The 144,179-nt window shown below is 39.1% G+C and overlaps 3 protein-coding genes across 10 annotated transcripts in view; all 3 read right to left on the bottom strand.

Moving 5' to 3' along the window:
- Positions 1-61,468: 61,468 nt before the first annotated feature.
- On the bottom strand, positions 61,469-90,994 carry LOC130931079 (microtubule-associated protein RP/EB family member 3-like). 3 transcript variants are annotated; one of them, XM_057859564.1, is made up of 7 exons: positions 90,828-90,961; positions 83,590-83,717; positions 81,776-81,921; positions 81,493-81,685; positions 72,907-73,049; positions 72,597-72,749; positions 61,469-63,516 (listed from the first exon to the last, which is right to left on the bottom strand). In XM_057859564.1, exons 2-7 carry the CDS (start codon positions 83,708-83,710, stop codon positions 63,448-63,450), a joined length of 825 nt encoding a protein of 274 aa, XP_057715547.1. In that variant the 5' UTR covers positions 83,711-83,717; positions 90,828-90,961; the 3' UTR covers positions 61,469-63,447. The 3 variants fall into 3 exon arrangements, with proteins under 3 accessions (XP_057715547.1, XP_057715549.1, XP_057715548.1); XM_057859566.1 differs by having other exon boundaries at positions 61,471-63,516; positions 90,832-90,994; XM_057859565.1 differs by having other exon boundaries at positions 61,478-63,516; positions 81,529-81,685; positions 90,828-90,954.
- Positions 90,995-94,972: 3,978 nt separating this feature from the next.
- LOC130931441 (dihydropyrimidinase-related protein 5-like) lies at positions 94,973-131,843 on the bottom strand. Of its 2 annotated transcripts, XM_057860246.1 has the most exons (13): positions 131,653-131,843; positions 125,400-125,670; positions 109,283-109,441; positions 108,985-109,164; positions 108,830-108,898; positions 106,930-106,974; positions 106,761-106,836; positions 106,531-106,687; positions 104,866-105,007; positions 104,649-104,791; positions 104,344-104,551; positions 101,610-101,778; positions 94,973-99,380 (listed from the first exon to the last, which is right to left on the bottom strand). In XM_057860246.1, exons 2-13 carry the CDS (start codon positions 125,658-125,660, stop codon positions 99,295-99,297), a joined length of 1,695 nt encoding a protein of 564 aa, XP_057716229.1. In that variant the 5' UTR covers positions 125,661-125,670; positions 131,653-131,843; the 3' UTR covers positions 94,973-99,294. The 2 variants fall into 2 exon arrangements, with proteins under 2 accessions (XP_057716229.1, XP_057716228.1); XM_057860245.1 differs by lacking the exon at positions 131,653-131,843 and having other exon boundaries at positions 125,400-125,803.
- Positions 131,844-142,445: 10,602 nt separating this feature from the next.
- LOC130930788 (DNA (cytosine-5)-methyltransferase 3A-like) overlaps positions 142,446-144,179 on the bottom strand; it is a 91,201-nt gene continuing 89,467 nt past the window's right edge. For all 5 annotated transcript variants that reach the window (XM_057858923.1, XM_057858921.1, XM_057858919.1 and 2 more), the window contains one exon: positions 142,446-144,153. In XM_057858923.1, the coding sequence (XP_057714906.1) occupies positions 144,012-144,153 (142 nt within the window). In that variant the 3' untranslated portion in view covers positions 142,446-144,011. The remainder of the gene's footprint in view (positions 144,154-144,179) is intronic.

Genomic DNA, 144,179 nt, shown 5'->3' with positions numbered 1-144,179 from the left:
TGCCGAGAGTCCTGACATGTTTTTAGAACGTTTCCCGGCGCTCCTTGGCCCAAAAGTTTTTTTTGACCGTTTTTGAAATTTTGAAAAATGCGTAAGTACCCCCCCTTACAAAAAAGTCAAAAATGGACTTTTCTCAAAAGTCAACTGTTTTGGCCTATTTGGGCTGTGCCGAGAGTCCTGACATGTTTTTAGAACGTTTCCTGGCGCTCCTTGGCCCAAAAGTGTTTTTTGACCGTTTTTGAAATTTTGAAAAAAAGCGTAAGTACCCCCCCTTACAAAAAAATCAAAAATTGACTTTTCTCAAAAGTCAACTTTTTGGGCATATTTGGGCTGTGCCGAGAGTCCTGACATGTTTTTAGAACGTTTCCTGGAGCTCCTTGGCCCAAAAGTGTTTTTTGACCGTTTTTGAAATTTTGAAAAAAAGCGTAAGTACCCCCCCTTACAAAAAAGTCAAAAATTGACTTTTCTCAAAAGTCAACTTTTTGGGCATATTTGGGCTCTGCCGAGAGTCCTGACATGTTTTTAGAACGTTTCCCGGCGCTCCTTGGCACAAACATTTTTTTTGACCGTTTTTGAAATTTTGAAAAATGCGTAAGTACCCCCCCTTACAAAAAAGTCAAAAATGGACTTTTCTCAAAAGTCAAATTTTTGGGCATATTTGGGCTCTGCCGAGAGTCCTGACATGTTTTTAGAACGTTTCCTGGCGCTCCTTGGCCCAAAAGTGTTTTTTGACCGTTTTTGAAATTTTGAAAAAAAGCGTAAGTACCCCCCCTTACAAAAAAATCAAAAATTGACTTTTCTCAAAAGTCAACTTTTTGGGCATATTTGGGCTCTGCCGAGAGTCCTGACATGTTTTTAGAACGTTTCCTGGCGCTCCTTGGCACAAACATTTTTTTTGACCGTTTTTGAAATTTTGAAAAATGCGTAAGCACCCCCCCCCCTTAAAAAAAAGTCAAAAACTGACTTTTCTCAAAAGTCATTTTTTTTGGCATATTTGGGCTTTGCCAAGAGTCCTGACATGTTTTTGGAACGTTTCCCGGCGCTCCTAGGCTCAAAAGTGATTTTTGACCGTTTTTGAAATTTTGAAAAATGCGAAAGCACCCCCCCTTACAAAAAAGTCAAAAATGGACTTTTCTCAAAAGTCAACTGTTTTGGCCTATTTGGGCTGTGCCGAGAGTCCTGACATGTTTTTAGAACGTTTCCTGGCGCTCCTTGGCGAAAAAATGATTTTTGACCGTTTTTGAAATTTTGAAAAATGCGTAAGTACCCCCCCTTACAAAAAAGTCAAAAATGGACTTTTCTCAAAAGTCAACTGTTTTGGCCTATTTGGGCTGTGCCGAGAGTCCTGACATGTTTTTAGAACGTTTCCTGGCGCTCCTTGGCGAAAAAATGATTTTTGACCGTTTTTGAAATTTTGAAAAATGCGTAAGTACCCCCCCTTACAAAAAAGTCAACTTTTTTGGCATATTTGGGCTGTGCCGAGAGTCTTGACATGTTTTTAGAACGTTTCCCGGCGCTCCTTGGCCCAAAAGTGTTTTTTGACCGTTTTTGAAATTTTGAAAAATGCGTAAGTACGCCCCCTTACAAAAAAGTCAAAAATGGTCTTTTCTCAAAAGTCAACTGTTTTGGCCTATTTGGGCTGTGCAGAGAGTCCTGACATGTTTTTAGAACGTTTCCTGGCGCTCCTTGGCGAAAAAATGATTTTTGACCGTTTTTGAAATTTTGAAAAATGCGTAAGTACCCCCCCTTACAAAAAAGTCAAAAATATACTTTTCTCAAAAGTCAACTTTTTTGGCATATTTGGGCTGTGCTGAGAGTCCTGACATGTTTTTAGAACGTTTCCCGGCGCTCCTTGGCCCAAAAGTGTTTTTTGACCGTTTTTGAAATTTTGAAAAATGCGTAAGTACCCCCCCTTACAAAAAAGTCAAAAATTGACTTTTCTCAAAAGTCAACTTTTTGGGCATATTTGGGCTCTGCCGAGAGTCCTGACACATTTTTAGAACGTTTCCCAGCGCTCCTTGGCTCAAAAGTGATTTTTGACCGTTTTTGAAATTTTGAAAAATGCGTAAGTACCCCCCCTTACAAAAAAGTCCATAATGGACTTTTCTCAAAAGTCTTTTTTTTCTGGCATATTTGGGCTTTGCCAAGAGTCCTGACATGTTTTTGGAACGTTTCCCGGCGCTCCTAGGCTCAAAAGTGATTTTTGACCGTTTTTGAAATTTTGAAAAATGCGAAAGCACCCCCCCTTACAAAAAAGTCAAAAATGGACTTTTCTCAAAAGTCAACTGTTTTGGCCTATTTGGGCTGTGCCGAGAGTCCTGACATGTTTTTAGAACGTTTCCTGGCGCTCCTTGGCGAAAAAATGATTTTTGACCGTTTTTGAAATTTTGAAAAAAAGCGTAAGTGCCCCCCCTTACAAAAAAGTCAAAAATGGACTTTTCTCAAAAGTCAACTTTTTGGGCATATTTGGGCTCTGCCGAGAGTCCTGACATGTTTTTAGAACGTTTCCCAGCGCTCCTTGGCCCAAAAGTGATTTTTGACCGTTTTTGAAAAATGCGTAAGTACCCCCCCTTACAAAAAAGTCAAAAATTGACTTTTCTCAAAAGTCAACTGTTTTGGCCTATTTGGGCTGTGCCGAGAGTCCTGACATGTTTTTAGAACGTTTCCTGGCGCTCCTTGGCGAAAAAATGATTTTTGACCGTTTTTGAAATTTTGAAAAATGCGTAAGTACCCCCCCTTACAAAAAAGTCAACTTTTTTGGCATATTTGGGCTGTGCCGAGAGTCTTGACATGTTTTTAGAACGTTTCCCGGCGCTCCTTGGCCCAAAAGTGTTTTTTGACCGTTTTTGAAATTTTGAAAAATGAGTAAGTACCCCCCCTTACAAAAAAGTCCAAAATGGACTTTTCTCAAAAGTCAACTTTTTGGGCATATTTGGGCTCTGCCGAGAGTCCTGACATGTTTTTAGAACGTTTCCTGGCGCTCCTTGGCACAAACATTTTTTTTTTGACCGTTTTTGAAATTTTGAAAAAAAGCGTAAGTACCCCCCCTTACAAAAAAGTCAAAAATTGACTTTTCTCAAAAGTCAACTTTTTGGGGATATTTGGGCTCTGCCGAGAGTCCTGACATGTTTTTAGAACGTTTCCTGGCGCTCCTTGGCCCAAAAGTGTTTTTTGACCGTTTTTGAAATTTTGAAAAAAAGCGTAAGTACCCCCCCTTACAAAAAAATCAAAAATTGACTTTTCTCAAAAGTCAACTTTTTGGGCATATTTGGGCTCTGCCGAGAGTCCTGACATGTTTTTAGAACGTTTCCTGGCGCTACTTGGCACAAACATTTTTTTTGACCGTTTTTGAAATTTTGAAAAATGCGTAAGCACCCCCCCCCTTAAAAAAAAGTCAAAAACTGACTTTTCTCAAAAGTCATTTTTTTTGGCATATTTGGGCTTTGCCAAGAGTCCTGACATGTTTTTGGAACGTTTCCCGGCGCTCCTAGGCTCAAAAGTGATTTTTGACCGTTTTTGAAATTTTGAAAAATGCGAAAGCACCCCCCCTTACAAAAAAGTCAAAAATGGACTTTTCTCAAAAGTCAACTGTTTTGGCCTATTTGGGCTGTGCCGAGAGTCCTGACATGTTTTTAGAACGTTTCCTGGCGCTCCTTGGCGAAAAAATGATTTTTGACCGTTTTTGAAATTTTGAAAAATGCGTAAGTACCCCCCCTTACAAAAAAGTCAAAAATGGACTTTTCTCAAAAGTCAACTGTTTTGGCCTATTTGGGCTGTGCCGAGAGTCCTGACATGTTTTTAGAACGTTTCCTGGCGCTCCTTGGCGAAAAAATGATTTTTGACCGTTTTTGAAATTTTGAAAAATGCGTAAGTACCCCCCCTTACAAAAAAGTCAACTTTTTTGGCATATTTGGGCTGTGCCGAGAGTCTTGACATGTTTTTAGAACGTTTCCCGGCGCTCCTTGGCCCAAAAGTGTTTTTTGACCGTTTTTGAAATTTTGAAAAATGCGTAAGTACCCCCCCTTACAAAAAAGTCAAAAATGGTCTTTTCTCAAAAGTCAACTGTTTTGGCCTATTTGGGCTGTGCAGAGAGTCCTGACATGTTTTTAGAACGTTTCCTGGCGCTCCTTGGCGAAAAAATGATTTTTGACCGTTTTTGAAATTTTGAAAAATGCGTAAGTACCCCCCCTTACAAAAAAGTCAAAAATATACTTTTCTCAAAAGTCAACTTTTTTGGCATATTTGGGCTGTGCTGAGAGTCCTGACATGTTTTTAGAACGTTTCCCGGCGCTCCTTGGCCCAAAAGTGTTTTTTGACCGTTTTTGAAATTTTGAAAAATGCGTAAGTACCCCCCCTTACAAAAAAGTCAAAAATTGACTTTTCTCAAAAGTCAACTTTTTGGGCATATTTGGGCTCTGCCGAGAGTCCTGACATATTTTTAGAACGTTTCCCAGCGCTCCTTGGCTCAAAAGTGATTTTTGACCGTTTTTGAAATTTTGAAAAATGCGTAAGTACCCCCCCTTACAAAAAAGTCCATAATGGACTTTTCTCAAAAGTCTTTTTTTTCTGGCATATTTGGGCTTTGCCAAGAGTCCTGACATGTTTTTGGAACGTTTCCCGGCGCTCCTAGGCTCAAAAGTGATTTTTGACCGTTTTTGAAATTTTGAAAAATGCGAAAGCACCCCCCCTTACAAAAAAGTCAAAAATGGACTTTTCTCAAAAGTCAACTGTTTTGGCCTATTTGGGCTGTGCCGAGAGTCCTGACATGTTTTTAGAACGTTTCCTGGCGCTCCTTGGCGAAAAAATGATTTTTGACCGTTTTTGAAATTTTGAAAAAAAGCGTAAGTGCCCCCCCTTACAAAAAAGTCAAAAATGGACTTTTCTCAAAAGTCAAATTTTTGGGCATATTTGGGCTCTGCCGAGAGTCCTGACATGTTTTTAGAACGTTTCCCGGCGCTCCTTGGCACAAACATTTTTTTGACCGTTTTTGAAATTTTGAAAAATGCGTAAGCACCCCCCCTTTAAAAAAAGTCAAAAATGGACTTTTCTCAAAAGTCAACTTTTTGGGCATATTTGGGCTCTGCCGAGAGTCCTGACATATTTTTAGAACGTTTCCTGGCGCTCCTTGGTGAAAAAATGATTTTTGACCGTTTTTTAAATTTTGAAAAATGCGTAAGTACCCCCCCTTACAAAAAAGTCAAAAATTGACTTTTCTCAAAAGTCAACTTTTTGGGCATATTTGGGCTCTGCCGAGAGTCCTGACATGTTTTTAGAACGTTTCCCGGCGCTCCTTGGCACAAACATTTTTTTTTTGACCATTTTTGAAATTTTGAAAAAAGCGTAAGTGCCCCCCCTTACAAAAAAGTCAAAAATTGACTTTTCTCAAAAGTCAAATTTTTGGGCATATTTGGGCTCTGCCGAGAGTCCTGACATGTTTTTAGAACGTTTCCTGGCGCTCCCTGGCCCAAAAGTGTTTTTTGACCGTTTTTGAAATTTTGAAAAATGCGTAAGTACCCCCCCTTACAAAAAAGTCAAAAATGGACTTTTCTCAAAAGTCAACTTTTTGGGCATATTTGGGCTCTGCCGAGAGTCCTGACATGTTTTTAGAACGTTTCCCGGCGCTCCTTGGCCCAAAAGTGTTTTTTGACCGTTTTTGAAATTTTGAAAAATGCGTAAGTACCCCCCCTTACAAAAAAGTCAAAAATGGACTTTTCTCAAAAGTCAACTGTTTTGGCCTATTTGGGCTGTGCCGAGAGTCCTGACATGTTTTTAGAACGTTTCCTGGCGCTCCTTGGCCCAAAAGTGTTTTTTGACCGTTTTTGAAATTTTGAAAAAAAGCGTAAGTACCCCCCCTTACAAAAAAATCAAAAATTGACTTTTCTCAAAAGTCAACTTTTTGGGCATATTTGGGCTGTGCCGAGAGTCCTGACATGTTTTTAGAACGTTTCCTGGAGCTCCTTGGCCCAAAAGTGTTTTTTGACCGTTTTTGAAATTTTGAAAAAAAGCGTAAGTACCCCCCCTTACAAAAAAGTCAAAAATTGACTTTTCTCAAAAGTCAACTTTTTGGGCATATTTGGGCTCTGCCGAGAGTCCTGACATGTTTTTAGAACGTTTCCCGGCGCTCCTTGGCACAAACATTTTTTTTGACCGTTTTTGAAATTTTGAAAAATGCGTAAGTACCCCCCCTTACAAAAAAGTCAAAAATTGACTTTTCTCAAAAGTCAACTTTTTTGGCATGTTTGGGCTCTGCCGAGAGTCCTGACATGTTTTTAGAACGTTTCCTGGCGCTCCTTGGCGAAAAAATGATTTTTGACCGTTTTTGAAATTTTGAAAAAAAGCGTAAGTACCCCCCCTTACAAAAAAGTCAAAAATGGACTTTTCTCAAAAGTCAAATTTTTGGGCATATTTGGGCTGTGCCGAGAGTCCTGACATGTTTTTAGAACGTTTCCTGGCGCTCCTTGGCGAAAAAATGATTTTTGACCGTTTTTGAAATTTTGAAAAATGCGTAAGTACCCCCCCTTACAAAAAAGTCAAAAATGGACTTTTCTCAAAAGTCAAATTTTTGGGCATATTTGGGCTCTGCCGAGAGTCCTGACATGTTTTTAGAACGTTTCCTGGCGCTCCTTGGCCCAAAAGTGTTTTTTGACCGTTTTTGAAATTTTGAAAAAAAGCGTAAGTACCCCCCCTTACAAAAAAATCAAAAATTGACTTTTCTCAAAAGTCAACTTTTGGGCATATTTGGGCTCTGCCGAGAGTCCTGACATGTTTTTAGAACGTTTCCTGGCGCTCCTTGGCACAAACATTTTTTTTGACCGTTTTTGAAATTTTGAAAAATGCGTAAGCACCCCCCCCTTAAAAAAAAGTCAAAAACTGACTTTTCTCAAAAGTCATTTTTTTTGGCATATTTGGGCTTTGCCAAGAGTCCTGACATGTTTTTGGAACGTTTCCCGGCGCTCCTAGGCTCAAAAGTGATTTTTGACCGTTTTTGAAATTTTGAAAAATGCGAAAGCACCCCCCCTTACAAAAAAGTCAAAAATGGACTTTTCTCAAAAGTCAACTGTTTTGGCCTATTTGGGCTGTGCCGAGAGTCCTGACATGTTTTTAGAACGTTTCCTGGCGCTCCTTGGCGAAAAAATGATTTTTGACCGTTTTTGAAATTTTGAAAAATGCGTAAGTACCCCCCCTTACAAAAAAGTCAAAAATGGACTTTTCTCAAAAGTCAACTGTTTTGGCCTATTTGGGCTGTGCCGAGAGTCCTGACATGTTTTTAGAACGTTTCCTGGCGCTCCTTGGCGAAAAAATGATTTTTGACCGTTTTTGAAATTTTGAAAAATGCGTAAGTACCCCCCCTTACAAAAAAGTCAACTTTTTTGGCATATTTGGGCTGTGCCGAGAGTCTTGACATGTTTTTAGAACGTTTCCTGGCGCTCCTTGGCGAAAAAATGATTTTTGACCGTTTTTGAAATTTTGAAAAATGCGTAAGTACCCCCCCTTACAAAAAAGTCAAAAATGGTCTTTTCTCAAAAGTCAACTGTTTTGGCCTATTTGGGCTGTGCAGAGAGTCCTGACATGTTTTTAGAACGTTTCCTGGAGCTCCTTGGCGAAAAAATGATTTTTGACCGTTTTTGAAATTTTGAAAAATGCGTAAGTACCCCCCCTTACAAAAAAGTCAAAAATATACTTTTCTCAAAAGTCAACTTTTTTGGCATATTTGGGCTGTGCTGAGAGTCCTGACATGTTTTTAGAACGTTTCCCGGCGCTCCTTGGCCCAAAAGTGTTTTTTGACCGTTTTTGAAATTTTGAAAAAAAGCGTAAGTACCCCCCCTTACAAAAAAATCAAAAATTGACTTTTCTCAAAAGTCAACTTTTTGGGCATATTTGGGCTGTGCCGAGAGTCCTGACATGTTTTTAGAACGTTTCCTGGAGCTCCTTGGCCCAAAAGTGTTTTTTGACCGTTTTTGAAATTTTGAAAAAAAGCGTAAGTACCCCCCCTTACAAAAAAGTCAAAAATTGACTTTTCTCAAAAGTCAACTTTTTGGGCATATTTGGGCTCTGCCGAGAGTCCTGACATGTTTTTAGAACGTTTCCCGGCGCTCCTTGGCACAAACATTTTTTTTGACCGTTTTTGAAATTTTGAAAAATGCGTAAGTACCCCCCCTTACAAAAAAGTCAAAAATGGACTTTTCTCAAAAGTCAAATTTTTGGGCATATTTGGGCTCTGCCGAGAGTCCTGACATGTTTTTAGAACGTTTCCTGGCGCTCCTTGGCGAAAAAATGATTTTTGACCGTTTTTGAAATTTTGAAAAAAAGTGTAAGTACCCCCCCTTACAAAAAAGTCAAAAATGGACTTTTCTCAAAAGTCAAATTTTTGGGCATATTTGGGCTCTGCCGAGAGTCCTGACATGTTTTTAGAACGTTTCCTGGCGCTCCCTGGCCCAAAAGTGTTTTTTGACCGTTTTTGAAATTTTGAAAAATGCGTAAGTACCCCCCCTTACAAAAAAGTCAAAAATGGACTTTTCTCAAAAGTCAACTTTTTGGGCATATTTGGGCTCTGCCGAGAGTCCTGACATGTTTTTAGAACGTTTCCCGGCGCTCCTTGGCCCAAAAGTGTTTTTTGACCGTTTTTGAAATTTTGAAAAATGCGTAAGTACCCCCCCTTACAAAAAAGTCAAAAATGGACTTTTCTCAAAAGTCAACTGTTTTGGCCTATTTGGGCTGTGCCGAGAGTCCTGACATGTTTTTAGAACGTTTCCTGGCGCTCCTTGGCCCAAAAGTGTTTTTTGACCGTTTTTGAAATTTTGAAAAAAAGCGTAAGTACCCCCCCTTACAAAAAAATCAAAAATTGACTTTTCTCAAAAGTCAACTTTTTGGGCATATTTGGGCTGTGCCGAGAGTCCTGACATGTTTTTAGAACGTTTCCCGGCGCTCCTTGGCCCAAAAGTGTTTTTTGACCGTTTTTGAAATTTTGAAAAATGCGTAAGTACCCCCCCTTACAAAAAAGTCAAAAATGGACTTTTCTCAAAAGTCAACTGTTTTGGCCTATTTGGGCTGTGCCGAGAGTCCTGACATGTTTTTAGAACGTTTCCTGGCGCTCCTTGGCCCAAAAGTGTTTTTTGACCGTTTTTGAAATTTTGAAAAAAAGCGTAAGTACCCCCCCTTACAAAAAAATCAAAAATTGACTTTTCTCAAAAGTCAACTTTTTGGGCATATTTGGGCTGTGCCGAGAGTCCTGACATGTTTTTAGAACGTTTCCTGGAGCTCCTTGGCCCAAAAGTGTTTTTTGACCGTTTTTGAAATTTTGAAAAAAAGCGTAAGTACCCCCCCTTACAAAAAAGTAAAAAATTGACTTTTCTCAAAAGTCAACTTTTTGGGCATATTTGGGCTCTGCCGAGAGTCCTGACATGTTTTTAGAACGTTTCCCGGCGCTCCTTGGCACAAACATTTTTTTTGACCGTTTTTGAAATTTTGAAAAATGCGTAAGTACCCCCCCTTACAAAAAAGTCAAAAATTGACTTTTCTCAAAAGTCAACTTTTTTGGCATGTTTGGGCTCTGCCGAGAGTCCTGACATGTTTTTAGAACGTTTCCTGGCGCTCCTTGGCGAAAAAATGATTTTTGACCGTTTTTGAAATTTTGAAAAAAAGCGTAAGTACCCCCCCTTACAAAAAAGTCAAAAATGGACTTTTCTCAAAAGTCAAATTTTTGGGCATATTTGGGCTGTGCCGAGAGTCCTGACATGTTTTTAGAACGTTTCCTGGCGCTCCTTGGCGAAAAAATGATTTTTGACCGTTTTTGAAATTTTGAAAAATGCGTAAGTACCCCCCCTTACAAAAAAGTCAAAAATGGACTTTTCTCAAAAGTCAAATTTTTGGGCATATTTGGGCTCTGCCGAGAGTCCTGACATGTTTTTAGAACGTTTCCTGGCGCTCCTTGGCCCAAAAGTGTTTTTTGACCGTTTTTGAAATTTTGAAAAAAAGCGTAAGTACCCCCCCTTACAAAAAAATCAAAAATTGACTTTTCTCAAAAGTCAACTTTTTGGGCATATTTGGGCTCTGCCGAGAGTCCTGACATGTTTTTAGAACGTTTCCTGGCGCTCCTTGGCACAAACATTTTTTTTGACCGTTTTTGAAATTTTGAAAAATGCGTAAGCACCCCCCCCTTAAAAAAAAGTCAAAAACTGACTTTTCTCAAAAGTCATTTTTTTTGGCATATTTGGGCTTTGCCAAGAGTCCTGACATGTTTTTGGAACGTTTCCCGGCGCTCCTAGGCTCAAAAGTGATTTTTGACCGTTTTTGAAATTTTGAAAAATGCGAAAGCACCCCCCCTTACAAAAAAGTCAAAAATGGACTTTTCTCAAAAGTCAACTGTTTTGGCCTATTTGGGCTGTGCCGAGAGTCCTGACATGTTTTTAGAACGTTTCCTGGCGCTCCTTGGCGAAAAAATGATTTTTGACCGTTTTTGAAATTTTGAAAAATGCGTAAGTACCCCCCCTTACAAAAAAGTCAAAAATGGACTTTTCTCAAAAGTCAACTGTTTTGGCCTATTTGGGCTGTGCCGAGAGTCCTGACATGTTTTTAGAACGTTTCCTGGCGCTCCTTGGCGAAAAAATGATTTTTGACCGTTTTTGAAATTTTGAAAAATGCGTAAGTACCCCCCCTTACAAAAAAGTCAACTTTTTTGGCATATTTGGGCTGTGCCGAGAGTCTTGACATGTTTTTAGAACGTTTCCTGGCGCTCCTTGGCGAAAAAATGATTTTTGACCGTTTTTGAAATTTTGAAAAATGCGTAAGTACCCCCCCTTACAAAAAAGTCAAAAATGGTCTTTTCTCAAAAGTCAACTGTTTTGGCCTATTTGGGCTGTGCAGAGAGTCCTGACATGTTTTTAGAACGTTTCCTGGCGCTCCTTGGCGAAAAAATGATTTTTGACCGTTTTTGAAATTTTGAAAAATGCGTAAGTACCCCCCCTTACAAAAAAGTCAAAAATATACTTTTCTCAAAAGTCAACTTTTTTGGCATATTTGGGCTGTGCTGAGAGTCCTGACATGTTTTTAGAACGTTTCCCGGCGCTCCTTGGCCCAAAAGTGTTTTTTGACCGTTTTTGAAATTTTGAAAAAAAGCGTAAGTACCCCCCCTTACAAAAAAATCAAAAATTGACTTTTCTCAAAAGTCAACTTTTTGGGCATATTTGGGCTGTGCCGAGAGTCCTGACATGTTTTTAGAACGTTTCCTGGAGCTCCTTGGCCCAAAAGTGTTTTTTGACCGTTTTTGAAATTTTGAAAAAAAGCGTAAGTACCCCCCCTTACAAAAAAGTCAAAAATTGACTTTTCTCAAAAGTCAACTTTTTGGGCATATTTGGGCTCTGCCGAGAGTCCTGACATGTTTTTAGAACGTTTCCCGGCGCTCCTTGGCACAAACATTTTTTTTGACCGTTTTTGAAATTTTGAAAAATGCGTAAGTACCCCCCCTTACAAAAAAGTCAAAAATGGACTTTTCTCAAAAGTCAAATTTTTGGGCATATTTGGGCTCTGCCGAGAGTCCTGACATGTTTTTACAACGTTTCCTGGCGCTCCTTGGCGAAAAAATGATTTTTGACCGTTTTTGAAATTTTGAAAAAAAGTGTAAGTACCCCCCCTTACAAAAAAGTCAAAAATGGACTTTTCTCAAAAGTCAAATTTTTGGGCATATTTGGGCTCTGCCGAGAGTCCTGACATGTTTTTAGAACGTTTCCTGGCGCTCCTTGGCCCAAAAGTGTTTTTTGACCGTTTTTGAAATTTTGAAAAATGCGTAAGTACCCCCCCTTACAAAAAAGTCAAAAATGGACTTTTCTCAAAAGTCAACTTTTTGGGCATATTTGGGCTCTGCCGAGAGTCCTGACATGTTTTTAGAACGTTTCCCGGCGCTCCTTGGCCCAAAAGTGTTTTTTGACCGTTTTTGAAATTTTGAAAAATGCGTAAGTACCCCCCCTTACAAAAAAGTCAAAAATGGACTTTTCTCAAAAGTCAACTGTTTTGGCCTATTTGGGCTGTGCCGAGAGTCCTGACATGTTTTTAGAACGTTTCCTGGCGCTCCTTGGCCCAAAAGTGTTTTTTGACCGTTTTTGAAATTTTGAAAAAAAGCGTAAGTACCCCCCCTTACAAAAAAATCAAAAATTGACTTTTCTCAAAAGTCAACTTTTTGGGCATATTTGGGCTGTGCCGAGAGTCCTGACATGTTTTTAGAACGTTTCCTGGAGCTCCTTGGCCCAAAAGTGTTTTTTGACCGTTTTTGAAATTTTGAAAAAAAGCGTAAGTACCCCCCCTTACAAAAAAGTCAAAAATTGACTTTTCTCAAAAGTCAACTTTTTGGGCATATTTGGGCTCTGCCGAGAGTCCTGACATGTTTTTAGAACGTTTCCCGGCGCTCCTTGGCACAAACATTTTTTTTGACCGTTTTTGAAATTTTGAAAAATGCGTAAGTACCCCCCCTTACAAAAAAGTCAAAAATTGACTTTTCTCAAAAGTCAACTTTTTTGGCATGTTTGGGCTCTGCCGAGAGTCCTGACATGTTTTTAGAACGTTTCCTGGCGCTCCTTGGCGAAAAAATGATTTTTGACCGTTTTTGAAATTTTGAAAAAAAGCGTAAGTACCCCCCCTTACAAAAAAGTCAAAAATGGACTTTTCTCAAAAGTCAAATTTTTGGGCATATTTGGGCTGTGCCGAGAGTCCTGACATGTTTTTAGAACGTTTCCTGGCGCTCCTTGGCGAAAAAATGATTTTTGACCGTTTTTGAAATTTTGAAAAATGCGTAAGTACCCCCCCTTACAAAAAAGTCAAAAATGGACTTTTCTCAAAAGTCAAATTTTTGGGCATATTTGGGCTCTGCCGAGAGTCCTGACATGTTTTTAGAACGTTTCCTGGCGCTCCTTGGCCCAAAAGTGTTTTTTGACCGTTTTTGAAATTTTGAAAAAAAGCGTAAGTACCCCCCCTTACAAAAAAATCAAAAATTGACTTTTCTCAAAAGTCAACTTTTTGGGCATATTTGGGCTCTGCCGAGAGTCCTGACATGTTTTTAGAACGTTTCCTGGCGCTCCTTGGCACAAACATTTTTTTTGACCGTTTTTGAAATTTTGAAAAATGCGTAAGCACCCCCCCCTTAAAAAAAAGTCAAAAACTGACTTTTCTCAAAAGTCATTTTTTTTGGCATATTTGGGCTTTGCCAAGAGTCCTGACATGTTTTTGGAACGTTTCCCGGCGCTCCTAGGCTCAAAAGTGATTTTTGACCGTTTTTGAAATTTTGAAAAATGCGAAAGCACCCCCCCTTACAAAAAAGTCAAAAATGGACTTTTCTCAAAAGTCAACTGTTTTGGCCTATTTGGGCTGTGCCGAGAGTCCTGACATGTTTTTAGAACGTTTCCTGGCGCTCCTTGGCGAAAAAATGATTTTTGACCGTTTTTGAAATTTTGAAAAATGCGTAAGTACCCCCCCTTACAAAAAAGTCAAAAATGGACTTTTCTCAAAAGTCAACTGTTTTGGCCTATTTGGGCTGTGCCGAGAGTCCTGACATGTTTTTAGAACGTTTCCTGGCGCTCCTTGGCGAAAAAATGATTTTTGACCGTTTTTGAAATTTTGAAAAATGCGTAAGTACCCCCCCTTACAAAAAAGTCAACTTTTTTGGCATATTTGGGCTGTGCCGAGAGTCTTGACATGTTTTTAGAACGTTTCCTGGCGCTCCTTGGCGAAAAAATGATTTTTGACCGTTTTTGAAATTTTGAAAAATGCGTAAGTACCCCCCCTTACAAAAAAGTCAAAAATGGTCTTTTCTCAAAAGTCAACTGTTTTGGCCTATTTGGGCTGTGCAGAGAGTCCTGACATGTTTTTAGAACGTTTCCTGGCGCTCCTTGGCGAAAAAATGATTTTTGACCGTTTTTGAAATTTTGAAAAATGCGTAAGTACCCCCCCTTACAAAAAAGTCAAAAATATACTTTTCTCAAAAGTCAACTTTTTTGGCATATTTGGGCTGTGCTGAGAGTCCTGACATGTTTTTAGAACGTTTCCCGGCGCTCCTTGGCCCAAAAGTGTTTTTTGACCGTTTTTGAAATTTTGAAAAAAAGCGTAAGTACCCCCCCTTACAAAAAAATCAAAAATTGACTTTTCTCAAAAGTCAACTTTTTGGGCATATTTGGGCTGTGCCGAGAGTCCTGACATGTTTTTAGAACGTTTCCTGGAGCTCCTTGGCCCAAAAGTGTTTTTTGACCGTTTTTGAAATTTTGAAAAAAAGCGTAAGTACCCCCCCTTACAAAAAAGTCAAAAATTGACTTTTCTCAAAAGTCAACTTTTTGGGCATATTTGGGCTCTGCCGAGAGTCCTGACATGTTTTTAGAACGTTTCCCGGCGCTCCTTGGCACAAACATTTTTTTTGACCGTTTTTGAAATTTTGAAAAATGCGTAAGTACCCCCCCTTACAAAAAAGTCAAAAATTGACTTTTCTCAAAAGTCAACTTTTTTGGCATGTTTGGGCTCTGCCGAGAGTCCTGACATGTTTTTAGAACGTTTCCTGGCGCTCCTTGGCGAAAAAATGATTTTTGACCGTTTTTGAAATTTTGAAAAAAAGCGTAAGTACCCCCCCTTACAAAAAAGTCAAAAATGGACTTTTCTCAAAAGTCAAATTTTTGGGCATATTTGGGCTCTGCCGAGAGTCCTGACATGTTTTTAGAACGTTTCCTGGCGCTCCTTGGCCCAAAAGTGTTTTTTGACCGTTTTTGAAATTTTGAAAAAAAGCGTAAGTACCCCCCCTTACAAAAAAATCAAAAATTGACTTTTCTCAAAAGTCAACTTTTTGGGCATATTTGGGCTCTGCCGAGAGTCCTGACATGTTTTTAGAACGTTTCCTGGCGCTCCTTGGCACAAACATTTTTTTTGACCGTTTTTGAAATTTTGAAAAATGCGTAAGCACCCCCCCCTTAAAAAAAAGTCAAAAACTGACTTTTCTCAAAAGTCATTTTTTTTGGCATATTTGGGCTTTGCCAAGAGTCCTGACATGTTTTTGGAACGTTTCCCGGCGCTCCTAGGCTCAAAAGTGATTTTTGACCGTTTTTGAAATTTTGAAAAATGCGAAAGCACCCCCCCTTACAAAAAAGTCAAAAATGGACTTTTCTCAAAAGTCAACTGTTTTGGCCTATTTGGGCTGTGCCGAGAGTCCTGACATGTTTTTAGAACGTTTCCTGGCGCTCCTTGGCGAAAAAATGATTTTTGACCGTTTTTGAAATTTTGAAAAATGCGTAAGTACCCCCCCTTACAAAAAAGTCAAAAATGGACTTTTCTCAAAAGTCAACTGTTTTGGCCTATTTGGGCTGTGCCGAGAGTCCTGACATGTTTTTAGAACGTTTCCTGGCGCTCCTTGGCGAAAAAATGATTTTTGACCGTTTTTGAAATTTTGAAAAATGCGTAAGTACCCCCCCTTACAAAAAAGTCAACTTTTTTGGCATATTTGGGCTGTGCCGAGAGTCTTGACATGTTTTTAGAACGTTTCCCGGCGCTCCTTGGCCCAAAAGTGTTTTTTGACCGTTTTTGAAATTTTGAAAAATGCGTAAGTACCCCCCCTTACAAAAAAGTCAAAAATGGTCTTTTCTCAAAAGTCAACTGTTTTGGCCTATTTGGGCTGTGCAGAGAGTCCTGACATGTTTTTAGAACGTTTCCTGGCGCTCCTTGGCGAAAAAATGATTTTTGACCGTTTTTGAAATTTTGAAAAATGCGTAAGTACCCCCCCTTACAAAAAAGTCAAAAATATACTTTTCTCAAAAGTCAACTTTTTTGGCATATTTGGGCTGTGCTGAGAGTCCTGACATGTTTTTAGAACGTTTCCCGGCGCTCCTTGGCCCAAAAGTGTTTTTTGACCGTTTTTGAAATTTTGAAAAATGCGTAAGTACCCCCCCTTACAAAAAAGTCAAAAATTGACTTTTCTCAAAAGTCAACTTTTTGGGCATATTTGGGCTCTGCCGAGAGTCCTGACATATTTTTAGAACGTTTCCCAGCGCTCCTTGGCTCAAAAGTGATTTTTGACCGTTTTTGAAATTTTGAAAAATGCGTAAGTACCCCCCCTTACAAAAAAGTCCATAATGGACTTTTCTCAAAAGTCTTTTTTTTCTGGCATATTTGGGCTTTGCCAAGAGTCCTGACATGTTTTTGGAACGTTTCCCGGCGCTCCTAGGCTCAAAAGTGATTTTTGACCGTTTTTGAAATTTTGAAAAATGCGAAAGCACCCCCCCTTACAAAAAAGTCAAAAATGGACTTTTCTCAAAAGTCAACTGTTTTGGCCTATTTGGGCTGTGCCGAGAGTCCTGACATGTTTTTAGAACGTTTCCTGGCGCTCCTTGGCGAAAAAATGATTTTTGACCGTTTTTGAAATTTTGAAAAAAAGCGTAAGTGCCCCCCCTTACAAAAAAGTCAAAAATGGACTTTTCTCAAAAGTCAAATTTTTGGGCATATTTGGGCTCTGCCGAGAGTCCTGACATGTTTTTAGAACGTTTCCTGGCGCTCCTTGGCCCAAAAGTGTTTTTTGACCGTTTTTGAAATTTTGAAAAAAAGCGTAAGTACCCCCCCTTACAAAAAAGTCAAAAATGGACTTTTCTCAAAAGTCAACTGTTTTGGCCTATTTGGGCTGTGCCGAGAGTCCTGACATGTTTTTAGAACGTTTCCTGGCGCTCCTTGGCGAAAAAATGATTTTTGACCGTTTTTGAAATTTTGAAAAATGCGTAAGTACCCCCCCTTACAAAAAAGTCAAAAATGGACTTTTCTCAAAAGTCAACTTTTTGGGCATATTTGGGCTCTGCCGAGAGTCCTGACATATTTTTAGAACGTTTCCCAGCGCTCCTTGGCTCAAAAGTGATTTTTGACCGTTTTTGAAATTTTGAAAAATGCGTAAGTACCCCCCCTTACAAAAAAGTCCATAATGGACTTTTCTCAAAAGTCTTTTTTTTCTGGCATATTTGGGCTTTGCCAAGAGTCCTGACATGTTTTTGGAACGTTTCCCGGCGCTCCTAGGCTCAAAAGTGATTTTTGACCGTTTTTGAAATTTTGAAAAATGCGAAAGCACCCCCCCTTACAAAAAAGTCAAAAATGGACTTTTCTCAAAAGTCAACTGTTTTGGCCTATTTGGGCTGTGCCGAGAGTCCTGACATGTTTTTAGAACGTTTCCTGGCGCTCCTTGGCGAAAAAATGATTTTTGACCGTTTTTGAAATTTTGAAAAAAAGCGTAAGTGCCCCCCCTTACAAAAAAGTCAAAAATGGACTTTTCTCAAAAGTCAACTTTTTGGGCATATTTGGGCTCTGCCGAGAGTCCTGACATGTTTTTAGAACGTTTCCCGGCGCTCCTTGGCCCAAAAGTGTTTTTTGACCGTTTTTGAAATTTTGAAAAAAAGCGTAAGTACCCCCCCTTACAAAAAAGTCAAAAATTGACTTTTCTCAAAAGTCAACTTTTTTGGCATATTTGGGCTCTGCCGAGAGTCCTGACATGTTTTTAGAACGTTTCCTGGCGCTCCTTGGCGAAAAAATGATTTTTGACCGTTTTTGAAATTTTGAAAAAAAGCGTAAGTACCCCCCCTTACAAAAAAGTCAAAAATGGACTTTTCTCAAAAGTCAAATTTTTGGGCATATTTGGGCTGTGCCGAGAGTCCTGACATGTTTTTAGAACGTTTCCTGGCGCTCCTTGGCGAAAAAATGATTTTTGACCGTTTTTGAAATTTTGAAAAATGCGTAAGTACCCCCCCTTACAAAAAAGTCAAAAATGGACTTTTCTCAAAAGTCAAATTTTTGGGCATATTTGGGCTCTGCCGAGAGTCCTGACATGTTTTTAGAACGTTTCCTGGCGCTCCTTGGCCCAAAAGTGTTTTTTGACCGTTTTTGAAATTTTGAAAAAAAAGCGTAAGTACCCCCCCTTACAAAAAAGTCAAAAATGGACTTTTCTCAAAAGTCAACTGTTTTGGCCGATTTGGGCTGTGCCGAGAGTCCTGACATGTTTTTAGAACGTTTCCTGGCGCTCCTTGGCCCAAAAGTGTTTTTTGACCGTTTTTGAAATTTTGAAAAAAAAGCGTAAGTACCCCCCCTTACAAAAAAGTCAAAAATTGACTTTTCTCAAAAGTCAACTGTTTTGGCCTATTTGGGCTGTGCCGAGAGTCCTGACATGTTTTTAGAACGTTTCCTGGCGCTCCTTGGCCCAAAAGTGTTTTTTGACCGTTTTTGAAATTTTGAAAAAAAGCGTAAGTACCCCCCCTTACAAAAAAGTCAAAAATTGACTTTTCTCAAAAGTCAACTTTTTTGGCATATTTGGGCTCTGCCGAGAGTCCTGACATGTTTTTAGAACGTTTCCTGGCGCTCCTTGGCGAAAAAATGATTTTTGACCGTTTTTGAAATTTTGAAAAAAAGCGTAAGTACCCCCCCTTACAAAAAAGTCAAAAATGGACTTTTCTCAAAAGTCAAATTTTTGGGCATATTTGGGCTCTGCCGAGAGTCCTGACATGTTTTTAGAACGTTTCCTGGCGCTCCTTGGCGAAAAAATGATTTTTGACCGTTTTTGAAATTTTGAAAAATGCGTAAGTACCCCCCCTTACAAAAAAGTCAAAAATTGACTTTTCTCAAAAGTCAACTTTTTTGGCCTATTTGGGCTCTGCCGAGAGTCCTGACATGTTTTTAGAACGTTTCCTGGCGCTCCTTGGCGAAAAAATGATTTTTGACCGTTTTTGAAATTTTGAAAAATGCGTAAGTACCCCCCCTTACAAAAAAGTCAAAAATGGACTTTTCTCAAAAGTCAACTTTTTGGGCATATTTGGGCTCTGCCGAGAGTCCTGACATGTTTTTAGAACGTTTCCTGGCGCTCCTTGGCCCAAAAGTGTTTTTTGACCGTTTTTGAAATTTTGAAAAAAAGCGTAAGTACCCCCCCTTACAAAAAAATCAAAAATTGACTTTTCTCAAAAGTCAACTTTTTGGGCATATTTGGGCTCTGCCGAGAGTCCTGACATGTTTTTAGAACGTTTCCCGGCGCTCCTTGGCCCAAAAGTGTTTTTTGACCGTTTTTGAAATTTTGAAAAAAAGCGTAAGTACCCCCCCTTACAAAAAAGTCAAAAATTGACTTTTCTCAAAAGTCAACTTTTTTGGCATATTTGGGCTCTGCCGAGAGTCCTGACATGTTTTTAGAACGTTTCCTGGCGCTCCTTGGCGAAAAAATGATTTTTGACCGTTTTTGAAATTTTGAAAAAAAGCGTAAGTACCCCCCCTTACAAAAAAGTCAAAAATGGACTTTTCTCAAAAGTCAAATTTTTGGGCATATTTGGGCTGTGCCGAGAGTCCTGACATGTTTTTAGAACGTTTCCTGGCGCTCCTTGGCGAAAAAATGATTTTTGACCGTTTTTGAAATTTTGAAAAATGCGTAAGTACCCCCCCTTACAAAAAAGTCAAAAATGGACTTTTCTCAAAAGTCAAATTTTTGGGCATATTTGGGCTCTGCCGAGAGTCCTGACATGTTTTTAGAACGTTTCCTGGCGCTCCTTGGCCCAAAAGTGTTTTTTGACCGTTTTTGAAATTTTGAAAAAAAAGCGTAAGTACCCCCCCTTACAAAAAAGTCAAAAATGGACTTTTCTCAAAAGTCAACTGTTTTGGCCGATTTGGGCTGTGCCGAGAGTCCTGACATGTTTTTAGAACGTTTCCTGGCGCTCCTTGGCCCAAAAGTGTTTTTTGACCGTTTTTGAAATTTTGAAAAAAAAGCGTAAGTACCCCCCCTTACAAAAAAGTCAAAAATTGACTTTTCTCAAAAGTCAACTGTTTTGGCCTATTTGGGCTGTGCCGAGAGTCCTGACATGTTTTTAGAACGTTTCCTGGCGCTCCTTGGCCCAAAAGTGTTTTTTGACCGTTTTTGAAATTTTGAAAAAAAGCGTAAGTACCCCCCCTTACAAAAAAGTCAAAAATTGACTTTTCTCAAAAGTCAACTTTTTTGGCATATTTGGGCTCTGCCGAGAGTCCTGACATGTTTTTAGAAAGTTTCCTGGCGCTCCTTGGCGAAAAAATGATTTTTGACCGTTTTTGAAATTTTGAAAAAAAGCGTAAGTACCCCCCCTTACAAAAAAGTCAAAAATGGACTTTTCTCAAAAGTCAAATTTTTGGGCATATTTGGGCTCTGCCGAGAGTCCTGACATGTTTTTAGAACGTTTCCTGGCGCTCCTTGGCGAAAAAATGATTTTTGACCGTTTTTGAAATTTTGAAAAAAAGTGTAAGTACCCCCCCTTACAAAAAAGTCAAAAATGGACTTTTCTCAAAAGTCAAATTTTTGGGCATATTTGGGCTCTGCCGAGAGTCCTGACATGTTTTTAGAACGTTTCCTGGCGCTCCCTGGCCCAAAAGTGTTTTTTGACCGTTTTTGAAATTTTGAAAAATGCGTAAGTACCCCCCCTTACAAAAAAGTCAAAAATGGACTTTTCTCAAAAGTCAACTTTTTGGGCATATTTGGGCTCTGCCGAGAGTCCTGACATGTTTTTAGAACGTTTCCCGGCGCTCCTTGGCCCAAAAGTGTTTTTTGACCGTTTTTGAAATTTTGAAAAATGCGTAAGTACCCCCCCTTACAAAAAAGTCAAAAATGGACTTTTCTCAAAAGTCAACTGTTTTGGCCTATTTGGGCTGTGCCGAGAGTCCTGACATGTTTTTAGAACGTTTCCTGGCGCTCCTTGGCCCAAAAGTGTTTTTTGACCGTTTTTGAAATTTTGAAAAAAAGCGTAAGTACCCCCCCTTACAAAAAAATCAAAAATTGACTTTTCTCAAAAGTCAACTTTTTGGGCATATTTGGGCTGTGCCGAGAGTCCTGACATGTTTTTAGAACGTTTCCTGGAGCTCCTTGGCCCAAAAGTGTTTTTTGACCGTTTTTGAAATTTTGAAAAAAAGCGTAAGTACCCCCCCTTACAAAAAAGTCAAAAATTGACTTTTCTCAAAAGTCAACTTTTTGGGCATATTTGGGCTCTGCCGAGAGTCCTGACATGTTTTTAGAACGTTTCCTGGCGCTCCTTGGCCCAAAAGTGTTTTTTGACCGTTTTTGAAATTTTGAAAAAAAGCGTAAGTACCCCCCCTTACAAAAAAATCAAAAATTGACTTTTCTCAAAAGTCAACTTTTTGGGCATATTTGGGCTCTGCCGAGAGTCCTGACATGTTTTTAGAACGTTTCCTGGCGCTCCTTGGCACAAACATTTTTTTTGACCGTTTTTGAAATTTTGAAAAATGCGTAAGCACCCCCCCCCTTAAAAAAAAGTCAAAAACTGACTTTTCTCAAAAGTCATTTTTTTTGGCATATTTGGGCTTTGCCAAGAGTCCTGACATGTTTTTGGAACGTTTCCCGGCGCTCCTAGGCTCAAAAGTGATTTTTGACCGTTTTTGAAATTTTGAAAAATGCGAAAGCACCCCCCCTTACAAAAAAGTCAAAAATGGACTTTTCTCAAAAGTCAACTGTTTTGGCCTATTTGGGCTGTGCCGAGAGTCCTGATATGTTTTTAGAACGTTTCCTGGCGCTCCTTGGCGAAAAAATGATTTTTGACCGTTTTTGAAATTTTGAAAAATGCGTAAGTACCCCCCCTTACAAAAAAGTCAAAAATGGACTTTTCTCAAAAGTCAACTGTTTTGGCCTATTTGGGCTGTGCCGAGAGTCCTGACATGTTTTTAGAACGTTTCCTGGCGCTCCTTGGCGAAAAAATGATTTTTGACCGTTTTTGAAATTTTGAAAAATGCGTAAGTACCCCCCCTTACAAAAAAGTCAACTTTTTTGGCATATTTGGGCTGTGCCGAGAGTCTTGACATGTTTTTAGAACGTTTCCCGGCGCTCCTTGGCCCAAAAGTGTTTTTTGACCGTTTTTGAAATTTTGAAAAATGCGTAAGTACGCCCCCTTACAAAAAAGTCAAAAATGGTCTTTTCTCAAAAGTCAACTGTTTTGGCCTATTTGGGCTGTGCAGAGAGTCCTGACATGTTTTTAGAACGTTTCCTGGCGCTCCTTGGCGAAAAAATGATTTTTGACCGTTTTTGAAATTTTGAAAAAAAGCGTAAGTACCCCCCCTTACAAAAAAGTCAAAAATGGACTTTTCTCAAAAGTCAAATTTTTGGGCATATTTGGGCTCTGCCGAGAGTCCTGACATGTTTTTAGAACGTTTCCTGGCGCTCCTTGGCGAAAAAATGATTTTTGACCGTTTTTGAAATTTTGAAAAAAAGTGTAAGTACCCCCCCTTACAAAAAAGTCAAAAATGGACTTTTCTCAAAAGTCAAATTTTTGGGCATATTTGGGCTCTGCCGAGAGTCCTGACATGTTTTTAGAACGTTTCCTGGCGCTCCCTGGCCCAAAAGTGTTTTTTGACCGTTTTTGAAATTTTGAAAAATGCGTAAGTACCCCCCCTTACAAAAAAGTCAAAAATGGACTTTTCTCAAAAGTCAACTTTTTGGGCATATTTGGGCTGTGCCGAGAGTCCTGACATGTTTTTAGAACGTTTCCTGGAGCTCCTTGGCCCAAAAGTGTTTTTTGACCGTTTTTGAAATTTTGAAAAAAAGCGTAAGTACCCCCCCTTACAAAAAAGTCAAAAATTGACTTTTCTCAAAAGTCAACTTTTTGGGCATATTTGGGCTCTGCCGAGAGTCCTGACATGTTTTTAGAACGTTTCCCGGCGCTCCTTGGCACAAACATTTTTTTTGACCGTTTTTGAAATTTTGAAAAATGCGTAAGTACCCCCCCTTACAAAAAAGTCAAAAATGGACTTTTCTCAAAAGTCAAATTTTTGGGCATATTTGGGCTCTGCCGAGAGTCCTGACATGTTTTTAGAACGTTTCCTGGCGCTCCTTGGCCCAAAAGTGTTTTTTGACCGTTTTTGAAATTTTGAAAAAAAGCGTAAGTACCCCCCCTTACAAAAAAATCAAAAATTGACTTTTCTCAAAAGTCAACTTTTTGGGCATATTTGGGCTCTGCCGAGAGTCCTGACATGTTTTTAGAACGTTTCCTGGCGCTCCTTGGCACAAACATTTTTTTTGACCGTTTTTGAAATTTTGAAAAATGCGTAAGCACCCCCCCCCCTTAAAAAAAAGTCAAAAACTGACTTTTCTCAAAAGTCATTTTTTTTGGCATATTTGGGCTTTGCCAAGAGTCCTGACATGTTTTTGGAACGTTTCCCGGCGCTCCTAGGCTCAAAAGTGATTTTTGACCGTTTTTGAAATTTTGAAAAATGCGAAAGCACCCCCCCTTACAAAAAAGTCAAAAATGGACTTTTCTCAAAAGTCAACTGTTTTGGCCTATTTGGGCTGTGCCGAGAGTCCTGACATGTTTTTAGAACGTTTCCTGGCGCTCCTTGGCGAAAAAATGATTTTTGACCGTTTTTGAAATTTTGAAAAATGCGTAAGTACCCCCCCTTACAAAAAAGTCAAAAATGGACTTTTCTCAAAAGTCAACTGTTTTGGCCTATTTGGGCTGTGCCGAGAGTCCTGACATGTTTTTAGAACGTTTCCTGGCGCTCCTTGGCGAAAAAATGATTTTTGACCGTTTTTGAAATTTTGAAAAATGCGTAAGTACCCCCCCTTACAAAAAAGTCAACTTTTTTGGCATATTTGGGCTGTGCCGAGAGTCTTGACATGTTTTTAGAACGTTTCCCGGCGCTCCTTGGCCCAAAAGTGTTTTTTGACCGTTTTTGAAATTTTGAAAAATGCGTAAGTACGCCCCCTTACAAAAAAGTCAAAAATGGTCTTTTCTCAAAAGTCAACTGTTTTGGCCTATTTGGGCTGTGCAGAGAGTCCTGACATGTTTTTAGAACGTTTCCTGGCGCTCCTTGGCGAAAAAATGATTTTTGACCGTTTTTGAAATTTTGAAAAATGCGTAAGTACCCCCCCTTACAAAAAAGTCAAAAATATACTTTTCTCAAAAGTCAACTTTTTTGGCATATTTGGGCTGTGCTGAGAGTCCTGACATGTTTTTAGAACGTTTCCCGGCGCTCCTTGGCCCAAAAGTGTTTTTTGACCGTTTTTGAAATTTTGAAAAATGCGTAAGTACCCCCCCTTACAAAAAAGTCAAAAATTGACTTTTCTCAAAAGTCAACTTTTTGGGCATATTTGGGCTCTGCCGAGAGTCCTGACACATTTTTAGAACGTTTCCCAGCGCTCCTTGGCTCAAAAGTGATTTTTGACCGTTTTTGAAATTTTGAAAAATGCGTAAGTACCCCCCCTTACAAAAAAGTCCATAATGGACTTTTCTCAAAAGTCTTTTTTTTCTGGCATATTTGGGCTTTGCCAAGAGTCCTGACATGTTTTTGGAACGTTTCCCGGCGCTCCTAGGCTCAAAAGTGATTTTTGACCGTTTTTGAAATTTTGAAAAATGCGAAAGCACCCCCCCTTACAAAAAAGTCAAAAATGGACTTTTCTCAAAAGTCAACTGTTTTGGCCTATTTGGGCTGTGCCGAGAGTCCTGACATGTTTTTAGAACGTTTCCTGGCGCTCCTTGGCGAAAAAATGATTTTTGACCGTTTTTGAAATTTTGAAAAAAAGCGTAAGTGCCCCCCCTTACAAAAAAGTCAAAAATGGACTTTTCTCAAAAGTCAACTTTTTGGGCATATTTGGGCTCTGCCGAGAGTCCTGACATGTTTTTAGAACGTTTCCCAGCGCTCCTTGGCCCAAAAGTGATTTTTGACCGTTTTTGAAAAATGCGTAAGTACCCCCCCTTACAAAAAAGTCAAAAATTGACTTTTCTCAAAAGTCAACTGTTTTGGCCTATTTGGGCTGTGCCGAGAGTCCTGACATGTTTTTAGAACGTTTCCTGGCGCTCCTTGGCGAAAAAATGATTTTTGACCGTTTTTGAAATTTTGAAAAATGCGTAAGTACCCCCCCTTACAAAAAAGTCAACTTTTTTGGCATATTTGGGCTGTGCCGAGAGTCTTGACATGTTTTTAGAACGTTTCCCGGCGCTCCTTGGCCCAAAAGTGTTTTTTGACCGTTTTTGAAATTTTGAAAAATGAGTAAGTACCCCCCCTTACAAAAAAGTCCAAAATGGACTTTTCTCAAAAGTCAACTTTTTGGGCATATTTGGGCTCTGCCGAGAGTCCTGACATGTTTTTAGAACGTTTCCTGGCGCTCCTTGGCACAAACATTTTTTTTTTGACCGTTTTTGAAATTTTGAAAAAAAGCGTAAGTACCCCCCCTTACAAAAAAGTCAAAAATTGACTTTTCTCAAAAGTCAACTTTTTGGGGATATTTGGGCTCTGCCGAGAGTCCTGACATGTTTTTAGAACGTTTCCTGGCGCTCCTTGGCCCAAAAGTGTTTTTTGACCGTTTTTGAAATTTTGAAAAAAAGCGTAAGTACCCCCCCTTACAAAAAAATCAAAAATTGACTTTTCTCAAAAGTCAACTTTTTGGGCATATTTGGGCTCTGCCGAGAGTCCTGACATGTTTTTAGAACGTTTCCTGGCGCTACTTGGCACAAACATTTTTTTTGACCGTTTTTGAAATTTTGAAAAATGCGTAAGCACCCCCCCCCTTAAAAAAAAGTCAAAAACTGACTTTTCTCAAAAGTCATTTTTTTTGGCATATTTGGGCTTTGCCAAGAGTCCTGACATGTTTTTGGAACGTTTCCCGGCGCTCCTAGGCTCAAAAGTGATTTTTGACCGTTTTTGAAATTTTGAAAAATGCGAAAGCACCCCCCCTTACAAAAAAGTCAAAAATGGACTTTTCTCAAAAGTCAACTGTTTTGGCCTATTTGGGCTGTGCCGAGAGTCCTGACATGTTTTTAGAACGTTTCCTGGCGCTCCTTGGCGAAAAAATGATTTTTGACCGTTTTTGAAATTTTGAAAAATGCGTAAGTACCCCCCCTTACAAAAAAGTCAAAAATGGACTTTTCTCAAAAGTCAACTGTTTTGGCCTATTTGGGCTGTGCCGAGAGTCCTGACATGTTTTTAGAACGTTTCCTGGCGCTCCTTGGCGAAAAAATGATTTTTGACCGTTTTTGAAATTTTGAAAAATGCGTAAGTACCCCCCCTTACAAAAAAGTCAACTTTTTTGGCATATTTGGGCTGTGCCGAGAGTCTTGACATGTTTTTAGAACGTTTCCCGGCGCTCCTTGGCCCAAAAGTGTTTTTTGACCGTTTTTGAAATTTTGAAAAATGCGTAAGTACCCCCCCTTACAAAAAAGTCAAAAATGGTCTTTTCTCAAAAGTCAACTGTTTTGGCCTATTTGGGCTGTGCAGAGAGTCCTGACATGTTTTTAGAACGTTTCCTGGCGCTCCTTGGCGAAAAAATGATTTTTGACCGTTTTTGAAATTTTGAAAAATGCGTAAGTACCCCCCCTTACAAAAAAGTCAAAAATATACTTTTCTCAAAAGTCAACTTTTTTGGCATATTTGGGCTGTGCTGAGAGTCCTGACATGTTTTTAGAACGTTTCCCGGCGCTCCTTGGCCCAAAAGTGTTTTTTGACCGTTTTTGAAATTTTGAAAAATGCGTAAGTACCCCCCCTTACAAAAAAGTCAAAAATTGACTTTTCTCAAAAGTCAACTTTTTGGGCATATTTGGGCTCTGCCGAGAGTCCTGACATATTTTTAGAACGTTTCCCAGCGCTCCTTGGCTCAAAAGTGATTTTTGACCGTTTTTGAAATTTTGAAAAATGCGTAAGTACCCCCCCTTACAAAAAAGTCCATAATGGACTTTTCTCAAAAGTCTTTTTTTTCTGGCATATTTGGGCTTTGCCAAGAGTCCTGACATGTTTTTGGAACGTTTCCCGGCGCTCCTAGGCTCAAAAGTGATTTTTGACCGTTTTTGAAATTTTGAAAAATGCGAAAGCACCCCCCCTTACAAAAAAGTCAAAAATGGACTTTTCTCAAAAGTCAACTGTTTTGGCCTATTTGGGCTGTGCCGAGAGTCCTGACATGTTTTTAGAACGTTTCCTGGCGCTCCTTGGCGAAAAAATGATTTTTGACCGTTTTTGAAATTTTGAAAAAAAGCGTAAGTGCCCCCCCTTACAAAAAAGTCAAAAATGGACTTTTCTCAAAAGTCAACTGTTTTGGCCTATTTGGGCTGTGCCGAGAGTCCTGACATGTTTTTAGAACGTTTCCTGGCGCTCCTTGGCGAAAAAATGATTTTTGACCGTTTTTGAAATTTTGAAAAATGCGTAAGTACCCCCCCTTACAAAAAAGTCAACTTTTTTGGCATATTTGGGCTGTGCCGAGAGTCTTGACATGTTTTTAGAACGTTTCCCGGCGCTCCTTGGCCCAAAAGTGTTTTTTGACCGTTTTTGAAATTTTGAAAAATGCGTAAGTACGCCCCCTTACAAAAAAGTCAAAAATGGTCTTTTCTCAAAAGTCAACTGTTTTGGCCTATTTGGGCTGTGCAGAGAGTCCTGACATGTTTTTAGAACGTTTCCTGGCGCTCCTTGGCGAAAAAATGATTTTTGACCGTTTTTGAAATTTTGAAAAATGCGTAAGTACCCCCCCTTACAAAAAAGTCAAAAATATACTTTTCTCAAAAGTCAACTTTTTTGGCATATTTGGGCTGTGCTGAGAGTCCTGACATGTTTTTAGAACGTTTCCCGGCGCTCCTTGGCCCAAAAGTGTTTTTTGACCGTTTTTGAAATTTTGAAAAATGCGTAAGTACCCCCCCTTACAAAAAAGTCAAAAATTGACTTTTCTCAAAAGTCAACTTTTTGGGCATATTTGGGCTCTGCCGAGAGTCCTGACACATTTTTAGAACGTTTCCCAGCGCTCCTTGGCTCAAAAGTGATTTTTGACCGTTTTTGAAATTTTGAAAAATGCGTAAGTACCCCCCCTTACAAAAAAGTCCATAATGGACTTTTCTCAAAAGTCTTTTTTTTCTGGCATATTTGGGCTTTGCCAAGAGTCCTGACATGTTTTTGGAACGTTTCCCGGCGCTCCTAGGCTCAAAAGTGATTTTTGACCGTTTTTGAAATTTTGAAAAATGCGAAAGCACCCCCCCTTACAAAAAAGTCAAAAATGGACTTTTCTCAAAAGTCAACTGTTTTGGCCTATTTGGGCTGTGCCGAGAGTCCTGACATGTTTTTAGAACGTTTCCTGGCGCTCCTTGGCGAAAAAATGATTTTTGACCGTTTTTGAAATTTTGAAAAAAAGCGTAAGTGCCCCCCCTTACAAAAAAGTCAAAAATGGACTTTTCTCAAAAGTCAACTTTTTGGGCATATTTGGGCTCTGCCGAGAGTCCTGACATGTTTTTAGAACGTTTCCCAGCGCTCCTTGGCCCAAAAGTGATTTTTGACCGTTTTTGAAAAATGCGTAAGTACCCCCCCTTACAAAAAAGTCAAAAATTGACTTTTCTCAAAAGTCAACTGTTTTGGCCTATTTGGGCTGTGCCGAGAGTCCTGACATGTTTTTAGAACGTTTCCTGGCGCTCCTTGGCGAAAAAATGATTTTTGACCGTTTTTGAAATTTTGAAAAATGCGTAAGTACCCCCCCTTACAAAAAAGTCAACTTTTTTGGCATATTTGGGCTGTGCCGAGAGTCTTGACATGTTTTTAGAACGTTTCCCGGCGCTCCTTGGCCCAAAAGTGTTTTTTGACCGTTTTTGAAATTTTGAAAAATGAGTAAGTACCCCCCCTTACAAAAAAGTCCAAAATGGACTTTTCTCAAAAGTCAACTTTTTGGGCATATTTGGGCTCTGCCGAGAGTCCTGACATGTTTTTAGAACGTTTCCTGGCGCTCCTTGGCACAAACATTTTTTTTTTGACCGTTTTTGAAATTTTGAAAAAAAGCGTAAGTACCCCCCCTTACAAAAAAGTCAAAAATTGACTTTTCTCAAAAGTCAACTTTTTGGGGATATTTGGGCTCTGCCGAGAGTCCTGACATGTTTTTAGAACGTTTCCTGGCGCTCCTTGGCCCAAAAGTGTTTTTTGACCGTTTTTGAAATTTTGAAAAAAAGCGTAAGTACCCCCCCTTACAAAAAAATCAAAAATTGACTTTTCTCAAAAGTCAACTTTTTGGGCATATTTGGGCTCTGCCGAGAGTCCTGACATGTTTTTAGAACGTTTCCTGGCGCTACTTGGCACAAACATTTTTTTTGACCGTTTTTGAAATTTTGAAAAATGCGTAAGCACCCCCCCCCTTAAAAAAAAGTCAAAAACTGACTTTTCTCAAAAGTCATTTTTTTTGGCATATTTGGGCTTTGCCAAGAGTCCTGACATGTTTTTGGAACGTTTCCCGGCGCTCCTAGGCTCAAAAGTGATTTTTGACCGTTTTTGAAATTTTGAAAAATGCGAAAGCACCCCCCCTTACAAAAAAGTCAAAAATGGACTTTTCTCAAAAGTCAACTGTTTTGGCCTATTTGGGCTGTGCCGAGAGTCCTGACATGTTTTTAGAACGTTTCCTGGCGCTCCTTGGCGAAAAAATGATTTTTGACCGTTTTTGAAATTTTGAAAAATGCGTAAGTACCCCCCCTTGCAAAAAAGTCAAAAATGGACTTTTCTCAAAAGTCAACTGTTTTGGCCTATTTGGGCTGTGCCGAGAGTCCTGACATGTTTTTAGAACGTTTCCTGGCGCTCCTTGGCGAAAAAATGATTTTTGACCGTTTTTGAAATTTTGAAAAATGCGTAAGTACCCCCCCTTACAAAAAAGTCAACTTTTTTGGCATATTTGGGCTGTGCCGAGAGTCTTGACATGTTTTTAGAACGTTTCCCGGCGCTCCTTGGCCCAAAAGTGTTTTTTGACCGTTTTTGAAATTTTGAAAAATGCGTAAGTACCCCCCCTTACAAAAAAGTCAAAAATGGTCTTTTCTCAAAAGTCAACTGTTTTGGCCTATTTGGGCTGTGCAGAGAGTCCTGACATGTTTTTAGAACGTTTCCTGGCGCTCCTTGGCGAAAAAATGATTTTTGACCGTTTTTGAAATTTTGAAAAATGCGTAAGTACCCCCCCTTACAAAAAAGTCAAAAATATACTTTTCTCAAAAGTCAACTTTTTTGGCATATTTGGGCTGTGCTGAGAGTCCTGACATGTTTTTAGAACGTTTCCCGGCGCTCCTTGGCCCAAAAGTGTTTTTTGACCGTTTTTGAAATTTTGAAAAATGCGTAAGTACCCCCCCTTACAAAAAAGTCAAAAATTGACTTTTCTCAAAAGTCAACTTTTTGGGCATATTTGGGCTCTGCCGAGAGTCCTGACATATTTTTAGAACGTTTCCCAGCGCTCCTTGGCTCAAAAGTGATTTTTGACCGTTTTTGAAATTTTGAAAAATGCGTAAGTACCCCCCCTTACAAAAAAGTCCATAATGGACTTTTCTCAAAAGTCTTTTTTTTCTGGCATATTTGGGCTTTGCCAAGAGTCCTGACATGTTTTTGGAACGTTTCCCGGCGCTCCTAGGCTCAAAAGTGATTTTTGACCGTTTTTGAAATTTTGAAAAATGCGAAAGCACCCCCCCTTACAAAAAAGTCAAAAATGGACTTTTCTCAAAAGTCAACTGTTTTGGCCTATTTGGGCTGTGCCGAGAGTCCTGACATGTTTTTAGAACGTTTCCTGGCGCTCCTTGGCGAAAAAATGATTTTTGACCGTTTTTGAAATTTTGAAAAAAAGCGTAAGTGCCCCCCCTTACAAAAAAGTCAAAAATGGACTTTTCTCAAAAGTCAAATTTTTGGGCATATTTGGGCTCTGCCGAGAGTCCTGACATGTTTTTAGAACGTTTCCCGGCGCTCCTTGGCACAAACATTTTTTTGACCGTTTTTGAAATTTTGAAAAATGCGTAAGCACCCCCCCTTTAAAAAAAGTCAAAAATGGACTTTTCTCAAAAGTCAACTTTTTGGGCATATTTGGGCTCTGCCGAGAGTCCTGACATATTTTTAGAACGTTTCCTGGCGCTCCTTGGTGAAAAAATGATTTTTGACCGTTTTTTAAATTTTGAAAAATGCGTAAGTACCCCCCCTTACAAAAAAGTCAAAAATTGACTTTTCTCAAAAGTCAACTTTTTGGGCATATTTGGGCTCTGCCGAGAGTCCTGACATGTTTTTAGAACGTTTCCCGGCGCTCCTTGGCACAAACATTTTTTTTTTGACCATTTTTGAAATTTTGAAAAAAGCGTAAGTGCCCCCCCTTACAAAAAAGTCAAAAATGGACTTTTCTCAAAAGTCAACTTTTTGGGCATATTTGGGCTCTGCCGAGAGTCCTGACATATTTTTAGAACGTTTCCTGGCGCTCCTTGGTGAAAAAATGATTTTTGACCGTTTTTTAAATTTTGAAAAATGCGTAAGTACCCCCCCTTACAAAAAAGTCAAAAATTGACTTTTCTCAAAAGTCAACTATTTGGGCTCTGCCGAGAGTCCTGACATGTTTTTAGAACGTTTCCCGGCGCTCCTTGGCACAAACATTTTTTTTTTGACCATTTTTGAAATTTTGAAAAATGCGTATGTACCCCCCCGTACAAAAAAGTCAACTTTTTTGGCACATTTGGGCTGTGCCGAGAGTCCTCACATGTTTTTGGAACGTTTCCCGGCGCTCCTAGGCTCAAAAGTGATTTTTGACCGTTTTTGAAATTTTGAAAAATGCGAAAGCACCCCTCCTTACAAAAAAGTCAAAAATGGACTTTTCTCAAAAGTCAACTGTTTTGGCCTATTTGGGCTGTGTCGAGAGTCCTGACATGTTTTTAGAACGTTTCCTGGCGCTCCTTGGCGAAAAAATGATTTTTGACCGTTTTTGAAATTTTGAAAAAAGCGTAAGTACCCCCCCTTACAAAAAAGTCAAAAATGGACTTTTCTCAAAAGTCAACTGTTTTGGCCTATTTGGGCTGTGCCGAGAGTCCTGACATGTTTTTAGAACGTTTCCTGGCACTCCTTGGCGAAAAAATGATTTTTGACCGTTTTTGAAATTTTGAAAAATGCGTAAGTACACCCCCTTACAAAAAAGTCAAAAATGGACTTTTCTCAAAAGTCAAATTTTTGGGCATATTTGGGCTCTGCCGAGAGTCCTGACATGTTTTTAGAACGTTTCCTGGCGCTCCTTGGCCCAAAAGTGTTTTTTGACCGTTTTTGAAATTTTGAAAAAAAAGCGTAAGTACCCCCCCTTACAAAAAAGTCAAAAATGGACTTTTCTCAAAAGTCAACTGTTTTGGCCGATTTGGGCTGTGCCGAGAGTCCTGACATGTTTTTAGAACGTTTCCTGGCGCTCCTTGGCCCAAAAGTGTTTTTTGACCGTTTTTGAAATTTTGAAAAAAAAGCGTAAGTACCCCCCCTTACAAAAAAGTCAAAAATTGACTTTTCTCAAAAGTCAACTGTTTTGGCCTATTTGGGCTGTGCCGAGAGTCCTGACATGTTTTTAGAACGTTTCCTGGCGCTCCTTGGCCCAAAAGTGTTTTTTGACCGTTTTTGAAATTTTGAAAAAAAGCGTAAGTACCCCCCCTTACAAAAAAGTCAAAAATTGACTTTTCTCAAAAGTCAACTTTTTTGGCATATTTGGGCTCTGCCGAGAGTCCTGACATGTTTTTAGAACGTTTCCTGGCGCTCCTTGGCGAAAAAATGATTTTTGACCGTTTTTGAAATTTTGAAAAAAAGCGTAAGTACCCCCCCTTACAAAAAAGTCAAAAATGGACTTTTCTCAAAAGTCAAATTTTTGGGCATATTTGGGCTCTGCCGAGAGTCCTGACATGTTTTTAGAACGTTTCCTGGCGCTCCTTGGCGAAAAAATGATTTTTGACCGTTTTTGAAATTTTGAAAAAAAGTGTAAGTACCCCCCCTTACAAAAAAGTCAAAAATGGACTTTTCTCAAAAGTCAAATTTTTGGGCATATTTGGGCTCTGCCGAGAGTCCTGACATGTTTTTAGAACGTTTCCTGGCGCTCCCTGGCCCAAAAGTGTTTTTTGACCGTTTTTGAAATTTTGAAAAATGCGTAAGTACCCCCCCTTACAAAAAAGTCAAAAATGGACTTTTCTCAAAAGTCAACTTTTTGGGCATATTTGGGCTCTGCCGAGAGTCCTGACATGTTTTTAGAACGTTTCCCGGCGCTCCTTGGCCCAAAAGTGTTTTTTGACCGTTTTTGAAATTTTGAAAAATGCGTAAGTACCCCCCTTACAAAAAAGTCAAAAATGGACTTTTCTCAAAAGTCAACTGTTTTGGCCTATTTGGGCTGTGCCGAGAGTCCTGACATGTTTTTAGAACGTTTCCTGGCGCTCCTTGGCCCAAAAGTGTTTTTTGACCGTTTTTGAAATTTTGAAAAAAAGCGTAAGTACCCCCCCTTACAAAAAAATCAAAAATTGACTTTTCTCAAAAGTCAACTTTTTGGGCATATTTGGGCTGTGCCGAGAGTCCTGACATGTTTTTAGAACGTTTCCTGGAGCTCCTTGGCCCAAAAGTGTTTTTTGACCGTTTTTGAAATTTTGAAAAAAAGCGTAAGTACCCCCCCTTACAAAAAAGTCAAAAATTGACTTTTCTCAAAAGTCAACTTTTTGGGCATATTTGGGCTCTGCCGAGAGTCCTGACATGTTTTTAGAACGTTTCCTGGCGCTCCTTGGCCCAAAAGTGTTTTTTGACCGTTTTTGAAATTTTGAAAAAAAGCGTAAGTACCCCCCCTTACAAAAAAATCAAAAATTGACTTTTCTCAAAAGTCAACTTTTTGGGCATATTTGGGCTCTGCCGAGAGTCCTGACATGTTTTTAGAACGTTTCCTGGCGCTCCTTGGCACAAACATTTTTTTTGACCGTTTTTGAAATTTTGAAAAATGCGTAAGCACCCCCCCCCTTAAAAAAAAGTCAAAAACTGACTTTTCTCAAAAGTCATTTTTTTTGGCATATTTGGGCTTTGCCAAGAGTCCTGACATGTTTTTGGAACGTTTCCCGGCGCTCCTAGGCTCAAAAGTGATTTTTGACCGTTTTTGAAATTTTGAAAAATGCGAAAGCACCCCCCCTTACAAAAAAGTCAAAAATGGACTTTTCTCAAAAGTCAACTGTTTTGGCCTATTTGGGCTGTGCCGAGAGTCCTGACATGTTTTTAGAACGTTTCCTGGCGCTCCTTGGCGAAAAAATGATTTTTGACCGTTTTTGAAATTTTGAAAAATGCGTAAGTACCCCCCCTTACAAAAAAGTCAAAAATGGACTTTTCTCAAAAGTCAACTGTTTTGGCCTATTTGGGCTGTGCCGAGAGTCCTGACATGTTTTTAGAACGTTTCCTGGCGCTCCTTGGCGAAAAAATGATTTTTGACCGTTTTTGAAATTTTGAAAAATGCGTAAGTACCCCCCCTTACAAAAAAGTCAACTTTTTTGGCATATTTGGGCTGTGCCGAGAGTCTTGACATGTTTTTAGAACGTTTCCCGGCGCTCCTTGGCCCAAAAGTGTTTTTTGACCGTTTTTGAAATTTTGAAAAATGCGTAAGTACGCCCCCTTACAAAAAAGTCAAAAATGGTCTTTTCTCAAAAGTCAACTGTTTTGGCCTATTTGGGCTGTGCAGAGAGTCCTGACATGTTTTTAGAACGTTTCCTGGCGCTCCTTGGCGAAAAAATGATTTTTGACCGTTTTTGAAATTTTGAAAAAAAGCGTAAGTACCCCCCCTTACAAAAAAGTCAAAAATGGACTTTTCTCAAAAGTCAAATTTTTGGGCATATTTGGGCTCTGCCGAGAGTCCTGACATGTTTTTAGAACGTTTCCTGGCGCTCCTTGGCGAAAAAATGATTTTTGACCGTTTTTGAAATTTTGAAAAAAAGTGTAAGTACCCCCCCTTACAAAAAAGTCAAAAATGGACTTTTCTCAAAAGTCAAATTTTTGGGCATATTTGGGCTCTGCCGAGAGTCCTGACATGTTTTTAGAACGTTTCCTGGCGCTCCCTGGCCCAAAAGTGTTTTTTGACCGTTTTTGAAATTTTGAAAAATGCGTAAGTACCCCCCCTTACAAAAAAGTCAAAAATGGACTTTTCTCAAAAGTCAACTTTTTGGGCATATTTGGGCTCTGCCGAGAGTCCTGACATGTTTTTAGAACGTTTCCTGGCGCTCCTTGGCGAAAAAATGATTTTTGACCGTTTTTGAAATTTTGAAAAAAAGTGTAAGTACCCCCCCTTACAAAAAAGTCAAAAATGGACTTTTCTCAAAAGTCAAATTTTTGGGCATATTTGGGCTCTGCCGAGAGTCCTGACATGTTTTTAGAACGTTTCCTGGCGCTCCCTGGCCCAAAAGTGTTTTTTGACCGTTTTTGAAATTTTGAAAAATGCGTAAGTACCCCCCCTTACAAAAAAGTCAAAAATGGACTTTTCTCAAAAGTCAACTTTTTGGGCATATTTGGGCTCTGCCGAGAGTCCTGACATGTTTTTAGAACGTTTCCCGGCGCTCCTTGGCCCAAAAGTTTTTTTTGACCGTTTTTGAAATTTTGAAAAATGCGTAAGTACCCCCCCTTACAAAAAAGTCAAAAATGGACTTTTCTCAAAAGTCAACTGTTTTGGCCTATTTGGGCTGTGCCGAGAGTCCTGACATGTTTTTAGAACGTTTCCTGGCGCTCCTTGGCCCAAAAGTGTTTTTTGACCGTTTTTGAAATTTTGAAAAAAAGCGTAAGTACCCCCCCTTACAAAAAAATCAAAAATTGACTTTTCTCAAAAGTCAACTTTTTGGGCATATTTGGGCTGTGCCGAGAGTCCTGACATGTTTTTAGAACGTTTCCTGGAGCTCCTTGGCCCAAAAGTGTTTTTTGACCGTTTTTGAAATTTTGAAAAAAAGCGTAAGTACCCCCCCTTACAAAAAAGTCAAAAATTGACTTTTCTCAAAAGTCAACTTTTTGGGCATATTTGGGCTCTGCCGAGAGTCCTGACATGTTTTTAGAACGTTTCCCGGCGCTCCTTGGCACAAACATTTTTTTTGACCGTTTTTGAAATTTTGAAAAATGCGTAAGTACCCCCCCTTACAAAAAAGTCAAAAATGGACTTTTCTCAAAAGTCAAATTTTTGGGCATATTTGGGCTCTGCCGAGAGTCCTGACATGTTTTTAGAACGTTTCCTGGCGCTCCTTGGCCCAAAAGTGTTTTTTGACCGTTTTTGAAATTTTGAAAAAAAGCGTAAGTACCCCCCCTTACAAAAAAATCAAAAATTGACTTTTCTCAAAAGTCAACTTTTTGGGCATATTTGGGCTCTGCCGAGAGTCCTGACATGTTTTTAGAACGTTTCCTGGCGCTCCTTGGCACAAACATTTTTTTTGACCGTTTTTGAAATTTTGAAAAATGCGTAAGCACCCCCCCCCTTAAAAAAAAGTCAAAAACTGACTTTTCTCAAAAGTCATTTTTTTTGGCATATTTGGGCTTTGCCAAGAGTCCTGACATGTTTTTGGAACGTTTCCCGGCGCTCCTAGGCTCAAAAGTGATTTTTGACCGTTTTTGAAATTTTGAAAAATGCGAAAGCACCCCCCCTTACAAAAAAGTCAAAAATGGACTTTTCTCAAAAGTCAACTGTTTTGGCCTATTTGGGCTGTGCCGAGAGTCCTGACATGTTTTTAGAACGTTTCCTGGCGCTCCTTGGCGAAAAAATGATTTTTGACCGTTTTTGAAATTTTGAAAAATGCGTAAGTACCCCCCCTTACAAAAAAGTCAAAAATGGACTTTTCTCAAAAGTCAACTGTTTTGGCCTATTTGGGCTGTGCCGAGAGTCCTGACATGTTTTTAGAACGTTTCCTGGCGCTCCTTGGCGAAAAAATGATTTTTGACCGTTTTTGAAATTTTGAAAAATGCGTAAGTACCCCCCCTTACAAAAAAGTCAACTTTTTTGGCATATTTGGGCTGTGCCGAGAGTCTTGACATGTTTTTAGAACGTTTCCCGGCGCTCCTTGGCCCAAAAGTGTTTTTTGACCGTTTTTGAAATTTTGAAAAATGCGTAAGTACGCCCCCTTACAAAAAAGTCAAAAATGGTCTTTTCTCAAAAGTCAACTGTTTTGGCCTATTTGGGCTGTGCAGAGAGTCCTGACATGTTTTTAGAACGTTTCCTGGCGCTCCTTGGCGAAAAAATGATTTTTGACCGTTTTTGAAATTTTGAAAAATGCGTAAGTACCCCCCCTTACAAAAAAGTCAAAAATATACTTTTCTCAAAAGTCAACTTTTTTGGCATATTTGGGCTGTGCTGAGAGTCCTGACATGTTTTTAGAACGTTTCCCGGCGCTCCTTGGCCCAAAAGTGTTTTTTGACCGTTTTTGAAATTTTGAAAAATGCGTAAGTACCCCCCCTTACAAAAAAGTCAAAAATTGACTTTTCTCAAAAGTCAACTTTTTGGGCATATTTGGGCTCTGCCGAGAGTCCTGACACATTTTTAGAACGTTTCCCAGCGCTCCTTGGCTCAAAAGTGATTTTTGACCGTTTTTGAAATTTTGAAAAATGCGTAAGTACCCCCCCTTACAAAAAAGTCCATAATGGACTTTTCTCAAAAGTCTTTTTTTTCTGGCATATTTGGGCTTTGCCAAGAGTCCTGACATGTTTTTGGAACGTTTCCCGGCGCTCCTAGGCTCAAAAGTGATTTTTGACCGTTTTTGAAATTTTGAAAAATGCGAAAGCACCCCCCCTTACAAAAAAGTCAAAAATGGACTTTTCTCAAAAGTCAACTGTTTTGGCCTATTTGGGCTGTGCCGAGAGTCCTGACATGTTTTTAGAACGTTTCCTGGCGCTCCTTGGCGAAAAAATGATTTTTGACCGTTTTTGAAATTTTGAAAAAAAGCGTAAGTGCCCCCCCTTACAAAAAAGTCAAAAATGGACTTTTCTCAAAAGTCAACTTTTTGGGCATATTTGGGCTCTGCCGAGAGTCCTGACATGTTTTTAGAACGTTTCCCAGCGCTCCTTGGCCCAAAAGTGATTTTTGACCGTTTTTGAAAAATGCGTAAGTACCCCCCCTTACAAAAAAGTCAAAAATTGACTTTTCTCAAAAGTCAACTGTTTTGGCCTATTTGGGCTGTGCCGAGAGTCCTGACATGTTTTTAGAACGTTTCCTGGCGCTCCTTGGCGAAAAAATGATTTTTGACCGTTTTTGAAATTTTGAAAAATGCGTAAGTACCCCCCCTTACAAAAAAGTCAACTTTTTTGGCATATTTGGGCTGTGCCGAGAGTCTTGACATGTTTTTAGAACGTTTCCCGGCGCTCCTTGGCCCAAAAGTGTTTTTTGACCGTTTTTGAAATTTTGAAAAATGAGTAAGTACCCCCCCTTACAAAAAAGTCCAAAATGGACTTTTCTCAAAAGTCAACTTTTTGGGCATATTTGGGCTCTGCCGAGAGTCCTGACATGTTTTTAGAACGTTTCCTGGCGCTCCTTGGCACAAACATTTTTTTTTTGACCGTTTTTGAAATTTTGAAAAAAAGCGTAAGTACCCCCCCTTACAAAAAAGTCAAAAATTGACTTTTCTCAAAAGTCAACTTTTTGGGGATATTTGGGCTCTGCCGAGAGTCCTGACATGTTTTTAGAACGTTTCCCGGCGCTCCTTGGCCCAAAAGTTTTTTTTGACCGTTTTTGAAATTTTGAAAAATGCGTAAGTACCCCCCCTTACAAAAAAGTCAAAAATGGACTTTTCTCAAAAGTCAACTGTTTTGGCCTATTTGGGCTGTGCCGAGAGTCCTGACATGTTTTTAGAACGTTTCCTGGCGCTCCTTGGCCCAAAAGTGTTTTTTGACCGTTTTTGAAATTTTGAAAAAAAGCGTAAGTACCCCCCCTTACAAAAAAATCAAAAATTGACTTTTCTCAAAAGTCAACTTTTTGGGCATATTTGGGCTGTGCCGAGAGTCCTGACATGTTTTTAGAACGTTTCCTGGAGCTCCTTGGCCCAAAAGTGTTTTTTGACCGTTTTTGAAATTTTGAAAAAAAGCGTAAGTACCCCCCCTTACAAAAAAGTCAAAAATTGACTTTTCTCAAAAGTCAACTTTTTGGGCATATTTGGGCTCTGCCGAGAGTCCTGACATGTTTTTAGAACGTTTCCCGGCGCTCCTTGGCACAAACATTTTTTTTGACCGTTTTTGAAATTTTGAAAAATGCGTAAGTACCCCCCCTTACAAAAAAGTCAAAAATGGACTTTTCTCAAAAGTCAAATTTTTGGGCATATTTGGGCTCTGCCGAGAGTCCTGACATGTTTTTAGAACGTTTCCTGGCGCTCCTTGGCCCAAAAGTGTTTTTTGACCGTTTTTGAAATTTTGAAAAAAAGCGTAAGTACCCCCCCTTACAAAAAAATCAAAAATTGACTTTTCTCAAAAGTCAACTTTTTGGGCATATTTGGGCTCTGCCGAGAGTCCTGACATGTTTTTAGAACGTTTCCTGGCGCTCCTTGGCACAAACATTTTTTTTGACCGTTTTTGAAATTTTGAAAAATGCGTAAGCACCCCCCCCCTTAAAAAAAAGTCAAAAACTGACTTTTCTCAAAAGTCATTTTTTTTGGCATATTTGGGCTTTGCCAAGAGTCCTGACATGTTTTTGGAACGTTTCCCGGCGCTCCTAGGCTCAAAAGTGATTTTTGACCGTTTTTGAAATTTTGAAAAATGCGAAAGCACCCCCCCTTACAAAAAAGTCAAAAATGGACTTTTCTCAAAAGTCAACTGTTTTGGCCTATTTGGGCTGTGCCGAGAGTCCTGACATGTTTTTAGAACGTTTCCTGGCGCTCCTTGGCGAAAAAATGATTTTTGACCGTTTTTGAAATTTTGAAAAATGCGTAAGTACCCCCCCTTACAAAAAAGTCAAAAATGGACTTTTCTCAAAAGTCAACTGTTTTGGCCTATTTGGGCTGTGCCGAGAGTCCTGACATGTTTTTAGAACGTTTCCTGGCGCTCCTTGGCGAAAAAATGATTTTTGACCGTTTTTGAAATTTTGAAAAATGCGTAAGTACCCCCCCTTACAAAAAAGTCAACTTTTTTGGCATATTTGGGCTGTGCCGAGAGTCTTGACATGTTTTTAGAACGTTTCCCGGCGCTCCTTGGCCCAAAAGTGTTTTTTGACCGTTTTTGAAATTTTGAAAAATGCGTAAGTACGCCCCCTTACAAAAAAGTCAAAAATGGTCTTTTCTCAAAAGTCAACTGTTTTGGCCTATTTGGGCTGTGCAGAGAGTCCTGACATGTTTTTAGAACGTTTCCTGGCGCTCCTTGGCGAAAAAATGATTTTTGACCGTTTTTGAAATTTTGAAAAATGCGTAAGTACCCCCCCTTACAAAAAAGTCAAAAATATACTTTTCTCAAAAGTCAACTTTTTTGGCATATTTGGGCTGTGCTGAGAGTCCTGACATGTTTTTAGAACGTTTCCCGGCGCTCCTTGGCCCAAAAGTGTTTTTTGACCGTTTTTGAAATTTTGAAAAATGCGTAAGTACCCCCCCTTACAAAAAAGTCAAAAATTGACTTTTCTCAAAAGTCAACTTTTTGGGCATATTTGGGCTCTGCCGAGAGTCCTGACACATTTTTAGAACGTTTCCCAGCGCTCCTTGGCTCAAAAGTGATTTTTGACCGTTTTTGAAATTTTGAAAAATGCGTAAGTACCCCCCCTTACAAAAAAGTCAAAAATTGACTTTTCTCAAAAGTCAACTTTTTGGGCATATTTGGGCTCTGCCGAGAGTCCTGACATGTTTTTAGAACGTTTCCCGGCGCTCCTTGGCACAAACATTTTTTTGACCGTTTTTGAAATTTTGAAAAATGCGTAAGCACCCCCCCTTTAAAAAAAGTCAAAAATGGACTTTTCTCAAAAGTCAACTTTTTGGGCATATTTGGGCTCTGCCGAGAGTCCTGACATATTTTTAGAACGTTTCCTGGCGCTCCTTGGTGAAAAAATGATTTTTGACCGTTTTTTAAATTTTGAAAAATGCGTAAGTACCCCCCCTTACAAAAAAGTCAAAAATTGACTTTTCTCAAAAGTCAACTTTTTGGGCATATTTGGGCTCTGCCGAGAGTCCTGACATGTTTTTAGAACGTTTCCCGGCGCTCCTTGGCACAAACATTTTTTTTTTGACCATTTTTGAAATTTTGAAAAAAGCGTAAGTGCCCCCCCTTACAAAAAAGTCAAAAATGGACTTTTCTCAAAAGTCAACTTTTTGGGCATATTTGGGCTCTGCCGAGAGTCCTGACATATTTTTAGAACGTTTCCTGGCGCTCCTTGGTGAAAAAATGATTTTTGACCGTTTTTTAAATTTTGAAAAATGCGTAAGTACCCCCCCTTACAAAAAAGTCAAAAATTGACTTTTCTCAAAAGTCAACTATTTGGGCTCTGCCGAGAGTCCTGACATGTTTTTAGAACGTTTCCCGGCGCTCCTTGGCACAAACATTTTTTTTTTGACCATTTTTGAAATTTTGAAAAATGCGTATGTACCCCCCCGTACAAAAAAGTCAACTTTTTTGGCACATTTGGGCTGTGCCGAGAGTCCTCACATGTTTTTGGAACGTTTCCCGGCGCTCCTAGGCTCAAAAGTGATTTTTGACCGTTTTTGAAATTTTGAAAAATGCGAAAGCACCCCTCCTTACAAAAAAGTCAAAAATGGACTTTTCTCAAAAGTCAACTGTTTTGGCCTATTTGGGCTGTGTCGAGAGTCCTGACATGTTTTTAGAACGTTTCCTGGCGCTCCTTGGCGAAAAAATGATTTTTGACCGTTTTTGAAATTTTGAAAAAAGCGTAAGTACCCCCCCTTACAAAAAAGTCAAAAATGGACTTTTCTCAAAAGTCAACTGTTTTGGCCTATTTGGGCTGTGCCGAGAGTCCTGACATGTTTTTAGAACGTTTCCTGGCACTCCTTGGCGAAAAAATGATTTTTGACCGTTTTTGAAATTTTGAAAAATGCGTAAGTACACCCCCTTACAAAAAAGTCAAAAATGGACTTTTCTCAAAAGTCAAATTTTTGGGCATATTTGGGCTCTGCCGAGAGTCCTGACATGTTTTTAGAACGTTTCCTGGCGCTCCTTGGCCCAAAAGTGTTTTTTGACCGTTTTTGAAATTTTGAAAAAAAAGCGTAAGTACCCCCCCTTACAAAAAAGTCAAAAATGGACTTTTCTCAAAAGTCAACTGTTTTGGCCGATTTGGGCTGTGCCGAGAGTCCTGACATGTTTTTAGAACGTTTCCTGGCGCTCCTTGGCCCAAAAGTGTTTTTTGACCGTTTTTGAAATTTTGAAAAAAAAGCGTAAGTACCCCCCCTTACAAAAAAGTCAAAAATTGACTTTTCTCAAAAGTCAACTGTTTTGGCCTATTTGGGCTGTGCCGAGAGTCCTGACATGTTTTTAGAACGTTTCCTGGCGCTCCTTGGCCCAAAAGTGTTTTTTGACCGTTTTTGAAATTTTGAAAAAAAGCGTAAGTACCCCCCCTTACAAAAAAGTCAAAAATTGACTTTTCTCAAAAGTCAACTTTTTTGGCATATTTGGGCTCTGCCGAGAGTCCTGACATGTTTTTAGAACGTTTCCTGGCGCTCCTTGGCGAAAAAATGATTTTTGACCGTTTTTGAAATTTTGAAAAAAAGCGTAAGTACCCCCCCTTACAAAAAAGTCAAAAATGGACTTTTCTCAAAAGTCAAATTTTTGGGCATATTTGGGCTCTGCCGAGAGTCCTGACATGTTTTTAGAACGTTTCCTGGCGCTCCTTGGCGAAAAAATGATTTTTGACCGTTTTTGAAATTTTGAAAAAAAGTGTAAGTACCCCCCCTTACAAAAAAGTCAAAAATGGACTTTTCTCAAAAGTCAAATTTTTGGGCATATTTGGGCTCTGCCGAGAGTCCTGACATGTTTTTAGAACGTTTCCTGGCGCTCCCTGGCCCAAAAGTGTTTTTTGACCGTTTTTGAAATTTTGAAAAATGCGTAAGTACCCCCCCTTACAAAAAAGTCAAAAATGGACTTTTCTCAAAAGTCAACTTTTTGGGCATATTTGGGCTCTGCCGAGAGTCCTGACATGTTTTTAGAACGTTTCCCGGCGCTCCTTGGCCCAAAAGTGTTTTTTGACCGTTTTTGAAATTTTGAAAAATGCGTAAGTACCCCCCTTACAAAAAAGTCAAAAATGGACTTTTCTCAAAAGTCAACTGTTTTGGCCTATTTGGGCTGTGCCGAGAGTCCTGACATGTTTTTAGAACGTTTCCTGGCGCTCCTTGGCCCAAAAGTGTTTTTTGACCGTTTTTGAAATTTTGAAAAAAAGCGTAAGTACCCCCCCTTACAAAAAAATCAAAAATTGACTTTTCTCAAAAGTCAACTTTTTGGGCATATTTGGGCTGTGCCGAGAGTCCTGACATGTTTTTAGAACGTTTCCTGGAGCTCCTTGGCCCAAAAGTGTTTTTTGACCGTTTTTGAAATTTTGAAAAAAAGCGTAAGTACCCCCCCTTACAAAAAAGTCAAAAATTGACTTTTCTCAAAAGTCAACTTTTTGGGCATATTTGGGCTCTGCCGAGAGTCCTGACATGTTTTTAGAACGTTTCCTGGCGCTCCTTGGCCCAAAAGTGTTTTTTGACCGTTTTTGAAATTTTGAAAAAAAGCGTAAGTACCCCCCCTTACAAAAAAATCAAAAATTGACTTTTCTCAAAAGTCAACTTTTTGGGCATATTTGGGCTCTGCCGAGAGTCCTGACATGTTTTTAGAACGTTTCCTGGCGCTCCTTGGCACAAACATTTTTTTTGACCGTTTTTGAAATTTTGAAAAATGCGTAAGCACCCCCCCCCTTAAAAAAAAGTCAAAAACTGACTTTTCTCAAAAGTCATTTTTTTTGGCATATTTGGGCTTTGCCAAGAGTCCTGACATGTTTTTGGAACGTTTCCCGGCGCTCCTAGGCTCAAAAGTGATTTTTGACCGTTTTTGAAATTTTGAAAAATGCGAAAGCACCCCCCCTTACAAAAAAGTCAAAAATGGACTTTTCTCAAAAGTCAACTGTTTTGGCCTATTTGGGCTGTGCCGAGAGTCCTGACATGTTTTTAGAACGTTTCCTGGCGCTCCTTGGCGAAAAAATGATTTTTGACCGTTTTTGAAATTTTGAAAAATGCGTAAGTACCCCCCCTTACAAAAAAGTCAAAAATGGACTTTTCTCAAAAGTCAACTGTTTTGGCCTATTTGGGCTGTGCCGAGAGTCCTGACATGTTTTTAGAACGTTTCCTGGCGCTCCTTGGCGAAAAAATGATTTTTGACCGTTTTTGAAATTTTGAAAAATGCGTAAGTACCCCCCCTTACAAAAAAGTCAACTTTTTTGGCATATTTGGGCTGTGCCGAGAGTCTTGACATGTTTTTAGAACGTTTCCCGGCGCTCCTTGGCCCAAAAGTGTTTTTTGACCGTTTTTGAAATTTTGAAAAATGCGTAAGTACGCCCCCTTACAAAAAAGTCAAAAATGGTCTTTTCTCAAAAGTCAACTGTTTTGGCCTATTTGGGCTGTGCAGAGAGTCCTGACATGTTTTTAGAACGTTTCCTGGCGCTCCTTGGCGAAAAAATGATTTTTGACCGTTTTTGAAATTTTGAAAAAAAGCGTAAGTACCCCCCCTTACAAAAAAGTCAAAAATGGACTTTTCTCAAAAGTCAAATTTTTGGGCATATTTGGGCTCTGCCGAGAGTCCTGACATGTTTTTAGAACGTTTCCTGGCGCTCCTTGGCGAAAAAATGATTTTTGACCGTTTTTGAAATTTTGAAAAAAAGTGTAAGTACCCCCCCTTACAAAAAAGTCAAAAATGGACTTTTCTCAAAAGTCAAATTTTTGGGCATATTTGGGCTCTGCCGAGAGTCCTGACATGTTTTTAGAACGTTTCCTGGCGCTCCCTGGCCCAAAAGTGTTTTTTGACCGTTTTTGAAATTTTGAAAAATGCGTAAGTACCCCCCCTTACAAAAAAGTCAAAAATGGACTTTTCTCAAAAGTCAACTTTTTGGGCATATTTGGGCTCTGCCGAGAGTCCTGACATGTTTTTAGAACGTTTCCTGGCGCTCCTTGGCGAAAAAATGATTTTTGACCGTTTTTGAAATTTTGAAAAAAAGTGTAAGTACCCCCCCTTACAAAAAAGTCAAAAATGGACTTTTCTCAAAAGTCAAATTTTTGGGCATATTTGGGCTCTGCCGAGAGTCCTGACATGTTTTTAGAACGTTTCCTGGCGCTCCCTGGCCCAAAAGTGTTTTTTGACCGTTTTTGAAATTTTGAAAAATGCGTAAGTACCCCCCCTTACAAAAAAGTCAAAAATGGACTTTTCTCAAAAGTCAACTTTTTGGGCATATTTGGGCTCTGCCGAGAGTCCTGACATGTTTTTAGAACGTTTCCCGGCGCTCCTTGGCCCAAAAGTTTTTTTTGACCGTTTTTGAAATTTTGAAAAATGCGTAAGTACCCCCCCTTACAAAAAAGTCAAAAATGGACTTTTCTCAAAAGTCAACTGTTTTGGCCTATTTGGGCTGTGCCGAGAGTCCTGACATGTTTTTAGAACGTTTCCTGGCGCTCCTTGGCCCAAAAGTGTTTTTTGACCGTTTTTGAAATTTTGAAAAAAAGCGTAAGTACCCCCCCTTACAAAAAAATCAAAAATTGACTTTTCTCAAAAGTCAACTTTTTGGGCATATTTGGGCTGTGCCGAGAGTCCTGACATGTTTTTAGAACGTTTCCTGGAGCTCCTTGGCCCAAAAGTGTTTTTTGACCGTTTTTGAAATTTTGAAAAAAAGCGTAAGTACCCCCCCTTACAAAAAAGTCAAAAATTGACTTTTCTCAAAAGTCAACTTTTTGGGCATATTTGGGCTCTGCCGAGAGTCCTGACATGTTTTTAGAACGTTTCCCGGCGCTCCTTGGCACAAACATTTTTTTTGACCGTTTTTGAAATTTTGAAAAATGCGTAAGTACCCCCCCTTACAAAAAAGTCAAAAATGGACTTTTCTCAAAAGTCAAATTTTTGGGCATATTTGGGCTCTGCCGAGAGTCCTGACATGTTTTTAGAACGTTTCCTGGCGCTCCTTGGCCCAAAAGTGTTTTTTGACCGTTTTTGAAATTTTGAAAAAAAGCGTAAGTACCCCCCCTTACAAAAAAATCAAAAATTGACTTTTCTCAAAAGTCAACTTTTTGGGCATATTTGGGCTCTGCCGAGAGTCCTGACATGTTTTTAGAACGTTTCCTGGCGCTCCTTGGCACAAACATTTTTTTTGACCGTTTTTGAAATTTTGAAAAATGCGTAAGCACCCCCCCCCTTAAAAAAAAGTCAAAAACTGACTTTTCTCAAAAGTCATTTTTTTTGGCATATTTGGGCTTTGCCAAGAGTCCTGACATGTTTTTGGAACGTTTCCCGGCGCTCCTAGGCTCAAAAGTGATTTTTGACCGTTTTTGAAATTTTGAAAAATGCGAAAGCACCCCCCCTTACAAAAAAGTCAAAAATGGACTTTTCTCAAAAGTCAACTGTTTTGGCCTATTTGGGCTGTGCCGAGAGTCCTGACATGTTTTTAGAACGTTTCCTGGCGCTCCTTGGCGAAAAAATGATTTTTGACCGTTTTTGAAATTTTGAAAAATGCGTAAGTACCCCCCCTTACAAAAAAGTCAAAAATGGACTTTTCTCAAAAGTCAACTGTTTTGGCCTATTTGGGCTGTGCCGAGAGTCCTGACATGTTTTTAGAACGTTTCCTGGCGCTCCTTGGCGAAAAAATGATTTTTGACCGTTTTTGAAATTTTGAAAAATGCGTAAGTACCCCCCCTTACAAAAAAGTCAACTTTTTTGGCATATTTGGGCTGTGCCGAGAGTCTTGACATGTTTTTAGAACGTTTCCCGGCGCTCCTTGGCCCAAAAGTGTTTTTTGACCGTTTTTGAAATTTTGAAAAATGCGTAAGTACGCCCCCTTACAAAAAAGTCAAAAATGGTCTTTTCTCAAAAGTCAACTGTTTTGGCCTATTTGGGCTGTGCAGAGAGTCCTGACATGTTTTTAGAACGTTTCCTGGCGCTCCTTGGCGAAAAAATGATTTTTGACCGTTTTTGAAATTTTGAAAAATGCGTAAGTACCCCCCCTTACAAAAAAGTCAAAAATATACTTTTCTCAAAAGTCAACTTTTTTGGCATATTTGGGCTGTGCTGAGAGTCCTGACATGTTTTTAGAACGTTTCCCGGCGCTCCTTGGCCCAAAAGTGTTTTTTGACCGTTTTTGAAATTTTGAAAAATGCGTAAGTACCCCCCCTTACAAAAAAGTCAAAAATTGACTTTTCTCAAAAGTCAACTTTTTGGGCATATTTGGGCTCTGCCGAGAGTCCTGACACATTTTTAGAACGTTTCCCAGCGCTCCTTGGCTCAAAAGTGATTTTTGACCGTTTTTGAAATTTTGAAAAATGCGTAAGTACCCCCCCTTACAAAAAAGTCCATAATGGACTTTTCTCAAAAGTCTTTTTTTTCTGGCATATTTGGGCTTTGCCAAGAGTCCTGACATGTTTTTGGAACGTTTCCCGGCGCTCCTAGGCTCAAAAGTGATTTTTGACCGTTTTTGAAATTTTGAAAAATGCGAAAGCACCCCCCCTTACAAAAAAGTCAAAAATGGACTTTTCTCAAAAGTCAACTGTTTTGGCCTATTTGGGCTGTGCCGAGAGTCCTGACATGTTTTTAGAACGTTTCCTGGCGCTCCTTGGCGAAAAAATGATTTTTGACCGTTTTTGAAATTTTGAAAAAAAGCGTAAGTGCCCCCCCTTACAAAAAAGTCAAAAATGGACTTTTCTCAAAAGTCAACTTTTTGGGCATATTTGGGCTCTGCCGAGAGTCCTGACATGTTTTTAGAACGTTTCCCAGCGCTCCTTGGCCCAAAAGTGATTTTTGACCGTTTTTGAAAAATGCGTAAGTACCCCCCCTTACAAAAAAGTCAAAAATTGACTTTTCTCAAAAGTCAACTTTTTGGGCATATTTGGGCTCTGCCGAGAGTCCTGACATATTTTTAGAACGTTTCCTGGCGCTCCTTGGTGAAAAAATGATTTTTGACCGTTTTTTAAATTTTGAAAAATGCGTAAGTACCCCCCCTTACAAAAAAGTCAAAAATTGACTTTTCTCAAAAGTCAACTTTTTGGGCATATTTGGGCTCTGCCGAGAGTCCTGACATGTTTTTAGAACGTTTCCCGGCGCTCCTTGGCACAAACATTTTTTTTTTGACCATTTTTGAAATTTTGAAAAAAGCGTAAGTGCCCCCCCTTACAAAAAAGTCAAAAATGGACTTTTCTCAAAAGTCAACTTTTTGGGCATATTTGGGCTCTGCCGAGAGTCCTGACATATTTTTAGAACGTTTCCTGGCGCTCCTTGGTGAAAAAATGATTTTTGACCGTTTTTTAAATTTTGAAAAATGCGTAAGTACCCCCCCTTACAAAAAAGTCAAAAATTGACTTTTCTCAAAAGTCAACTATTTGGGTTCTGCCGAGAGTCCTGACATGTTTTTAGAACGTTTCCCGGCGCTCCTTGGCACAAACATTTTTTTTTTGACCATTTTTGAAATTTTGAAAAATGCGTAAGTACCCCCCCTTACAAAAAAGTCAACTTTTTTGGCATATTTGGGCTGTGCCGAGAGTCTTGACATGTTTTTAGAACGTTTCCCGGCGCTCCTTGGCCCAAAAGTGTTTTTTGACCGTTTTTGAAATTTTGAAAAATGAGTAAGTACCCCCCCTTACAAAAAAGTCCAAAATGGACTTTTCTCAAAAGTCAACTTTTTGGGCATATTTGGGCTCTGCCGAGAGTCCTGACATGTTTTTAGAACGTTTCCTGGCGCTCCTTGGCACAAACATTTTTTTTTTGACCGTTTTTGAAATTTTGAAAAAAAGCGTAAGTACCCCCCCTTACAAAAAAGTCAAAAATTGACTTTTCTCAAAAGTCAACTTTTTGGGGATATTTGGGCTCTGCCGAGAGTCCTGACATGTTTTTAGAAAGTTTCCTGGCGCTCCTTGGCCCAAAAGTGTTTTTTGACCGTTTTTGAAATTTTGAAAAAAAGCGTAAGTACCCCCCCTTACAAAAAAATCAAAAATTGACTTTTCTCAAAAGTCAACTTTTTGGGCATATTTGGGCTCTGCCGAGAGTCCTGACATGTTTTTAGAACGTTTCCTGGCGCTACTTGGCACAAACATTTTTTTTGACCGTTTTTGAAATTTTGAAAAATGCGTAAGCACCCCCCCCCTTAAAAAAAAGTCAAAAACTGACTTTTCTCAAAAGTCATTTTTTTTGGCATATTTGGGCTTTGCCAAGAGTCCTGACATGTTTTTGGAACGTTTCCCGGCGCTCCTAGGCTCAAAAGTGATTTTTGACCGTTTTTGAAATTTTGAAAAATGCGAAAGCACCCCCCCTTACAAAAAAGTCAAAAATGGACTTTTCTCAAAAGTCAACTGTTTTGGCCTATTTGGGCTGTGCCGAGAGTCCTGACATGTTTTTAGAACGTTTCCTGGCGCTCCTTGGCGAAAAAATGATTTTTGACCGTTTTTGAAATTTTGAAAAATGCGTAAGTACCCCCCCTTACAAAAAAGTCAAAAATGGACTTTTCTCAAAAGTCAACTGTTTTGGCCTATTTGGGCTGTGCCGAGAGTCCTGACATGTTTTTAGAACGTTTCCTGGCGCTCCTTGGCGAAAAAATGATTTTTGACCGTTTTTGAAATTTTGAAAAATGCGTAAGTACCCCCCCTTACAAAAAAGTCAACTTTTTTGGCATATTTGGGCTGTGCCGAGAGTCTTGACATGTTTTTAGAACGTTTCCCGGCGCTCCTTGGCCCAAAAGTGTTTTTTGACCGTTTTTGAAATTTTGAAAAATGCGTAAGTACCCCCCCTTACAAAAAAGTCAAAAATGGTCTTTTCTCAAAAGTCAACTGTTTTGGCCTATTTGGGCTGTGCAGAGAGTCCTGACATGTTTTTAGAACGTTTCCTGGCGCTCCTTGGCGAAAAAATGATTTTTGACCGTTTTTGAAATTTTGAAAAATGCGTAAGTACCCCCCCTTACAAAAAAGTCAAAAATATACTTTTCTCAAAAGTCAACTTTTTTGGCATATTTGGGCTGTGCTGAGAGTCCTGACATGTTTTTAGAACGTTTCCCGGCGCTCCTTGGCCCAAAAGTGTTTTTTGACCGTTTTTGAAATTTTGAAAAATGCGTAAGTACCCCCCCTTACAAAAAAGTCAAAAATTGACTTTTCTCAAAAGTCAACTTTTTGGGCATATTTGGGCTCTGCCGAGAGTCCTGACATATTTTTAGAACGTTTCCCAGCGCTCCTTGGCTCAAAAGTGATTTTTGACCGTTTTTGAAATTTTGAAAAATGCGTAAGTACCCCCCCTTACAAAAAAGTCCATAATGGACTTTTCTCAAAAGTCTTTTTTTTCTGGCATATTTGGGCTTTGCCAAGAGTCCTGACATGTTTTTGGAACGTTTCCCGGCGCTCCTAGGCTCAAAAGTGATTTTTGACCGTTTTTGAAATTTTGAAAAATGCGAAAGCACCCCCCCTTACAAAAAAGTCAAAAATGGACTTTTCTCAAAAGTCAACTGTTTTGGCCTATTTGGGCTGTGCCGAGAGTCCTGACATGTTTTTAGAACGTTTCCTGGCGCTCCTTGGCGAAAAAATGATTTTTGACCGTTTTTGAAATTTTGAAAAAAAGCGTAAGTGCCCCCCCTTACAAAAAAGTCAAAAATGGACTTTTCTCAAAAGTCAAATTTTTGGGCATATTTGGGCTCTGCCGAGAGTCCTGACATGTTTTTAGAACGTTTCCCGGCGCTCCTTGGCACAAACATTTTTTTGACCGTTTTTGAAATTTTGAAAAATGCGTAAGCACCCCCCCCTTTAAAAAAAGTCAAAAATGGACTTTTCTCAAAAGTCAACTTTTTGGGCATATTTGGGCTCTGCCGAGAGTCCTGACATATTTTTAGAACGTTTCCTGGCGCTCCTTGGTGAAAAAATGATTTTTGACCGTTTTTTAAATTTTGAAAAATGCGTAAGTACCCCCCCTTACAAAAAAGTCAAAAATTGACTTTTCTCAAAAGTCAACTTTTTGGGCATATTTGGGCTCTGCCGAGAGTCCTGACATGTTTTTAGAACGTTTCCCGGCGCTCCTTGGCACAAACATTTTTTTTTTGACCATTTTTGAAATTTTGAAAAAAGCGTAAGTGCCCCCCCTTACAAAAAAGTCAAAAATGGACTTTTCTCAAAAGTCAACTTTTTGGGCATATTTGGGCTCTGCCGAGAGTCCTGACATATTTTTAGAACGTTTCCTGGCGCTCCTTGGTGAAAAAATGATTTTTGACCGTTTTTTAAATTTTGAAAAATGCGTAAGTACCCCCCCTTACAAAAAAGTCAAAAATTGACTTTTCTCAAAAGTCAACTATTTGGGCTCTGCCGAGAGTCCTGACATGTTTTTAGAACGTTTCCCGGCGCTCCTTGGCACAAACATTTTTTTTTTGACCATTTTTGAAATTTTGAAAAATGCGTATGTACCCCCCCCGTACAAAAAAGTCAACTTTTTTGGCACATTTGGGCTGTGCCGAGAGTCCTCACATGTTTTTGGAACGTTTCCCGGCGCTCCTAGGCTCAAAAGTGATTTTTGACCGTTTTTGAAATTTTGAAAAATGCGAAAGCACCCCTCCTTACAAAAAAGTCAAAAATGGACTTTTCTCAAAAGTCAACTGTTTTGGCCTATTTGGGCTGTGTCGAGAGTCCTGACATGTTTTTAGAACGTTTTCTGGCGCTCCTTGGCGAAAAAATGATTTTTGACCGTTTTTGAAATTTTGAAAAAAGCGTAAGTACCCCCCCTTACAAAAAAGTCAAAAATGGACTTTTCTCAAAAGTCAACTGTTTTGGCCTATTTGGGCTGTGCCGAGAGTCCTGACATGTTTTTAGAACGTTTCCTGGCACTCCTTGGCGAAAAAATGATTTTTGACCGTTTTTGAAATTTTGAAAAATGCGTAAGTACACCCCCTTACAAAAAAGTCAAAAATGGACTTTTCTCAAAAGTCAAATTTTTGGGCATATTTGGGCTCTGCCGAGAGTCCTGACATGTTTTTAGAACGTTTCCTGGCGCTCCTTGGCCCAAAAGTGTTTTTTGACCGTTTTTGAAATTTTGAAAAAAAAGCGTAAGTACCCCCCCTTACAAAAAAGTCAAAAATGGACTTTTCTCAAAAGTCAACTGTTTTGGCCGATTTGGGCTGTGCCGAGAGTCCTGACATGTTTTTAGAACGTTTCCTGGCGCTCCTTGGCCCAAAAGTGTTTTTTGACCGTTTTTGAAATTTTGAAAAAAAAGCGTAAGTACCCCCCCTTACAAAAAAGTCAAAAATTGACTTTTCTCAAAAGTCAACTGTTTTGGCCTATTTGGGCTGTGCCGAGAGTCCTGACATGTTTTTAGAACGTTTCCTGGCGCTCCTTGGCCCAAAAGTGTTTTTTGACCGTTTTTGAAATTTTGAAAAAAAGCGTAAGTACCCCCCCTTACAAAAAAGTCAAAAATTGACTTTTCTCAAAAGTCAACTTTTTTGGCATATTTGGGCTCTGCCGAGAGTCCTGACATGTTTTTAGAACGTTTCCTGGCGCTCCTTGGCGAAAAAATGATTTTTGACCGTTTTTGAAATTTTGAAAAAAAGCGTAAGTACCCCCCCTTACAAAAAAGTCAAAAATGGACTTTTCTCAAAAGTCAAATTTTTGGGCATATTTGGGCTCTGCCGAGAGTCCTGACATGTTTTTAGAACGTTTCCTGGCGCTCCTTGGCGAAAAAATGATTTTTGACCGTTTTTGAAATTTTGAAAAAAAGTGTAAGTACCCCCCCTTACATAAAAGTCAAAAATGGACTTTTCTCAAAAGTCAAATTTTTGGGCATATTTGGGCTCTGCCGAGAGTCCTGACATGTTTTTAGAACGTTTCCTGGCGCTCCCTGGCCCAAAAGTGTTTTTTGACCGTTTTTGAAATTTTGAAAAATGCGTAAGTACCCCCCCTTACAAAAAAGTCAAAAATGGACTTTTCTCAAAAGTCAACTTTTTGGGCATATTTGGGCTCTGCCGAGAGTCCTGACATGTTTTTAGAACGTTTCCCGGCGCTCCTTGGCCCAAAAGTGTTTTTTGACCGTTTTTGAAATTTTGAAAAATGCGTAAGTACCCCCCTTACAAAAAAGTCAAAAATGGACTTTTCTCAAAAGTCAACTGTTTTGGCCTATTTGGGCTGTGCCGAGAGTCCTGACATGTTTTTAGAACGTTTCCTGGCGCTCCTTGGCCCAAAAGTGTTTTTTGACCGTTTTTGAAATTTTGAAAAAAAGCGTAAGTACCCCCCCTTACAAAAAAATCAAAAATTGACTTTTCTCAAAAGTCAACTTTTTGGGCATATTTGGGCTGTGCCGAGAGTCCTGACATGTTTTTAGAACGTTTCCTGGAGCTCCTTGGCCCAAAAGTGTTTTTTGACCGTTTTTGAAATTTTGAAAAAAAGCGTAAGTACCCCCCCTTACAAAAAAGTCAAAAATTGACTTTTCTCAAAAGTCAACTTTTTGGGCATATTTGGGCTCTGCCGAGAGTCCTGACATGTTTTTAGAACGTTTCCTGGCGCTCCTTGGCCCAAAAGTGTTTTTTGACCGTTTTTGAAATTTTGAAAAAAAGCGTAAGTACCCCCCCTTACAAAAAAATCAAAAATTGACTTTTCTCAAAAGTCAACTTTTTGGGCATATTTGGGCTCTGCCGAGAGTCCTGACATGTTTTTAGAACGTTTCCTGGCGCTCCTTGGCACAAACATTTTTTTTGACCGTTTTTGAAATTTTGAAAAATGCGTAAGCACCCCCCCCCTTAAAAAAAAGTCAAAAACTGACTTTTCTCAAAAGTCATTTTTTTTGGCATATTTGGGCTTTGCCAAGAGTCCTGACATGTTTTTGGAACGTTTCCCGGCGCTCCTAGGCTCAAAAGTGATTTTTGACCGTTTTTGAAATTTTGAAAAATGCGAAAGCACCCCCCCTTACAAAAAAGTCAAAAATGGACTTTTCTCAAAAGTCAACTGTTTTGGCCTATTTGGGCTGTGCCGAGAGTCCTGACATGTTTTTAGAACGTTTCCTGGCGCTCCTTGGCGAAAAAATGATTTTTGACCGTTTTTGAAATTTTGAAAAATGCGTAAGTACCCCCCCTTACAAAAAAGTCAAAAATGGACTTTTCTCAAAAGTCAACTGTTTTGGCCTATTTGGGCTGTGCCGAGAGTCCTGACATGTTTTTAGAACGTTTCCTGGCGCTCCTTGGCGAAAAAATGATTTTTGACCGTTTTTGAAATTTTGAAAAATGCGTAAGTACCCCCCCTTACAAAAAAGTCAACTTTTTTGGCATATTTGGGCTGTGCCGAGAGTCTTGACATGTTTTTAGAACGTTTCCCGGCGCTCCTTGGCCCAAAAGTGTTTTTTGACCGTTTTTGAAATTTTGAAAAATGCGTAAGTACGCCCCCTTACAAAAAAGTCAAAAATGGTCTTTTCTCAAAAGTCAACTGTTTTGGCCTATTTGGGCTGTGCAGAGAGTCCTGACATGTTTTTAGAACGTTTCCTGGCGCTCCTTGGCGAAAAAATGATTTTTGACCGTTTTTGAAATTTTGAAAAAAAGCGTAAGTACCCCCCCTTACAAAAAAGTCAAAAATGGACTTTTCTCAAAAGTCAAATTTTTGGGCATATTTGGGCTCTGCCGAGAGTCCTGACATGTTTTTAGAACGTTTCCTGGCGCTCCTTGGCGAAAAAATGATTTTTGACCGTTTTTGAAATTTTGAAAAAAAGTGTAAGTACCCCCCCTTACAAAAAAGTCAAAAATGGACTTTTCTCAAAAGTCAAATTTTTGGGCATATTTGGGCTCTGCCGAGAGTCCTGACATGTTTTTAGAACGTTTCCTGGCGCTCCCTGGCCCAAAAGTGTTTTTTGACCGTTTTTGAAATTTTGAAAAATGCGTAAGTACCCCCCCCTTACAAAAAAGTCAAAAATGGACTTTTCTCAAAAGTCAACTTTTTGGGCATATTTGGGCTCTGCCGAGAGTCCTGACATGTTTTTAGAACGTTTCCTGGCGCTCCTTGGCGAAAAAATGATTTTTGACCGTTTTTGAAATTTTGAAAAAAAGTGTAAGTACCCCCCCTTACAAAAAAGTCAAAAATGGACTTTTCTCAAAAGTCAAATTTTTGGGCATATTTGGGCTCTGCCGAGAGTCCTGACATGTTTTTAGAACGTTTCCTGGCGCTCCCTGGCCCAAAAGTGTTTTTTGACCGTTTTTGAAATTTTGAAAAATGCGTAAGTACCCCCCCTTACAAAAAAGTCAAAAATGGACTTTTCTCAAAAGTCAACTTTTTGGGCATATTTGGGCTCTGCCGAGAGTCCTGACATGTTTTTAGAACGTTTCCCGGCGCTCCTTGGCCCAAAAGTTTTTTTTGACCGTTTTTGAAATTTTGAAAAATGCGTAAGTACCCCCCCTTACAAAAAAGTCAAAAATGGACTTTTCTCAAAAGTCAACTGTTTTGGCCTATTTGGGCTGTGCCGAGAGTCCTGACATGTTTTTAGAACGTTTCCTGGCACTCCTTGGCCCAAAAGTGTTTTTTGACCGTTTTTGAAATTTTGAAAAAAAGCGTAAGTACCCCCCCTTACAAAAAAATCAAAAATTGACTTTTCTCAAAAGTCAACTTTTTGGGCATATTTGGGCTGTGCCGAGAGTCCTGACATGTTTTTAGAACGTTTCCTGGAGCTCCTTGGCCCAAAAGTGTTTTTTGACCGTTTTTGAAATTTTGAAAAAAAGCGTAAGTACCCCCCCTTACAAAAAAGTCAAAAATTGACTTTTCTCAAAAGTCAACTTTTTGGGCATATTTGGGCTCTGCCGAGAGTCCTGACATGTTTTTAGAACGTTTCCCGGCGCTCCTTGGCACAAACATTTTTTTTGACCGTTTTTGAAATTTTGAAAAATGCGTAAGTACCCCCCCTTACAAAAAAGTCAAAAATGGACTTTTCTCAAAAGTCAAATTTTTGGGCATATTTGGGCTCTGCCGAGAGTCCTGACATGTTTTTAGAACGTTTCCTGGCGCTCCTTGGCCCAAAAGTGTTTTTTGACCGTTTTTGAAATTTTGAAAAAAAGCGTAAGTACCCCCCCTTACAAAAAAATCAAAAATTGACTTTTCTCAAAAGTCAACTTTTTGGGCATATTTGGGCTCTGCCGAGAGTCCTGACATGTTTTTAGAACGTTTCCTGGCGCTCCTTGGCACAAACATTTTTTTTGACCGTTTTTGAAATTTTGAAAAATGCGTAAGCACCCCCCCCCTTAAAAAAAAGTCAAAAACTGACTTTTCTCAAAAGTCATTTTTTTTGGCATATTTGGGCTTTGCCAAGAGTCCTGACATGTTTTTGGAACGTTTCCCGGCGCTCCTAGGCTCAAAAGTGATTTTTGACCGTTTTTGAAATTTTGAAAAATGCGAAAGCACCCCCCCTTACAAAAAAGTCAAAAATGGACTTTTCTCAAAAGTCAACTGTTTTGGCCTATTTGGGCTGTGCCGAGAGTCCTGACATGTTTTTAGAACGTTTCCTGGCGCTCCTTGGCGAAAAAATGATTTTTGACCGTTTTTGAAATTTTGAAAAATGCGTAAGTACCCCCCCTTACAAAAAAGTCAAAAATGGACTTTTCTCAAAAGTCAACTGTTTTGGCCTATTTGGGCTGTGCCGAGAGTCCTGACATGTTTTTAGAACGTTTCCTGGCGCTCCTTGGCGAAAAAATGATTTTTGACCGTTTTTGAAATTTTGAAAAATGCGTAAGTACCCCCCCTTACAAAAAAGTCAACTTTTTTGGCATATTTGGGCTGTGCCGAGAGTCTTGACATGTTTTTAGAACGTTTCCCGGCGCTCCTTGGCCCAAAAGTGTTTTTTGACCGTTTTTGAAATTTTGAAAAATGCGTAAGTACGCCCCCTTACAAAAAAGTCAAAAATGGTCTTTTCTCAAAAGTCAACTGTTTTGGCCTATTTGGGCTGTGCAGAGAGTCCTGACATGTTTTTAGAACGTTTCCTGGCGCTCCTTGGCGAAAAAATGATTTTTGACCGTTTTTGAAATTTTGAAAAATGCGTAAGTACCCCCCCTTACAAAAAAGTCAAAAATATACTTTTCTCAAAAGTCAACTTTTTTGGCATATTTGGGCTGTGCTGAGAGTCCTGACATGTTTTTAGAACGTTTCCCGGCGCTCCTTGGCCCAAAAGTGTTTTTTGACCGTTTTTGAAATTTTGAAAAATGCGTAAGTACCCCCCCTTACAAAAAAGTCAAAAATTGACTTTTCTCAAAAGTCAACTTTTTGGGCATATTTGGGCTCTGCCGAGAGTCCTGACACATTTTTAGAACGTTTCCCAGCGCTCCTTGGCTCAAAAGTGATTTTTGACCGTTTTTGAAATTTTGAAAAATGCGTAAGTACCCCCCCTTACAAAAAAGTCCATAATGGACTTTTCTCAAAAGTCTTTTTTTTCTGGCATATTTGGGCTTTGCCAAGAGTCCTGACATGTTTTTGGAACGTTTCCCGGCGCTCCTAGGCTCAAAAGTGATTTTTGACCGTTTTTGAAATTTTGAAAAATGCGAAAGCACCCCCCCTTACAAAAAAGTCAAAAATGGACTTTTCTCAAAAGTCAACTGTTTTGGCCTATTTGGGCTGTGCCGAGAGTCCTGACATGTTTTTAGAACGTTTCCTGGCGCTCCTTGGCGAAAAAATGATTTTTGACCGTTTTTGAAATTTTGAAAAAAAGCGTAAGTGCCCCCCCTTACAAAAAAGTCAAAAATGGACTTTTCTCAAAAGTCAACTTTTTGGGCATATTTGGGCTCTGCCGAGAGTCCTGACATGTTTTTAGAACGTTTCCCAGCGCTCCTTGGCCCAAAAGTGATTTTTGACCGTTTTTGAAAAATGCGTAAGTACCCCCCCTTACAAAAAAGTCAAAAATTGACTTTTCTCAAAAGTCAACTGTTTTGGCCTATTTGGGCTGTGCCGAGAGTCCTGACATGTTTTTAGAACGTTTCCTGGCGCTCCTTGGCGAAAAAATGATTTTTGACCGTTTTTGAAATTTTGAAAAATGCGTAAGTACCCCCCCTTACAAAAAAGTCAACTTTTTTGGCATATTTGGGCTGTGCCGAGAGTCTTGACATGTTTTTAGAACGTTTCCCGGCGCTCCTTGGCCCAAAAGTGTTTTTTGACCGTTTTTGAAATTTTGAAAAATGAGTAAGTACCCCCCCTTACAAAAAAGTCCAAAATGGACTTTTCTCAAAAGTCAACTTTTTGGGCATATTTGGGCTCTGCCGAGAGTCCTGACATGTTTTTAGAACGTTTCCTGGCGCTCCTTGGCACAAACATTTTTTTTTTGACCGTTTTTGAAATTTTGAAAAAAAGCGTAAGTACCCCCCCTTACAAAAAAGTCAAAAATTGACTTTTCTCAAAAGTCAACTTTTTGGGGATATTTGGGCTCTGCCGAGAGTCCTGACATGTTTTTAGAACGTTTCCTGGCGCTCCTTGGCCCAAAAGTGTTTTTTGACCGTTTTTGAAATTTTGAAAAAAAGCGTAAGTACCCCCCCTTACAAAAAAATCAAAAATTGACTTTTCTCAAAAGTCAACTTTTTGGGCATATTTGGGCTCTGCCGAGAGTCCTGACATGTTTTTAGAACGTTTCCTGGCGCTACTTGGCACAAACATTTTTTTTGACCGTTTTTGAAATTTTGAAAAATGCGTAAGCACCCCCCCCCTTAAAAAAAAGTCAAAAACTGACTTTTCTCAAAAGTCATTTTTTTTGGCATATTTGGGCTTTGCCAAGAGTCCTGACATGTTTTTGGAACGTTTCCCGGCGCTCCTAGGCTCAAAAGTGATTTTTGACCGTTTTTGAAATTTTGAAAAATGCGAAAGCACCCCCCCTTACAAAAAAGTCAAAAATGGACTTTTCTCAAAAGTCAACTGTTTTGGCCTATTTGGGCTGTGCCGAGAGTCCTGACATGTTTTTAGAACGTTTCCTGGCGCTCCTTGGCGAAAAAATGATTTTTGACCGTTTTTGAAATTTTGAAAAATGCGTAAGTACCCCCCCTTACAAAAAAGTCAAAAATGGACTTTTCTCAAAAGTCAACTGTTTTGGCCTATTTGGGCTGTGCCGAGAGTCCTGACATGTTTTTAGAACGTTTCCTGGCGCTCCTTGGCGAAAAAATGATTTTTGACCGTTTTTGAAATTTTGAAAAATGCGTAAGTACCCCCCCTTACAAAAAAGTCAACTTTTTTGGCATATTTGGGCTGTGCCGAGAGTCTTGACATGTTTTTAGAACGTTTCCCGGCGCTCCTTGGCCCAAAAGTGTTTTTTGACCGTTTTTGAAATTTTGAAAAATGCGTAAGTACCCCCCCTTACAAAAAAGTCAAAAATGGTCTTTTCTCAAAAGTCAACTGTTTTGGCCTATTTGGGCTGTGCAGAGAGTCCTGACATGTTTTTAGAACGTTTCCTGGCGCTCCTTGGCGAAAAAATGATTTTTGACCGTTTTTGAAATTTTGAAAAATGCGTAAGTACCCCCCCTTACAAAAAAGTCAAAAATATACTTTTCTCAAAAGTCAACTTTTTTGGCATATTTGGGCTGTGCTGAGAGTCCTGACATGTTTTTAGAACGTTTCCCGGCGCTCCTTGGCCCAAAAGTGTTTTTTGACCGTTTTTGAAATTTTGAAAAATGCGTAAGTACCCCCCCTTACAAAAAAGTCAAAAATTGACTTTTCTCAAAAGTCAACTTTTTGGGCATATTTGGGCTCTGCCGAGAGTCCTGACATATTTTTAGAACGTTTCCCAGCGCTCCTTGGCTCAAAAGTGATTTTTGACCGTTTTTGAAATTTTGAAAAATGCGTAAGTACCCCCCCTTACAAAAAAGTCCATAATGGACTTTTCTCAAAAGTCTTTTTTTTCTGGCATATTTGGGCTTTGCCAAGAGTCCTGACATGTTTTTGGAACGTTTCCCGGCGCTCCTAGGCTCAAAAGTGATTTTTGACCGTTTTTGAAATTTTGAAAAATGCGAAAGCACCCCCCCTTACAAAAAAGTCAAAAATGGACTTTTCTCAAAAGTCAACTGTTTTGGCCTATTTGGGCTGTGCCGAGAGTCCTGACATGTTTTTAGAACGTTTCCTGGCGCTCCTTGGCGAAAAAATGATTTTTGACCGTTTTTGAAATTTTGAAAAAAAGCGTAAGTGCCCCCCCTTACAAAAAAGTCAAAAATGGACTTTTCTCAAAAGTCAAATTTTTGGGCATATTTGGGCTCTGCCGAGAGTCCTGACATGTTTTTAGAACGTTTCCCGGCGCTCCTTGGCACAAACATTTTTTTGACCGTTTTTGAAATTTTGAAAAATGCGTAAGCACCCCCCCTTTAAAAAAAGTCAAAAATGGACTTTTCTCAAAAGTCAACTTTTTGGGCATATTTGGGCTCTGCCGAGAGTCCTGACATATTTTTAGAACGTTTCCTGGCGCTCCTTGGTGAAAAAATGATTTTTGACCGTTTTTTAAATTTTGAAAAATGCGTAAGTACCCCCCCTTACAAAAAAGTCAAAAATTGACTTTTCTCAAAAGTCAACTTTTTGGGCATATTTGGGCTCTGCCGAGAGTCCTGACATGTTTTTAGAACGTTTCCCGGCGCTCCTTGGCACAAACATTTTTTTTTTGACCATTTTTGAAATTTTGAAAAAAGCGTAAGTACCCCCCCTTACAAAAAAGTCAAAAATTGACTTTTCTCAAAAGTCAACTATTTGGGCTCTGCCGAGAGTCCTGACATGTTTTTAGAACGTTTCCCGGCGCTCCTTGGCACAAACATTTTTTTTTTGACCATTTTTGAAATTTTGAAAAATGCGTATGTACCCCCCCGTACAAAAAAGTCAACTTTTTTGGCACATTTGGGCTGTGCCGAGAGTCCTCACATGTTTTTGGAACGTTTCCCGGCGCTCCTAGGCTCAAAAGTGATTTTTGACCGTTTTTGAAATTTTGAAAAATGCGAAAGCACCCCTCCTTACAAAAAAGTCAAAAATGGACTTTTCTCAAAAGTCAACTGTTTTGGCCTATTTGGGCTGTGTCGAGAGTCCTGACATGTTTTTAGAACGTTTCCTGGCGCTCCTTGGCGAAAAAATGATTTTTGACCGTTTTTGAAATTTTGAAAAAAGCGTAAGTACCCCCCCTTACAAAAAAGTCAAAAATGGACTTTTCTCAAAAGTCAACTGTTTTGGCCTATTTGGGCTGTGCCGAGAGTCCTGACATGTTTTTAGAACGTTTCCTGGCACTCCTTGGCGAAAAAATGATTTTTGACCGTTTTTGAAATTTTGAAAAATGCGTAAGTACACCCCCTTACAAAAAAGTCAAAAATGGACTTTTCTCAAAAGTCAACTTTTTGGGCATATTTGGGCTCTGCCGAGAGTCCTGACATGTTTTTAGAACGTTTCCTGGCGCTCCTTGGTGAAAAAATGATTTTTGACCGTTTTTGAAATTTTGAAAAATGCGTAAGTACCCCCCCTTACAAAAAAGTCAAAAATTGACTTTTCTCAAAAGTCAACTGTTTTGGCCTATTTGGGCTGTGCCGAGAGTCCTGACATGTTTTTAGAACGTTTCCCGGCGCTCCTAGGCCCAAAAGTGTTTTTTGACTGTTTTTGATATTTTGAAAAAATTCGTAAGTACCCCCCCCCCCTTACAAAAAAGTCAAAAATTGACTTTTCTCAAAATAAATATAAATATCATTAATTACCTTTGTTTTATGGCTGGGTTCAAACAAAAGTGGTTGCGCGACATCTGTAAACTGGGATTTCCAGGGTAAAACGGACAAATTAAAAATAGTTCGGGGGCTTGATACGCCATGAATCTGCTATGGTGGAATATAGACATATTGTTCTATCGAACACAACAGTTGTTTTGGCTTAAAATACAGCAGTTTCTTTTAAAAAGGAGTGCAAGAGCAGAAAATGCTTTTTCAGTCTCGTCTGTGTTTTCTGCCATATATATATATACATACATACATAAAACGTAACTCATTGTCCGCTCTTGACAACAATAAGACCATTTCATTTAAACTTGGAGGATTGACTATGAATGCTCATGTTTCAATGCCATTTGGCAGCGATCATTTCCTGCCAATGTTTCCCAGTCAAAATGGATTGGACGTCTAGTGCCGTCAATAGCAGCAAGTAAGTAAAATACTGTAGGTGCCTGACTAAGGGTTAATAGAAAGTGCCACCGTAGTTTGCTGTTTAAATTTATTGGTATGCACCAGTGGCGTATTGATACATAAATCTGTCTCGATAATGTTCCAATAAAACAATGTTAAGTCTTTGAGCAAAAAAAAACAACAAAAATGTCAAAAACAGCCAAATTGGTGATGGTGTATGCTTGAATCTCAGCTATCGGTTACATATTGAACAGCTTTTTTTTTTCTAATTTGCAGTATCCATATTTTTCTACCCTGATTTTCATCGACGAAAACCTACCGTAAAAATTATGGTTCCCAAAGAAGAGAATGGAAAACTTATACTATGCCATTTTATATGTAGTTCACAGTTTTATGCAGTCATATGTCTCAAGGGAATCCTTACAAAAAGAGGACAATTAATTTCACAATTGTTTATTGAAAACTCCAAATGACGAGCGTTCCGTTCCGTCCATGATGTTTATGCTGTGTATGAATTTCACTTCTCAAGCGATTTGCAAAATGAATAAAAAAAAAAAAAAAAAAAAAGAAGCAAAACAGGAGGCAACACGGAGACTTGTTTAAACGACCGCTATTGACGGCAACAGATATCCGATCATTCGATTGCTGCCAGCCCCTCCTTGTTCAAATGGATTGGACATCTATCCACGTCAATGGCAGCTAAAGAATTGAATCTTGTCAACCTTGTAACAGACTAAAAAAATGAAATGTTGCATTTAACATCTGGCCTGCCCAGACCTAGATGAAGTCACATTTTCATAGATCACCCAATGACTGTATGATTAGTGACTTAAACCATCTCAAATCCAAATTCTTTCCATCATTTGGCAATCTATGCATACGAGTTATAATGTTTGCCACCTTTGACTGGTCATTAGCCTAACCAAAAAAAAAAACATGTTGCATTTACCAGCATGACATAAGACAGAATATCCACATGAAATACATTTTTACAAAATATCACTCATTCACAGTCAATGTATCACATTCTCATGCTCAGATATGTGGCTGGTCAATCATAATAATCATTACGTTCCGATCCCATCCGTCGAAGTACTGTCCCTCTACGTACTATAAACCCGCTCGAGCAGAAACCAAAAAAGCTTCGCGTCAAGTTTTCTCGTACAGCAGGTTTCTGCTACAAGGTGATCCAAAAACTATAAGTTAAATAAATAAGAAAAACTGCTATCAAAAAGTCACTTGAGTTTTTGTTGTTGTTATTGTTGTTGCGGTGCGTTTCAAAAGTGCTGCGACGCCACGCACCCAAGGCAAAATAAATACTGTAACCCCTTATCGAGCAAAAATCCAAAACGTGTTTACTGTATTTACAGACCTGTCTTCTCGGTGATAACCGTGTTGACGTACGGCTGTGGGTTGGTTGACGGCTTAAAGTAACATGTGATGAGGATGGGGAATGAAGTTATAAGTGAGGGGTGGGAAGGTGGCCAGTGATTTTAATAGGTAAGAGCGTGCACAAAGTAGAAATCAAACAACGAAAGAGGAGAGCGATAGGGCTGTGTTCAGTATTCATCCTGGTCCAGGTGGGCTTGTTCGTCAAGTTCTTCATCTTCTGGAGGCGCGAAGCCCTCCTGGAACAAACAAGGAGCACAGCGATCAAAATAAAGTACTTTTCCGATTGTAAGCCGCTAATTTTTTTCCTCTCCTTTTGAGCCCTACGTGCTCTGAGTACATAAAGTGGGGCAAATAAGTATTTAGTCAACCACTAATTGTGCAAGTTCTGCCACTTGAAAATATTAGAGAGGCCTGTAATTGTCATCATGGGTAAGCCTCAACCATGAGAGACAGAATGTGGGAAAAAAAACAGTCACATTGTTTGATTTTTAAAGTGATCCTCTGATTTAAATACATGTAGGCTCTAATAAACCACAATTGTTCTCTTGTACTAAAATATGTTGTTAGAAACACATAAAATGTTAAATCAATGGCAATATCTTATAATATTTAGTCCATATTTTGACCGTTAGTTGGCGCCATGGTTTGCGGGCTCGCAGTGATGACGTAACTGGTATCTTTCCGAATGTGTAGTGTGTTCAACAATTGCTTATTGCTGCCTAAACTCGCGAAGTAAAATGCCACGATGTGCTGCTTTTGGATGCAATTTCCAGTCAAATGGAAAAAAGGGGAGTGAGTGGTCAAGGTGGAATTATTATTTTTAGTGAATAAATGTGCATAAGTGGACGCTTCTCCCCCTTTTTGGTCCCTGTATGCATGTATACTACCCACCACGCGTTACAACTGGCGCCCGAACATTTTTCTTGGATCCTCAGTCAAGTAAGGGTCCCATCGCATCTGCAATAATGGTTTTGGATCTGTCCATTTATTTTTATTCGTCGGTCCCACAGCGGCTTTTCGGATCAGTCTATTTTATGGAATCGACGGCCTAATCGCGGCTGCGATATTGCCATGGGATCGGTCTAATTCCTGGATCTTCGAGTGAGTAAAAAAACGCGGATTTGGATTAGTACTGCGATCTTTTTTGTTGACTATTCTTCGTGGGAGTTTTCCCCAAATCATACTAAATAATTAAAGCACTATGGCACGCTACAGTGACGACAGTGACTCTGACGTGGACCTTACAACATTGTTGGAGTTCGTCAGGGAATGCGTGTTTGCGTACTGCTGAGCTCCCGAGTGAAGAGTGGTCAAGGTGGAAATATTATTTTTTGTGAATAAATGTGCATAAGTGGAAGCTTCTCCCTTTTCTGGTACTTTTATGCACGTATCCTAGCTACCACGCGTTACAATGTACAAGACCTGGATTACACAAGGTGTGCTCTTTGGCCTGTACTGTATGTAAAGCACACGACAGCTCTGGATGCTAACAATCTACATAATTATTAGTGATGCACGATAATACATTTTTCAACCGGTACCGATAACCGATAATTTCCTCCTCATTCCTACCGATAACCGATAATGTTAAGCCGATAATTCTATTAAAAGATTTATGTAAAATTTTAAACAAAAAATATTACTGTACAAAAATATAATTTATTGCTCTTTTTTTTTCAACATAAAATATGAACAAGTCGTCAATTCCAACATCTAAATAATGACATTGTGTTATGATAAACTTTTGGCAACAATTACTTACAGAGTAAATACCTAAGTTGCACAAAAATGCCTTTAAAAGTAAGCCATTCCTAACATAACATTAATACACTGCAAAACACACTTCCTTAAAACTAGTCAGTTTTAAGTGTAAATCTATTGGAAATAAGTTAAATTATCTGCCTGCCATTTCTCTCAGATTTCTTGGAAGAAAAATAGCTAGCTGAAAATAATCTCATTTTAAGCAATACATTATTATACTTAATCCTAAAAAAAACTTGGAAGAAGAAAAGATTTTGAATATTTGTGGCTACAGAATATTATTGTTATTTCATTACAACAGGAATGTGCATATTTAAATTAATAAGTGTTAATAAGTGCCAATAAGTTTAGATTATCTACTGTGACTGTAATTGAGCAGACAAATAAGTTAAATTAATTTGAAAAGTGATTGCTAATGTTATATGCTTTGTTGCACACTGTGAAAATGATTAACTCAAAAGAGCGAGATGTCATGTACCCATTCTGCAGCGCTTTGTTTACATTTGCGGCACTCACGAGTCGCGACATTCGCTTTACAGCAGCTAAACTGATAAACAGCAGTACTATTTGGATGCAGTTGGAGCTCGCATCTCCGTGCGTGTTGTTTTGTGCCTGAGTTTTGTTAAGCCGAAAATAAAGGCAGCATTACAAAGTCATCTGACCGCTCGTCATTTTACATACTGAATGCATTATTGACGGGCTGACTTCGTTTTCTCCATGTTTAAATTATCATCTAACCACTGTGCCGTCATGATAAGCTTGCTTACTGGACATCACTTTTCCAAATGTAGTGGTGAAAATGTGATTGGCATGGTTTTCATGAAGAATGGTGGTCGTATAAACTGCATTATTTTTTCATCCAGGGCTTTGGCTCTCGGGTCATTTCGGTAAAAAAAAAAAATCGTGTCTCGTCTCGGCGGCAGCTACGTTCGTATCGGATAATCCGCCCGCACCGGCTGGTTTGCCGCGGCGTATTCGGGGCCTGGCTCTGCTCACATGCCGTGAGGGAACGCTCAAGAAACCGGGGTGTTCGCCGGAGGTCCTGAAGCCGGGGAACCGGGCTCTGCCCGCCCCGTCAACGGCGAGACGGCGGCGGCCCGCCGGACCGGCCAGAGCCGCGGGCTCCGTCGGAAGACGGCTACTTGCCGACTATCGGTCTCCAGTCGTGCCGGTGTTTAGCCTTAGATGCGAGTTTACCACCCGCCTTGGGCTGCTTTCCCAAACAACCCGACCCTGTATCGTCACAAGCCCCTAGTTTAACTTAGTGTTTACAATAGCTTTAGCATTCCCGCTAGCAGCAGCAGCCTGGTATTCGTTCCAAAAATCTTTGTGATGCAGTTTTAAATGGATGCTGGGTTAGTGGTTTTGAATGAGGACGCTTTCTTTCGGCCTCGTGGAACTTCTGCGGTACATGTTTCGCAAATGGCGAGCGCGTTGTTTTTTTAGTAACAGCCGCCATAATATTCAACTATTTCTTGTCGTGTAACTCCGCCTCCTCCCTCAGGGGCTTCAGAGAGGGGAGGGGTTGAGGAGGCGGCGTGCTGAATTCTTCGGTTGTGCACATTTGGAGGCTAAATCAAGTATATAATTATCGGATTGCATTATCGGTTGAATTTTTTATTATCTGGAATATCTGTGTGACGTCATAATTGCCATTATCGGCCGATAATTATCGGCGACCGATATTATCGTGTATCTTTAATAATTATATTGGGAAAACGTTTGAAAATGCAATAAGCTTACTTTGAATATCTGCTAATAAAACCGGAGTTCCCGAATCCCAACAGCATGCACTCTCGCTCCCAACCGGGGTTCCCAACAGGACTCTCTCGCATCACCAGTTTTGCCCAACTTTTGTCTTATCAGGTATTTGCTGCACGCATTTTTCCCTGAAACTCTTCTTGTGAACGACCGACAGTGCTGTCCTGCTCTTCACTTTTCAGATCTGGTTCAAATAGGAAGTTTAGAACTGACAACATGTTGGGAAAGCTAACGAGTGACAAGCTGGAATTTCGGCATTCGGGGCCAGTGACGTCACGCACTGCGACGTAACAAGAATGGCGACCTATCACTTAAAATAATTTTAAAAACTTTATTAAAACAAAAACATTAAGAGGGGTTTTAATATCAAATTATTATAACTCATACTAACATTTATGTTTTAAGAATGACTTGTCTTAAAAATAGAGGATCCCTTGAAAGAATTTATTTGCAAATCATGGTGGAAAATAAGTATTTGGTCAATACCAAAAGTTCATCTCAATACTTTGTTATGTACCCTTTGTTGGCAATAACGGAGGTCAAACGTTTTCTGTAACTCTTCACAAGCTTTTCACACACTGTTGCTGGTATTTTGGCCCATTCATCCATGCAGATCTCCTCAAGAGCAGTGATGTTTTGGGGCTGTCGTTGGGCAACACGGACTTTCAACTCCCTCCACAGATCTTCTATGGAGTTGAGATCTGGAGACTGGCTAGGCCACTCCAGGACCTTGAAATGCTTCTTACAAGCCACTCCTTTGTTGCCCTGGCTGTGTGTTTGGGATCATTGTCATGCTGAAAGACCCACTCATCTTCAATGCCCTTGCTGATGGAAGGAGATTTTCACTCAAAATCTCAATACATGGCCCCATTCATTCTTTCCTTTACACAGATCAGTCATCCTGGTCCCTTTGCAGAAAAATAGCCCCAAAGCATAATGTTTCCACCCCCACGCTTCACAGTGGGTATGGTATTCTTCAGGTGCAATTCAGTATTCTTTCTCCTCCAAACACGAGAACCTGTGTTTCTACCAAAAAGTTCTATTTTGGTTTCATCTGACCATAACACATTCTTCCAGTCCTCTTCTGGATCATCCAAAAGCTCTCTAGCGAACCGCAGACGGGCCTGAACGTGTACTGGCTTCAGCAGGGGGACACGTCTGGCACTGCAGGATTTGAGTCCCTGGCGGCGCATTGTGTTACTGATAGTAGCCTTTGATACTGTGGTCCCAGGTCTCTGTAGGTCATTCACTAGCTCCCCCCGTGTGGTTCTGGGATTTTTGCTCACCGTTCATCATTTTGACGCCACAGGGTGAGATCTTGCATGGAGCCCCAGATCGAGGGAGATTATCAGTGGTCTTGTATGTCTTCCATGTTCTAATAATTGCTAATAATAATCTAATGATTACAGAAAACGTTTGGCCTCTGTTATTGCCAACAAAGGGTACATAACAAAGTATTCAGATGAACCTTTGGTATTGACCAACAGGGTCCCCCCAGGATTGATAAATCTAAATTCAAGACTTTTAAGACCGTTTTTAATGCCATTTTAACTGAAAATGAATACTTTGGCCCACCCATTATTTAGATAATATTGAATCAAAATAAACAAATGAAGCACTGAACATCAAATTTAACCTCAATTACTAAGTGTGTTTGACAAAAGAATGCACATTTATTGAAGATACAATTAAAACCCATTTAAAGTAACATTATAAAGTCTTTCAGAATTTTTTTAAACACACATGCGCACGCACGCAATAACTATAGGCAAAAAGAGGAGGAGGACAGGACTCAGCCATCTTCTGTAACAGGCTAGTGCACCTGCCAAGACCCCAGTGAACATGGCTAACTGTTGAGTTAAAACGGCGAAATTCACTTTTATTCGAAAGGCAAACCGTGCTTTCTTGTCCCGTGTAGCCCACTGGCGCTCTCTGTGCAGGGCTGTTGGTGCGATTTCATAACCCGGACATAATGTCATTTTTGGTCGACATTGTCGGCACAATGTTGGTCAAATCGTGTTTTGTTACAGAGTCGGTTGTGGGAGCGTTCCCGACGTCATAACTGCAGCCAATTAAAGCTCATCAAGACTATTTAAGCCCAAGCGATCCAAAAGAAGGGTGCCGAGATATTAACTTGCTGGGCGCCATTCGACATCTTGTAGTCTCGAATTTCGTGCATTTCTAGCTTGTTTGTCTGCCACCCTGTTTTGAAATACCCTACGATGTGCTGGTATTTGAGTGTATTTGCCTTATCAGCTCTCTGCCTACCGCTTAGGTTAATATTATTGATCCCAGTCAACCTACTGTCATAAACCCATTGTGTTATTCCCCATTTTCCGCGAATGCGTGTATTTTTCTTTGTATTTAATAAACCCTTGAAGACATCCTTCCGTTGTTTTCTGCTTTGAGGTACAACCTTGTTTCCTCAGTTGCCCCAACATCGGCAACAAAATAAACCACACATTTCCAAAGATGGACTCTCTTCCTCAGCTCCACGGTCCAGTAGTAATTTAATTTCGTTATGTTTTCAGTTTAATTTAGCTAGTTCCAACTTGCTATGTTGATAATTGCGATGTTTGTTTACCGCTTTTCATCTTACTACGAAGACAGAGGAAGTGACGATCGGCCCGCCATGATATTTACGTCATCAGCGATCATGCTGTGACCCAGGAATTTAACGCTTGCTTTCACATACGCCTCGTCCCGGACATTTTACTAAGAATCAACCTGTCAAATGTCCGCATAAGCTCCGTGTCAGTCGACCCGGGAAATTGCTTTCACATACAAGACCTGTCCGTTTAAATCCTGGGATTTAAACTGTGTTCTGGTGTATGTGATAGGGGCTTAAATGTAACTTGTAGCGTTAGCATATAATTCGCGCTAGCAATAGGCTAATGCTCATGGCAAGCGGTCTCTTAAAGCAGGGGTTTTCAACCCAGTCCTCAAGGCACACTGTGGGTCCTGGTTTTTGTTCCAGCCGATCCAGCAGAGACAGTTGAACCAATGAGGCTTCTGCTAAAACAAGCCACACCTGACTGCAATCAACTGATTGCACTTGTAAAACACCAGATTGGGGAAAAAGTGTTGTCATCTTGTTTGGTAAGAATGAAATCCTGCACCCACAGTGTGCCTTAGTGGAATAGGTTGGGAACCCCTGTCTTAAAGTGATACTCTTCCTTAAATACATGTAGGCTCTAGTAAACCACAATTGTTCTCTTGTACTAAAATATATCGTTAGAAACACATAAAATGTTAAATCAGTGGCAATATTTTATAATATTTAGAACACATTTTGACCGACAGTTGGTGCCATGTTTTGCGGGCTCGCAGTGACGATGTAAAGGGGATCTTTCCAAATGTGTAGCTTATACAACAATTGCGTATTGTTGCCTAAACTCGCGAAGTAAAATGCCACGATGTGCTGCTTTTGGATGCAATTTCCTGTCAAATTGAAACAAGGGGAGTGACGTGAGTGGTCAAGGTGGAATTATTATTTTTTGTGAATAAATGTGCATAAGTGGAAGCTTCTCTCCTTTTTGGTCCCTGTATGCATGTATCCTACCTACCACGCGTTACAACTGGCGCACGAACATTTTTCCTGGATCCTTAGTGAAGTAAGGGATCCGTCTATTTTCTGGATTCGACAGTCCCACAGCGGCTTTTCGGATTCGTCTATATTGTGGATTCGTTGGCCTGATCGCGGCTGCAACGTTATCATGGGATTGGTCTAATCCCTGGATCTTCGAGTGAGTGAAAAAAAACGCGGATTTGGATTACTATTGTTATCTTTTTTGTTGACTATTCTTCATGGGAGTTTTCCCCAAATCATACCAAATAATTAAAGCACTATGGCACGCTACAGTGACGACAGTGACGACAGTGACTCTGACATGAACATTACTTTTATGTTGGAGTTCGTCTGGGAACGCGTGTGTGTCTACCGCTGAGCTCCCGAGTGACGAGTGGTCAAGGTGGAAATATTATTTTTTGTGAATAAATGTGCATAGATAGAAGCTTCTCCCCCTTTTGGTACTTTTATTCACGTATCCTACCTACCACGCGTTACAATGTACAAGACATGGATTACGTTCGATTCCAGGATTTGTTCGCGTCAGATGACAAATTTAATGAGGACAGTTAGCACACGACAGCCCTGGATGCTAAAAATCTACATAATTATACTGGGATTGTCATATCTGTATGCCTTCTCAGTTGTTTTTTCTTTCCAGCATCTGATTCAGCTGGATGGGCGGGGCCGTGGCCGCACACCTGTGGCGCATTAGGAGCGCTCACTATTTAAGGACTCCTGTCACCGTCTGCGAGTGTCGGACTATTGCATATGCTTGTTCCTGCCTTGCTTACCGCTGTGTGCTCATCGTCATCCTCGGTGCCTTCCGACGTTCTTCGGTCGTGTTCTGGTTTGATCTTATTTACTTTTGTGCTCTTCTGGATTTTGTAGTTAGGATTTTGTACTCTGTTATATTCACGCCATCTTGGGTGCTCTTTTAGTTGTACTTGTTATATCCGCGTTTTCTAGCGTGCTCCCTAAGTTGTACTTGTTATATCCGCGTTTTCTAGCGTGCGTCCTAAGTTGTACTTGTTATATCCGCGTTTTCTAGCGTGCGTCCTAAGTTGTACTTGTTATATCCGCGTTTTCTAGCGTGCGTCCTAAGTTGTACTTGTTATATCCGCGTTTTCTAGCGTGCGTCCTAAGTTGTACTTGTTATATCCGCGTTTTCTAGCGTGCGTCCTAAGTTGTACTTGTTATATCCGCGTTTTCTAGCGTGCGTCCTAAGTTGTACTTGTTATATCCGCGTTTTCTAGCGTGCGCCCTTTGTTGTACTAATTAAACACAAACATTTGCTCTATTGATCTCCTGGTCTGTGTTTTTGGATCCACATTAACGGCTTGCCGTCATAACAGGGATAAGTTTGAAAACGCGATAGCTTACCTTGAGGAACGTAAACCGGTGTTCTCAACAGCATACACTCTCTAGCTCCGTTATCATTGAGACGCACTTGCCGCGAGTACATTACCAGTTTTTCCCAACTCGTCTTATACTGTATTTCCTGCTCTCATTTAGCCTTTGCTGCTTGTCTTGTGAACGACCGACAGTGCTGTCCTGCTCTTCACTTTTCCGATCTGGTTCAAATTGGAAGGGCAGAACCGACAACATGTTGGGGTAGCAAAGAGTGACACGCTGAAAGTTCGGCAACGGGCCAAGTGACATCACGCACTGCGATGTAACAAGAATGGCGACCTATCACTTAAAATAATTTTACAAACTTTGTTAAAATGAAAAAATTTAGAGGGGTTTTAATATCAAATTATTATAACTCATACTAACATTTATCTTTTAAGAATTACTTATCTTAAAGATCGAGGATCACTTTAAACTTGGACAATTTTTTTTTCCATTTACACCTCGTGGCGTCCAGGTGGGTACAATTAATTGAAAATATTTTACTGTTTTCCTAATGAGTGTATTATCACCAAGTTGGCGTTTTCTTTGTAGATAGACGCTACAATATGTGCTCGTCTGTCTATGTTCATTTGAAATAGTTGGAAACCTTTATTTTTTTATTTATTTATATTCTTTTTTTTATTTATTTTTTTTATTTACAGACGAAAACATTTTAGTAAACTTTGAAAATTAAAAGGGCTGCCAAAAACAACACTCTTTACAGTCAGTCTTTTGTGTGATATTCATTGTACATTGTACAAAATGGCAGCTCCCTGAGATGTTATTCCACAAATTCCCCTTTAACGAGACTTTTGTAATGGAGACTCGTACCTCTGTGGCGTAAAGGATTTCGATTATCCTGCTGAGTACCGGGTTGCTCTCACTCTCATGTTCCTGGCAGATAAGCTCGATATCCCGTAGTTTACTGAAATAAAAATCTCTTTCTTTTTCTAGCCCGTCGACAGTCAGCTTCAACTCCATCAACTGTAGCGAAGAGAAAAAAATAAAATGTGATTCAACTGTCATGCTGACTCCAAACAGATAATGCAGAGCCAAAATGGGGTAACGGAATAAAATATGCTGTAAAAGGAAAATATCAATGGCGAGGGAGAGATTCAGTTTTACGGCTAAATTCTTAAACCTGTTGATTGAGCTCTGTGATCTCCGCGTCACTGCCGCCGTTTCGGGATAGAGTGGAGTTCTTCCTCAAGGCCGGGTTGTTGTGTTGGACCCGCTGTGGCGTCGGCATGTTTTTGGGCACTGTCGGAGACGTCCTCTGCGGTCCTGGTGGCCATCAGAACACGGGTGAGAAACACTAAAATTTGAGTTCATTTTGCTTTTTAGAAGCGCTAATATGATGCTGCCTCAGTCACTGTATGCAAACTAGTATATTTTTCGGACTGTAGGTCGCACCTGGGTATAAGTCGCATCAGCCAAAATAAGTACAATGAAGAGTAAAAAACAAACAAACAAACACAAATATAAGTCGCATTCTTGAGGGGCATTTTCTAATTTATCAGAAACCAAGACAAACATTATGTGTTAAAGTAATAATGGTAGAATGGAGAACAAAAGGCTAAATAGGCATCTATTAACATAGCATATTCAAATTTTTTCATCTCACTATAGACTAGAGCAGGGCGGTAAACCGAAAATTTACCGTCACCGAAATTCTTAACGATGACCGACGTAATTTTGACCATGTCGGTAAATTCGGTAAATTAATAAAACAAGAAAATAGTCTTTTCATCCCGCTTTGATTCTGTGTTGTTCGTCTATGTTCATTCCCCTTTAAGAAAACAGTGAATGTGCTTACGTAGGGAGTCACGTGATCATCAGGAAGCCAATCAAACAAAAGCCCGGTAAGCTAACGCTAGCAGCTAACGCTACAAGCAAAACGTGATGGAGTGTGGCTTAAGGGAGGTTCACCAAACTTTCAACCGACATTTAGTAGACTCTTGGTGGCATCCAGACGGGCTTTCACCCGCTGTCCTCCTTTGTTCTCACGATTTCCGGAGATAGTGCTTTCAGTGCTTTCTACTGGTAGCCAGGCTAACGCTAGCTAGCGGCTAACGCTACAAATGAACGTTATGGAGTCGGATAGAGGCTCTAACCTTGTCGAAACGGCAGAACTTAATGAGTGGATTGGGCACGGACTGCATCTAGCAATTACTATGTGGCGTTATTTTGTATCTGTCTGTGTGTGTGATTCCTCTGATAGCTTTTGTGATGGTAAAGAATTCTGCATGAAGTACAGTCCAACGGCGAAACTTATAATGACCGAGAAATGGCCCCAGCTATTTTTATTGTGCGTGCATTTATGAAAAAAATGCACTGGGGGGGGGGGGGGGGGGGGGGACGACCCTTAAACCATAAAGTAAACACTTGTATTTAATAATTATATCACAGCAGCCATTAACAATAAGTTGTCTTTTTGAAGTGTACTGTTCAAGCTGCAAGTCATTTGTGTTACAATTACATGTTTGCACAGGCATATTGATTTTGACAATGTACATTGTTCAAGTCATACACGCTGTTATAAATGTTCATACTTGAATTCTTATTGCTTACAATACATTTTTATTAGGGCTGTCAAACGATTAAAATTTTTAATCGAGTTAATTACAGCTTAAAAATTAATTAATCGTAATTAATCGCAATTCAAACCATCTATATAATATGCCATATTTTTCTCTAAATTATTGTTGGAATGGAAAGATAAGACGCAAGATGGATATATATTTTCAACATGCGGTACATAAGGACTGTATTTGTTTATTATAACAATAAATCAGTTCTAAATCAGTTATAGAAATTTTATATTAAAACCCCTCTTAATGTTTTCGTTTTAATAAAATTTGTTAAATTTTCAATCAAAAAATAAACTAGTAGCCCGCCATTGTTGATGGCAATAATTACTTACACTATAAAATCAGTCGCACCCAAACGCCAGCAGAGGGCAGCAAAACTCCGCAAAACACAATTAACAGGTGGGCCTGTCACTCTAGTGACATTTAAATATGTCTGAGCTGGGCAAGTGCGTTAAATGCGTCAAATATTTTAACGTGATTAATTTAAAAAATTAATTAACGCCAGTTAACGCGATAATTTTGACAGCCCTAATTTTTATAAATTTAATGTTTAGACTGCATGTACAATTGTTAAATACAGTATATCAAATTGAATGCTGGTAAATAAATCAACAAGAAATAGTTAATCTGTATTTCATGCATTGATTCAGATTTTCAAATTATATAACAGTCCGCTTGGGCGAATTTATCGTCATTTATCGTTATCGAGATAAATCAGCTCAATTTATCGTGATACATGTTTAAGGCCATATCGCCCAGCCCTACTATAGACCCTACTCACCTACGTCACAAAATGGGCGTGTCGCTGTTTCCGGCCGCCATATTGTACCTCTTTTTTAGACCTATTCTCATTGTTTTCAATTAGTCGAGCAAGTTATAGAGCAATTCATGGAAGCCCCGGTGTTATCTGACGCTGTAAACTCATTGGATCCGTTGCATAAAAGGCGTTACGTGGAAAAGCTTCAGTTTATCCATTCGCCAGATCCGTATTTGATGCCTAAATCGATGTTTTTCGACCCGCTGGCTTCGCCTGACATCTGATATCCTGATATTTACAACTATCTTGTCCACACAAAATCAGCCTGTTCTCACGAAAGTTTGAAAAACTTTAAGAGCTTGGAGGCTTATAAATGCTACGTTGCTGGTTGGGTGAAACAGGTCCTCGTACACGAAAATTCGGCAGGAATCTTGTGCTTGGAAGGTGAATTACGAAATTTTCAATTCAAAATCTTTTGTTCTTGCTAACATCCACTGTCAATTCTAATGTATTTCATATCATTTGTCAATGGAGCTAGGGCTTTTAATGTTTATATGGTTTAGCGATAGCACTCTAACTATATACATATACTGTATAATACGTAATAAATATGAAGTGCGATAGCACTACTCCAAATTGTCCCTAGTTGAATTTATTTTTTGGCTTTTGACCTCAATAGTGAAATTGTAAATTAATTGTATGACAACTGTCTGATTATCCTCTTATAATTATATATTTTCAGGTAGTTCATTCACAACGTCTGAGTGTATGTTGTCGGCGATTAGCCTAGCAATGATCTTAATTGTGGTTGTCAGCCCAAAACCCTCTAAATATATATTAAATGCATCTTACCAGATATAAAATGACTACTACATAATCTGTGGTAGTCGTTTGGAGCCCAGTTTTCTCGTCGAATTGCAGCAGTCAATCTCGGTCTCCTCTTCGGCTCTCTCGGAATACGGTAAAAATTCAAGTCTCTCCGTCTATCTTCTCTGTTTTTGCAACCGACCGCCACACACGACTTCACCATTTTGATTATTAATGTTAACGAGCAGAAAAACACGCCATAATAGGAGGAATTTACGAAGCGCTAATGCATTAACATGACTAGTATCCGGACAACATGGCGCGGGGGCGTGGCTGTGACGTCACGTGAGTAGGGTCTATAGTAGACCTGCAACTAACGATTATTTTCATAGTCGATTAATTGCATGATTAATTAAATGATTAATCGAATAATCGTATAAATGTCACTTCTTTCAATTACCTTCACAATTTACCTTGAAGTTGTTTTCAGCATGTTGTAAGTAGCAATGAAGTAGAGCTGAAACGATTTAAAAAATTGATCGAGGCATTTTCTCCGCCTCGAGTAATCATTTTATTTTGCCAGGGCTAAGCCTGACGTTTTGCCGGGACTACTTTTAATGCGGCACAATGCGCTGACGTCACGTGCGTAGAAGAAGAAGCAATAATACCTGACTGCAGCCGATAGCCGCTTCAAACTACGCCAACGTTGCTACAAACTACGCCCACATGATGCTAAGATGGTAGCGTCTGATGCGTCTCATAGCTATCACATGTACTAGTATATAGTATTAGATGCGAAATGACCGACTCGCCAGCGTTAGTAAACAGCTGCCGTCTTAAAGCAGTAGACTTCTCAGCGCTAATAAATAGGATTAACGTTACAGTACCTTGCTAAAGTAACATTAGCCCTGCGGAGGGCAAGGTTTCTATTAATTATGACTACTGTCGATGCATGGCTAACGTGTCTTACATACAGGCTTTATTTAATCTGTAAAAACACAGCGCTGCAGAGTGATGAGGGTGTAAAATAAAAACATAATAAAGCTATCTGTCAATTTTAGCCCGGTAGTCATTGCTGGATAAAACACCAAGTAGCACTGGTGCCTAATGTGGTCAAATACAGCAGGTATCATCCATTTATTTCAAACACTGAAAAAACTCAAAATCCTATCAGAACTTACAATTTAGGCTAACTTAAAACTTAACTAGAACTTAATAGTTTGGCACAAATGGAAATTCAATTGAGACACGTGGGAGAAACTAACTTTTGTGTGTTATCAAGTGTAATGACATTTTTAGGTAAGAAATAAGATCTTATTAAAAAAAAAAAAATCTTAAGTTTCTTGAGTGAAAGCAGTGAATTTGTTGTTTTAGTTTTCTAGTCATATTTGAGATACAATTGTTGTCTGTTTTCAACAATGTACATCTAAAAGACATTGTCTAAAAACGGTTCAATGTTAGGTGAATTGTCTTGTTTTCTCAAGTATATTTATAATTGCTCTCTACCTCAAAAAGTGTTTTATCCGATTACTTATCTGATTACTTATTAATCGATGGAATTTTCAGTAGAAAACTCGATTACTAAAATATTCGAAAGCTGCAGCCCTACAACGAAGAAAAGATGGATGACTATTTCCTTCAACTGTATCGATTATCAAATTCGTTGACAACTAGATTATTAATCGATTCAATCGATTACGGTAGTTGTTTCAGCCTTATTAACTCATTTGCTCCCAAAAACGTATAAATAAGTTATATTTTTAATTGTTTCAGTGTCTCAGAGACGTATTTATACATCTTTTATGTTTATTTTTTCAAAAAAGAAATCTCTGGGTTCTGATTCAATTTAGCTCCAAAGCACAAATCTGAAAATCCATTTTAAAGCAATAAAACTGGCCTCTGGAGGACAGTAGCGCATTTGGTAAGAGCCGCAACCCGATTCGACGGCAACGAACGGCCAAGCCGTATGGCTGGGGTGCCGGCGGAAGATGACCGAATGGATGCCAGGCGGCGGACGGCCGTGCAGAACAACCGGTAGGACGCCCGGGATGCGAGGCGCTGGACGACCGAGCAGAACGCCCGGGACCACTAGTGCATTGGACGATGCCTTTGAGTTCGTGCTGCTCGCGAGCAGAGCCCGCAGACACAAAAAAAAATTCATCTTTATGAGACAGGCGGCGATGAGGGAGAAGTTTTAACCGGCTGTCGCGGCCAGAACAGCAACATCTTTCAGTCAGTTATGTGTAAATAAATTGATACTTTGCTATCAAAAGCTCTATTTGTCTTGTTGTTTATCTTATTTTGTAAAAGAAAAAACATTATTCAGATGTTTGGGATGCAACTAAAGCAAAAAATAGCTGTTTTAAAGTCAAAGTTACATTTCAAATGTATGCTTTCACAAAAAGCTCAATTTCTCAGTTTTTTCATCAAAAAATGGAAAACTGCTTAAACTAAGCTATTTTCTAATGCTGATTTCTAAAGAATGGAAAAAGATATGAACTAACTTTTTTTCTGCTGAAAGAAGAGAGTCTAGTTTTTCTTTTGGTGGGTTCCATGTTTATATAGCAATAGAAAAGAATTTTCCGTGGGCCTTGCAAAATCAGTCAAAATCCAGTAAAACAGAAAGGAGCGAAGAGCCTTGCTCCGGTGAAAATGGCTGGGAGTGAATGAGTTAAGAAGCTAGTTTAGAAAGTAAGATGTCCAAAAATTGGCGTAAATGTGAATTGTTACTTTCCAAAATAAAAGCTGATTTTTGTTCACGTCCTACTTTGACTTAACAAAAAATATAATGAAAAAATCTGATATTTAAAACTCAGATGTTAGATATATATATATATGTTATGATTTCAAAAATTCAGACAAGTTTAAGCTGAAGAAGATCCTTAACGATCCATCAGTTATCAAAAGAGTTGTCAATTAATTTGCTAATCGATTACCGTAATTTCCCGAATATAACGCACACGTGTTTTCCCCAAAATCAACTTGTAAAATCACGGTGCGCATTATAAACAGATACATGGATGGAGACAGAAATATACTATATATATTACATGTATATAAAAAACATTTTTTTTTTTTTTTTTTTAATTGACACGGCCATGTTGTGTTGAAGAAACGTATGCGACAATCTGTTGCCGACAATTACGGTACGTGACGTCACCATTTTGTTTAGGTAATACTTCACTCTGATCGGCCGAATGATTTCGTCTGTGTTAAATTCTGTTTTATTGAATTTTATTCACTCTTCATAAAGCACAGAATTTAGTTTCTTGAACTCATTTGACTCAACGTTTATTGCAGCTCCGCAACTGGGACCATAACAATCGTAACAACACAGATTTCCTGTGTCCGTCAACTATATCTGTCCCTCGGGAAAGTCAAACCCAAATAAGTAGTTCCTATTGTTACTGTCGTGTCGACAGCGATGAGCTCTCTCGGATTTCCAACTTATGTTCTCACTTTCATTTTACTGTATCAATCCATGGAGGAAACATTTATTCATCATGATGAAACGAGCAAGTTATACAGCAGCCTTTAAAAGAAAAGTCACATCTGTTTTGTTTTCTCCTGGATTCTGGTAAGTTCAAGAAGTTATCAGATCATATTTTTACTAGGGCTGTCAAAATTGTCGCATTAACGGGCGGTAATTAATTTTTTAAATTAATCACGTTAAAATATTTGACGCAATTAACGGACATGCCCTGCTAAAACAGATTAAAATGACAGTACAGTGCAATTTCCACGTGTTACTTGTGTTTTTTGGAGTTTTGTCGCCCTCTGCTGGCGCTTGGGTGCGACTGATTTTATGGGCTTCAGCACCCATGAGCATTGTGTAATTTTTGACATACTACTAGTTTATTTTTTTAATTAAAATTTTGCAAATTTTATTAAAAACGAAAACATTAAGAGGTGTTTTATTATAAAATTTCTATAACTTGTACAAACATTTATCTTTTAAGAACTACAAGTCTTTCTATCCATGGATCGCTTTAACAGAATGTTAATAATGTTAATCCCATCTTGTTGATTTATTGTTATAATAAACAAATACAGTACTTATGTACCATATGTTGAACGTATATATCCATCTTGTGTCTTATCTTTCTATTCCAACAATAATTTACAGAAAAATATGGCATATTTTATAGATGGTTTGAATTGCGATTAATTACGAATAATATAATTTTTAAGCTGTAATTAACTCGATTAAAAATTTTAATCGTTTGACAGCCCTAATTATTACCATACATATTGTCAGTTTACGGTAATGTTTTGAACTACCAATGTACTATGCTTGTGCTGTGTTACACGACCAGTCAGTAAAGTGACATTTCTGTATCTGTACAGGAGCTCTGTTTTCTTGTATTCTTCTATTTATTGGTGCTAAAATTAGGGTGAGCGTTTTACACGGGTAGAATAATTTCCCCTAGATTTTACAAGTAAATTTGGGGTGCGCGTTATATTCGGGAAATTACGGTAGTTGTCGATTAATTGTTCCACCTCTAAACTATAGCCTAAATAACACAACATAGTAATCTTGCGCCTGTAAGAGTGAAACAAAATATACTAGTACAAGTTTCACCTTCGTCACAGGCTCAGCCAAACTATGGAAAAAAATGTGTGACTTATAGTCCAAAAAATACAGTGCATACAATACAACAAGACCAGACATAAATTAATTCATTGTCTACCATTGACAGTGATAGACATTCAATCCATTTGGACTTGAAGGTTTGGCAGTGAGCGATCATTCACGAGAAGGACCTTTACACCAAGTTCAGTAAAAATCGGCCTTGCCTACTGTAACTAAACTCAATACGTGTTATTTTTTAACCAAATTCCATTAAATTTTCTTTTTTTTTTTTTTTTTTTTTAGAAAAGTTCAACAAAACCACGTTCGACCCTTACACCCTGTTTAGTAAAGTCATCGTTGCCGACTTGAACTGAACTCAGTGCATAAAAAAAAAAGCATTTTGTCACCAAATTCCCTGAAAAAAGGGCTGATTGTAGAAAAGTTCAACAAAGCCAAGCCCAAATGTTACTGTCTAATCTTTGGACTGTGCTTGGTGAAAATCAGCCAAGTCATTTTTTCTATAACGCTCATTAACTCATTGGCTGCCACCGACATCATGAGAGGTCTATCGCCATCAATGGCACTAAAACATGATTATTTACTGCCAGCAGTCCCAGTTCAAATGTACGTCTATTTTCATTAATGGCAGCCAATGATTTAAAAAAGCAAATAAAATCACAAAACAAGTCAAACTATGCAAATTTGCCAGCATAAAAAGCATTCAAGTCAGGGAACTTTAAAGTTTGGTTAGTAGAACAACTGCAGCTGCTTCAAACACACTCTTGATGGTTATTCACTGATAATACACTTTCAAAAGTTCTGAAATTCGGCAAATTTGAAGTCGCTGTTTTGGAAAACATACATTTCTACTACTAAATTAAGGGCTTAGCAAAAAAACGGCCATTTATCGTACGATTCTGCCGCTTGCCAGGTGCTTTCGAGCCAGCCAAAGCTCAGCAAAGGCCGTGCAACAATGGCCCAAAAACGTATTCTGGTTACCTGGAGTTCTCTTTGGTTTGTGGCTAAAGTGATCACCTGGGTTAGGAGCAGGGGCCACGTCTTGCCCCTGCCTGGCTAGCATGGGGTCATACTCCTTCCCGTCGTAGTTGGCGTCGAAGAACTTCTTAAACCACTGGACAAACTCAAAATTGTCCTGGAACTTTCCCTTTACCAGCTTTTCCACCGGAATGATCTGTGAGAGCACAAAAGAGAGACGTTGAGCAACAAAAGGAAAACAAAAAAGTGGACCGTGGTGAACATCGTAAGAAGAAGCCATTCGGACCTTGTCCACACTCATCCTTTTGAAGGCTGCTTGAAGAACTTTGAAATTATGTATAAATTCATGCTCCAGCTTGGCTTGAAATTTCACCTTCTTTAGGAGGATGCAACCCGGGAACAACATATCCATGAACTGGCAGTACGCCGCCCCTGCAAAATAAGACAAACAGTAATAAACTACTTTGTTAATAAGGCTGCAACAAATAATCGATTAATAAATTAGTTGCCAACGAATTTGATCAAACTTTTCTGTGAAAAAAATTGCACTTCTCTTTTCGTCATGCATGTGGTGTCAGTAATACATTTTTTATCATTTTTTGTTTGCAAATACTGTTAACCAGCGTATGTTCATGTTGGAAGTGTCACCTTTTGACCGCAAGTTTGCGTTTTGGAGAAGACTGCCAATGTTTTATAACAAGCTAAAGTGGTTAGTACATCGACTTTTTTCCGTTCGCATCAATGTAGCAACGCTAACGTTTTACAATTTTAATATAGATGTGTTTCCTTATTTTGTACTTCTGAACTTTAATTCTACGGCGTGTTGATGACCAATAAACATCTGTGAAAAAACTGGAGTCTCATGTGCCATCAAAATGCGCACATACTAACATATGGTGGAGAACACAGACAAGACTGAAAAAAGCAGTTTCTGCTCTTGCACCCCTCTTTAAAATAAACTGCTGTATTGTAAGCCAAAAGAACTGTTGTGTTTGATAGAACAATACTGTATGTCTATATGCTGCCATAGCAGATTCATGGCGCATTTAGTCCCCAAATTATTTTTAATTTGTCCGTTTTACCCTGAAGACCCCCATTTACAGACGTCGCGCAACGGCTTTTGTTTCAACCCAGCCGTAAAAACACAATGCGCCGCCACGGACTCAAATCCTGCACTGCCAGACGTGTCCCCCTGCTGAAGCTAGTACACGTCCAGGCCCATCTGCGGTTCACGAGAGAGCATTTGGATGATCCAGAAGAGGACTGGGAGAATGTGTTATGGTCAGATGAAACCAAAATAGAACTTTTTGGTAGAAACACAGGTTCTCGTGTTGGAGGAGAAAGAATACTGAATTACATGCGAAGAACACCATACCCACTGTGAAGCATGGGGGTGGAAACATCATGCTTTGGGGCTGTTTTTCTGCAAAGGGACCAGGACGACTGATCTGTGAAAGGAAAGAATGAATGGGGCCATGTATCGAGAAATTTTGAGTGAAAATCTCCTTCCATCAGCAAGGGGATTGAAGATGAGACGTGGCTGGGTCCACCATGACAATGATCTCAAACACACAGCCAGGGCAACAAAGGAGTGACTTCGTAAGAAGTATTTCAAGGTCCTGGAGTGGCCTAGCCAGTCTCCAGATCTCAACCCCATAGAAAATCTGTGGAGGGAGTTGAAAGTCTGTGTTGCCCAACAACAGCCCCCCCCCCCCCCCCCCCAAAAAAAATCACTGCTCTAGAGGAGATCTGCATGGAGGAATGGGCCAAAATACCAGCAACAGTGTGTGAAAAGATTGTGAAGAGTTACAGAAAAAAGTTTGGCCTCCGTTATTGCCAACAAAGGGTACATAACAAAGTATTGAGATGAACTTTTGGTATTGACCAAATACTTATTTTCCACCACGATTTGCAAATAAATTCTTTTAAAATAAAAAAAAATGTGATTTTCTGTTTTTTTTTTCCCACATTCTGTGTGACGTGGTTGAGGTTTACCCATGTTGACAATTACAGGCCTCTCTAATATTTTCAAGTGCGAGAACTTGCACAATTAGTGGTTGACTAAATACTTATTTGCCTCACTGTAAGTCCTGGTGTTACCTGAACACAGTTGTTCAATCTTGGTGTAGGTGAGGTGCAAGGAATCGTTGACCCACGCCAGCATGTCATGGCGGCTGAGATTGTCAATAGACACGGACGTAGCATACACATTCACTGCCATCCCCAACCTGAAAAAAAACACACAAATTCTGATGAAGGCGGAAGTACACGCCAAAGCATATCAGGTAAATAAAACAGCTCAAAACGTATGTCTGTGATAAAAGAGAAATTCAAGTAATCTATAAGTGTAGACAAAATGAACTTAATACAACTAGCACAAATTTGTCGTTTGGGAAGAGTGTTGTGATTCTTGGCTGTATTAACCATCGTGCCTGTGAGGAGTCTTTAGCTTCGACATTAATCCACACGTGTATGGCACGGAGCGTTTGTGAGCATAATCCTCTCAGCTCACACATAAACACCGAGTGCGCGGGCATGAGATCACACATCTGGGAGCGTGTTCATGTCCAACAATGAAACAGTAAAGTAATAGAAAGATACATTTTATACATTAATTGTTACTGTATATTCAAATATTAATGCGAATGATAGCAAAAAGCAGGATTCAAGGCAACAAACAGCTACATGTCTTGTTTTAAAAAATAATCTAGTCAAGCATTTGAGCATGACTAAGCACTATATGCATTAATAAAAACAGCACAGTATAAAGAGATGTGAATGCAAACAGTGCAGTAATTGTATGAAATAACCCTACTGCAACTGTCTCGTCAGCAATTAAGTGAAAACGATAGATGAATACTGAAAACTGCAGTATATATGCCCGCTGTTGTTCCCACGGATCCAGCACAGACATTTTAGCTAAGAAGGTTTCTGCTGAATCCAGTAGCACCGGACAGCAATCAACTGGTTACACTTGTATAACACCAGATTGGTGAAAAGGTGTTCTCTTGATCGATTGGAATGACAACCTGCACCCACAGTGATCCTTTAGTTTGGCCTCCCTTGCTACAAGCGAATACTGAAAACTTTGGATGTCCTTGAGCCGACCACTTTATTAGAAAACGGGCCTGATTTTGTCTTTTTCAAAGGATAGGAATCAGGTGAAATACATTGGGTATTCATATTTTTATTTATTTTTGATTGTAAAATAAAACATATTAGGAGTGGGAACCTCTTGGTACCTCACGAAACGATACGATTTGCGATACAAAGCTCACGATAACGATCATCTGACGATATGGCGATACAACGATTATCGATACATTTGTAGAATATCCTACAATGATTTCCGGACCAACAACTAATAAACAGACAAACAGGCTTCTGCTGTGAATTGGAATGAGTTTATCACTAGTAGATGTCCAATCCATTTGAAATGGGAGGGTGGCAGCAAATGAAGGAATTCGCTTCCATCCCTCCCACTTCGAACGGACTGAACGTCTATGGCCGTCAGTGGCAGCCAATTCCAGGCAATGAGGTAATTTTGGGCCATTTAAGGTCATTTACCTGTTTTTCTTCAGTTACTTCCTGTTGATTTTGGGGTATTTTATGGGTCACTTCCTGTTGAGTTTGAGTTACAGAACAGGAAGTGACCTGGGTATCACCCAAATGAATAGGCAGTGACTCAAACGCAACAGGAAATGACCTATAAATGCCCTAAAATGAACCGCAAGTGACCTGTCTAAAAGGATTGGGTGTCGTACACCATCAATGCAGCCTTAGAGTTAACTAAGACACTATTATGGTGGAAGATTTTGGTAGCAACTTGTTTGTTCCTTTTTATTTTCTTATTTTTTTTAGACATTGACACCTTTTTAAAACGATATCTCGATTCTTGGCAGGAGCATATTGATAACCTTTTGGGATACAAAGCATCAGGATATATCACCATTTCGATATTTTGTCACACCCCTACAACATATAATCATATTTCCAAAATAAAAATATATGATTTAGACTAAAGAACTTTGCAACACAGCCAGAAAAAGCAGAAGTAAACACTGTCAGTAGGAGAACATTCTGATAGCTGTCGCAGGAAGTTAACATAGGAAGATATCATGCAAAAGCGATACTGTTGGCAATTTGGAAATTGTCCGACGGTATGATAACCTTACGAAAAAATTTCATGTTTCACAGTATTGCAATTACAGCTCTAGAATGTGTTACTTTGAGATATCTGTTTTTTTAAAAACAACAACTTTTTTTCCATTGAACATGAACACCAAATTGGAACATACGTAAAATGATAAGTTAATAAAATAAATAAATAATTGACAAAATATTCTAAACAAAATTAAAATAAATGCAGTCATATAGGTGAGCGTAAACCCACAGCTACAGCTCAACATTATTACCAACAGGACAAAAATAATTGAATTATCGTCGTACCATGTTTACATTATACACACACTCTTTCTCAACAAAGACTGTCAGCCAGAGAGAAAAAAAACACCACGTTTTACCACCGCTAGACACACTAAACACACTGGAGTTAACTCTTGTAGCTGGTGGGAAACGTTTATGACAGTGTTTCCTAGCCTTTAATTTTGTATAAATGCGAAATCATATTGGAGGTATTGCCTCCTCGGCAGCCACCCTCCGCAAACATGTTTTGCCGGTTGGTTGGTTTGTAATTTTTCTGTAGCCGAAGTTTTCCCATACCAGCGATTTCGTTATCTTTGATGAAGGAAAAAGTTGAGGAGTTTCACCTCCTCCAGCCATCGTGTAGCACAGCTGACTCATTGACACTGAGCAACAACCAGTAAGGCAGGGTTGAACCTTGCAGCTGCAAGCGAGGGATTTGTCCCTGCATTTTTGGGACATAAAAAATAGCTAATACCGTCGGGACGGTATGACGGAAAATGTTTGCGGTTCTGAAACATTGACGTTTTCATACCACGGTATACCTTGAAACCGGTAATCGGCACATGTCTAGATGCCAACGAATTTGATAATCCATTCAGTTGAAGGAAATAGTCATCAATTTTGTCTTCAATTGCTACTTACACCATGTCGAAAACCACTTCAAGGTAAATTGTGAAGTTATTTAAAAGAATTGACATTTATCCGATTCATTGTTTAATTAATTGTCCGATTAATTAATTATGAAAATAATCGTTAGTTGCAGCCCTACATGATAAGCCAAAGCGTAGAAAAAGTTCTTTTTTTTTTTTTTTTTTGCCAAATACCTTACTTTGGGCAGACATGGCCTAAGTCTGTCCCGTATACAGGTTTGTACATACAGGTAGTCAATGGGTTACGACGTACCCGACTTATGTGATTTAAACTTTACGACGGCGGAGTCTCCACTATTTCTTTGTTTGTTTTTAAATAATTGTTGATTTTTGTTTTGTAATGGATGCTTTTATTTTGGCGCAGGAAGTGTAGAGCATTTAGTACTTCCACACGCGAGTAAGAGCGCACGTATACGTAAAGAAGAACGTATTTGCGCAAACGAAGATGAACGCATGTACACACCAAGAAGAACGTACTTGCGCACAAGAAGACGAGTGCACCCACACACACGAAGAAGAGCCATTTGCTCATATGAAGAAGGGGAAAGAGCTGCAAGCCTGCGCGCATGTATATTGCTAGTGAAGCTTCCACAGATGCAACACCTGTAAATTAAATAACACATTTTGTACTGTTTATTGTGCGTTTTCAATTGTCGTCGAACGCTTGGGGTGAGTTGATGTAATTGTTTTTGATGATGTGGGGACGCTAACATGCTAACTGTTTGTGTGGATTGTTATTGCTGTATCGGCTGCTAGATATAAATGCAAATTTAAAACGCTGTTATTGAAGATGAAACTGATTTAATTTCATTTTTATTTGTTTCCTACTGCAAGTGTTGATGTCATGAGCAGTTGAATAAAGTCAGCAAACCACAGAGTGCTGCAACGATTAATCGATTAACTCGAGTATCCGGTTAGTAAGGGTGTAACGGTACATGTATTTGTATTGAACCGTTTCGGTACGTGGTGCTCGGTTCGGAACGCTGGCGTACCGAACGAGTTTCTGACGTAATGTAACCCTTACTATTCGAGGCTGTGAGTCGATCGGGTTACAGTTTCTTTGTGTAGATTATATTTACTCTGTCTTCTCTACTATAATGAGGACCAACACGGTAGGACAGTATAACCCAGAAACATCAATGGCGCGACAACGTGGCCGCCGCGAGAACACAGTGAAACGCGGGCGTTAAAGTCAATCAGCCAATGCACACCAGTGGCAGTGCGGCCGCTTGTTAGATGCGTCCCAGAAGCGGCTCAACGCGACGCACGAGAAAAGAACGGCAGAGTTTTTTATTTGACGCAAGACGCGACCCTACTGCGTCAATACTACTACCGGTAGCTAGGATCGGGCAGACCGGAAGTCACTCGTGGAAAAATACGGTGGATCCGGTCGATTTTCAAACTAGTATGCAATCGTAACCCACTTTTTGAGTCCATCAGATCTCTTTGAGTGGTAGATCGGGGCACAGTTGACTTGTCTTTGTTGACTTACCGCGCTTTAACTTGAGAAAATCCACCAATAAAGCTTTTGAAAACCGTTCATAAGGGAAAAAAATGATTAATTGAGGCATTTTATTTGTTAAATACATGTTAAAATCTTTGTCATTGGGATTGTTTTTCTCTTTAGCACAGGACTTCCTTTTTTCTTCTTCCTTTCAGAAAGAAAGCTGACCAATACGCGGGGTCTGAAAGGCAAATTGTAGTTGGATTATCTTTAAATACCCGCTACTTTTTGAGCAGAATTCTAGCTTTGTATAGGCTAATGTTCCTATTGTTGAAAGCAAAAAGGTGTGTAATAAACAACGAGCAAATTTATATTTTGCATTTTGTTTTCTTACTGTACCGAAAATGAACCGAACCGTGAGCTCAAAACCGAGGTACCTACTGAACCGAGATTTTTGTGTACCGTTACACCCCGATCGATTGGAAAAAAAAATATTCGAATTAACTTTTGTTGCTTCGAGGATTTCTTTAATCAAAGTGGCGTTGTAATGGTTTATTTTGAAAGTGTTTACATTTAATTTATTGATTAGGGTTGATACATTGCCCTCTGGTCTGTCTCATTTCACATGGCTGAATCCAACTGCTCCCCGTCAAGACCAACGTGAACTAAGTTTTTGTTTGGGCTATTGTTTTTTAATGCATTCGTAATTTAGTTTATATGTAAAGATGTCCCAATCGATCGGCATCCTGATCGATCGGGTCCGATCACGTCATTTTCAAAGTATCGGAATCGGCAAAAAAATATCGGACATGCCTTTTTTAAATATATATATATCTTTTTTATTTAAATCGTTTTCTAATTGTATTTAACGTTACAGACAAAATGTCTTACACTCATCCAGAGTAGTTTTGGCTTAAAGGAGCGTTAACGGCTGTAATTGATTTTTTTAAATTAATCACGTTAAGTAATTAACGCATGCGCTGCACGACCCACTCACGCATTGTTGCGTTCAATCTATAAAGACGCCGTTTTACCTATAGCTAGCGCTAAAAGGCAGCGTATAATAAGTAGAGAGAATTTTGACAGCCTTTGGAGCCATTTTTTATGTGGCTAAAGCCTTTCAAGACCTCTCTCAGCAATTAAATATAATGTGGGAATGTGGGGAAGAAAGGTAGTAGTTGATCCTTTTTCTTAACACCCTATGTTCTACGATATATCAATTGGTAGCCCTACGCACAGTCATGGTTGCACTTCCCATCATGCATTTGGGCAGAAGTTAAATGGCTGCAGTATCATTTACTGATAGCTCAACAAATACACTAGATGGCAACATTTAGTCATAATATACAAAGTCACATTTATCCTTTAAGAATTACAAGTCCTTCTATCCGTGAATCCCTCTCACAGAAAGAATGTTAATAATGTAAATGCCATCTTGAGGATTTATTGTCATAATAAACAAATACAGCACTTATGTACTGTATGTTGAATGTATATATTCGTCCGCGTTGTATTCATTTTTTTCTTAATGCATTGCCAAAATGTCTATGATCGGGAAAAATTATCGGGAATGATTGGAATTGAATCTGGAGCAAAAAAAGAGCAATCGGATCGGGAAATATCGGGATCGGCAGATACTCAAACTAAAACAATCGGATCGGGAGCAAAAAACATGATTAGAACAACCCCATTTATATGTATATTTAGCTGTTTTTTGTGGGAATATGAGTCTGAACCATTTGTTAAGAGCATTGGGGGAAAAACGTTAGCATTTTATCGCATTTAAGCTAGCGGACTTTTGCTTTGTAAGTTAACCAATTGTTTTATTGTTGTACATATATCCTCATTTATTTATTTTTAATACCGTTTGAGGCTCAGCGCATGTATTCTAATTTTTCATGTTCATTATCTGACTACTCGATTATTCGAGCTAACTAGTTCATCGATTAATCGACTACCAAAATAACCGATACCTGCAGCCCGAAAACCACACGGACATCTGACATCGTCATTTCAGAGCTTAGCTTGCTGTCTACCTAGGACTTAGCTCCAAAATCTTGGCGAGGACAATACAATGATGTATAATACATGTTTTTGGGGGTACTTAAAAGGCTAATTCCGATTTACGCGGAAATTTACGTTGCCAGCGTAACCCGGGGACTACCTGTTTAATAAACCACATACAATATTATGATATACGTAAATACAATATACAGCCTTTGGCAGTTGGTAACTAACTTGTCCAGGTGAAACCCATTGAAACAATAATGACAGCTAGACTAAACTTTGAGGAAGGGAAATTCATTGTTAAAATGCTACTGGAAGTATGAAAATGCAGTAAAAGTATGAACATGTTATCAGCTGCATTTCTTCCGTGTGGCTCCCTTTCAGTTATAGTTGAGATGAGTGAGATTTTTTTTTTCTGTTCTTTTCTAGATATCGATTATGGTGCTGACTGCTGACTGAGAGAGGGCGTCTGTCCTCCCTCGAGCAGCCGCTGGCAGGGCCTCGTAGCCGGGGATCACTGCACCAACATCCGGGGTGTGAAACGCCGAAGGCCGGGCAGACGACAACAAAAAAAGGGCGGAGGTCTGCTTATTATTCCGAGCCGGGGCTGAGAACAATAAACGGGGGAATGTTTTTGTCTCGCAGCATCCGCAGAAAGGGCAGAACGGCCGCTTTACGCAAGGCCTCCTCAAATACCTCCGCACTGTCGATCGCCTCACGCTAACAATTATCATTAAATGAATACATTAAATAAATATAAAAGACCAAAACACCATTTGAAGAATATTCGGGTTGGATTCCGTGGTCCTTACTCACTGTGCTCCGGTTGTCGTTGTTCTCGTCGTGAAGCTCTCGGAGACCTTGCGCGGTGCACTGCGCTTGCCTGCCTGGTTGCCTGACTTCTTTTCCGGCCGCCCTCTGCTCTGCTCCCCGCTCCTCTCCGCGACTGTCTACTCGCTCCGCCCGGTGTCATCGCGCATGCGCCGCCGATCCACGCTGCTTTACAGGCCTTCATGATTAAAAATAGGACTTTGGCCGCTTCATGCCGGAGACACATGATGGACCGTGTGCTTTTTTTTTTGTTTTTTTTTTAATTATCTCCTCCTCACAAGACAAACACGTCAATTCTATTCAAATAAAAGAAGGACTGATGAATGATTACAATTATGTACGGTACGTCAGTATGTTATAAAGTAGGAGAGAACGGGGTTGGTTGTCACAGCACATACTCCTTCAATGGAGTAGCTTTGGTCAAAACATTGGTAGGGACGATATAACAGCATAACCTGCATGTACGCTTTTTGCTGGGGTAGGGAAATTTATAAGACCAAACAGACTGGGTGAACGCACTCGGGGTTACATTTCTCGACATTATGAACCTAATAAATTAATAGGCTAAATGATCAATGCAAAATAAATCTGTATTAACTCATACTAATTTTCATGCGTTTTGGTTCAGGTGATATACCGTTCGATTCAAACCTTTGTTTTCAAAAACTAAAGAAACATTTTGAAACCTTCCAGAATAGATGCCTGGATTTTATTATCAAATTTAAATAGCAAAATTTGAACACAAATTATATGAACATACAAAAGAAATACAAACTTGTTCTCCATCAATAAGCTATTTATAAGGTGGTAATCCTTAGTTCACATTTCTTAGTTTAATTAACATTAACAGTAGAAAACATACAGGAGGATATTTCAACGCAGCTTCCTCCTCGAGTTCGAGAAATTCACACAGATTAATGTTATGTTAACTCTAATGCAGGTCGGACTATCAGTAGCAAAATTAGTAGAGCTGGGAATCTTTGGGCACCTAACGATTCGATTACGATTTACGATTCAGAGGCTCCGATTCGATTATAAAACGATTATTTACGCACCCCCCTCCTTTATTTTTAATGTTTCGTACATTAGTTCCAAAATTGTTCAAAAATCCTCTCAGGCTCAACCAAACTACTATTTCAGTATCAAGTTAACATATAACAGTAAACAAATATACAAAAATAACAGTAAATAAAATACTCCAGTCCCCATTCTGTATCAGCAGCATTAAACTACATTCAATTAATTTATTGTTGTGAATCAACCGTTACAGTTGTTAAAATTGCTCCCGTTATTCCATAATTTCCCTTCTGTCTACTTTTGACATGTCAAAGTTTTAAAACTTTTTCATCATTTAAAGATAGATTCAAGACAAGATTTTGCCGATTTAGGAGTATTTTAGATAAAAAGTTAATTAGATTAGCTACAACAGAGCCTTCTAGAGAAGTCTACTGCTTTAAGATGGCGGCTGTTTACTAACGCCGGCAAGTCCGTCATTTCGCATCTCTGTTGCTGTCATTTTGCATCTAGCTCTACATATATATGATATCTACTGCAACCGTTTGTTTGTAGCAACTAGCAACCGGGCGTTGTTTGTAGCGGCTGTCGGCCGCAGTCAGGTATGATTGTTTTTTTAGCTAGCGGCATGAGTTATACATGATACTTACTCTCGGTCCGTTCCTCATTGCGTCCCAAAGACCACGCTGACTGTGTTTTACTTCCGCTTTACCTGGTGTAATTCAATAATCGGAACGTAAAAGTTTGTGAATTGTTCTCGAATCTTCCACGGCCGAATCGCGAATAATCTAAGAATCGGAAATTTCGCACGTCTCTAAAAATTTGTGGTGTGTTCCCCACCTCCACAACATTGACGTCTTTTTACATTACTTACAGTGGCTGCTATAGGCAGAAAAAAAACTTCTAATATCCCTCGTCTTCAAAGGGGGCGGAGGAGGTTGCATTTTTGTTGGGCTGTGAATACGTCTTTGTATGTGTGAAAGGGGTAGGGGTTAAGGCATCAGCCAATCAAATGAGGGAAAAAAATGGACTGGCACATGCAACAAGTGAAAAGGGGGCAATGTAAGTCTAAACATAATTAAAGTACTGTAAATCACTTAATAATGGTCGGGTCAATTCTATCCTTACAACGTATGGGAAGACAATATAACGGCGTTTCAGTAGTGAGTAATCTAATTAATTACTTTTCTCATCTTGGCAACACCGTTACCATAACTGAGGATGGAAAGGCGTGCGTTACTATGCGTTGCTATATTGGTTGAATGACTCGATAAAAGTCTGAGGGAGACGGACTCACCGAGATGACAGAGCAGAGCAGGAGTGGGGAGAAAGCAAAAAAGTTGTGACGCCAAGCAAACGCGATGCTAGGTGGCTCCAATAATAGACCCCAATCACCAACGTCACACAATCACGTGATCGCTGTATTGTGCCGCCATATTGTCCGTCATTGTGTGTCCGTATTGTCAATGATCGTAGTTTCTATAGGTGGATTCACTTGCAAATTATGAAAGCCCCGGCGCTTTCAGACGCTGTAAACTCATTGGATGAGTTGCATAAAAGCCGTTATTTGGAAAAGCTTTGGTCGATCCAGTCGCCAGATCCATATTTGATGCCCAAACCGATGTTTCCTCCCGTCCAGTCCCGACCCATGCGTCAGAGCTCGTCCTGAGACCACAAAATTTCCAATCATACTCCAGTTTATATCACAATGAGGAGTCGAGTCCCCAAAATCGGCACCGGCCCGAATATAAACCGACATTTGGTCAGCTGAGCGTCACCGTTGTCACGATTGTAAAATGAAACGTGATTCACAACGGGCCAGTGTGCGCCGAAAAATAGCTGCCCCGCGTGAAATGTCCCCCCTGACGGGAGCGCTTATTTATAGCGCCTTATTGACGTGAAAACATCAAATGTTTTCATGGACGCATTACAGTAATAGATTTACGACTGTAAGATCAGTTTTAAATAATTAAATTACACAAAATATTAGTACTGTATTTTAGTAACAAATCGTGGACTGGGCCACATAACCACCTTTGAACAGAAATGTATTAGTCTACAGTACAGTCGTCCTGTCCCCTATGCCGAAAAGCAGCCCAAAATGAGGTTTCCGCCCCCACACTTCACAGTGGGGATGGTGTTCTTGGGATTGTACTCATCCTTCTTTTTCCTCCACACACAACAAGTGACGTTTGCACCAAAAAGTTCTAGTTTGGTCTCATCTGACCACATGACTTTCTCCCATTACCCCTCTGCATCATTCAGATGGTCCCTGGGGCCTTCACATGTACTGTCTTCAACAGAGGAACCTTCTGAGCAATGCATGATTTTAAACCATTGCACGGTGGTGTTCTACTGACACTGAGACTGTGCATCCAGCTCTCTTCAAGTCATTGACCAGCTCCTGCCGTGTAGTTCTAGGCTGATTTTTCTCATCATGAGTGATGCCCCTCAAAAAGAGATTTTATATGGAGCCCCAGTCCGAGGCAGATTATCAGTCATATTTAGCCTTTTCCATTTTCTAACGAGCCCCTGACAAAAGTCTTGTCGCTTATCCATTTTGTAGAAACAATTGCTAATAACCTGACTTTTAATTATTCAATTGGTTTCAGAAATGGCTCATATGAAAGCTAAGACCCTCCCAAATGATGTTGAATGTACAAAAATATATTTGTTTCACTGAAAAAAGATTTATATGATTTAATGAAGACATAAAGGTCAAATTTTGGCTAGACAAAAGTTTTGTCGCCTACAGAAAGTAGTGTGAAAATTGAACAAAAAATGTACTTCAAATACAAAAATATGTTTCATAACATAAGCGAATTAAGTAGTGGTGCTGTGAGATCCAAATTTAATATTTTGTATGACTTCCATGGGCTTCGGCAAGGATTCATACAATTTATTGATGAAGTCATCAGGAACATCAAAGAAAGCAGTCTTGCATGCCTTCCAGAGTTCATCAACATTCTTGGGTTTGAATTTGTCAAAATGTCTCCATTATGAGAGGTTTAAGAAATGTGATTGTCACACTTTAGTACTTTGTGCAACTGTATTTAACATGAAAGAAAGCATGTTTGTTAATAGAGACTGAATTCCAAGCAAGACTTCCATTGTCATTTATTTGGACTGGAATGATGTGACAGACACTGCGAGAAGGGAAGGAACAAAACATATAAAGTGAGCACAATCTTCAGCACCAGTGTTTGTTGTGCATTTAGCAAACCTTAAAGTCTAAGCTAAAAAAAACATTACTGAAAATAAATTATAAAGGAATAATATGGAAATCCTGTGTGCTACAGAAAAAAAGACTACGATTACGATGACAATCATTCTAAAAGTAAGAAGGTAGTACAAAAAAAAAATGTATCAGTGCATTACAGTTTGACAACCCCCTTGAAGGAGTGGCAGCATTGAACCTCCCTGCTTATTATTTTGCAGATGTTTCACAGTCATATACAGTATGATATAAACCCAATTCCAATGAAGTTGGTAGAAGTTGAAGAGTGCTTGTACAAGATTGACCTGCCGGCCGTACATACCTTTCTCCCGCTGAAAATGTGTGGCGCATTTTGCAGCGTAAAATATGACAACAGAGACCCCGGACTGTTGAACAGCTGAAGCTGTGCACCTAGCAAGAATGGGAAAGAATTCCACCTATAAAGCTTGAACACTTAGGGTCCTCAGTTCCTAGGGGTGTAACGGTACACAAAAATCTCGGTGCGGTACGTACCTCGGTCTTGAGGTCACGATTCGGTTCATTTTCGGTACAGTAAGAAAACAAAATGCAAAATATAAATGTGCCAGTTGTTTATTACACACCTTTGTGCTTTCAACAATAGGAACATTAGCCTACACAAAGCTAGAATTCTGCTAAAAAAAAGTAGCGGGTATTTAAAGATAATAATCCAACAACAATTTGCCTTTCAGATCCCGTGTATTGGTCAGCTTTCTTTTTGAAAGAAAGCAGAAAAAAGAAGTCCTGTGCAAAAGAGAAAAGCAATCCTAATGACAAAGATTTTAACATGTATTTTACAAATGAAATGCCTCAATGAATCTTTTTTTTTTCTTATGAACGGTTTTCAAAAGCTTTATTGGTGGATTTTCTCAAGTTAAAGCGCCACACAGAAATGAATAAATTTGTGTAAGCAGGATCTGTGTATTATTCTTATTATTTAATTACAGGTGTTTTAGCTCATTTCAATTTATTTAAATGGGCTATTATTTATTTTATTATGTGTGTATATTTTTCAAATGTGATGTAGTATTCATTTATATTGTATATTTTATGTTGTATAACTTTAGTTCCTATGTCAATATTACTTCCTACTTGTTTTGTTGTGGTAGGAGGGTTTTATATTGAACACGGGACCGTGTTAGTTATTGTGATAGCAGAGAAGACAGCAGTAAATCAACAAAGACAAGTCAACTGTGCCCCGATCTACCACTCAAGAGATCTGATGGACTCAAATAGTGGGTTACGATTGCATATTAGTTTGAAAATCGACCGGATCCACCGTATTTTTACACGAGTGACTTCCGGTCTGCCCGATCCTAGCTACCGGTAGTAGTATTGACGCAGGAGGGTCGCGTCTCGCGTCAAATAATAAACTCTGCCGTTCTTTTCGCGTGCGTCGTGTTGAGCCGCTTCTGGGACGCATCTAAGGCTACGTTCATACTACAGGTCTTAATGCACGAATCCGATTTTTTCGTGTTTTTCCGACTCGAGTGAGGCATTAACTTGACGGTCTGAACGTGACAAGTCGCATAGAACGGGACCATTTCAAATCCGATCTGGGTCACTTTCGTATGTGGTCTAAATCCGATCTGGGCCACATTTTCCCAGACTGTCGCGGCGGTCTGTACTGTCCAGTCCCGCAAATCGGATTTAATGCAGCAATTACGTCATCAAATAGCGAGAGAGTCGTTACCGTAGCGATGCACCTGTGCGTTATTAGCGCCTAGCTTGCAGTGAACACGGCTTTTGAGGAAGAGCTGAGCTTGACAGCAGTCATAAAAAATAAAAATGGGTTGAGGATAAGCCTGAGAATGCTCAGTTTTCTCTCTGTTCCAAGTGAGCAATATTTCAACATTGCCTCCACGGCCGAGAGTCGGGACAAACTGCCCGTATGTGTGTGTGACGTGCACGGACAGTGCGTGCATGCTATCGATCCATATAAACTTTGAATATAAGCCTAAACGGGGATTATTTATGTCTGTTATTTGTGTCCACCTTTTGAAAAGCAAAATATGATATCCCTGGAATGACGGATGACGTCTGTCATTTGTTTTGATGCTTCTGCGCATGCGGGTCTTCTTGCTTAGCGCGTGTCGGACTGCGAATTAGTGCGCATGCGTAATACTTGAACGGTCTCAATGGATAAAGGCAGTGTGAACGGGCACGCCAAAAAAACGGATATGACAAAAAATCGGATTCGTGCATTAAGACCTGTAGTATGAACGTAGCCTAACATGCGGACTTTAACGCCTGCGTTTCACTGTGTTCTCGCGGCGGCCACGTTGTCGCGCTGTTGACTTTTCTGGGTTATGCTGTCCTACTGTGTTGGTCCTCATTATAGTAGAGAAGACGGAGTAAATATAATCTACACAAAGAAACTAACCCGATCGACTCACAGCCTCGAAAAGTAAGGGTTACATTACGTCAGAAACTCGTTCGGCACGCCTCCGTTCCGAACCAAGCACCACGTACCGAAACGGTTCAATACAAATACATGTACCGATACACCTTTATCAGTTCCCAAACATTTATTGAATATTGCTAAAAGGTGATGTGACACAGTGGTAAACATGACCCTGCCCCAGCTGTTTTTGAACATGTTGCAGCCATGAAATTATAAGTTAATGATTATTTGCTAAAAAGAACAAATTTTACCAGTTTTAACATGAAATATTTTGTTTTTGTAGTGTATTCAATTGAATATAGCTTGTACATGATTTGCAAATCATTGTATTCTGTTTGACACAACGTCTCAACTTTACTGGAATTGGGTTTGTACATCAAGAGGTGTGCAGTCGGGAACATTTCAGACGGTACAAAACAATACGAGCGTGAGCAAAAAGGCATTTTAGGTGAGACTTTGTGCATTTTCATGAAATGCAGACCACTGTTGGTGCTTAGTGTTTCCTTGAAGAGAAGCTGTCCCTCTAAATCAAAGAATTAAGACTACTCCCTGTTTCTCTCGGAATGGTGGGGTTTCATTTTAGTGGGCAAATTTAATCATTTTTACTTATTTCCATGTGGTAGTGACAATGTTTTTAAGCTTTTTACAACCTAAGTGGTATAAAGCTTAATTTTGATGCGTGATCGGATGCACATTCAGTGGTACCTTGACTCAACCCTTTTCGGGCTTTCATTTGGCTGCCATTGAGGGCGCTAGACGTCCGTTACATTTTAGCTTGGCGGGTTGGCAGCAAATGATCTCTGAAACTAGAGGAGTACCCTGAGAGAGCAGACTTCTGCCCAAGCAGCCAAATTCAAAGCATTGCCGTTTTTCCTGACCTCTGTGACCTTTGACCTTTTCTCATCGGATCACCTACCCTGCAAATATGAGTTAACTTGATAACGGATCAGCCTAGTTATCACGATATTCCTTTCCTGACCTCTGTGACCTTTGACCTCAAGACCCCAGAACATAGTCACTTCTTCCGTTTTATATTACAGGCATATCCTACAAGTTTGATAATCCATTTATTCATTCTTGAGGAGGTAATAAAGTGGTTTAAAAAAAAAAAAACGTCAATCCCTCGTAAGTTGAATCGCCTGTAAGTCAATGTATCACTGCATACTAAATGAATTCTACAGTAAACAGCATTAACACTGGGTTAAAGTATGAGCATAGATTGCCATATAAATAAATAAAATAAGTATAAAATTGCACCACATTTTCCTTCAATCACAGTGATACGTGTACAGTACCTTGCACTTGCTGTCATTCACTGTGGTTCACAATTCAAAGTCAAAAATAAAATTAAAAAATGATATCCAAAGGCGTTTTTATTAGTCGCCACGCAAGTGCAAACATTGTTTTTTAAAGTGAGGTAACACTCACAAATTATTTTTGGTTTGGATGAAATTTGGCTGCACGTTGGATGAAAATGGGCAAACAGGCTTCAGTGTTTTAAAGTCCTAAGAAATTGAGCTTCCTTCCCTTTTTCAGTGCCACTGACGATAGACCATCAATCACATGGCTTTTTTCGTCCCTCTGCTGTGAATTTAAATTATTTTGTCACTAGTAGACATCCAATCCATTTGAACTCTTACCAGTTCAAATGGATTGGATGTCTGTTGCCGTCAATGGCAGACAATGTTTTAACAAAAAAGGAAGACCAAAGATGGAAAACATGACATCTTGAACCCACAAAACCTTATCTCGTAGGGACGGACACTTCATTCTTTCAGTCGGGTATTCTCAGCCTCTAGAAGATCCCGCTGGACCTCCCGCCGGGTGGTGCGAGGATCCTGGCCGAGGATCTCTTGGGAATCTTGTCGTCGATCTGGGCACCTGAGAAATGCGTTTTGTCAGATTTGTCAGCGGTCAGCCATAGACTTCAAAACTCTACTGACCTGACACTTCGTCATTCTTTGCGTCACGCCTTACCATAGGGGGCTAAGTTTCATTTAGTAATAGTCATTCGAAGACAGCAAACGCTCATGTCCAAGCCGGATTTAAGCTTGGATTTTTGAAGAAGTACGAAATACCGCATACAAACAGGAAGGATTGTCTCAGGAGTGATTTGTTCGATGATTCAAGGTAATTATTATTATTCGTACCATGCATGCATTTTTAAACGTTGTGGAACAAAATCAACGGGAGAAATCAGCCGCTACTGCATTGGCATCATAGTTCGCCATATTTACGTAAAATAAACGCTAACTACACGTTTTTTTTTGCTTTTGATCAAGAATCGAGACTGTCTGTCCGTGTCTATGAAGAATTCGGGGATTTAAGCATTTATTCACAAGAATATTCACTTGAAAAGCTCTGTTTACGTCAGGTAGCCGCTGGCCTCAGACGCTAACAGTAGCATTGCATTTTTACATATTTAAGTAAAATAAACGCTAAATGCACGTTTTTTTGCTTTTAACCAAGAATTGAGACTATTTTACGTCCATATCTATGAAGAATTCAGGGATTTAAGCATTTATTCACATTAATTTTCACCAGAAAAGCTCTGTTTACGCCAGGAGGCCGCTAGTCTCATTCACTAACAGAGTAGCATTGTACTTCGACATATATACGTAAAATAAACGCTAAATGCACGGTTTCTTTGCTTTTAACCAAGAATCGAGACTGTTTTACGTCCATATCTATAAAGAATTCAGGTATTTAAGCATTTATTCACAAGAATTTTCACCAGAAAATCTCTGTTTACATCAGGCGGCCGCTAGCCTCATTCGCTAACAGAGTAGCATTGTACTTCGACATATTTACGTAAAATAAACGCTAATTGCACGGTTTCTTTGCTTTTAACCAAGAATCGAGACTGTTTTACGTCCATATCTATAAAGAATTCAGGGATTTAAGCATTTATTCACATGAATTTTCACCAGAAAAGCTCTGTTTGCATCAGGCGGCCGCTAGCCTCATTCGCTAAATTGTACTTCGACATATTTATGTAAAATAAACGCTAACTGCACAGTTATTTTGCTTTTAACCTAGAATCGAGACTGTTTTACGTCCATATCTATAAAGAATTCAGGGATTTAAGTATTTAATCACAAGAATTTTCGCCAGAAAAGCCCTGTTTACATCAGGCGGCCGCTAGCCTCATTCGCTAAAGGAGTAGCATTGTACTTCGACATATTTATGCAAAATAAATGCTAACGGCACGGTTTCTTTGCTTTTAACCTAGAATCGAAACTATTTTACGTCCATATCTATAAAGAATTCAGGGATTTAAGCATTTATTCACAATCATTTTTGCCAGAAAAGCTCTGTTAACGTCAGGCGGCCGCTTGCCTCATTCGCTAACAGAGTAGCATTGTAATTCGACATATTTATGTAAAATAAACTCTTAACTGCACGATTTCTTTGCTTTTAACCAAGAATCAAGACTGTTTTACATCCATATCTATGAAGAATTCGGGGATTTAATTATTCACAATAATTTTCACCAGAAAAGTTTACATCAGGCGGCCGCTAGCCTCATTCACAACAACTATATAACTAACTATACAACTGTATAATGACAATAAAAGGGCTATTCTATTCTATAAGTTGTGATTGCATATGGAATTTAATAATAATCTATTCATAAATTATTTATAATTGATTCTGCATGTTTCTGATGTAAAAATTGAGTGATTTATTATCTCTTGAAAAAAAATTAAGTTGCTATTTTATGCAAAAACTTATATGATGTTAAATATTGCTATTGATCCTGAACATATAGGTGATTATCTCTACATTTGGTGATTTTTGTGTATCTAGTGTAAAATTTGAGAATTTTGTAGCCATTTTAAGTTTTGTTATACTTATATAAAAATAATCGGGATTTTATAAGGGAATGACAAATTTTTTAATGCCGCTGCTCATGGAGACTCAAATATGGCTAAGGTCGGTGCCTGTTTTGGTTTTAGGTCGGTAGCAGCTTTGGTTTTTAAAATACTTGAACTTGAGGTTTTTGAAAATAGGCCCCCTACGGATCGGCCCTGAGCCCCGCGTCAGGTCAATATATTATGAAGTCTATGGGTCGGTATTCAATGACTTAAGTTTGGTGTCAACCCGCACCGGACAAACTGAAGCTGGATTCTTGAAGGTCCCTCATGCCGCCGTGACGGGTGCAGGGGCGTGTCGGGGTGTCCAGGTCCGAAGATATGGCGTCCCTTTTTCCACCATTTGCCACGGCCACCACGTCCCCCGTGTACGGTTCTCGCTCCACGCGCTTCGCTGTCTGGCACTGGTAGGGTCGACAGGCACACAAATTCAAGTTTCTAAAACTTCACGACAGGTGTTTCAAACTTTATCTGTATCGCTGGCCACATCGTAGTTATGGGTTCCTCTAGGGGACCGTTACATCTCCCAACCAATTATGAAAGCAATCGACAATTATTTTGAAAGTTGATAAGTCAATTTAATTAGAGACATTGTTGTCCAAACTTTTTTTGAGCCTGTTAATGGCAACTATTTTCTTATTTCTTCCTAATTTATATTTAATTACATTTTTAAATACTAAAAAAAGAAAAAGTAAGTCTTTGTTCAATATTTGATGCCATTAAAAAAAAAAACAGCTTAAGGCTAGCCGTAGCTTTGATAGATTTAAAGTGAACGGATAGCCACAGTGGGCTACAACAAAGCTACCATGCCTGCACTGATAGCTGTTAGCCCTGAGTGAATCAAATGGCCTACATATTATCTGCTGCATAGAGGTCAAGGTAAAGTCGATTTTATTTTTTTCCTCTTTCTAAATATAATAAATACCGTAATATCCCTACTATAACAGGCTTCTTTATCCCCCTCGTTTTGAATCCTGCGGCTTACAGTCCAGTGCGGCTTATGTGTTGATTCATTTGGGTTAATAGGCAACACTTTATTTAACAGCGGCATCATAACACTGCCACACGACCATCATAATTATGGCATGACACTATCAAGGGCAATAATGAATGTTTATGACAGATGTCATTAAGTGTCATCTAGCAAATTATGTAATAGTGGAGGAAAATGCAAATAATAGCCATATTTCCAGAGAGTATAGGCAAAAGAGCCGTTGTCACTTGTCAGACATTTTTTTAAAAGCCAGTACTATTAGCCAGACAAATGTGAGTATCTCAGAATTTTCTGACATCTCGTAAAACATTGGCTGCCTACTGAAGTATGCGCAGCTATAGACCTCATTCACGTGACGTCACAACATCGCCCCCTAACTTGTGCCGCCATATTGTCCGTCAGCTGATCGTGTTTACATGTTACCACTACGTACATTCCTCCTATTACTGCGTGTTTTTCTGCTTGTCTATGGAATTATGGAGGTAGATTTGTGCCTTTATTACTCAAGCAAAAAAAGTTGCTTCAATCCAAAAAAAAAAATGTGTTTGAATGCAAAAATAAATTTGAAACTCAAAAAAATGTATTTGGAACCCATTTTTCTTTGATTGAAATTTTTTTTTCGCAACTTATTTTTTGATTGAATAATAAAAACACCTCCACCAAAAGGTGGTCCAAACGCAAAACTACAATACGTCAATCAAAAAAGTTGTTTCAATCAAAAAAAACAACAACAAAAAAATTGACTTAAATGAAATAAAATAAAAAAATTCAATCAAAGAAATGTCACTAACTCCATTTATGTCCAGCTCGGATCTTTCACATCCATTCAAAAGTGAGATAATTTGCCAGATGACACAAAATGACATCTATCATAAGCATTCATTAATGTTCATGGCAGTGTCATAATTATGATGGTCTTATGACAGTCTTATGGCGCCACTGTCAAATAAAGTGTTACCAAATACCATATCTAGCAAATAATGAAACAACTGGAAGAGTAACTGGTTACTAGGCTTCTAGAAAACATTAGGAGGGGTTTTAATATAAAATTTCTATAACTTGTACTAAAATTTACCTTTTAAGAACTAAAAGTCTTTCTATCCATGGATCGCTTTAACAGAATGTTGATAATGTTAATGCCATCTTGTTGATTTATTGTTATAAAAAGAAATACAGTACTTATGTACCGTATGTTGAACTATATGTCCATCTTGTGTCTTATCGTTCCATTCCAACAATAATTTACATAAAAATATGGCATATTTTATAGATGGTTTGAATTGCGATTAATTACGATTAATTAATTTTTAAGCTGTAATTAACTCGATTAAAAATTTTAATCGTTTGACACCCTTAATATACATATATATACATATACATATACATATATATATATATATATATATATATATATATATATAATTACAAGTCGTGGATCCCTTTCACAGAAAGAATGTTAATAATGTTAATGCCATCTTGTGGATTTATTGTTAAAATTAACAAATACAGTACTTATGTACAGTATGTTGAATGTATATATCCGTCTTGTCTTATCTTTCCATTCCAACAATAATTTACAGAAAAATATGGCATATTTTACAGATGGTTTGAATTGCGATTAATTACGATTAATTAATTTTTAAGCCGTGATTAACTCGATTAAAAATTTTAATCGTTTGACAGCCGTAATTCTAATGTATTGTTCTGAGAAAATCCTGCTCGACATACGACCATTTCGACTTACAACCAAGATCCTGGAACGAATTAACTTCGTATGTAGAGGTACCACTGCATTCAATAAAGAAATTATAGTTTAATTTTATTTGAGAAAGAAACAAAGTCAATGCACATGATTTACTTTTGTTGGCCTCACAACAGTGGGCCGGAATTGGACCATGAGCTGAAAGTTTAAAACCATGGTTTACAGTGTCTGACTTCCAAGATCTGAGCAAAGGACAACTTTTCTCTGTGGTACCTTTTCCCTCTGAACCATCTTCTTGTAAAGATAGTCTGGGAAAGTCCTTAGAGGGCAATAGTTCCCGGAGCCCTCGGCACATGTGAACATGCCGTTCTCGTAGACCAGCCGCCCTTGGCTGATGGTGACCAAGGGCACGCCATGACAACGAAGACCTTCGTAAAGGTTCATGTCACCACCCTGCAGCTGGTTTTCCACCGAAATGATTCTGTAACACACATGAATGCGAACATTCAGTCTGAGAGCTTTGGTATGGTATGACTGTAAAAGCTGCTCAATGACGGGAGGCGGCTCAGGTTTTATACTTGGACCCCTCGGGATCCCAGACCACCACGTCTGCGTCTGCTCCCGGGATGATCCTGCCTTTTTTGGGGTAGAGGTTGTAAATCTTGGCGGCGTTGGAGCTCGTAACGGCAACGAAGCGATTCTCGTCTATCTTGCCCCCGATCTGGAATCGTAGAAGAGGACATCAACTAATAGAACAGACTTCTAAACATTCCCTAGGGATGGGAACACGCATACCACGCCTTTTTCCCAAATGACGCTCATGCGATCCTGAACTCCCGGGACACCATGGGGAATCTTGGTGAAATCATCCTTGCCCATGGCTTTCTGTTTGGTGGTGAAAGGACGGTGGTCGGACCCGAGAACGTTCAGAGTGTCGCTAAAGAGGGCAAGAACACAGCATTGGTATTTTAATAAAATAGCCAAGACCTTGATTATGTGCATCCCAACTGAAAGACACAGAATTCCATTGTTCCGATGAGTAATAGTGGAGGAAAATGCAAATAATAGCCATATTTTCAGAGAGTAGAACCAAAAGAGCCGTTGTCACTTTTTTTTTAAAATGCCAGTAGTATTAGCCAGACAAATGTGATTATCTCAGAATTTCCTGACAACTCGTAAAACATTGGCTGCCTACTGAAGTATGCGCTGCTATAGACCTCATTCATGTGACGTCACAACATCGCCCCCTAACTTGTGCCGCCATATTGTCCGTCAGCTGATCGTGTTTACATGTTACCACTACGTACATTCCTCCTATTACTGTGTGTTTTTCTGCTTGTCTAAGGAATTATGGAGGTAGATTGGTGTCTTTATTATTCAATCAAAAAAAAGTTGCTTCAATAAAAAAAAAATGTGTTTGAAAGCAAAAATAAATTTGAAACTCAAAAAAATGTATTTGGAACCCATTCTTCTTTGACTGAATTTTTTTTTTTGCAACTTATTTTTTGATTGAATAATATAAACACCTCCACCAAAAGGTGGTCCAAACGCAAAACTACATTACGTCAATCAAAAAAGTTGTTTCAATCAAAAAAAAAAAAAAAAAAACTTGACTTAAATTAAATAAAATAAAAAAATTCAATCAAAGAAAAATGGGTTCCAAATACATTTTTTGGGGGTTTCAAATTTATTTTTGCATTCAAACACATTTTTCTTTGAATGAAGTCACTTTTTCTTTGATTGAAAAGAAATTTTGATTGAAGCAACTTTTTTTGGGATTGAATAATAAACACACAAATCTACCTCCATACAAATGTCCTAGCCAAAATGTGGTCCAAACGCACAACTACATTACGTCACTCAAAAAAGTTGTTTCAATTAAAAAAAAAAAAAAAAAAAAAAAAAAAACACTTGACTTTAATCAAAAATAAATAAATAAATAAATAAATAAATAAAAGAAAAATGGGTTCCAAGTTCATTTTTTTGAGTTTCAAATTTATTTTTGCATTCAAACACAAAAAAAAAAAGTTGCTATTTTGGTCAAAAACTTATATGATATGTTAAATATTGCTATTGATCCTGAAAATATAGGTGATTATCTCTGCATTGGTGATTTTTGTGCATCTAGTGTAAAATCGGAGACTTTTATAGCCATTTTAAGTTGTGTTATACTTATAAAATAAATAACGAATCGGGATTTTATGAGGGAATGACTTTAATTTTTTGATGCCGCTGCTCATGGAGACTCATATCTGGCTAAGGTAGGTGCCTGTTTTGGTTTTAGGTCGGTAGCACATTTGGTTTTGAAAATATTTGAATTTGAAGTTTTTGAAAATAGGGCCGCTATGAATCGGCCCCGTTTCCTGTGTCATGTCAATAGGTTATTAAGTCTATGGTTTCATGAAAAGTTGACCCGTGAAGTAAAATTACATGAAATCTTCCAGTGAGATAGATCCTTACTTTCCCAACAGGCTCATCAGGTAGTTAGGCGTGCTGGGGTCCAGGCGCAGAGGTGGCAGGGTTACGTGGCCAGCGGCATGAGCCCAGTCCTGGTGATAATACTGAGTACCGTTGAGCACAGCGTGGGCGGTAGTCGTCTCCCCCTGGATCACCCTCCCTTAAAACCGAGCAAAAAATTGGAAAACTTCATTTCATCATTTAAGTAGCGGACGGACGGAAGTAGCCGTCACCTTGCATTTTGGCAGTAGCCACCACATCTCCTGCCGCCATGCTGGACACGTTGACTAGATAGATGGGGCAACGGGCCTACGAGGAAAAAAAAAAAAAAAAAAACACTTAAGGGAATCCATATCTCCTCCAAAACTGTCGTCACCGTCTTTTCGTGTACTTTGCCCTCACCCTGTTTGCGATGGTGATGGCCCTGTGGGTTGCCTCCGCCTCTAACTGTGAAAAGTCAAGATGAGGTCATGCATTACAAGCACGCACTGATAGTATCTCAGTATAGTGTCACAATGTGCTTATTTTCTGAATGACGTCACCTCGGAATGCATGATGTCACAGGTGTCAAACTACATCTTTTTGTGTGTCCCACGAAAGTAAATCATCAAATTTATATACAATTTTTGTAGTGTTATTAATTTACATTTTTCTGACATAAAAAAACGGAATGTCTACGGGTTTTCCATTTTTCTTTTTTTTTTTTTTTAAACCGTTTCCCCTTTTTAAAAAAAAAAAAGTTTTTTTTTTTTTTTAGAAATTTAAAAAAAGAATGTTGTTTTTTTATCAATAAAAATGTTGCTTTCCCCTTTTTAAAAAAATGGAAAAAAATATTATTTTTACAAATCAAAAAATTTAAAAACTAAGGAAGAGAACATTTACTGTTTACCCTCGACTTCATGTTCTCACAAAAATAGAATTTAAACAAAAATCCAACAGTTCTCAAGAACAACAAATTTAGTTTTTTTCACTTTTTTGTTCTGTTTACAGTTGTTTTTTTTTAATTTGAAAAAAAAATATTTAGGGTTTTGATTGTTGTTTATATAAAATAAATGACAAAATCTTCACCCTTGACTTCATGTTTCTTATCAAAATAGAATTTGAATATTATTTCTGTGGTCTTCAAGGAAGATCGATGACTGCAGAATATTTTATTTATTTATTTTTTTCTTAAATGTAATAACATAAAAAAATCCAAATTAAAAAGAGAATAATTGATGTTTTTATTCTTTTATGTATTTTTTTAACATGTAACTCAAAAAAGACTACCCAGAGATTTGAAAAAAAGGAAATGGAGAATTCAGGTAAAAAATTTCTCTAATGATAAATCAACTATAAAAATTGTTGTTGATTAAATAACTAATCATGGCAGCCCAAATTGACAGATGTAATGTAATGCAACCAACAGTTACAGTTGAGTTTCTCACGTTGTTATGAACGCTCGGACATTCAAGGTTTTGTGGTTTTCAATTGTGATGTTTGATCTAATTACGTGATCGGAAATTGGGCTGATTGCACCGTTTTTCAGAGGATCGGAATCAGATAAAAAGGATCGGTTGTTTAATTTTTAAAAATTATATTTTTCGGCTTCATGCTCGTGCAGCGCCACACCGTCCCTCCTGCTATGCAGTTTGGCTAAACTGTCAAGTGCAGCTTGTGTTTGGAATTTAGTTAACGATGATTGACAGGTTTGTAGCTTTGATCTTGCCAGAGAAGGTTGATAGCTCTACAATCAGAGGCACAAATGTGTCCATCACTGTTAACTTTCAGGTCAGTAATAAGTGTGTTGTGACAACACACTGTGTACGTGAGAGGCTGTTCTCAGCAGTGTGAGCGTCAAACCGAGAGTGGATTTGAGTAGACTCACTCAATGAAGCATTTAATAAAGACACGCATGTGTCTCTCTTATTCTTATTTAAAAATAACTCACATTATGAAGGCAGCACAGTGGGACAGTAACATGTTTGGAAATTTTGTTCTAATAAAATTACTGTTTTTCAGTATCGAATCAGGACTTGGTATCGACAGATTCTCAAAATCAGGTGACTCGGACTTGGGTGCAAACGTATGCAATCGGGACAGCCCTAGTTTTGAACGAACTAAAAGTATATCTGGAATTGAGGAGGGTTCAGTATCGACCAGAATTACACAGTAAACCCCATATTTGCACAGTGTGGTATTGGCTGGAAAACCTGTGCTTCATTAATCAAAAAAAAACAACAACAAAAAACATCTAATTTCTAAATAACTACTCAGGAAAAAAAAACATCTCTCATCAAAAATAATGTTGAAGTTTTCATACCTCTTCAGGCCTGCTGATCTCAATGCCCTCTGGCCCGCTAATGCCCAGCTCCAAGGCTTCTTTAGCACCCTGAGGTAGGGACAAAGCTTCATTGGGTCTTCATTGTGACCTCATCATTCTGAAGCTCCGTAGAAATACAAAATTGTGTCGCATACCTCAGCCACCAATTCCCCGTTCTCCGCGTGGACCCTGGCAATGGCGCCGATGTCCTTGCAGTGCTGCAGGACTTGGAAGAGCTCGTTGTCCCTCAGCATGTACATATCCTTGTAGGCCATAAACATCTGGAAGGAATTCACTCCCTTCTCCCTCACCAGCTTCTCCATCTCGGCGCGCACCTATAACGGGATGCGCAAAGTGAGTTAAGCAGGGTTCGAGTCAACGTTTTTGACTTGGAATATTTTTCCATTCTCTGGTAAGACAGATGTACAGGTTAGTTAGTAGATTTTGCGCTACCTTGGGACCCCACCAAGTTACTCCCACGTGCAGGGCGTAGTCGCAGCAGGTTTTGGCGTCAGCCAAGCTACGGCATTGCTCATAGGCATCCAGCAAAGACTGGTTTTTCTCCGGAAGAACGTGCGCCATAACCATGGTGGTACCTCCAGCTAAGGCAGCCTGGAAAAAGGAAAACGTACAATTTCACTGTTATATACAGTGGGGCAAATAAGTATTTAGTCAACCACCAATTACCTGGTCTTTGCTTTGGAAAGATCAGGTAGTGAGATTCTACAACTTCCTCCCTATATGTTATTCTGTTGTTTTTTTTTTGAATGGGAATCCTTCGGCGCGCTGCGCAGCCCGAACCGCTTGACCGATCGGCACCATTCAAGTACCGACACGTCTGGAATTTTTGCGCGACGATGGGAATTTTTCAAACGACCACAAAAATTTTTCCGTTTGCCCGTAAACAGCAATTTTCCGAAAAAAAAAAGCAATTTTCAAAATGTATCTAGTCCTACAATTTTTTACCAAATTACATAATTTAGGTATCAAAAATTCCGGGACGGTGAGGGGAATAAAAAATACCGGAACATTTTTTTGATAAAATGTACAGTTTCCCGGCAAATTGCCAAAAACTGGCCCATTCATTTTTAATGGGAAACAAAGAAAAGTTTCAAAATGTATCTAGTCCTTCAATTTTTGACCAAATCACACAATTTGGGCATCAAAAATTCCGTGACGGTGAGGGGCATAAAAGTTGTATACAACATTTGTAAAAAATTTACGGTTTCCCAGAAACTTGCCAAAAACTTTCCCATTCATTTTTAATTGGATAATTTCCCATTCACTTCCAATGGGATTTTCAATTGAATTTATTTATTTATACATTGTATTGATGCCATTTTCAAATTGTTACTAGTCCGTCAATTTTTGACGAAAACACACAAGATGGGCGTCAAAAATTCTGGGATGAAGAGGGGCATAAAAGTGACAGAGAAAAATTTTTTGATAAAATGTACGGTTTCCCGGCAATTTGCCAAAAACTGGCCCATTCATTTTTAATAGGAAACAAAGAAAAGTTTCAAAATGTATCTAGTCCTTCAATTTTTGACCAAATCACACAATTTGGGCATCAAAATTTCTGTGACGGTGAGGGGCATAAAAGTTGTATACAGAATTTTGATCAAAATTAGGGTCCCCCGGAAATTTGCTAAAAACTGTCCCATTCATTTCTAATTCGAACATTTCCCATTCACTTACAATGGGATTTCCAATTGAATTTTTTACATTGCATTGATGCCATTGACGGCCATGCATGTCGAATCTATTGATGCCAATGTACTTGGATTCAATTGACTTTATGGATGTCGATGCCATTGACGGCCATGGACGTCCAAAATGTTTCCCATTCGTTTTCAATGGGGAAAAAACTAAATTTCCCCAAATCAACAGATAATGACCAGATATCAATAGGACCTGTCCCCCAAACATCCCTGACTCCATTGACGCTTATAGGGGTGCTGCCATTGACGTCCATGGACGTCCAAATTTTTTACCATTCATTTTCAATGGGAAATGTTTTTTTTTTCCCACAATCAACAGAAAATGACCAGATATCAATAGGACGTGTCCCCCAAACTGTGGGAGCAATTATTAGAAAATGGAAGACATAAAAGACCACTGACAATCTCCCTCGATCTGGGGCTCCATGCAAGATCTCATCCCGTGCCGTCAAAATGATAATAAGAACGGTGAGCAAAAATCCCAGAACCACATGGGGGGAGCTAGTGAATGACCTACAGAGAGCTGGGACCACAGTAACAAAGGCTAATATCAGTAACACAACGCGCCGCCAGGGACCCAAATCCTTCACTGCCAGACGTGTCCACCTGCTGAAGAAAGCACACGTCCAGGCCCGTCTGCAGTTCGCTAGAGAGCATTTGGATGATCCAGAAGAGGACTGGGAGAATGTGTTATGGTCAGATGAAACCAAAATATAACTTTTTTGGTAGAAACACAGGTTGTCGTGTTTGGAAGTGAAAGAATACTGAATTGCATCCGAAGAACATCATACCCACTGTGAAGCATGGGGGTGGAAACATCATGCTTTGGGGCTGTTTTTCTGCAAAGGAACCAGGACGACTGATCTGTGTAAAGGAAAGAATGAATGGGGCCATGTATCGAGAGATTTTGAGTGAAAATCTCCTTCCGTCAGCAAGGGCATTGAAGATGAGACGTGGCTGGGTCTTTCACCATGACAATGATCTCAAACACACAGCCAGGGCAACAAAGGAGTGGCTTCGTAAGAAGTATTTCAAGGTCCTGGAGTGGCCTAGCCAGTCTCCAGATCTCAACCCCATAGAAAATCTGTGGAGGGAGTTGAAAGTCAGTGTTGCCCAAAGACAGCCCCAAAACATCACTGCTCTAGAGGAGATCTGCAGGGAGGAATGGACCAAAATACCAGCAACGGTGTGTGAAAAGCTTGTGAAGAGTTACAGAAAACGTTTGGCTTCCATTATTGCCAACAAAGGGTACATAACAAAGTATTGAGATGAACTTTTGGTATTGACCAAATACTTTTTTTCTACCATGACTTGACAATAAATTCTTTAAAAATCAAACAATGTGATTTTCTGGTTTTTTTTTCCACATTCAGTCTCTCATGGTTGAGGTTTACCAATGTTGACAATTACAGGCCTCTCTAATATTTTCAAGTGGGAGAACTTGCAAAATTAGTGGTTGACTAAATACTTATTTGCCCCACTGTATGCACTAGCAGTATGGCGCTGTGTTGCCGGGCATATTAATTGTGCTGGTTTGTCGGAGCCAAGGTTTGTTAAATCGACACAAAATAAACCTTTGAATCAGGGCTTCTTGTTGATTTTTTTTTTCTTTTTCCAATGTATGCCGGATAGATTCATTGAGCAGTATGGCCTTGCGTTGTTCAAGTGAAAAACTAAAAATTAGCATTTTCAATGCTTTTTTTTTTTTTTTAGTTTCGAATGAATTTCCCGCACTAAATGGAGGCCTACAGAGATCAAACCCATCAAAGAACACTCCCAGACACATAAAGTACAACTGTGTCAAATTTTGTCAAAATCCGCCCAACACCGTTTTGGTGTCCATAAAACACGAACACACAGACGACCAAACAGACGATCTGGCCTCTTTAGAGATTAAGATATCCAGACGAAATTAATCCCTCATTAATATTCATGGTACATTTTTTTTAAATCCAGCGCCTTGTTGTGGAGTACTCAAAACCACAACGCATCATGATAGCAAATATTCTGTAGAATGAAACCGTAAATTTTGAAAGCCAACTGCGACATTGCTGTCTTTTGCCCAAAAGATGGCGCTGTCACCTCCATAATAAGGTCGCATTTTCTATGCTAATTTTCGGAGTTTCCAATTAATAATTAATTAATGATAATCAATAGGAAGTGAGTCTTAAAGGGAACCTCGGACTTAAAGACTTGTAGGCTCTAATAAGCCACAATTGTTCTCTTTTACTGAAATATGTTATTAGAAACACATAAAATATTGCCGTTGATTTAACAATCTATAATATTTAGTACATTATTTGACCCACGGAGGGCGCCATGTTTTAAGTGCGCAATGGACGCTTGGGGTGATGACGTAGATTGTCACTGTCACTCGATTAATACTACCGGGTTACTGCAATTCTTTCCACGCGGCAAGACGTCCAACACATGTGCACATCGGTTAAAAGTGCTGAATACTTACTATGTGTTTTTATTGAGTCTTTTACTACATTTTCATTACCTCAAAAATACTTTTTGCATATTATTCCATCTCATACTTCTAAACATTGTTTTCTTTGGTAGCTTTAAAGCAGATTGTTGATCTGTTGACCACATTTGTCACGTAGCATATTTAAACCACCCTTATTTGATATCACTCCGTTTCAGTATTTTCTTAAGGCATCTTTAATATGTTTGTCTATGCATCGAAACAAAGTACTTTGGGTGTCAAATTCGCCCCTTGTAGCAAGTTTCGCCAGTGTAGCACATTTTGGCAGAACACGTTTTTTCCCTTACTCTCGTCTCGTCTCGTCTTTCCTGTTCATTTTGCTTTTGCTGCTCATTTTGTTAAATATCGACAGTACCGTCATGCTCATTAATGTTCCTCTCGGGTTCAAATTGAAAGGGTTAAACAGATGACACGTTTATGTCGCTAGAGTCATACTCTGGAAGCCCGGCAGCCTAACCATGTGACGTCACCACCCTGCGACGTCAACAACAATGGCGACCTACTACGTAAACTAATTTCACAAATTGTATAAAAATGAAAACATCAACAGGGATTTCAATACCAAATTATTTTAACTCATAATAACGTTTATCTTTTAAGAACTACAAGTCTTTCTAACCGTGGATCCCTTTAAATATGCCAAAATCAAGATGAAGTGCCACATAAATGGCCCAAAATTAAACAGAAGTGACCCAAAGAGAATGGTAAGTGACCCCTTCATGCCCCAAAAGAGACTTTAGTGACCAACAGAGCATTTGTATTAACATTATTTCATAATAACATTTATTGAGAAAAATATAAATATTAATTGATAATTTTAAAGAAACGATATAATCAAATTATATAATATTCAATCATATCAAAGTTTTTTTTATATTACCAAAAACAGTTACTTGCCCTGTAAGGGATAAATAAATTAAATTAAATATTTAAATTAAATTTTAAAAAATAATTTTAAAAAAACACAATTTGTCTGAGGTAAATTCACGTCAGTATTCCCAGGAAGTGGATGATGCAAAGAAGAAAACTACCGGTATTTGCAGTTTGCCACCTTAAATACCCTTTCTCATGATAGGCTTTACCTGTGTATGTAGGTCAACGTCAGTAAGCTTATCAAACAAATTTTGAGTTCCAAAAATTAGTACTCAAGATTTTCTAATAAATAAAAACACAAGGGTGCCCAAATTTTAATTTTCATGCACAGGCCTATTTTTGTTTAAATAATTATTACGCACTTTCTGTTTATCCTATGAACTTCATTCCACTTCTCAAATATAACTGAGTTCATCTGCTGTATCATATACAGTGATTCATCGTTTTTTGCGGTTAATGGGGACCAGAACCCGCCACGATAAGTGAAAAACCGCAATGTAGCGCCACCCCCCCCCCCCCCCCCAAAAAGTGGTGTTTTTTTTTTTTGTGTGTGTTCGATGTATTTATTCAGATTTAGCATTCACAATTAGTTTTAAAAAAATTATACATACCGGTACTAGTATATACTGTATATTTTAATAAATGTTTTTTAAGCACTTCAAATTTAATAATTATGATAATTTTTAAACATGTTACCGTCCCACCTAACAATTTTTAAACAAGAATAAAGTACTGTAGAGGAAAAATGCTTGGCTTTAATAAATGCTTGTTACCTCCCTTGGCTGTGACTCTTGGAGTGATATGTGGAAATTACAAACTGCTCTGCTTAATATGCGGTGTTTATTGCCGCGAAGACAACACGACCGGCTGCCTTAAACGTCGCCCCACACACACACACACACACACACACACACGCACACACACACACACACATTCATTCCAGCGCGCGCTTCCTTATCCACCCACCCGCACATGCGCAAACAGAGCCTCTATGTTCCAAGGCAGCACGCGCAACACTTCATTCAGTCAATCTACTCAATCCTCTCACTTACAAACAATGAGTTGCACAGCAACTGTTTAACAAGTTGAACGATGATTGGCACTTTTGAGGCACGTGACTCTGGCAAGATCAAACTGAAACATCTGTCAACATTGTTAACTGTAACCAACTCCAGTGCAGTGCCGCAGCGCCTGACAAACAAAGAGCAGGGAAAGGGAGGGAGTGAGCGAGAGTGAGACTACGCGATCGGCTCGGAACAGCTCATCTCTATTTTATTATATTTTTTAATTGAAAAAAAAAATCTGCGATGGACTGAGTGCGCGCAGTTTAGAGTGCGAAGTACAGTGCCTTGCAAAAGTATTCGGCCCCCTTGAATCTTGCAACCTCTCGCCACATTTCAGGCTTCAAACATAAAGATATGAAATTTTAATTTTTTTGTCAAGAATCAACAACAAGTGGGGCACAATCGTGAAGTGGAACAACATTTATTGGATAATTTCAACTTTTTTAACAAATAAAAAAACTGAAAAGTGGGGCGTGCAATATTATTCGGCCCCTTTACTTTCAGTGCAGCAAACTCACTCCAGAAGTTCAGTGAGGATCTCTGAATGATCCAATGTTGTCCTAAATGACCGATGATGATAAATAGAATCCACCTGTGTGTAATCAAGTCTCCGTATAAATGCACCTGCTCTGTGATAGTCTCAGGGTTCTGTTTAAAGTGCAGAGAGCATTATGAAAACCAAGGAACACACCAGGCAGGTCCGAGATACTGTTGTGGAGAAGTTTAAAGCCGGATTTGGATACAAAAAGATTTCCCAAGCTTTAAACATCTCAAGGAGCACTGTGCAAGCCATCATATTGAAATGGAAGGAGCATCAGACCACTGCAAATCTACCAAGACCCGGCCGTCCTTCCAAACTTTCTTCTCAAACAAGGAGAAAACTGATCAGAGATGCAGCCAAGAGGCCCATGATCACTCTGGATGAACTGCAGAGATCTACAGCTGAGGTGGGAGAGTCTGTCCATAGGACAACAATCAGTCGTACACTGCACAAATCTGGCCTTTATGGAAGAGTGGCAAGAAGAAAGCCATTTCTCAAAGATATCCATAAAAAGTCTCCTTTAAAGTTTGTCACAAGCCACCTGGGAGACACACCAAACATGTGGAAGAAGGTGCTCTGGTCAGATGAAACCAAAATTGAACTTTTTGGCCACAATGCAAAACGATATGTTTGGCGTAAAAGCAACACAGCTCATCACCCTGAACACACCATCCCCACTGTCAAACATAGTGGTGGCAGCTTCATGGTTTGGGCCTGCTTTTCTTCAGCAGGGACAGGAAAGATGGTTGCAATTGACAGGAAGATGGATGCAGCCAAATACAGGAGCATTCTGGAAGAAAACCTGTTGGTATCTGCACAAGACCTGAGACTGAGACAGAGATTTATCTTCCAACAGGACAATGATCCAAAACATAAAGCCAAATCTACAATGGAATGATTAAAAAATAAACGTATCCAGGTGTTAGAATGGCCAAGTCAAAGTCCAGACCTGAATCCAATCGAGAATCTGTGGAAAGAGCTGAAGACTGCTGTTCACAAACACTCTCCATCCAACCTCACTGAGCTCGAGCTGTTTTGCAAGGAAGAATGGGCAAGAATGTCAGTCTCTCGATGTGCAAAACTGATAGAAACATACCCCCAAGCGACTTGCAGCTGTAATTGGAGCAAAGGGTGGCGCTACAAAGTATTAACGCAAGGGGGCCGAATAATATTGCACGCCCCACTTTTCAGTTTTTTATTTGTTAAAAAAGTTTAAATTATCCAATAAATTTTGTTCCACTTCACGATTGTGTCCCACTTGTTGTTGATTCTTGACAAAAAATTAAAATTTTATATCTTTATGTTTGAAGCCTGAAATGTGGCGAAAGGTTGCAAGGTTCAAGGGGGCCGAATACTTTTGCAAGGCACTGTAACGAGGGATCACTGTATTTAATATGAAATTTTTGTTCCAAACAATTGGTGATTTACAAGGGAAAATCTTTAAAAAAATCCAGGGCGCCCAAACTTTTGAATCCACTATAAGTGGTGATGGACATTTTATAAATGTTACTACTATTTTAGACAAACCAAAGGGAGAATCCCAGATTTCCCGCCCGTCCTCGTCCATCTGTGGGTATAACTGACATCACAAAATGGTTGTAATTTTTTGTACTTAATTGTTTTGCATATTTAAATATGTCTTTCATATTAAAGTCATTTATACTAAGTGTTGTCTGGCTATTTAACGTTGACTTACAGTGTATCACAAAAGTGAGTACACCCCTCACATTTCTGCAGATATGTAAGTATATCTTTTCATGGGACAACACTAGAGCTGGGAATCTTTGGGCACCTAACGATTCGATTACGATTACGATTCAGAGGCTCCGATTCGATTATAAAACGATTATTGATGCACCCCCCTCTTTTTTTTGTTTTTTTCAAATAAAGTTTTGTACATTAGTTCCAAAATTGTTCAAAAATACTCTCAGGCTAAACCAAACTACTATTTCAGTATCAAGTTAACATATAGCAGTAAACAAATATACAAAAATAACATTAAATAAAAAAACTCCAGTCCCCATTCTGTATCAGCAGCTTTAAACTACATTCAATTAATTTAATGTTGTGAATCAACCGTTAAAGTTGTTAAAATTGCTCCCGTTATTCCATAATTTCCCTTTTGTCTACTTTTGACATGTGAAAGTTTTAAAACTATTTTAAAGATAGATTCAAGTCAATATTTTACCGATTTAGGAGTATTTTAGATAAAAAGTTAATTAGGTTTGCTTGGAAGGTTCGCTACAACATCATTGCAGGGAAGTTTACTGCTTTAAGATGGCGGCCGTTTACTAACGCCCGCATCTAGCTTTTTGCAGATGTGCTGCTACCGCTACCGAGTCTATAATCCATCTAGTCCTATATAAATGATATCTACCGTAACATTATGTAGCTTAGCTGTACTTGTAGCAGCTTTTCAGCAGCAGTCAGGTATGTTGTTGTGTTTTTTTATCTCGTGGCATGAGTTGAGCTAGAGCCGTGAGTTGAGTGTTGGCATTACCCGAGGGGCCGGTTAATGAGAAGCATAATGTTTAGCTACTCCCGCTCCGTTCCGTCCCGAAGACCGCGCGGCGCGCTGAGTGTGTTGTACTTCCGCTTTACTTGGCATATTTCAATAATCGGAATTTGGATGTTTGTGAATCGTTCTCAAATCTTCCACGGCCGAATCGCGAATAATCTAAGAATCGGAAATTTTGCACACCTCTAGACAACACTGACAAAATGTCACTTTGACACAATGAAAAGTAGTCTGTGTGCAGCTTATATAATACAGTTAATTTATTTTCCCCTCAAAATATAGACATTAATATTTAGCCCGCCTGTCTCATCAGACCATAGGAAATGGTTCCAGTAATCCATGTGCTTTTTTGACATGTCTTCAGCAAACTGTTTGCGGGCTTTCTTGTGTACCGTCTTCAGGAGAGGCTTCCTCCTTGGGTGACAGCCATGCACACCAATTTGATGTAGAGTGCGGCATATGGTCTGAGCACTAACAAGTTGTCCCCCACCTCTTCAATCTCTGCAGCAATACTGACAGCACTCCTGTAACGAGTCACATGACATTTTGGAAGGAAAAGGACCAGCAGTACTCAATTTGCACATTTAGAGATGTATGTTTTTTCAAGGGGGGGTTGGGGGGTACTCACTTTTGTTGCCAGGGGTTTAGATTTTAATGGCTATATTTTGAGTTATTTTGAAGGGAAAATAAATTAACTCTATTATATAAGCTGCACACAGACTACTTTTCATTGTGTCAAAGTGTCATTTTATCAGTGTTGTCCCATGAAAAGATATACTTAATTATCTGCAGAAATGCGAGGGGTGTACTCACTTTTGTGATACACTGTAGATAAAGAAGATGATAATCGTCTTTCAACTGTATCTCCGTAGTGAAGCAGTGCATCTTGGGCGGGGATATTTATAGTGGTGGTATGATGGATGGGGGGTGGGGGTGGGAGGGTCTAAGAGGCATTGTCTCACAACCACAATGGTGTGTGTGAAAAAGCCTCAGGGTTAAATTTGCAGCATGCTTCAGTGTAGCCATGGAAACCGCCCAGCGTCTGTCCCCGGAGAAGCTGCGACGCGCGGCGGTAGCGAACGAGGGGTGGGGGGAGAAGGGGAGTAGGAAGACGGAGAGAGGATGGTGGGGAGAGGCCAGAGAAGAAAGGCAGCGTCTGTTCGCTGACTAAAGCTATGGGAGCGCATCTCGTCATTGTTCAGGCACCATCGCGCTCCGGGTCATTCTGTCTGGATGGTTTCATTCTTGTCTCTTGCACTATCTTGACTCTGTCCGACCACCTTGGGATTCTGGCAACTAAAATGCAGATGTAATTGGAAACCAAGAAAATGCAACTGCCACACCTATTATAACTGCACACAAAGAGAAATCCATGTCTTGAGACGAGTAAAGAACCACTATATTTACACCAGAGTTGTTTTTGGCAGTCCTTTTAATTTTGTCTTAGTCTTTTGGACGATAATACTAGTCTCAGTCATATTTTATTCACATCAAAATGTATTTGTCTTCGTCTAGTTTTAGTCGACGTTCACTAAAAATATTTTTGTTTGTAAAAGTTTTTAAAATAAATAAAGGTTTCCAACTATTTTGAATAAACGTTGACAAATAAGCACGTATTGTAGCATACAAGGACAACGCCAACTTGGTGATAATACACACACAGCAGGAAAACAGTATATTATTTTCTATTAATCATACCAACCTGGACGCAACAAACTGTATGTAAAAAAAAAGTTGACCAAGAGTTTAAGAGGACGCTAGCCGTTCCTATTAGCTTAATGCTAACACGAACGCTATGCTAACGCTAAGCATTAAATTTAGTGTGTCCATCAGCACAGACCTTAGAGCAGACATGTCCAAAGTCCGGCCCGGGGGCCAAATGCGGCCCGTGGTCAAATTTCATCCGGCAACCAGCCTCTGCCATAAAATCTATAACATCTGGCCCGCGCACAGACTTAATAAATTGGTCAGCAGTAATGCAACCAGCATATGAAGTAGCTTACACACGAAATGCTGCTCCTCATTTACCCACTAAAAGGCAGCAGCACTTTAACCCTTTATTGCCAAATGTATCACATTTGATACACCTAAAATTTCATGATTTTCAGACTAATTTAGAATTTTGACATTTCTTTTTGGAAAAAAAAACTGATGGATGCAAGTCAACACATGCATCTGCAGATTCCATAAGACAAAAACAGGATTTAACATGGGTTATAAATACTAGAGCGCTTATTACACATATTCATTTTGACTTTTCTTTTCACAAATTTGAAAAAAAAAGGTTTCATTAGGACTTTATTTTTCAAATTTGGGGATTCTATGATAATTGCTTCATGTTGCAGGTATTTAAGGGCTAAGCAACATTACTCCGTGTGACCCATTACTTCCATTTTCTAAAATGGCGACAATCAACAAAAAAAAAAGTTGACTGTGACTGGCGACGCTTTAAGGATAGGTGGAAATTGGACTATTTCTTCACTAAAATACGCAACAACTGTGTCTTGCCTCATTTGCAAAGAGACAGTCGCTGTTTTTAAAGATTTCAATGTGAGGCGATATTACCAAACAAGACACGCTGACATGTACGACAAGATTACAGGGAAGATACGCAGCGAGAAATTGAAGCAACTTGAAGCTTGTTTAATTTCACAGCAGTAGTATTTCGCAAGAGCCCGAGAGTCGAAAGAGAACGCCACAAAGGCTAGTTGTGAGATTGTTGACATTATTCATTAAAAAAATAATAAAGAAAATGTGACACACTGACTGGCTTGCTAAATTTTGCTTAAATCAATTGTTCTACGTAAAGGACGTCAGCCAAGGTCGGCCCCCCACATTTTTACCACGCCAAATCTGGCCCCCTTTGCAAAAAGTTTGGACACCCCTGCCTTAGAGGCTAAAGCAACATTGCATATTATCTCTGGCCAAGATCAGAAAACAAATCTTACAGGTGTGCAAGCCAGTATGGAGACTGGAGAAGACACACTGGTGAGTTGGGGGAGGGAAAGCGCAGCATGTCACATGAGTGACACAACCAGACACTGCTACAATGCAGGCTAACTACACATAAAAATGTCACAGATTGTGAACATGTGGCAGAAACTATTGCACATTTTCGTCTCGTCAGACGAAAACTGGCATTTGTCTCGTTTTGTTTTAGTCTCCCAAAACACATTTTTAGCTCGTTATCGTCTCATCACTGTCATGAAAAAAGGTGTTCGTTGACAAAATATTTTATCGTCATCATTGACGAAAACAACACTGGTTTACACAAGTAATTTATAACCTTACACGGACATACTATACCTAGGATAAATGACAATCATGTGAAAGATGGTTACTTAAAGAACTTTAGTATGAAAACGGCAAATTTCTCCAACCTATGACAATGGAGAAAATGTATTAACATGAAAAAAAAGACACCGCTTATGAGTACAGCCATTTTGTGACGTCAGTTGTACCCACGCACATGAAATCTCAAGCACAGGTGAATGTGGTAATGGTTATTAATGACATCATGAGGAAGGGCGGGCAATGTTGGATACTCGCATTGGATTGGTTCAAATAGTACCAGCATTAGTGAAATTTCTGCCCCCATTTCAGGCAGCCACTTCCTGGAAATAGTGGCTTTTATTTATGTTTTACTCCACTATTACATATCCGAAAAATGATTTTTCAATTTTTCAATCAATAAACACAATTATTTCCACTGGGATGTACATGACTGACTAGGATGATCATTTGTGCATTCCCTCCCAGTCAAAATGGATTGGATACCCTGCACCGTCAACGGCGCTGAATCATGAGCTGTCCTCCCAGTTTCAACGGCCTTGTCAATGGCAGGCAGTGAGTTAAAATAACATTAAAAAAAAAAAAAATTCAACTTTAGAGTGTGATTGGGGGCAATAACGAGAGTATAATTCGGTTTTCGTTTCCAAACGTGGGAACATTTTACTCAAATATAATTCTATTTATTCATAAAAAAACAATATATAAGATTAATTATTTATTGGTACAGTGGTACCTACACATTAGAATTTAATTCATTCCAGGACCTGGTTCGTAAGTCGAAATGGTCGTATATGAAGCAGGATTTTCCCATAAGAATACATTATAATTTAATTAATTTGTTCCACGGCCCAAAGACCTACACTAAATCATTAATAAATCCTGCAGGTTCAATTACAAAATAGCATTTACACATCGCGAAACAAGTAAATTATTAACACAAATCGGAATTATAATAATGTAACGTATCGGGTTCTGATATGGCAGTTGTGGTTTGCGTGCTGTTCCTGAACGCACCATGACTGACGAGAAAGTGAGAGAGGTGCGTAACAGTTTTCACTGTCTCCTTTGTTTTTGAATCAGAAAAAAAACAGTTGTTAGTTTTTACCTGTGTCACTGTTCATGCTGGTTGACTTGTGTGTGAAAGTCAATAAAGTGACGTCACCCGGGTCAGCATCTCACAATACAGCATTGCTTCATAGCATTCAGATGGACTGCAGATTCATCTGATTTTGCGGATTAATTCGTTTATTTTTTGCATCACGCCAGCCAAATGTGCTGCAGAAAATTGTTGCTGCACCAGGGTGAGGTGTGTTAGTCTTTTTGGGTTTCAAAATGTTCCTATTCACCGCGGATATTTGCCAAAACAAGCACTACTATTGTGGGACCATTGGACCTACATGGAAGTGAGTAAACATCATATTTTGTATACTGGGATCATGGCACAAGTTTTAATATGGAGGTGGCTTCCATTTTGTGGCTGATTGTCCACCGAGAATGCGACTTGGCTGACGACCGGCGGCTTGTCGCACACCCCCCTCAGTCCTTCAGTAGCCCTCCGGGAGAGCGCTAAACTCTGCTTATTGCCCTCTTCATGTGGCAGGTGTTCTGCAAAATTTTTCAACCCCATCAGAAATTGCAACTTTGTGTTAAAAATGGCCGCGAATACAGCAATTACAAAGTAAACACTAAAAACGTTTTTTAAATAAATGACTATTTTCTTACGTTTGATCATAGACGGACATGTAGTGTTAGCTGCACAACAACTGCAAACCGCTCTCTCTGTGTTTACGTCTTCGCTGTGTAGTCAAGCATTATTTTACGGCATATTCGTGTTGACTATGTGGCAGCTATGTGCTCCTCCGACGTCGGCCGGTTTGTCCAGCTGCTTCTCCAGCAAACGCGCTCTCCTGCCCGCAGCAGGGGAACGAGTCCGACGAGCTGTAACTTGCTCGCCGCTGGGCCGCCTGACATGATACTGGGTAGTTTTGTCTGTTTTTTCGCTCGAAAGCAATGAAAAACAATTTGAAACATCCCTCAGTTTGGGTTAGCATGTCGGCTAGCTGTCACGCCTCCTGGTTTGTTTACGCTCTCCGAAGCCGGGGCAGGGAAATGACAAAAGTCGGACCAACTCCTGTGGCATAAAAATATAGTTTAGGGAGGTGCAAGAAGTGGGCAGTTTTGACCATTATGGAGTAATTTTGCAATGTCGTACTGAATAAATGCATTTTTAATATTTCATATTCCATTTAGCACAAGACTGTTATTTGTCATGACCATACCATTTATTTAGCAATTGGGGAAAAATACTTAGATGAAAAGAATATCCTGTCAAAATATTGGAGTATAGAGACTGTAACAATGACATTTTGCAGCTCTGTTCGTTGCATTTTCCTCATTCTGAATAATTCCCCCTCAATGGGCTGAATTCAAAATCAGATGAAATCGTGACCCTGCCAATGTCATCCTCCTGTTGGGGACGCTAGAGCCCTATAATGGTAGGCGTGGCTAAGCAGCAGATTAAAAGACAAATTTCTCGTCATCTGCGCTTTGCCAAATTGTTGTATATAGTCAAATCGTCTCAAAATATGATTCTAAAACACATAATAATGTTATTTATGACTTTTTTTATCCTGTCGTATGCACTTTAACTTATAGAGACTGGTGAACGGAGGTCAGATAAGACGCCGGGTGAGGGTCTCTTTATCCTTAATCCATATCAGCAAAAGGGCATCTCCTCCCAAATAGCGCTACAACATATAGAGAGAATAGTCGTCCCCTTGGACTCTTTGACCATTTTGATGGCTTCCATCGGCTTGAGGACTGTAGAGATTGAAGACATATTCCGGCTGTATTCTCGAGCCAGTTCACTGAAGCGCACACCAAGCTCATAATTTTCTATCATTTCCTTCTTATTTAAATAGGGAGCGTCACCTTTTTCCTTTTTTCACCACCTGCACGAACCTTCCTGAGACCCATTTTGATTTCTCTCACAAGAAAATCCGCCGTGTTGCCGTCTTGCGGGAAAACAATGAAACTGTGACATCGTCATAAATCGTCGAGCATGTCTTTACATGTCGAGACAAATGAAAAGTCAAATTGTAAGCCGGATGTCAAAAGGATTGTATGTCGAGATACCACTGTATACCAAATGTTAATATTATGGCCAACAGTACATGACCCAAAATGTGATGTTCACGTATGTGGACGCCAGGTCTGTTTGGGGTTACGTTTTTTTTTTATTTTTTTTTTTTAATCACCACAATTAAATGTTGAACAAAAGTAATGTAACTAAAGGAGGGCTGTCAAACGATTAAAATTTTTTAATCAAGTTAATCACAGCTTAAAAATTAATTAATCGTAATCGCAATTCAAACCATTTATAAAATATGCCATATTTTTCTGTAAATTATTGTTGGAATGGAAAGATAAGACAAGACGGATATATACATTCAACATACTGTACATAAGTACTGTATTTGTTTATTATTACAATAAATCAACAAGATGGCATTAACATTATTAACATTATGTTAAAGCGATCCATGGATAGAAAGACTTGTAGTTCTTAAAAGATAAATGTTAGTACAAGTTATAGACATTTTATATTAAAACCCCTCTTAATGTTTTCGTTGTAATAAAATTTGTAAAATTTTCTATCAAAAAATAAACTAGTAGCTCGCCATTGTTGATGTCAATAATTACACAATGCTCATGGTGCTGAAACCCATAAAATCAGTCGCACCCAAGCGCCAGCAGAGGGTGACAAAACACCAAAAAACACAAGTAACAAGTGGACATGACACTGTGCTGTAATTTTAATCTGTTTGAGCGGGGCATGTGCGTTAAATGCGTCAAATATTTTAACGTGATTAATTTAAAAAATTATTTACCGCCCGTTAACGTGATAATTTTGACAGCCCTAAAATAAAGTGCTTAACTACTGTCTCAAATATCTTTACTCTCCCCCTATTTGTGCTGTCAGCCCCCAAATACAAAGTAGTAACATCACAAAGTGGTTGCTGGATTTCCAAGAACAACAAGAGCCAGAATCCACATCCTGTCGTAGCTTACCTTAGTGCCACTGTAGAAATCGTCGGCAGTGGTGGCATTCATAAAGGTCTCTTCCAAATGCACGCTGGTATCGATCCCGCCGGGCATCACCAGCTTCCCAGAGGCGTCCACCACCTTGGCCCCGCCCGGGATCATCAGCTCCTTGCCCACCTGCTGGATGATGCCATTCTCGATGTAGACGTCGGCTTCCTGCGTGCAATCGTCGTTCACCACCTTGCCGCCCTTGATCAGGATGCGCACCACTGTTGCGCTGGTAGTCATGGCTTTAGCTCTGCGGGGAGCAAAAGGAATCATTTTTAAGGACAAGTCTAACTAAAATCCAGATTGAACAGCCGAATATTAATAGCTCGCAACGGGGCTGCGTCACTAAGACTAAATGAGCGAGACGGCAGGCTGAGACTGAGATCGGTTTGTAAAGCGGGAGGCCGGTTGTGTCTCCGTGTCAGTCACTGCCTGTAACCTGACGTCCCGACTGGACGTTGACGTCAGTGTAAACACTGGTGCAACAAAACTCTATTTTTCCACCCATTGAATACAACAAAAAGGCTATTTTAGGGGTGTGCAAACTTTCTTAAGGGGCTGAATAACAAAAAAATGACTTACATTTTATTTATTTATTTTTTTCAATTTCCTAAAACTCAACCCATCAGTGTAGGTTAAAGAGAAAGACAACAACTAGTATAAATGACCTTCATGTGGAAGATGGTTGCTCAAAGTATTTGACTCTTCAAATGATGAATTTCTTAGTAGGCCTCTGATCATGGAGAAAATAATTCTTAAACACGAAAAAAATCGAACTGCTAACGAGTGCGGCCATTTTGTGACGTCAGTTCAATATACTGAGAGACTCGAACACAGTCTGCGGGACAATAGGCATTACTGATTTCACGAGGAAGGTCAGGCAAACTGAGATACCATATTTAATTGGCTAAAATAGTACCGGCACAGAAAAAATGTCTGTAACTGTCTAAGAACTAGGGGTGTGACAATATATCGAAATGGTGATATATCGTGATACTTTGTATTCCAAAAGGTTATCGATATGCTCCTGCCAAGAATCGAAATATCGTTTTAAAAAGCTGTCAATGTCTAAAAATTAAATAAATAAAAATGAACCAACAAGTTGCAACCAAAATCTTCCACCATAATAGTGTCTCAATTAACTCTAAGGCTGCACTGACGGTGCTTGACGCCCAATCCATTTAGACTGAGAACGTTCGTTCATTCGAAACCAGAGCGTTAAGTCATTCTGTCCGATTTTCAGGGCATTTACAGGTCACTTGCTGTTCATTTTAGGGCATTTATAGGTAATTTCCTGTTGAGTTTGAGTCACTGCCTATTCATTTGGGTCACTTCCTGTTCTCTAACTCAAAAGAAACAGGAAGTGACCCATAAAATACCCCGAAATCAACAGGAAGTAACTGAAAATCAACAGGTAAATGACCTTAAATGGCCGAAAATTACCTTATTGACTGGCATTGGCTGCCACTGACGGCCATAGACGTTCAATCCGTTTGAAGTGGGAGGGATGGCAGCGAATGAACGAACGTTCATTCGCTGCCACCCTCCCAGTTCAAATAGATTGGACGTCTACTAGTGATAAACTCATTTCAATTCACAGCAGAAGCTTGTTTTTCTGTTTATTAGTTGTTTGTAGAATATCCTAGAATGATTTCCTGACCAATGTATCGATAATCGTTGTATCGCCATATCGTCAGATCCTCGTTATAGTGAGCTTTGTATCGCAAATCGTATCGTATCGTGCAGTGCTGCAACGATTAATCGATTAAGTCTAGTATTTGATTAGAAAAAAAGATTCCAATTAAATTTTGCCGCTTCGAGTATTCGTTTAATTAAAGTGCCGTTGTAAATGTTTGTTTTGAAAGTGTTTGCATTTAGTTTTATAGATTTTGGTGGATACACTGCCCTCTAGTCTGCCTCATTTCACATAGCTGAATCCAGCTGCTCCATGTTAAGACCAACATAAGCCAAGTTTTTATTTGAGCTAATGATTTTTCAATGCATTCGTAATTGAATTTATAGGTTTATTTAGCAGTTTTTTTTGCTGGAATATGCGTCTGAACAATTGTTACACGTTACGTTACGTTACATTACGTTACAGTTTTATAGCATTTAAGCTAGTGGACTTTTGCTATGTAAGTTAGCCATTGTTCTTTTGTTGTACATAGATCCTTATTTATTTTTTATTTTTTTATACCATTCGAGGCTTAGCTCAGGTATTTGAATTTTTCATGTTCCCTATCCGATTACTCAAGTATTCGAAGTAACTAGTTAATCGATTAATTGACTACTAAAATAATCGATAGTTGCAGCCCTACTTACAATTTAGACTAACTTAAAACTTGATCAACTAGAACTTAAAAATAGCTTGACACAAATGGAAATTCAGTCGACACACATGGGAAAAACTCTTAACTTTTAAGTGATGTATATTATCAGGCATATTGACATTTTGGGTAGGAAATAAGATTTCTTTTTATAAGATCTAGAAGCTTTTTGAGTGAAAGCTGTGAATTTTTTTCCCTCCTTTTTTCTAGTCAAATCTGAGATGCAATTGTTAGCTGTTTTCAAAAATGTACATCGAAAATAAAAACATGGTCTGAAAATGGTTCAATATTAGGTGCGATGTCTTGTTTTTTCTTGGATATTTATAATTGCTCTTTACATTTAAAAATATATGTTCCAGAAGAAATAGCTGTCCTCACTGTATTATGGGATGTTTACACCAAAAGATATTAACCGGTAACACTTCATTTGACAGCGGCATCATATAATAACTGTCGTAAGGCCAAAGGAACCACCGTGAAGCTTTGAATCAATTAGCTTCAAAGCTTCATTGCTTCAAGAAGCTTAATTTGACCATCACTTCTCCCTTGCGGGAGACAGTAGACCTCTCCTGCCACCTGCTGTCAACACTGTTGTTGTCCAACATGCCTCCTGGCATGCATTGCAGTACTACAGATGTATATAACAATCAAAATTCATATTCTGTGCTAATTATTTATTCAGTTAACACTTTATTTGACAGTGGTGCCTTAAGACTGTCATTAGACAATCATAATTATGACATGACACTGTCATGAGCATTAATGAATGCTGATAACAGATGTCATTTAGTGTCATCCGGTAAATTATCTCACTTTTGATCAGATGGACATAAATGGACTTAGTAACTTAATTTGCTGGATGACACTTTACTTTGACATACACTTATGACATCTGTCATAAGCATTCAATAATGCCCATGACAGTGTCATGTTGTAATTACGACGGTCTTATGACAGTCTTATGACACCGCTGTCAAATAAAGTGTTACCAAATACCATACCAAGCAATTAATGAAACAGGAACGGTAACTGAATAAATAATTAGCACAGAACATGAATTTTGATTGTTATTTACATCTGTAGTGCTGCAATACATGCATGCTAGGAGGGATGTGTTGCCTAATAACCCAAATAAATCAAAGCCGCACTTAAGCCGCAGGATTCAAAATGAAGGAAAAAAGTAGCAGCTTATAGTCCGAAAATTACGGCAATATAAGCATGTTAGGTTTTGTGTTGATTCCCTCCTAGTGTGTCGCTGTGATTGCCCATTGATTTCACCTGTTGTACCTGCTCCTTGTGTATCCTCCAATCTGCATCATCCTGTGTCACCCATCTGTTCCTCGTTGTCTCGTTACCCCTTGTCTCTGTGTGTATATAAACTCCAAGTTTCTGTTCATTCCTCGTTGCGTCATTGTCAATGTCGATGTCAAGCCCTGTCCAAGCACTCGTGTACCAGTCCCTCCGATTAAGTAAGTTTTGTTTGAACATTGCCTTTTTGATCCCTTGTCCTTTTGGATGTACTTTGTGTTTTTTTTTTAGTTATTATTTAAACTTTTTTTTAGTTCACCGCAACCTGCCTTGCTGTGTTTTTGTTTCCCCTGCATTTGGGTCCACACCGCCTGCCTGCCCGCGAACCGTGACAAAGCAAAATAGTACCTATTATGCCATATTTTCAACAATTGCAGACACAGGAGAGCAACAATAGGGACAATGTGACGTACAGTACTGCATTGCTGCCAAGGTGTTCCAATATGTGGAAAATCAGTCAATTAAGATAATGCTGACAAAAGGTTCACAAAAATATATATGGCTATGCAAAGGACCGCAACGTTAAATTGGTATTGGGTGAAAATATGAAAAATCTGTATAAAACTGACACTGATTTCAAAACCAAAATGCCGACTGCAAAAAAACAAGACAAAAACTAGATAGTGCACACAGAACAAAACTGATGGCAGATTTGAAAATCAACGACCAAAATTTGTACAGAATCGGTTTAAAAAAATAATACTAATAATTAAAGATGTCCCGATCTGATCGATCGATCACGTCATTTTCAAAGCATCAGAATCGGCAAAAAAATATCGGACATGCCTTTTTTTAATATACCAGTATATATATATATATATATATATATATATATATATATATATATATACATATATATTAATTAAATCATTTTCTAATTGTATTTAACGTTACAGACAAAATGTCTTACACTCATCCAGTCTTTAATTTTGGCTTAAAGTAGGGCTATCAAATTTATCGCGTTAACGGCGGTAATTTTTAAAAAAAAAATTAATCACATTACGACCCACTCACGCATTGTCGCGTTCAATCTATAATGGTGCCGATTTACCTATATATAGAGCTAAAAGGCAGCGTAAAATGAGTAAAGTGAATTTTGGCAGTCTTTGGAGCCTTTTTTTAATTGGCTAAAGACTTAAAATCCCTCGCTCAACAATTAGAAATATCGTGGGAAAGCAATGTGGGGAAGAAAGTTAGTAGTTGATCTCTTTCTTTACACCCTATGTTATTTCCCAATGCAGAGAAGATATATCAATTGGTGCCATTACGCACAGTCATGGTTGCACTTCCCATCATGCATTTGGGCAGAACAGTTAAATGGCTACAGTATCGTTTACTGAAAGCTCAACAAATACACTCGATGGCAATATTTAGTCACAATATACAAAGTCACATTTATCCTTTAAGAATTACAAGTCTTTCTATCCGTGGATCCCTCTCACGGAAAGAATGTTAATAATGTAAATGCCATCTTGAGGATTTATTGTCATAATAAACAAATACAGTACTTACAATATGTACTGTATGTTGAATATATATATTCGTCTGAGTTTTATTCATTTTTTTCTTAATGCATTGCCAAAATGTATATGATCAGGAAAAATTATCGGGAATGATTGGAATTGAATCGGGAGCAAAAAATCGGATCGGGATATATCGGGATCGGCAGGTACTCAAACTAAAACGATCGGGATCGGATCGGGTGCAAAAAAACGTGATCGGAACAACCCTATCAATCATGTAGCAGAAAATGGGGGGGAAAAAAACATTTGGACCAGTGCAAATGCATAAGCATCCATCATAATGATAATGTAGCTATTACGTGTCTGCTTGGGGTAAAATTTGCTTCTTTTGGTTTAAAAAAAAAATAAAATAAAAATCTCATTCACGTCAATTAACATCAAATATATTTTGACTGCAATGGCTGGCTTTAAATGATCACGTTTTGTGCCATTGACAACGGTAGACGCCCAATCCATTTTGACTGGGAGGGCGCCAACCCCTCCCAGTTAAACTAGATTGAACGCCTATTTCCATCAATACCGGTCAATTCATTAAAAACGTTGTGACAATAGGAATGTTTTTTTTTTTTTTTTTTAATTTTTTTATTTGTTTCCTTCAATTCGTGTTATAAGTGGTAATTTGACATAGTTATTGTGTGATAAAGTAAAAACGGTGCATTTTTAGAGCAACTCTGGTTCATCTCTATCTCCTTCTCTGGCAGCTGAATGAGTTTAAATGGCATTTCCCCGCTTGTGTTCGTGTCTGTTTTTACGTTTGGTGTAAAGTACGCTTTAATTCTCAAATGTTGTTGAAATGACACAAAGAAACCGGTGTCGGTCAGAAAGCCGACCCAGAAACGCCTAACCCGCTCCTCCCTCCCACCTGCTCCCCCGCTTAACCCGGCCTCCTCAACCATAAACACCCTACTAAAGTGTTCTCATTATAACAATAATAATGTTAAGGGGTGGACTTGAGGGCTCTAATCGTGTTCCTCCCGGGGGTTTGACAAAATCCCATCCCCACCCCACCCCACCCCTCTTGAGAAGCTCCGCATCCACCGGGTGAAGACGCTGCCGGTTGCCGCCCTAGCATACCTGACGTCTGGGTGTGCAACTGAAGCAGGTCCGCTCGGCTCGAGGGCTCCTCCGGTTCTTTCCACACAAGCACACAACGCAAACTTGCCCGGGAGACGCTCACACACTTAAGGCAGATGGATGCCTTTCCTGGCCGGTGCGGGACCACCAGACTTGCGCTAAGAGAGCGTGGAGTCGCAAAGTCGTTTCCTGTACTTCCTTTCAAAATAATAAAATACCAGACTTGTTCGAGTGCGTTGCAAAAAAAAAAATTTTAAATACATATATTGTTCCACGTATGATGTTAAAACCATATAATGGAATAAAGCACGTTAATATTAGTGGAAATTGAAAATATATCACTCACTTTGCGTTTCCGCCTTTCGCGCTTCGTTTTGCCTAGGATTGACAGCTTTGAGCAATCAGGATTGTCGCCGGAGCAACCAATCAGAGACGAGGGGCGTAGCCAAGAGCGGGAATCATAGATATTATATGTGACTAGAGACCTCTGCGGGCGTTGAGCCAATCGGGACAAGGATGGTCTCTAGTCGGCCATTTTTCGTCGGGGCCGTTCGAAAAATAGGTTAGTCAACTGAACGTGTACTTTAAAACGGCTATAAAATTAAACTCTTTTATGCTATTATTTTAAGTTTGTACTCTCAAATTTTTTTTTTTTTTTGATGACTCATCTAAAAAATAATCAAGACTGTTCTCTCGTCTGTCAACTATTATTAAAAAAAAAAAAAAAAAAGTAGCCTACTAAGAATAAGTACAAATTTACAACTTTTAGGTCTTAACAACGGCATACTGCATAAACAACCTGGAATTTGAAGGAATAAAAAAAAAATGAATGGAATTTTATACTCATGGCAAGAACCAATGGCTCCACCAGAGGACGCCACAGCCCCCCCTATTAATTTGTTGGCTACCCCACTGGCCAGTATAACGTTAGATCAGGGGTCGGGAACCTATGGCTCGCGAGCCAGATCCGACTCGCAGACAAATATATAATTATTAGGGCTGTCAAACGATTAAAATTTTTAATGGAGTTAATCACAGCTTAAAAATTAATTAATCGTAATTAATCGCAATTCAAACCATCTCTATCTCTCTCCATATTTTTCCGTAAATTACTGTTGGAATGGAAAGATAAGACATAAGACGGATATATACATTCAACATACTGTATATAAATACTGTATTTGTTTATTATAACAATAAATCCACAAGATGGCATTAACATTATTAAAATTCTTTCTGTTAAAGGGATCCAAAAGAAAGACTTGTCGTTCTTAAAAGATAAATGTTACAAGCTATACTAATTTTATATTCAAACCCCTCTTAAATGTTTTCGTTTTAATAAAATTTGTAAAAATTTCAATCAAAAAATAAACTAGATACACTAAATACAGCATAAGGTGTCAATGGCGAGTTTTAAATTAACTTACAAATCAAGCCAAATAGTGTGTTTTGTCCCTCGACTGACGCCGTAGTTTCCTGTTTTACTGCAGGTTCATTGAACCTTACGTTCATTTGAGTGCTGGCTTCACAACGTACTTGATCTCTAATAGTTTGTATATTGTGAATAAATATTGCCATCCAGTGTATTTGTTGAACTAAACGAAATGTTTACAGAGTTAGACCAAAGTCTCACTAAGTTTTAAGTGTATGTTGCATAGCTATTTTGATTGGGAATGCCAGTTCTCTTTGCACTATTGTTTAACTGTGTGAGAATAGGGCCTCATTAATACAGATTGACAATTAAATTTTTTTGAGAGATATTATTTTTATTGTGCTTTAACTAAATGATACTTATGTTTGTTGTGAAAGTTGCCGAAGCTTATGCCAATAAACGGCGCGGTCCAATGAACGCCTGTGTCCACTCGCCTTTTGTAATATTCTGATACAGAATTATCCGAGGCACCTTGAAGTGCACGCGGCGCCAGTGTTGTTTACTCACATGCTGCATGAGTGAGTACAGCCTGCCGAGAGCTTGTAAGCTGTGTTAATGTTGAAGCTGAATGTGCCAATAAAGAAACAAAGTGCCAGCACGTCGCGTGTGGTATACCTATGTTAAGAAAAAGGACAAAACAAGACACCTTTCTCTGCCTCTTAGCTCTCAAGTGCGTCATTGTAATCTGTTTGAGGCAATGCATGAGCGGGTCATTCCGCGCATGCATTAAATATTTTAACGTGATTAATTAAAAAATTAATTACCGCCCGTTAACGCGTTAATTTCACAGCCCTAATAATTTATTTTTTAAAAAAGTTTCGTTATACTCCTTTGCGCTGCTACTGGCATCCCCAAGGGCCGCTTTCCCATTTCAATATGATAGGCATTGCCAATTTATGCAGAAGAAAACGTGGGCAAGTGTAAGGGGAGAGAGAGACAGGTCTAGCAAGAGCTTTGCGCTGGAGCGTTGTGTTGAGTGGGTGGTGTCCCCCACTGGGTTTTTTTCGTGCTAATCAAGTCCCTGATAAAAAGCCATCCGACACGTCTATGTTTTTTTTATACACTACGCCATCTCCCCGAAGGAAGAACTGGACGTACGAGCGACGACGAACGAGCCACGGAAATTGCCGTTTCGGAGTTGAGAACGCCGCATTACCAAACAGTGCAGATTGGTAACAGCTCATTGCGCGAAACGGCGACAGTCGCCGGCGACTAGAAAGCCGGTTTTCAGTAATTTTAGTGGGAAAGTGGCAAACATACATGTCGTTGTGTCTATCTATTTAACTATCTATCAATCGCATAGGCAACGCAGATGAGGCAGAGACACTGTTCAAGTGGGGTTGCCGTATTTTGCTGTCGAAAATAGCGGCCAATGTGCGCATGTCCGTGAGATCAGGAAGTAAACTTATGGCAAAAAGAAAAAGACGAAGAGTATCGTACTTATCAGCAGGACATAAGGATATAAATGCACATTACTTGTATTTTTTGTTTTAAACATATTGTGTGGCTCTCACAGAATTACATTTAAAAATCTAGGGTGTTTTATGGCTCTCTCAGCCAAAAAGGTTCCCGACCCCTACGTTAGATTGTTCTAGCATCACTTATGCATCGCTATGCACATTAAATCATTAGTACCATGAACTATAACCCAGTTAACCAGTCTATATCAGTAGGCATGTCCTTAAGTCTTTCTAATAGTTTCCTACTGGCCTGTTTAATACAACAACATAATTTTAAAAAATGTCTTTTTGTTTTGGTGTTCCACAACAAGATTTCAAATGGCGCCATCTGGCCAACCCTATGAAAAAAAATTCTGGAGGCGCTACTGGCAAGAAACTGATATTAGTTGGAAATTTTTTGGAGTAAAAGAAAAAAATACAAGACTGAAAGTGGAACTGCTTGGTGTTTCAAACGTTTTTCACAACTTTTGCTCTATCAGTATTAAATATATGGCGGAAAACACAGACAAGGCTGAAAAATCAGTTTCTGCTCTTGCACACCTCTTTAAAATAAACTGCTGTATTTTAAGCCAAAAGAACTGCTGTGTTTGATAGAACAATATGTCTATATGCTGCAATAGTAGATTCATGGCGCATTAAGCCCCCGAACTATTTTTGTCCGTTTTACCCTGGAAACTTCCGTTTACAGATGTCACGCAAACGCTTTTGTTTCAACCTAGCCATAAAAAAAAGGTAAGTAGTCGTATTTATTATTCGAAATGTTTGTCATTTTTAGCTTTGAATCATTATTTGATGTCTAATATTTAGTTAAAAAAAAAAAAAGACTTTAAAAAATTATCCACTTGCAAATGTTAAACAAATTACGTAACAATGAAAAATATACCTCTATCTACCTATTGTATTTTTTGTCGCATTTTCCCCAATATTTTAGATGATAAACAAAGAAGAAAAAAAAAAAAACGTTTAAAAGGGTAAATATATGAAAATGAAAATCTCGACCACTCCTTGATGTCTTCGATTTCAGCATCGCAACGCTTGTTATGTGACCATGTTTCACCCATAAAATCCCCCCCAAATCCGGCTGTGGCCATTCACAGCTGTGTTTTGACACATGGTGATACATGCTACATGGAGTTTTGGATCGAAAAGAGGTAAGTATGTGATAATATCTCGTTAAAATCATGGCGTCTTTAATTACGCTCTCGCGTGCTCTCACCTCGAGTTAGGGTTTTGCTGTTAAAAAAATTTTTTTATGTTCTCCTGTTCAAAATTTTTTCTTCCCCCAGAAAATTGAAATTTTAAGCTTTCCAAAGATGTATCACACACGCATTTAGGATAATTTTGACATTTGGCCAAATTGGGGGTCTCAGAGCAGAACTTCAAGCCACATGAGTGTTTTCTGCCATATATAAATAGAAGTGTTAGCCTACTATAAATAGAATTTCCCATTTTTAGTTGTTTTTTTAATGTTTTTTTTTTTTTTTTTTACATGTAAATAACTTGAAATTTGAAGGAATGAAAAATAAAAATGAATGCAATTTTATACTCATGACAAGGACGGATATTAGTCAAAAACCTTTAAGTGTAAAATAACAAAAAACGACTGAAAATGGAATGTATACACATTAAGAACAACATTGTTTGTTTTTTTTTGCACAAAAAACAATACATTTATTCAAGTGTTCTCCAGCACAATTACATACGGAGCCATTATCTTCTCCCTCAACTAAACATAACTTGTGTCTATGTATGCTTTTGTGAAGGGTGCAGTGCTACATTTGCTGTCAGAACTGAACTCTATCAGCTATAAACAACAGTGACGGTATAGAAAGGAAGTCACCCGGAGTGTCCAGCGACTCGCCTTGACCAGTGATTTGAATAAAACAGTTCTAAAACAGACATGGAGAACTTCACCGCGCGGAATGTCAGGGAAAAACAAGCGTATGAACACGACACGCTACAGTATTTTAAAAAATATGTCCTCACAATCGTCCCACAGATAAGCACCGACTACAGCAATTGTCTAGTCTAAAACAACGTAAGAAAATTATTTTTTTTCTTCCTGTCAAGTACAAAGTTAAATGCCTTTATTTAATAGTATATCAAATAATGGTTCGTCTGTTAAGACGACGTAAAATGTCGTGGGAAATTTCTGTTTTAAGTCATAAAAACACAGACGGTGTAGGACTGTGCTGCCAAGTTGCTGAAAATCGAGCAAACGGGTCCACGTTTTATTCTAAGTAAATTCTCCAGTAAAGGAACTTACTGGCTGCCATTGACGTCTAGTGCCGTCAATGGCATTCAAACATTATTAGCCCGTCCTCCCACTTTCAATGAATTGCCTACAATGGCAGTTAACGAGCCAATATTTCAGTACGATTTTGTGACATTTTGGAGTAATATTTTTGGAAAACACTGGACTAAACTACATCTAGAGCGCAATCAAAATTTGTCACATTATTATTCTTTCTTTTTCTTTTTTTTAAACAAAAACACTCAATTGAATATATATTACCCAAGAATTACATTTGTACAGTTCCATTAAAAAATCAGGGACAAAACCAAAACTGACGCTTCTGTACAAAAATGTACAAACACAAAAACGGCAAGGGAGAATGACGATAAGGTCACTTAAGAACTTTGTTACACGGAGTTCCAATAGATATGCAAAATGAGTCTTTAAAAATTTGTAAGGTTTTTTTCACGTATTTTTTTCCTACGTAGGCATGGTTTGTATTTATTTTTGGGGGGCGCATGGGTGGTTTTGGTGGGTGCGCATTATAAACCTGTCAGTTTTTTGGTTCTAACAAACTCAGCCAAAATTTTGTGAAATATATTTATGGAATATTTATTTATGTATTTATTTACAAAATAAAATCTTGAATAGTCACTATGAATTTAAAAAATAAAAAATAAAAAAATGAATGTAATCTATTTTACAGTTTCAGGATGTAAATTGGACTTGTAGCTAATGGGGCTACCACGATTAATCGACAACCAAGAGCGTAGGTTTGCATAGGGACGTTAGGGACACAACACTACCAACTTTTCAAGATGTTCAAATTGTCCCCACCAACTTTTAAGCAACTTATTTACATTATATAATAAATTCAGTTACATAGGTAATTTAGATCGTCTTCCCATATGTTGTAAGAATACAATTGACCCTACCATTATTAAGTTAATTATTTTTCTTTAGTTCAGACTCATTAGAAGTTTTTTTTCCCGACAGCAGCGGCCACTAAGTATTGTAAAAATAAGTCAATGTTGTGGAGGTGTGGAACACTCCACTAATTTTACTACTGAAAGTCTGACCGGCATCAAAGTTCGCATAACATTAATCTGTGTGAATTTCCCAAACTCGAGAAGGAAGCTGCTTTGAGAGAAATATCCTCATTTATGTGTTTTCTATTGTCAACGTTAATTAAACTGTAAGAAATGTAGTGAACCAAGGTTTACCCACTTCTCCCCGATTTTCATTTTTTTTAACACTCAAAACAAGATGGAGAAAATTATTCGACTAGATTTAAGAAAAATGATCAGATTAAGACATAAATTTTCAGTATGAAAGTTAGTATAAATCAATACAGATTTTGCATTGATAATTTAGCCTATCAATTAATTAGATTCATATTAGTGATAAATGTAGCCCCCATTCACCCAATCTGTTTGGTCGTATTCATGTGTCGTCCCACCAAAAAGTGTACATGCAGGTTATGCTGTTATTTTGTCCCTACCAATATTGAGACCAAACCTACGCCCCTGTCGACAACTAATTTATTATCAAATTAATTGGCAACTATTTTCATTGTCAATCGTTTAGAGATGTTGACCTCATAATTGTACAAATTTTGAGGCCTATAAATAGCAAATATTATGATTTACTTTGTATTTTTATGTTAATTCGATAACCAAAATTAAAAAAAAAAAAACAATAAAAATAAGCTTGATTTATTTGAATTTAATCCATTTTACAACCAAGCAGCTATCCAGGCTGTCAGAATAAATCAACAACTATTTGATTATGAAATTTATCGGCAAATATTTTCATAGATGATTCGTTTTGAGCCATTGATGACATACAAATTCTCCAAATTGTTTTCTTTGAGCCTCTAAATAGTAAATATTAACTTTATTTTTATAACTTTTTAATAAGGGGCAACTAATGGCACTGAAACACGAGCATTCACAGCCAATAAATTGGACGTCCATCGTTGTCAATGGCAGCCAATGAGTTAATTGTTTTTAAATTTAATAACAACACTAAATATTCTCAGATTTTTCTAGTCCTTGATGAAAGCAGATGATTACCGGTCTAATTCAAATTGACATATTTACAAACATCTGCTTTTCCTTTCGAAAGAATGATCCAATGAAAAAATACAATTCATAGAATTTATTTCCGATGCACATTTGCAGGATAAAATGTAAAGCCCAAGTATTATAACAGTTAATAATGTGATTTATATGATATATGAGCTGATTAGTCAACTCCTTGCAAAAAATAGTGATTTATCAGCTACAAAATAATTTGCGGCAGCCCCAGCAGCTATAATAAATGATAAACTGGCTTTGTATTAAGGTTCATATGTTTTACATTTACAGGGAGGTGATCCGCCACTGTCACCAAAAAATTTAAAGGCAATGACCAACTGTATCCTTACTACTAAATCCCATTATTTACATAAATTCAAAGTTCTTAAACTGGGCTGCATTTCATTTAGAAATATCAACTCTGCACCCCCTGTGTGATTATTTTTCCTGCAAATTACTATGAATGCTTCAAAGCTATGAGCGAGGGTTCAGCCAACTACAGACCCTGACAAAAGTCTTGTCGCTTATCCATTTTGTAGAAACAATTGCTAATAACCTGACTTTTAATTACTTTGTTGGTTTCAGAAATGGCTCATATGAAAGCTAAGACCCTCCCAAATGATGTTGAATGTACAAAAATATATTTATTTAACTGAAAAAAGATTTATCATTCAATGAAGACATAAAGGTCAAATTTTGGCAAGACAAAAGTTTTGTCGCCTACAGAAAGTAGTGTGAAAATTGAACAAAAAATGTACTTCAAATACAAAAATATGTTACATAACATAAGCGAATTAAGTAGTGGTGCTGTGAGATCCAAATTAAATATTTTGTATGACTTCCATGGGCTTCGGCAAGGATTCATACAATTTATTGATGAAGTCATCAGGCACATCAAAGAAAGCAGTCTTGCATGCCCCCCAGTGTTCATCAACATTCTTGGGTTTCGTCTTCCATGCTTCCTCTTTCATATTGTTCATGTCTGGTGACTGGGCTGGCCAGTCCTAGAGGATCTTGATCTTCTTTGCCTTGAGGAACTTTCAGGTAGAGATTGAAGTATGCGATGGAGCACCATCCTGCTGCAGAATTTGTCCCTTTTTATGGTTAGGAATGTAACAGGCAGCTTTGTTGATATTTCAGACTATCTGTTTCCTTCCACCCTGCAGATCTCTCGCACACCCCTATAATGGATGTAACCCCAGACCATGATTTTGCCATCACCAAACTTCACCGTTTTCTGAGAGAATCTCTGATCCATGCGGGCTCCAGTAGGTCTCCTGCAATATTAGCGGCGACTGTAGTGTAATTCAACGGAAGATTCATCTGAAAAATCCACCTTTTGCCACTTTTCCAGCGTCCATCCTTTTGACAGGCTGTTGGCCTTGGCAAATGCCACACAGTTTTTTAATTGTCTGCACCCTGAGGGATAAATAGTCTGAAATATCAACAAATCTTTGCTGCCTCTTTCACTCCTAGCCATAAAAAGGGACAAATTCTCCAGCAGGATGGTGCTCCATCGCATACTTCAATCTCTACCTCAAAGTTCCTCATGGCAAAGAAGATCAAGATCCTCCAGGACTGGCCTGTCCAGTCACCAGACATGAACATGATGAAAGAGGAAGCATGGAAGACGAAACCCAAGAATGTTGATGAACTGTGGGAGGCATGCAAGACTGCTTTCTTTGATGTTCCTGATGACTTCATCAATAAATTGTATGAATCCATGCCGAACCGCATGTATGCAGTCCTTCAAGCCCATGGAAGTCATACAAAATATTAAATTTGGATCTCACAGCACCACTACTTAATTCACTTATGTTATGTAACATACAGTGGGGAGAACAAGTATTTGATACACTGCCGATTTTGCTGGTTTTCCCACTTGCAAGCCATGTAGAGGTCTGTAATTTGTATCATAAGTTCTCTGCAACTGTGAGGGATGGAATCTAATACAAAAATCCAGAAAATCACATTGTATAATTTTTAAATAATACATTTGTATTTAACTGCATGAAATAAGTATTTGATACATTACCAACTAGTAAATATTTCGGCTCTTAGTTCTTTTTTAAGAACCCCTCCTGTTCTCCACTCATTACCGGAAGTAACTGCACCTGTTTGAACTTGTTACCTGTATAAAAGACACCTGTTCACATGCTCAAACAAACAAACTCCAACCTCTCCACAATGGCCAAGACCAAAGAGCTGTGTAAGGACATCAGGGATAAAATGATAGACCTGCACAAGGCTGGGATGGGCTACAGGTAAGCAAGCAGCTTGGTGAGAAGGTAACAACTGTTGGAGCGATGATTAGAAAATGGAAGAAGTTCAAGTTGACGGTCAATCTGCCTCGTTCTGGGGCTCCATGCAAGATCTCACCTTGTGGGGCATCTCTGATCGTGAGGAAGGTGAGGGATCAGCCCAGAACTACACGGCAGGACCTGGTCAATGACCTGAAGAGAGCTGGAACCACAGTCTCGAAGAAAGCCATCGGAAACACATTACGCCGTCATGGATTAAAATCCTACAGCGCACGCAAGGTCCCGCTGCTGAAGCCAGTGCATGTCCCTCCAGACACGTCTGAAGTTTGCCACTGACTATCTGGATGATCCAGAGGAGCAATGGGAGAAGGTCATGTGGTCGGATGAGACCATAATTGAACTTTTTGGTCTAAACTCGGCTCGTCGTGTTTGGAGAAAAAAGAAGGATGAGTACAACCCCAAGAACACCATCCCAACCGTGAAACATGGAGGAGGAAACATCATTTTTTGGGGCTGCTTCTCTGCCAAGGGTACAGGACGACTGCACCGTATTGACGGGGGGATGGATGGGGCTATGTATCGCCAGATCTTGGCTGACAACCTCCTTCCTTCAGTGAGAGCCCTGAAGATGGGTCGTGGCTGGGTCTTCCAGCATGACAACGACCCAAAGCACACAGCCAAGGCAACTAAAGAGTGGCTATGTAAGAAGCCACTTAAGGTCCTGGAGTGTCCTAGCCAGTCACCAGATCTGAACCCGATAGAATATCTATGGAGGGAGCTGAAAGTCCGTGTTGCCCGGCAGCAGCCCCGAAACCTGAAGGCTCTGGAGAAGATCTGCATGGAGGAGTGGGCCAAAATCCCTGCTGCAGTGTGTGCAAACCTTGTCGAGGACTACAGGAAACGTTTGGTATCTGTAATAGCAAACAAAGGTTTCTGTACCAAATATTAAGTTCGATTTTTGTGATGTATCAAATACTTATTTCACGCAATTAAACGCAAATTTATTATTTAAAAATCATACGTGATTTTCTGTTTTTTTGTATTAGATTCCATCCCTCACAGTTGAAGAGAACTGATGATAAAAATTACAGACCTCTACATGCTTTGCAAGTGGGAAAACCAGCAAAATCGGCAGTGTATCAAATACTTGTTCTCCCCACTGTATTTTTCTATTTAAAGTACATTTTTAGTTCAATTTTCACACCACTTTCTGTAGGCGCCAAAACTTTTGTCTTGCCAAAATTTGACCTTTATGTCTTCATTAAATGATTCATCTTTTTACAGTGAAACAAATATATTTTTGTACATTCAACATAATTTGGGAGGGTCTTAGCATTCATATGAGCCATTTCTGAAACCAATTGAATAATGAAAAAGGTTATTAGCAATTGTTTTTACAAAATGGATAAGCGACAAGACTTTTGTCAGGAACTGTAGGTGTGTCCGATATAATTACACATTTACATCTTGTCCACATTTTGTCCATGTTAACTCATTGGCTGCCAGTGACTCGTCATCGATGTTAGCCAATGAATAAGTCGCAACCAACATGATTCTAAAACAGATGCGTGTCTAGTGGCTGCGTCCGATATAATATTTACACATTAGTTTTCTCGCGCAAAGGTGATTTTTTTATTTCTCACAAAAAAAGCTGATAAAAATTTGTTAATTGATAAAAAAGTGGAAATTAGAACCATGTTGATTATGGGGAAGGGGGCATTTTGGTGGCACACTGTGAAAAATGATCACCTTCAGGTCAAAATTTTAAGTAAACTTGACTTCATTTGATGAAGTTAACTTGAGGTTATCAATATTAACTTCATCAAATGAGTTAAAAATACCCAAAATAAATTACTCATGGAAGCTTAAGTCTACTTAAAAGCTAATTGGGAAAGGGATGTGTTTGGAAAAGATAACTAATGCGCGTTACAATCTTTCCAAAATCTGGGCGGGATTTCACTCGACATCTATTTATCGTCGCTTTACAACAGAGGCAGAAGCTCGACTATACAATGCGTCCTACAATAAAAGCTTTTATATGTTCCCTTCCAAAATTCATTTTTTTCCCCCACTACTGGCACAGCCCTAATGTATACAAAAAAAAATCCACTGCGCCAGCGGAGTTCACATCGTAGTAAAACAAAACACATCACTCTTGATTTTAAAAAATCAAATACAAAAAGGAAATAAACATACAGTATAAAAGTGCTTTTATAATGTTGATACAACAGCACACGGAAAATTGATATAAAAAGGCAGAAGAAAGACTATTTATGAAGCCGCACCATGTTGTCGAGGTTTTTTTGTTTTTTGCACCTCACATGTACAGTAAATCGTCAGTCTGTATGGAACGCGACGTTTTTGTTTTTCCAGTGGTGGGAAACATTGTCATTTAGCTTGGTTTGTGCACTACGAGAAGGCGGGTTGTGAAGCAAGAAATGAGCACCAGTAAGAACTTGTAGAAAAGCAGATAAAAAGCGTCTTAAACGCTTGTTTCGTTTTGACAATGTTTTACACCACTGCGGAGCACCGTGGCATTGTAGCCATATTACAGTAGTGGTACCTTTTTTATGTTATTACCTTCAGAAGCTGTAAACAAAGAGGTATATGCGTTTTGGGGGTTGGGGGGGGTTTGCAGAGATTCCTTTACGCCGGAAGCACGGCAAAAAAACGTACAGTATGCTCCCCCCCAAAAGTAGCTGTTCCCCGAAAGCATAGTCTCAAGTATAGCTCGCACAAAAACATATCAAGGTGATGATAACACTGCTAAAAAAATTAAATAGTAATAACGACTAGAACTTCGTGACGTTTGCACCGAAGCGTTTCCCGAGCTTACAACTCTGGGGGCTCATGGCTCTGACGCCGCAAAAATGGCGGTCATTAGGGAGCCCCTCATGCGCAGGCAAAGTAATCTTTGAGTGGTGCAAACAGGTGGCGGATGACAGGAACGCTCCATGATCGGCCCAGCAGACGCTGCCGGGCCAGTCGGCTCATGTTGGACACGTCCGTGTAGTGAACCGGGAAGCCGAAAATCCTGGTGTCGGTGCAGGAAAAAATAGT

Source organism: Corythoichthys intestinalis, chromosome 15 (assembly GCF_030265065.1).
Source record: "Corythoichthys intestinalis isolate RoL2023-P3 chromosome 15, ASM3026506v1, whole genome shotgun sequence".
NCBI classification, from domain to species: domain Eukaryota; kingdom Metazoa; phylum Chordata; class Actinopteri; order Syngnathiformes; family Syngnathidae; genus Corythoichthys; species Corythoichthys intestinalis.
The sequence above is the reverse complement of the archived record's forward strand: the minus strand, read 5'-3'. Positions and strand labels throughout refer to the sequence as shown.

Coding starts and splice junctions, on each gene's coding strand:
- LOC130931079 (XM_057859566.1), bottom strand. CDS start 83,710: ATGGCAGTGAATGTGTATGCTACGTCCGTGTCTATTGACAATCTCAGC. Junction 81,922..83,589: donor GATTGAACAACTGTGTTCAG/GTAACACCAGGA, acceptor CTTATTTTGCAG/GGGCGGCGTACTGCCAGTTC. Junction 73,050..81,492: donor CAAACCAAAGAGAACTCCAG/GTAACCAGAATA, acceptor GATGGCCACCAG/GACCGCAGAGGACGTCTCCG.
- LOC130931441 (XM_057860245.1), bottom strand. CDS start 125,693: ATGATTCCTTTTGCTCCCCGCAGAGCTAAAGCCATGACTACCAGCGCA. Junction 106,688..106,760: donor GGCTACTGCCAAAATGCAAG/GTGACGGCTACT, acceptor CTCGGTTTTAAG/GGAGGGTGATCCAGGGGGAG. Junction 101,779..104,343: donor AGATGGTTCAGAGGGAAAAG/GTACCACAGAGA, acceptor CGACCCTACCAG/TGCCAGACAGCGAAGCGCGT.